This window comes from Hyperolius riggenbachi, chromosome 11, assembly GCF_040937935.1.
Source record: "Hyperolius riggenbachi isolate aHypRig1 chromosome 11, aHypRig1.pri, whole genome shotgun sequence".
NCBI lineage: Eukaryota > Metazoa > Chordata > Amphibia > Anura > Hyperoliidae > Hyperolius > Hyperolius riggenbachi.
Window position 1 is genome coordinate 15,007,053 of NC_090656.1, and position 144,179 is coordinate 15,151,231.

The 144,179-nt window shown below is 46.9% G+C and overlaps 2 protein-coding genes and 1 pseudogene across 2 annotated transcripts in view; 1 reads left to right on the forward strand and 2 right to left on the reverse strand.

Moving 5' to 3' along the window:
- LOC137538655 (IST1 homolog) overlaps positions 1-212 on the forward strand; it is a 15,533-nt gene extending 15,321 nt beyond the window's left edge. Inside the window, 1 exon segment of the mRNA XM_068260934.1 lies at positions 1-212. This exon segment is cut by the window's left edge and continues 318 nt beyond it. The gene's annotated coding sequence lies outside the window, so the exon portion shown is untranslated.
- Positions 213-7,160: 6,948 nt separating this feature from the next.
- On the reverse strand, positions 7,161-103,488 carry PKD1L3 (polycystin 1 like 3, transient receptor potential channel interacting). Its single transcript, XM_068260935.1, has 24 exons — positions 103,324-103,488; positions 102,955-103,083; positions 99,098-99,317; positions 89,931-90,124; positions 86,113-86,343; positions 85,667-85,768; positions 82,973-83,148; positions 79,095-79,241; positions 77,138-77,328; positions 74,671-74,873; positions 71,723-71,906; positions 67,983-68,175; positions 67,655-67,877; positions 65,333-65,432; positions 63,978-64,121; positions 61,841-62,026; positions 52,154-52,436; positions 46,267-46,400; positions 24,919-25,052; positions 14,879-15,039; positions 12,285-12,495; positions 9,579-9,680; positions 8,033-8,164; positions 7,161-7,370 (listed from the first exon to the last, which is right to left on the reverse strand). Exons 1-24 carry the CDS (start codon positions 103,486-103,488, stop codon positions 7,239-7,241), a joined length of 4,077 nt encoding a protein of 1,358 aa, XP_068117036.1. The 3' UTR covers positions 7,161-7,238.
- LOC137539341 (U2 spliceosomal RNA) lies at positions 95,868-96,038 on the reverse strand (annotated as a pseudogene).
- Positions 103,489-144,179: the final 40,691 nt, after the last annotated feature.

The following is a 144,179-nucleotide window of genomic DNA, read 5'->3' on the forward strand; positions in this document are numbered from 1 at the left end:
TTCATGGCTATACTGGTCCCCGCCTTTTCTCCGTTAACCAGGAACGTTGGAACTCAGCCCTTGAAACATCATCAGATGAGACAGAAGACTTCCTTTTGCTGGCATGTTAATGAGCTGTTCATATTACCTGATTTTTCTAACCTTTGTACATAAGCTCTTGTTACGCTTATCAGAGTGTGCATTTCTTTAAAATAAATCTGTGGCCTTCTTAACTGTGTGAGTGTTATGGGAACCAGAGATCCGACTTTCGGGGAATCTGAGATCCTGGAGGTGAATTCTAGTGCTGCTTTCCTGCCTGGACATGCTGTATGTGGCAGAGTAAGCCAGGTGAGTCTCTGTGGTTTACTCTGCTACAGATACGGGGTTACACAGTATTCTGGTCGGACTTGGATAGGTGTCCTTTTTCAACTAATCTAAACTATGTAGCTATATGTCCTGGATGCAGGAGTGAACTGGCAGGGTGACTAGTCTTATAAAAGTTGTGGACGGGATACCCGTTTCATTGACTAAATGTTTGTCACTGCAGTGCAGCTCGCTTCCTCTCCTCTCTGGTTACAGCTAGTAGGAAGGTCAATCAGGTGTGACTATGCAACAACCAAAATAGCGATGGAAATTTGTAGTCCACAGGAAGTATAAAGAGACGCTGTCTTTTTTTTTTTTTTTAACCTTATTTTCTTATAAAGTCCTCTTCAGCATTAAATTCTAAGCAGATTCGCCACATTCCCGCAGCAGAACAAGTGATTTATTGCCCAGAAATAGCCCTGCAAAGTTCCCCAACTTTGCAGGTCACAGATTTTGCTGCTGCTCGGGGGAGGGAGAGCTTTGTGCAGTAGCTGTGCCTCCTATCCAGTCAATCTCCGACTCTCCCCACCCCTCTTAGTGAAAGAAGACAGAGGGGCGGGGAGAGGAGGAGATCGGAAGAGATTGACTGGAGAGGAGGCAGAGCTACTGCACACACCTCTGCCTCTACCAGGAAGGAAGATTGAGCAGGGGAACTTTGCAGGGCTATTTCTGGGCAATAAATCACTCGTTCTGCCGCGGGAATGTGGTGAATACGCTTAGAATGTAATGCTGAAGAGGACTTTATAAGAAAATAAGGTTAAAAAAAAAAGACTTCAGTGTCCCTTTAAGACCTCGCCTCTGGTAACAGGAAGTAATGGGCTGTAGAGTTTTTACAAGATACTGAGGCTGCCATCTTCACTCCCTTATTTTTATGCTGAAGCTCTGCCTCTGATACATAAGTCAGAACATTTGATCCACATGGTTGTTTAGGGTGTATGGCTAGAAGTATTAGAGGGAGGACAGCCGGGCAATCTGAGAGAATGGCTTACAGAAGTTGCCCCATCTCACTATTAAAGGGAACCTCAATTGAGTGCAATCTTCATTCTCTAATAAACGATGCCATAACTTCTGCGCTGATCTCCCTCTAATAGTATAAGTCACTGACCCAGAATAAGTATGCAGATCAGATGCTGTGACTCTGGCCTTATGCTGTTGGCTGCATGCTTGTTGCAGGTATGTGACTTAACTAGAGCCAAAAGCTCAGCATGACAAACAGGTAACTGGCATTGTTTATAAGGAAGCCTCCATATTCCTCTCACTTTAGGATCCTTTTAAAAGTTTTGTATCAAAGGTAAAACTTCAATCCGTGCTCTAACCACCCATTTTATTAGCAATGCACAAAGTTTTTGTGCACATTGCATATCTGTATTTGAAATGCTGAAGAGGCATCTAGAGCTCCTAGCTGCCAGCTGAAAGGGGGGGGGTCTCTTCCCCAGCACAGAGCTATCATTACATCCACCTTCTGCTTTGCCTTCTCTAAGGGGCCAGCACTGAAGCTACAGGATGACCCTGCTTAGTGTGCAACAAGGCATTTAAAGAGACACTGAAGCGGAAAAAAAATTGATATTATGATTTGTATGTGTAGTACAGCTAAGAAATAAAACATTAAGATCAGATACATCAGTCTAATTGTTTCCAGTACAGGAATAGTTAAACTCCAGTAGTTATCTCTATACAAAAAAAACATTAAGCTCTACAACTTTCTAATGCTGGATACACATGGTGCGTTCGCGCACTCGATTTTCCCGTCGATTCCCATCGATTCGTTTATTTCCAACATGTCCGATTTGGATTTCGATGGATCGTTAGGTCGATTCGGCATACTTTGCATGCGAATCGACCTAACGATCCATTGAAATCCAAATCGGACATGTTGGAAATAAACGAATCGACGGGAAAATCGAGTGCGCGAACGCACCGTGTGTATCCAGCAAAAGTCCTGGAGAGGGCTGTTTTCTGACTTTTATTATCTCAACTGTTAGTTAATTGTTTACTTTTCCTCTGCCAGAGGAGATGTCATTAGTTCAGACTGCTCTGAAAGAATCATTTTGAATGCTGAGTGTTGTGTAATCTTCACATATTAGAGAATGATGCAATGTTAGAAAACACACTATATACCTGAAAATAAAAATATGAGAATATTTTCTTTGCTGCTAATCTTCTAGTAATTATTCATAGTACACAACCATAGTACAACAATTCATTATATCATATATTTTTTTCCGCTTCAGTGTCTCTTTAACTCTTCCCACACCCTTCCCGGTATGTTGATAAAGGCCATGTGTGCCTCCTGCTTTTACCTTTTTTAATAAAGATGTTGGCTTGGGTGTAGGAAGGCTTACATAATTTCTACACACTGGGCAAGCACAGGTGATAAAGACGCTGCTCTGCTCAGCTGTAGTGCTGACAGCAGAGAGTGAATCGCTTGCCAGCATAGGGGTGAGATCTGTGCTTACAGGAGGTGACTTGCAGGTGCTACCTCCTGCCTGAATAATTTATGTGGGTGGTGATGGGATAGGGGAGGAGTTTGGACAGCTGTCTGGCCAATAAAACTTCCCCATCATTTCAACAGGAAATAGAGCCCACAGGACTTGGCAGGGCAGGTAATTTTATATGTTGTAAAGATTTCAGATAATCCATACCAATTTACTGATGTGCAATCATTACTATCCTTTCACTGCTGTATTGTGTGCGTTTTATAACCATTACACCAATCAGATGGCCATGGCCGCTTTCAAAATATTCTCATTCAATTTTGGGTTTAGTTGTGCTCATTTTCTTCCAGAGCTGTAGAGTTTGAAAGCTGAATGAGTTAGAGATTTTTTTATGGGGGAGATTCTGATGTAATAGCTTAGAACTCATGGAGAAGCTTGTGATCAGTTTTATAGATTTGTAAGACTCTGATTTGCTGGTCCTGATCATGTGGTAAACCAGGAAGTCATCACAGCAATTCAGAATCTTACAAATCTATCAGCTGATCAGACTGATCACATGCTTCTCCGTGAGTCCTCCTAAGCATTGCTATTAAAGTAAACCTAAGGAGAGCCTTTGCCCAAAAAACAGATACTTGCCTAGGTATAGGGAAGCTGAGGCTTCCTGTGTCCTCACCCCTTCTGGCCTTGCCCCTGGACCCTCCTTGCACGAGTGGGGCCTTGCCCCTGGACCCTCCTTGCACGAGTGGGGCCTTGCCCCTGGACCCTCCTTGCACGAGTGGGGCCTTGCCCCTGGACCCTCCTTGCACGAGTGGGGCCTTGCCCCTGGACCCTCCTTGCACGAGTGGGGCCTTGCCCCTGGACCCTCCTTGCACGAGTGGGGCCTTGCTCCTGGACCCTCCTTGCACGAGTGGGGCCTTGCTCCTGGACCCTCCTTGCACGAGTGGGGCCTTGCCCCTGGACCCTCCTTGCACGAGTGGGGCCTTGCTCCTGGACCCTCCTTGCACGAGTGGGGCCTTGCTCCTGGACCCTCCTTGCACGAGTGGGGCCTTGCCCCTGGACCCTCCTTGCACGAGTGGGGCCTTGCTCCTGGACCCTCCTTGCACGAGTGGGGCCTTGCCCCTGGACCCTCCTTGCACGAGTGGGGCCTTGCCCCTGGACCCTCCTTGCACGAGTGGGGCCTTGCCCCTGGACCCTCCTTGCACGAGTGGGGCCTTGCCCCTGCGCAGTAGCGCTCGTGCAAAAGCAGCTCCTGCTAACTACAAGGTGCCGTACGGCCACATTCGTGCATGAAGTGGAACCGGTCACAAATCTGACGGCCTCCTGTGTGTTTCTTTTAGGGGTTTACGGCTGGAAATAGTCGGGGGCCAGGAGGACACATGAAGCCTCTGGACTGTGGGGTCCCCCTCTACCTTGGGGTATTTTTTTTTTCTTTCCATGTTTTGCCTTGGGTACACTTTAAAGTGAACCTAAAATAAAAAAATGCCAATTTACTTGGGGCTTCTTCCAGCCCCTTGAAGTTCTCCTGCTTCTTCGCTGTCATCCAATTCTTACTGCGCAGAGCGCTCCTGGCCACTGACAATGCACAGGGCTTGGCATCCAGCATTGGAGGGGGACACTGGAGGAATGGCGGAGTGCGGGATGATGAGGATTAGGGATCAGATATGCAAATTGTTCCAAGTTAATGCATATTTATGGAAATTCTTATGCAAATATATGCAGCTTGAAAATGGACCAATCAATTTAAAGCTTATCCGACATGAAAAACTAAAACAAGCAACTTGTCTATACATCTTATCTAAAGTTTAGATAGTTTACACAGCATATCTGGCTGCAAACAGCTTCAACAGTTTGACTATGTATTCCTGTGATACAATGAGGGCAGCCATGTTCTGTTTGTCACAGGCTGAGGGCTGGAGATGCTATCAGCTTGCCTGTGTGTAAATTCACTCCCCTCTCCTCCTCCCCTCTGCCTCTGAAATCCATGGCTAGTAACCTCCTCCTCCTGCCCAGACTGAGCTCCCATAAGCCCTTGCTACAGTGCCAAGGCACAAAAGGAGCTGTGGGCGAGGCTTGTATAGTTTATAGGGAGAAAGAGTATTAAAACAAAAGGTACGGAATTTTTCGGAATATAAGACGCACTTTTTCTCCCTCAAAAGTGGGGAGAAAAAGTCAGTGCGTCTTATATTCCAAATGTTTGAAATTTCGTATATACATGGCGCCCGAGGCAGCACGTGCGGCCATTTGTCCCCCTCCTAAGCGTGGCCGTGAAGTGCTGGAGTTAATAGCCGCTGGTCAGATGCGACTGCAGAGCGGAAGATACGCCAGGATACCGTGGCCATGATCTCGATGGATGTCGGGGAGAGAGCCGAGTTCAGCCTGCTTGGCTGATGGCTGGAAGTCTGAGGCATGCTATTAGTGCAAAGTGCAGCGGGAGGCGTTATTATCGATCCGGGATCCAGCCGACGAGTCCTCATTCTGCTTCTGTATCTTCAATACCGGCGAGCGCTGATCCCCGTCTTGTAACTTCCTGGTCTGCCGCTCACGTGCGTCAGGGTCACACAATAAGGGCAGCAGACCAGGAAGTAACAAGAAGGGGATCAGCGCGCGCCGGTATTGAAGATACAGGAACAGATGGAGGACTCGTCGGCTGAATCCCGGATCGGTAATAACGCCTCCCGCTGCGCTCTGCACTAATAGCATGCCTCAGACTTCCAGCCATCAGCCAAGCAGGCTGAACTCTGCTCTCTCCCCGACATCCATTGAGATCATGGCCACGGTATCCTGGCATATCTGCCGCTCTGCAGTCGCATCTGACCAGCGGCTATCAACTACAGCACTTCACGGCCACGCTTAGGAGGGGGACAAATGGCCGCACGTGCTGCCTCAGCTGAGACCCAGCAGCACCCAGCTTCTGCAACATCCGCAGCAAGCTGCTCTGGCTGTGACCTGGACATCACCCCCTTGCCTCCTTCAGCCTCTACTGCTGGTGGTTTGGATGGGCACTGATCCCACAGCCCACTCCACTGGCCCTCTCCCACATGGACACCTGCTCCTCAAAATTGTAAGACCTGTTACCTTTACCTATTCCTACTGTCTGTACATTGTTGTGTCTGCTTGTAATTTTGTTGCAGATTCTGATTTCTGTATAAATATTAATGTAGCTGTAAAGAGTAGTGCTGATTAATGGAGGTAACTGATATGGTTAATGGAGCTGGTGGGGATGGCAGGGGGTTGGTGTAGCTAATGGGGCAGCAGGGGCTACTGTAGGGTAGTTAGTGAGGCAGCAAGGTTTTACTGTAGCTTAGATAGCGCTTGGGGGGGGGGGGGATCCACAAGACGCTCCTGCACCATGGATGCACCTAGGTTTAATGTATTCTTTTTTTCCCCTCGTTTTTATCCTCTAAACCTAGGTGCGTCTTATATTCCGAAAAATACGGTATTTGGTTTGAGGTATGCCCTATAAACTATATGAAAGGAACACACTTATGCAAGGAGTAAAAGTTTCTCGGATTCCACTTTAAACCTGGTCCATTTTCAAACTGCATACTTTTGCATAACATTTTTTCCATAATTTTGGAACAATTTTCATCTCATTGATCATCCCTAATGATGAGGGAGCAGGAAGTGTACAGGTAAGTAAATGGGCAACTTTTTTTTGTCACTCTAGGTTTCCTTTAAGGCCCCTTACACAGCGCATGCGTCAAGTAGCATTAATTCACATTGAAACTGATACACTAACGCAATTCATCTTTTTTGCCATAGCAGTCTGACTTTGTCTGTGTGCAACCCACACTTACCTTGTTGCGACAGAATGGTGCATTGCGACCCAACACACAGTTGCCGTGCATGATGATGATGCATTCATGTTAACAAATGGCAATGCATGTTTGCCTGAAAATGCGCCTTTAGTGAAGCTGGCGGCATGGATATATAGGCCTCAATTCACTAAGCTTTATCAAACACTTTATCAAACGTTTGATAATTTACCTCATGAGTAAAATCTGACTGAATTCACTAAGGTGTTAAAATTTGTTGAACGTTTTATCGATAAAACATTCGATAAATATATAACACCTTAGTGAATTCAAAATCAGATTTAACCCATGAGGTAAATTGTAAAACGTTTGATAAAGCTTAGTGAATTGAGGCCTATATAGAGGGGAAATTGCCCTCCAAAATTGGTTGCTGTGCGTTGTATCACATGTAACTTTTTGGGACTTTGCAGTGCAAATTTTTTTTTTTTTTTTTTTGCTGTGACGCGACACATTCGGCGTGTAAGGGCCCTAATGTATTCGGTGGGTCTTCCCCAGCTGAAGTTATATCTGTCCTCTCCCTGCATTACACAGCATCCTCCACCAGCCCATAATAAACACTCACACCAGCTGGAGGAGAAAGTGCTCTTTTATTATCACTTGAAAGCTGCCTGTTGGGATGACGTGTCCCCAGTGCTGTTATGACTGCTCACATACTCTTGTCCTGCTTTACTGCCGCCTTATCATCATCATCATCCTGCTGCTTCTTCTTCTTCCGTGTCCCCAGTATTCCTGTCAGCTTTACCATCAGCAGGTCCACAAGCTCCTGCTCTTCATAGGGCTGGAAGGACACAAGAATGCCGATTACATCTCAGACCTGATCTGCAGTAGTGGTGCCACTAGAATAAGGCTAAAATCAAGAAAGAGCAGCGGTGCAAACTAGGCTAAAATGTCACTTTTATTCCTTCAGCTTAAAAAGTCCATTCACAAGACATTATCCAGCAGAACAGAGAGGTACAGGCAGTAGGAGGGCTACATCTGTTTCGTGCTTTACAAAGTGTGGTGCATCATCAGGACAACCCACCCCCGTACCATCATACCCTTTAAATAAATGTCTCACCTATTGAGACAGGAAGGTACCAGCAGCAATGGCTGTGGCTTTAAGACTCCTGCAATGCATTGTGGGACTTGTAGTTTCTTAACAGCTGGAGGGCCAAATTTGCCCATGCCTGCTCTAGATGCTACTAACCATCTGTCTGGCTGGTGGAAACAGAAGAAATATCTAGAGTTGGTCAATGAGATGCTAATAATTGCAGCTTGCAAGCACATTTCTTGCAAGTTGTATGCAGCGCGTAATTGGGCGACCTGGAATCTGCAGGAAGTAAAGTTTCTTGTCCCGATTCCACACTACTGTACATACATTTGTACACAAGCCAATTATTAATATTTCGTTGACCATCTCTACGCCTTGGCTTCCAGGCTGTAGCAGATGTGTGCAATTACCGTGGCATTCCTCCGCTCGATGGAGAATACGTTCAGTAGCGCAGATAGCAAGAGGTTAACCACTACGAGCACCAGGAAGAGGACACAAGTGAAGATGAACAGAGCGCCCAGGACCGGGTCCAGGTTCATAACCTGCAATTAAACAGAGATACTGAAAACACTAAAGTCCAACACCAATCACCAGCAAACCTCTATAATGGCAAGTCCTTTGCTGAGATGCTGCAGAACAGGATTACCTACTACAGGATATAGCACTGGAGGTCTCTAGGCTCTCCGACTAGGAGGCATTGGTAATATAAAAAGTAAACAAGAAAAAACAAAAGTGCTCCTATAGTGCATTAACATCTTTTAATCCAAGCCGCAATAAAATATTGCAGTTACATGAATGTTGGTATAATAACGCGTGTATGAGGCTGCCCACAATCTATCCTCCTTTCCACGGTCTGGCCAGGAGCTGGGATCGGTGCTGTAACCTCCGCGATGTCAGAGCGGTGAAGCGAGAGGCGAAGGGGGCGTGTCCTCGTCACGCCTGATGAAGGCATGGTATACGCCGAAACCGGTAGTGACGTAGCGCCACTTCTGTGATGAGGACCTCGCCTCTCACTTCACTGTTCGGACATCCCGGAGGTTTTCAGCACCGATCCCAGGTCCTGGCTAGACCGTGGGAAGGAGGATAGATTGTGGGTGCAATATTTTATAGCGGCTTGGATAAAAAGTTACTGCCCTATAGGAGCGCTTTCGTGTTTGCATTCCATAGTGCCTGGAACCACCCAGTAAACAAGCAGCACCACAGTGCACAAACAAAAGGGACATTTCCTTTATCAGATAACAGAAAAAGCCTTTCTACTCTAGCACAGGATAAAATTCTCTTTTGCACGTGAGGCATTGGCAATATGTCAAGCTTGAGTGATGATAGGAGGTGGCACTACAAGGCATCCGGTTCTCTGCTGCTTTTGAGCCAGGGGGACATCGCGCTTGAGGGCATGGCCTTTCTATGATTCAAGAGCTAGGAGTACACTACTCTAGTGGTTACCAGGTTCTCTGTTGCTTCGAGGATAGGAGGTGACACTGCCATGCACCCTGCTCTTTGCTATCTTGGAGCCAGGTGGTCTTGGCACTGGAGGGATGGCCTTTCTACGATTCAAGAGCTAGGAGTACACTACTCTAGTGGTTACCAGGTTCTCTGTTGCTTCGAGGATAGGAGGTGACACTGCTAGGCATCGGACTGTCTGCTATCTTAGAGCCAGGTGGACTTCGCACAGGAGGGCATGGCCTTTCTGCGATTTGGGGGCTTGGAGTAGACTACTTTAGTGGTTACCAGGTTCTCTGTTGCTTGGTGGATACAAGGAGGTGGCACTGCGAGGCACTGGGGCCTCTCCTGCCTTGGAGCCAGAAGGACATTACATGAAAGGGAAAGTGCTTTCTGCAGCTTTTGGCCGGTGAGGTTGAAGCACAGGAGGGAATGAACCTCCCATGGTGCCATGGTGATAGTTTGTGTGATGTCAGAGGTAATGCAATCAGACGTTTCTGCTATAGGTTGTCTTACCTCGTCATAATTAAATATTCCAATGAGGAGGCTGAAAATGCTCACAAATGATTCCACAAACGTTCTGTAATTGGGAAGAGCCCATCCGAGAAGTAGATTGCACTAGAGAAAGAAGAGATGAAAAAGAGATTACACTGGAGGGCAGAGCAGAAATTTACACTGGAGGGAGAACAGAGGAGGAAGAGATGACACTGGACAGAAAGAGGAGGAGGAGATGACACTGGAGTGAAAACAGAGGAGGAGGAGATTACACTTTAGGGAAAACAGAGGAGGAGGAGATTACTCAAGAGGGAGAACAAAGGAGGAGGAGGAGATTACACTGGAGGGAGAGCAGAGGAGGAGGAGATTACACTGGAGGGAGAGCAGAGGAGGAGGAGATTACTCAGGAGGGAGAACAAAGGAGGAGGAGGAGATTACACTGGAGGGAGAGCAGAGGAGGAGATTACACTGGAGGGAGAGCAGAGGAGGAGGAGATTACACTGGAGGGAGAGCAGAGGAGGAGGAGATTACACAGGAGTGAGAACAGAAGAGGAGGAGATTACACAGGAGAGAAAGAGGAGGAGGAGATTACAATGGAGGGAAAAGAGAGGAGGAGGAGATTACTCAGGAGGGAGAACAAAGGAGGAGATTACACTGGAGGGAGAGCAGAGGAGGAGATTACACTGGAGGAAGAGCAGAGGAGGAGGAGATTACACTGGAGGGAGAGCAGAGGAGGAGATAACACTGGAGGAAGAGCAGAGGAGGAGGAGATTACACTGGAGGGAGAGCAGAGGAGGAGGAGATTACACTGGAGGGAGAGCAGAGGAGGAGGAGATTACACTGGAGGGAGAGCAGAGGAGGAGATTACACTGGAGGAAGAGCAGAGGAGGAGGAGATTACACTGGAGGGAGAGCAGAGGAGGAGGCGATTACACTGGAGGGAGAGCAGAGGAGGAGATTACACTGGAGGGAGAGCAGAGGAGGAGGAGATTACACTGGAGAGAAAGAGGAGGAGGAGATGACACTGGAGAGGAGGAGGAGGAGGAGATTACACTGGAGGGAAAACAGCGGAGGAGGAGATTACACTTTAGGGAAAACAGAGGAGGAGGAGATTACTCAGGAGGGAGAACAGAAGAGGAGGAGATTACACAGGAGGGAGAACAGAGGAGGAGGAGATTACACTGGAGAGAAAGAGGAGGAGGAGAGGACACTGGAGAGGAGGAGGAGATTACACTTTAGGGAAAACAGAGGAGGAGGAGATTACTCAGGAGGGAGAACAAAGGAGGAGGAGGAGATTACACTGGAGGGAGAGCAGAGGAGGAGGAGATTACACTGGAGGGAGAGCAGAGGAGGAGGAGATTACACAGGAGGGAGAACAGAAGAGGAGAAGATTACACAGGAGGGAGAACATAGGAGGAGGAGATTACACTGGAGAGAAAGAGGAGGAGGAGGAGATTACACTGGAGGGAAAACAGAGGAGGAGGAGATTACTCAGGAGGGAGAACAAAGGAGGAGGAGGAGATTACACTGGAGGGAGAGCAGAGGAGGAGGAGATTACACTGGAGGGAGAGCAGAGGAGGAGGAGATTACACAGGAGGGAGAACAGAAGAGGAGGAGATTACACAGGAGGGAGAACAGAAGAGGAGGAGATTACACTGGAGAGAAAGAGGAGGAGGAGGAGATTACACTGGAGGGAAAACAGAGGAGGAGGAGATTACTCAGGAGGGAGAACAAAGGAGGAGGAGGAGATTACACTGGAGAGAGAGCAGGAGGAGGAGATTACACTGGAGGGAGAGCAGAGGAGGAGGAGATTACACAGGAGGGAGAGTAGAGGAGGAGGAGATTACACTGGAGGGAGAGCAGAGGAGGAGGAGATTACACTGGAAGATGAGAAGAAAATGACACTGGAGGGAGAACAGATGAAGAGATTACAAGGGAGGGTAGAGTAGATGAAGAGAATGGAGAACATTAGGAAATTACACTGTAAAGGAGAGCAGATGATGATATTACACTGGAGTTAAAAGAACAGATGAAGAAGAGATTACTCTGGAAACATGCATTTCAGAAGGCGGACATTACACAGGAGGGGACTGTAGATGAGGAGGACCAATCCATAGTGTAGGGTAAAGAGCAGAGGAGGAGGGAGATCAAATGTGGAGCAGATTACACCAGAGGGAGTTCATATGAGGGGCAGAGGAGGGAGATCGGAGGAGGAGCAGACTACGCTGGAGGGAGATCGGAGGAGGAGCAGATTATGTTGGAGGGAGATCGGAGGAGGAGCAGACTACGCTGGAGGGAGATCGGAGGAGGAGCAGATTACGTTGGAGGGAGATCGGAGGAGGAGCAGATTACACTGGAGGGAGATCGGAGGAGGAGAAGATTACGTTGGAGGGAGATTGGAGGAGGAGCAGATTACACTGGAGGGAGATCGGAGGAGGAGCAGATTACGTTGGAGGGAGATCGGAGGAGGAGCAGATTACACTGGAGGGAGATCGGAGGAGGAGCAGATTACGTTGGAGGGAGATTGGAGGAGGAGCAGATTACGTTGGAGGGAGATCGGAGGAGGAGCAGATTACGTTGGAGGGAGATCGGAGGAGGAGCAGATTATACTGGCAGGAGAGAAGATGAGGATATTACACTGGCAGGAGAGCAGTTGCAGAGGCAGTTAAAACTGTTGCCTTTTAGCTGTGTATTTAGCTCTCTGGCCAGCTATTGATATTCCACTCACAGAGAGGCCATACGCCACCATCAGGATGACGACTGTGAGAAGGAAGCCGCTGATCTCATTCCAGGATTTCTGAAGGGTTGCTGTGATCAGATGTAGGTTTGGGTTGAGATTGAGGAGACGCCAAAGCTTCACCGTCATGACCGCCACAAGGAAGGCGACAACGTAACTCTGTGCGGAGTCTATCACAGCCGTCTCATAGAAGCTGACAAATCTGTATGGAAAATAAAGAGTGATACGATTGGCCTTTCAGATCCAACACCTTGTTCAGAGTACATCTTCCCGGCTACATGGAAAGTATAACGCTCTCGTTTCTCTGCTTAGAGATACACAGTAAGCAGTGTAACAAACGGGGGCTTTGTAATAATCAGAATGAGTTAATCGAGTCATCGCCAGCAGAAAAGAGGCTGGCAAGGGGCGTAACTAGAAATCACTGGGCCCCCCTGCGAAACTTTGGATGGGGCCCCCCCTCACCTTCTGCACAGGTAAACTAGTGCACACTTGAATTTGTTTTCCACCATGCAGATAATAACAGACAGCAGTGAAGTACTGCACACATTTTCTCTATCAATTACATTAGCTTCTGTGATAAAACCTGCTTGTTTTGCTACATACAGACACACATGGTGTGCAGAAAACGCATACAGAAATCTGACAGACGGGTGTGCTCCCAGCCAGGGGCGAGCCTGGGGTGCCTGGCACCTGGGTGCAAGATTTTCTCTGGCGCCTATGGGAGTGGTTAAATTTACCGCGCCCAACCACATAACCACACCAGTGTCCTGCCTAATCACACCCACACCTTCCACCTCTTTCCGCATGCATGTGATACCCCATTCCTACCCCTCTTCCATGGGCTTGCTCCTGGCTGGCTTTGGCTTCCTGCGAGTCTGCTAGTCTCTGGACTGACTCAGGCTGAGAGGCTCTGCGAGTGCGACGCAGTCACACACTGCGTATTTATGGCTGCCTGCAGCCACCCTACTCTCGCTGTCGTAGGCTCCTCCCCCCGCCAAGCCCAAGCGTGAGGTGGGCTGCCTGTATCTTTCCCGTTGCGCCGCGCAGCCTGCCAGTGTTGCCAACCTTTCACGTTATTTTTTTTTAGTGAAAAATACCTAAAAATTTACTGACAAAAGATTATTTTTACTGACAAAATTTCCCCACTAAATGCACATAAGAGACAGCTTTTCCCCATGTAAATGCACATAAGAGACCGCTTTTCACCAGCAAATGCACATAACAAGAGACCGCTTTTCACCAGCAAATGCACATAACAAGAGACCGCTTTTCACCAGCAAATGCACATAAGAGAGATTTTCACCAATAAATGCACATAATGACAAACAGACAGTGTCCCCAGAATATATAGCCAGGGGGTATGTGCGCCCAGGATAGGTAGCCAGGGGGTATGTGCGCCCAGGATAGGTAGCCAGGGGGTATGTGCGCCCAGGATAGGTAGCCAGGGGGTATGTGCGCCCAGGATAGGTAGCCAGGGGGTATGTGCGCCCAGGATAGGTAGCCAGGGGGTATGTGCGCCCAGGATAGGTAGCCAGGGGGTATGTGCGCCCAGGATAGGTAGCCAGGGGGTATGTGCGCCCAGGATAGGTAGCCAGGGGGTATGTGCGCCCAGGATAGGTAGCCAGGGGGTATGTGCGCCCAGGATAGGTAGCCAGGTGGTATCTGTGCCCAGGATAGGTAGCCAGGGGGTATGTGCGCCCAGGATAGGTAGCCAGGTGGTATCTGTGCCCAGGATAGGTAGCCAGGGGGTATGTGCGCCCAGGATAGGTAGCCAGGTGGTATCTGTGCCCAGGATAGCTAGTGAGTGACAGGAGCGCGCCCCGCCGCCGCCGCTCCCTCCTCCGCTCCCCCCTCACCTTTCAGCAGCTTCAGTCAGACCTCAATCAGCGGGCGACCCGACCAGGAAAAGGGCGCCGGACGCACCCGCTCTATATGCGGAAGTGATGTCACTTCCGCATATCAGTGCGGCGTGCTAGGTCCTAGCGCCCGCCCGCCTGATCGAGGTCTGACGCGGCGGCTAGAGGGAGGGAGCTTGAAGCGGCGGCGGCGGCCACAGGGGGAGAGCGGGGCCGGGCGAGCGGGGCCGGGCGAGCGGGGCCGGGCGGCGCCTCTCAGAGGCAGGCGCCTGGGTGCCTTGCACCCGCAGCACCCGCCCAGGCTCGGCCCTGCTCCCAGCCTCATCTTATTACACTCACTCTGTCCATCTCTGATGGAGCAAAATTGGCTCTGCAGACTTCTCCAGCATCACTACAGTACAGAGCTCTTGGGGAGGAGTAGAGAGGTTGGGGGCTGGGCGTTGTACACAAGACCCTACTGCACACTGAATAGGCACTGTCTACAAATCTTTGTCTGCAAAACTTTGCACAATTGTTCTAATGACTGCATCTGCTCAGCCACTAATAAGGAATCATACAGAGAGCAGAAAGCTTTTTCTCTCTGTGCCCTTAGTTGTCAGTCTCTCAGGACAGGGAAAAGAAACTTCTCCCCCCACAGGGTCCCCTGCTGCTTCTGGGCCCCCTGCGGCTGCATCCTTTGCCGGATCTATTGTTACGCTCCTGGAGGCGGGACAATCATCACTGCCTCACCGTGTGTGGTCGCTGTGGTAGCGATTTATGACCTGCTTCCGAAGAACGATACGCTTTGCAGACAGGCCGGTGCTGGCGCAGCTGACGAGGATTATGCTGAGGTCCAGGAGATTCTTTGACTGGTGGAAATAAGAGCATTTCTGTTCCTTCAGACGTATAATCTGTAACAGAAAGTATTATTATTATAATTTATTATATTCATAAAGCGTCAGCATATTACGCAGTACTGGACAATAACTGGTCTTTAGTGCGGTTTAGTACTGTGGTCCGCAAGTGGTTAAAGGGAACCTGAAGTGAGAAGTATATGGAGGCTGCCATATTTGTTTCCTTTTAAACAGTGGAAATCCTGCTGATCTCTTTGGCTGCAGTAGTGTCTGAATGACACCAGGGTCTATGCCTAAAACTCTCAGAGGCAGAGGATCAGCAGGATAGCCAGGTAACTGGTATTGCTTAAAAGTAAATAAATATGACAGCTATCCCTCTCATTACAGTTGTCCTTTAAGGGCAGGGGTCTCAAACTCGCGGCCCGCGATACAATATTTTGTGGCCCTCGCCGGCAAAAGCTTCCTTATAGTTCGCTTCAGTGCTCCCAAGTAATCCGCCGCATCCCCGCCGCTAAACGAGGGCTGCAGAGCCCCCAAATCGCCCGGGGGGCAATCCGCCAGCATTTCCTGGAAGGGGCAGAGCTTTCAGCTTCAGCTCTGCCCCATCTGACGTCAATCGCCGCACGGATCGCCGCCTCTCCCCGCCCCTCTCTGTGAAGGAAGAGTGAGAGGGGCGGGCAGAGGCGGCGATGCGCCGCGATTGTGAAATTCCTTATGCGGCCCAGCCTCATCCTGACTTTGCCTCCTGCGGCCCCCAGGTAAATTGAGTTTGAGACCCCTGTTTAAGGGGGTTGTTTAAAGGTGTTGAAGGATGGGACAAGCCTGATGGGCGGTGGGAGGAAGTTTGGTTGGTCTCGCATGGGAGTGGTCAGGCGCATGTCGTTGGAGGATCTGATGGGATGGCCAGGTGTATGTCTGTGGACAAGTTCAGTGATCTATGTCGGGCAGGTCTTATGGATGGATTTATAGGCCAGGCACAGTATCGTTATATTATGATTATTGATTTACAGCACAGTATATTGAGCCATCATCTTGCATCGCTCTGTACAGTATTAGTACACAGCATAAGACAAAGACAATACAACATAAGTATGAAAATGAATACAAATAGTGCTCCAATTAATAAACCGCAATTGCAAGAAACAACATGGGAAAAGGGCCCTGATCCTGTCAGATTACAATCCAAAGTGATTAGTGAAGAATTTAATGTATAATGTAATAAAGCAGGGCAGTTTCTAGTTTAATTTGCACTCAGGGCGGGGGTATAAAAATTGCACCCCCTTACCCCCCACCCCCGTGGACTCGTGAACCCTTACTCTTTAGGGACAGTCACGCAGCCACAGGTCACAAGTAGATCTGCCTACTTACTAGTGACCACACTGACCAGCCGCTCATTCAGGAAGAAGCAGGGACCAGGAAAACACACAGGTGAAGAGAGCACGGAAAGCCAACTCCTCCATGGGCGCCGCGCACTGACAGTCTGCAGTACCGCTACAGGCCATTAGGTGTCATCACGTAGTGGTGACGTGATGATGACTTGATGACGGACGCAGGCAGCCCAGGAGGAGACAAGGAAGGCTATTGCGCTGGTAATCTTCTTTCTTCTTCCATTTGGCTGCACCGCGCGTCACCAGCTCCCTAGCGGTTATGTCCTTCTGCCTGCGCCCCCCCCATCTTCTACTTGCCGGTCTGCGCCCAGGGCAGTCGCCCTGCCTGTACCACCCAAGAAACGGCCCTGTAATAAAGAGAGAATACCTGACACTAAATACCCAATCAGATTCAGCGAAGAGCAAAAAATCACTTTTTAACAATTTGGGTCCTTCAAGGCTAGATTCTTTCCAAAAAAAAAAAAAAAAGTGGAATAATAAATAGACTGTTAATGAAGAGGCAGTCAGTGACAGAGATTGTATATACAAATATATGTCTGAAGAGTAAAACAGTCAGCAGCTTATATTTTCTCTATAGATTATCCAGATAGCTCTCGGTGACCCAGAACCACAAGGAAAATCTAAGAACCCAAAAAGCCCTCGTACTAAAAAAGCAATGCTAAATATAAATTTACTTTTCTAAAACAGAACGTACAGTATTTGCAATAATTCAGCTTTAGGCCTCGTTCACATCAATCAGCGCAGATGGCTGTGCGATCGGAACGCAACGCGTACGTAATATATAAATATTTTTTTTCAATTGAGAGGAATTGTATGGGAAGTGCTGCTAAGTACTGGTGTATACATTTCACTGGCAAGCTATTTGTTTACAGTTATCAAAATACTTTCACACTTTACTGATGCCAAAACTGACCCAGACTGAGCCATGAGGAGAGGGGAAATTCCCCTCACACTTGATCAGTTAACCCTGTGTGTAACTCTGTATGAGAGAGAGAGAAAGCTCACAGCTTTTGTCACAGCTTTTCATACTGTTTTTGCTTTCTGAGAAGAATACTCTGTAGTCTGATATGCAACTCTGGCTGTGCATTGAAGCAGACACCCCTTCTGCAATTGATTGTCCCAATATAGCTAAATACTACCCTCAATAAATTACAGCTTTTGCCTCTGATATTTAACATGAAAAGTAGGAAAATGTTTACACAGCTACTTAGATATAATTTGTACAATGTCATTTTAGAACACTTGGGCATTCATAGTATTCCTTTAAAGAGACTCCGTAACAAAAATTGCATCCTGTTTTTTATCATCCTACAAGTTCCAAAAGCTATTCTAATGTGTTCTGGCTTACTGCAGCACGTTCTACTATAACCATCTCTGTAATAAATCAACTTATCTCTCTCTTGTCAGACTTGTCAGCCTGTGTCTGGAAGGCTGCCAAGTTCTTCAGTGTTGTGGTTCTGTGATGCATCTCCCCCCTCCAGGCCCCTCTCTGCACACTGCCTGTGTATTATTTAGATAAGGGCAGCTTCTCTCTTCTCTCTTATCTTTTACAAGCTGGATAAATCCTCCTCTGAGCTGGCTGGGCTTTCACATACTGAGGAATTACATACAGGCACAGCTGTCTGCACTCTGCAGGAAGAAACAGCCTGACACTTCAGTGGAAGATAGCTGCAGGGGGAAAGAAACACACAAATGATCTCTTGAGATTCAAAAGGAAGGGTGTATACAGCCTGCTTGTGTATGGATGTATTTTCTATGTGTGGACATACTGTACATCAACCTACTTCCTGTTTTGGTGGCCATTTTGTTTGTTTATAAACAAACTTTTTAAAACTGTTTTTAACCACTTTTAATGCGGCGAGGAGCGGCGAAATTGTGACAGAGGGTAATAGGAGATGTCCCCTAATGCACTGGTATGTTTACTTTTGTGCGATTTTAACAATGCAGATTCTCTTTAAGGCTAAAAATGACAGGCTCTGTCTGAATTAGGATGGATTGGAGAGGGAGGAGGGGGGTGTCACTTGGTTAAATATGTAAATATGTACCTTTTCTGACGTCTTCAGGGCACAGGTGATGTTCCATCCCCTCCTCAGCAGTGCAGTGGCAATGTTTATGAAAACTGTCGAAGCCCTGTAAAACCTCCACCTGCGTGCAGCCTGCCCCAGCTTGACAGCCACCAATCAGGCCACGGCTGCAGAGCCCCAGCTCTGGTGGGCCGTACAGGCGGGCAAGGCTCGACCTTCAGTGGCAAATTTGAAAAAAAATTGCCAGGGCACGTTCTAGGGGGCGAATCGATCCTTCTGCCGTCGCTATGACAGCAGAGCTCCGTGAGCCGGTCAGGAGCCGATTTCATTGTCTCCTGACCCTGTGATCACTGTGAGCCAATGTGATTTGTTATCCCTGCCCGGACCGGTAATTGATATCTACTCCCTGACAGGGATAACAGGTCCCAAACAGTGTAGATTTCAATGACCCTGGTGCGGAAGCAGTTAAACTTGTTATCAGTTTCCTGCACTCCAAAGTGTTTTCCTCAACCACACGCCCGTGTTATGACCTCTCTTCTAGATCCTCTGAGGCAGCCTCTCTCTGCCAATCCCTCCAATGGTTACCAGTTGCCCAAAGGATCCAGTTTAAACTTCTCACACTTGCATACAAAGCTCTACACAAGCTATCGCCTCCATACATTTCCTCTTTAATCACCAGATACCTCCCCCCCCGGACCCCCCATGCCTCACAGAAGACCCTTTTGTCCTCCAGCCTAGTCACCTCCTCTCACTCTCGCATCCAAGACTTCTTACGGCCTACCCCTTTCCTTTGGAACTCTCTCCCTCATCCGGTTCGTCATACTCCGAGTCTGGAAACCTTCAAACGTACTCTGAAAACACACCTGTTCAGACAAGCCTATAATTAGCTATAAGCAGCACTGAAGGCACACTGCCTCACCCACTAACCCCAGTGTTTCCTCCCCACTACCCTCTAGATTGTAAGCCCGCAAGGACAGGGACCTCCTCCTAGTGTTTCTCATACTGCTATAATTTTAACATATGTACATATACCAACTACACATCAACTATGTATGTATTTGTATTTATTCTATTCAATGGCATGACAGTACAGTGTCTTTTACTTCTCATGTATAGTTGTTCCCCATTATTTGTTTGTACTATGTACAGCGCTACAGAAGATGTTGACGCTATATAAATAAAAAATAATAATGATAGGTGTTTGTCTGCAAGAGATACAATACAGTCCCACTGCAGAGAAACTGTCATTTAGAATCCTGGATTCTTGTCCCTTACAATACAAAATAAAAAAGGAACAAAGACGTGTTCAAAGTAGAGATGTCGCGAACCTCCGATTTTCGGTTCGCGAACCGGGTTCGCGAACTTCCGCGGAAGGTTCGGTTCGCGGAAAAGTTCGCGAACCGCAATAGACTTCAATGGGGAGGCGAACTTTTAAAAATAGAAAAAATTATGCTGGCCACAAAAGTGATGGAAAAGATGTTTCAAGGGGTCTAACACCTGGACGGGGGCATGGCGGAGTGGGATACATGCCAAAAGTCCCGGGGAAAAAATCTGGATGTGACGCAAAGCAGCGTTTTAAGGGCAGAAATCACATTGAATGCTAAATTGCAGGCCTAACGTGCTTTAAAACATCTTGCATGTGTATACATCAATCAGGGAGTGTAATTAGAGTACTGCTTCACACTGACACACCAAACTCACTGTGTAACGCACCGCAAACAGCTGTTTGTGTAGTGACGGCCATGCTGGACTGGTGCGCACCATGGCGAGATTGCTCTTCCTCACTCAGTGATGTCAGGTAATGTGTGACTTCCTTCTCAACTTTCCATGGCATTGTTAAAAAGCTTACGTTTTGTTTTTAAATTACATTTTCTACTTGCTGTGTACTTGTTCAGTACCGCTACAATGAGAATCCTGTGGAGGCGGGCAAGTCTGCCATTGTGACCCCGGGTAATGGCCGGGGAATGAGGGGTTTGAATCCGGTGTGGAGCCTGAGCAACGGCTACCACTACACATCCAAGGACGGCAGCGGGCAGGCATGCACGCCCGCCCGCCCCGAGGTAGTAACCAAAAATAACAATACAGGAGGAGGACTTTCGAGGCCCTGCTGTGTATTTGAAATGAATGTACTTTAAATCCTTTAACGAGAACCAGTTATGGCGGGCAAAGATGACACCACATTCCTTTCACGAGAATCATATGGAGGCGGGCAAGTCTTCCATTTGTGACCCCAGGTAATGGCCGGGGAATGAGGGATGGAATCCGGTGTGGAGCCTGAGAAACGGCTACCACTACACATCCAAGGAGGGCAGCAGGCAGGCATGCACGCCCGCCCCAAGGTAGTGACCAAAAATAACAATACAGGAGGCGGACTTTCGAGGCCCTGCTGTGTATTTGAAATGAATTAACTTTAAATCCTTTAACGGGAATCCGTTATGGAGGGCAAGTCTGCCATTGTCACCGCGGGGAATGAAGGTTGGATTCCGGCCCGAAGTGGGAGCCTGCTGAGACCCATGTTGTAGCTGCCCTGACCGTGCTTTGCAGACCAGGCATCTGTGGTCAGATGGACCCTTGAGCCAGCGGAAGACAAACCAAGTCGAAAGCATTTGCCAAGAATGTTTTACGGAGGGCAAGTTTTTTTGCCCTTTTTTTTAAATTTTTTGAAAATGATAGATGGTTGTATTTTTAAATTGTTTGAAAGTTTAGATGGTTGTATTTTTAAATTGTTTGAAAGTTTAGATGGTTGTATTTTTAAATTGTTTAAAAGTGTATCCATTCTTCCTCCCCCCAGCCACGAACAATACCATGGGAACGTGGAGCAGCAGAAGCCCCCTGTGACGGCTGCCGCGGTTGTTCTCCGCGGCTTGTCTTTTGAGGGGTGCTGCTTTTCCTCAGGTGTTCTTGCAATAGCTGTTTGTGCCTTCTCTCCAGGTGCCTTCGTAAAGCACTTGTCCCTACGTGACAGTTGGCCTTCCCACGGCTCAATTTTTGCTGGCAGAGACAACAGATGGCTTTGCTCCGATCTGAGACACACACGTGAAAAAATTTCCAAACCGCTGAACCCCCTGGGGTGATGGCGCTACGGTGGCATCAGCAGCTGACGTTGAAGGGCATGTTGGCTGGCTGGCCATAGCTGGTGATACATGGCGCCGGACACTGCCCCCAGCTGTTTCTGAGGACGAGCTCCCTCTGCTTCTATCATGGAGTCGTCTCCTCCTACTCCTCTCTGATTCCTCCTCTGAACTGTCCCCCTGGTCATCTCCTCTACCGGGAACATATGTGGTATCCGTATAATCGTCATCATAATCCTCCTGGCCAGCTGCGCTTTCCTCAGACACCTCCTCAAGTGCACCAACTTCAGGTGGTCCACCATCATCCCCATCCACACACGTTACGTCCATACTATCGACCACCTAACTCAGACGTATGAGGTGGTGTACCTGCGCCTTCTTGTTGTTGTTGCAGTAGTGGCTGGGAATCAGTGATTTCACCACCACCACCAAATAACTCCTGCGAAGTGTCAAATGCAGCGGATGTGGTGCTTGTTGTAGCGCTGGTGGCTGCGGGAGATGAGGTGTTCTGTGTTAAATACTCAAGCACCTCCTCACGATTTTGGGAAGTGATGGCACGTGCCTTCATCTGAGCACTGTATTTTGGGGCAGGTCCGCACGAAATCACAGCAACACCACCTCGCACAGACCTGCCGGTGCCTGGTGGCCTTCCTCTGGGTCTGCCTCTACCTCTTCCTCTACCTGGTTTGTCCATTTTGTCCATCTCGGGGGTATGCTAGCTATATGCAGTGAGGTGGGTTCTCACTCAACACAACAGGTAGTTAGATGCAGTGAGCTGGGTTCACTGAACACAACAGGTAGTTAGATGCAGTGAGCTGGGTTCACTGAACAGTAAAGGTACTTAAGATGCAGTGAGGTGGGTTCTCACTCAACACAACAGGTAGTTAGATGCAGTGAGGTGGCCAGGTGGGTTCACACTCAACACAACAGGTAGTTAGATGCAGTGAGCTGGGTTCACTCAACACAACGCTAGGTATATGCAGTGATGAGGTGGGTTAAGTAAACACAACAGGTACTGGGTAGTTAGATGCAGTGAGCTGGGTTCACTGAACAGTAAAGGTACTTAAGATGCAGTGAGGTGGGTTCTCACTCAACACAACAGGTAGTTAGATGCAGTGAGGTGGCCAGGTGGGTTCTCACTCAACACAACAGGTAGTTAGATGCAGTGAGCTGGGTTCACTGAACAGTAAAGGTACTTAAGATGCAGTGAGGTGGGTTCTCACTCAACACAACAGGTAGTTAGATGCAGTGAGGTGGCCAGGTGGGTTCACACTCAACACAACAGGTAGTTAGATGCAGTGAGTTGGGTTCACTCAACACAACGCTAGGTATATGCAGTGATGAGGTGGGTTAGGTAAACACAACAGGTACTGGGTAGTTAGATGCAGTGAGCTGGGTTCACTGAACAGTAAAGGTACTTAAGATGCAGTGAGGTGGGTTCTCACTCAACACAACAGGTAGTTAGATGCAGTGAGGTGGCCAGGTGGGTTCACACTCAACACAACAGGTAGTTAGATGCAGTGAGCTGGGTTCACTCAACACAACGCTAGGTATATGCAGTGATGAGGTGGGTTAAGTAAACACAACAGGTACTGGGTAGTTAGATGCAGTGAGCTGGGTTCACTGAACAGTAAAGGTACTTAAGATGCAGTGAGGTGGGTTCTCACTCAACACAACAGGTAGTTAGATGCAGTGAGGTGGCCAGGTGGGTTCTCACTCAACACAACAGGTAGTTAGATGCAGTGAGCTGGGTTCACTGAACAGTAAAGGTACTTAAGATGCAGTGAGGTGGGTTCTCACTCAACACAACAGGTAGTTAGATGCAGTGAGGTGGCCAGGTGGGTTCACACTCAACACAACAGGTAGTTAGATGCAGTGAGCTGGGTTCACTCAACACAACGCTAGGTATATGCAGTGATGAGGTGGGTTAGGTAAACACAACAGGTACTGGGTAGTTAGATGCAGTGAGCTGGGTTCACTGAACAGTAAAGGTACTTAAGATGCAGTGAGGTGGGTTCTCACTCAACACAACAGGTAGTTATATGCAGTGAGCTGGGTTCACTCAACACAACGCTAGGTATATGCAGTGATGAGGTGGGTTAAGTAAACACAACAGGCACTGGGTAGTTAGATGCAGTGAGCTGGGTTCACTCAACACAAAGCTAGGTATATGCAGACAGTGATGAGGTGGGTTAAGTAAACACAACAGGTACTGGGGTATTTGCAGTACTGGGTAGTACAATGTGCAGCTCCCTGTCACACACACAGGTAGTCACTGAATGTGCTGGGCTGCTGGCAGTGGCACACACACAATATCAATTAGCAAGGCTGTGCATGCAACAAAAGTGTCAGTTTGACACACAGAAAAAAAAATGTACAGGATGAGCTCTGAAAAGAGCTGTTGCTGGGTGCTTTAAAAGAAATAATTATCAGTCAGGAGCAAGCAAAGCAGCCTAGAACCTAACTAATCTGTCCCTAGGAGAAAAAGTCTGCAGCAGCTGTCCCTAGTCTGTCTCTATCAGGCACACGAGTGAGTGTAATGGCCGCCGGACCCTGCCTTATATAAGGGGGGGGGGGGGGGGGGCTCCAGGGCTTAGTGTAGCCTGAATGGCTACAATGTGCCTGCTGACTGTGATGCAGAGGGTCAAAGTTGACCCTCATAGTGCATTATGGGGCGAATCGAACTTCCGGAAAAGTTCGCTTGGCGCAGGCGAACGCGAACCCCCTAAGTTCGCCTGGAACCATTCGCTACATCTCTAGTTCAAAGTAGGACTGGGACTGTCCATCCACATCTCATCATGGCACATGTCTCTTCGGGTACCCTTTAATAAGTTAATGTGAGATGATGGATACACAGTTATATACTACAAACAGGAGCTTGGGGACTTGTAGTTTTTTGGGACTGTTATCACATTTGTTATTTTGGGCAGGGGGAGAAGATCTTGAAGGACAAACATGCAAGCAACCATAATATACCCCACATCTACCACACTCTTACTCTCTGTCAATCACCCTTTCCACAGTCCTACCTTATGTGACCCCCCACCCTTTAGATTGTAAGCCTTGGCAGGGCCTCCCCCTTCCCTTAGTGTGTCCTTCTTAATTTAACTACCCCGGCAATGACACCCTTCTCATAGACTAACTCATATTTGTTTTGCCGGGTCTCTGTAAACTGCATTTTATACCCTGATCTGGTTTGCTACCTCTCTGTCTGTCACCCCTTGTTACAATGTATGTATCCCTATTTATTGTCCAGCGCTGCGTAATATGTTGGCGCTTTATAAATACAATAAATAATAATAATGATATAAATAAAGAAGCTAAAAATAATTATGTTTGCCATACATTTTCCCAGAACAAGGACTGTTGAGAAAGCGTCTTTGTGAAGGCTCTTTAAACCAAGACCAAGGCTTAGCTGAACAGCTTTCACAGGTATACCTGCAGCAATCTTACCTGAACTATGATGGTGTAGAGGACAAGAACCAGAAAGAGAATCTCAAAGCCAAACTGCAGTGTAAACAGACTATCACTATCGGTGACTGGATAGAGGCGCATAATCTGCAGGTCGGTGGTGGGCAACAAGGTTCCTGTGATACGAGACAAGAGGGTTACTCAATTGTTATGGAACAACAAGGACAGCAAGTTCAAATCATTAAATCACCCTAGTGGGATCGGGAGCTCTTCCAGGCTAAGCTAAGTGGAGTTCCCATCCACACATTGCATGGTCCACAAAGATGGTGGTCCCACCTCCAAGATGAGGTCCTTCATGATTCCAGTACAGCAATGGACGCTAGTCTACTTTAGGGGACAAAGCAGGAAACCTCAGAGGGAAATTCAGATAACATGATTGGGTGGACTGCACCACTAGGTTTCAAATAAGTTGTAGTAAACTACGCCCACACTATTCGGCCATTGGCCAATCACAATGCTTTGTGCTGTAAGAGGGTGCTGTGATTGGAAAACAGCTTCCTATGAGGTTTCCTACTGGGTCCCCTAAAGTAGACTAATGCCCAGAAATGTTGCAACAAATTACATAAATTGCCCATTTCCATGGTGGAGAACCCCAATATAATACGAGTATTAAACAATGAGCATTATAGTGAGCTAGAGTCCAACTAGTGAGACTCAAGATCGTCACAAATTGTTGCCACTCCTTCCTATGTCACTAAGCTTCTCCCATCATCTACCTGCCACCGTCTCTAGTCATGTGACATTGGTATAGGTTTTTTTTTTCTTTGATGATTCTTGAAGGGGCCAAGAATACCTAGGTGAGAAGTAGGGAGAGACCGGGAGCCCAATAGTGCAGTATTGTCCGGTATAGGGAGGATAAACTCATATAAATACATACTCGCAAAGGTGGGTTGCAGTTCCTGCAACCACCATATAGGCCTGCAGGGAATTACCTGTCCCTGCTCGGTACTCCAGGTCCTGCTGGATACTGGATGGTCGCTCTCCTGTAGTGTTGGGCGAACATCTAGATGTTCGGGTTCGGGCTGAACATGGCCGCGATGTTCGGGTGTTCGAGCCGAACTCCGAACATAATGGAAGTCAATGGGGACCCGAACTTTCGTGCTTTGTAAAGCTTCCTTACATGCTACATACCCCAAATTAGCAGGGTATGTGCACCTTGGGAGTGGGTACAAGAGGAAAAAAATATTTGAAAAAGCTTATAGTTTTTGAGAAAATTGATTGTAAAGTTTCAAAGGAAAAACTGTCTTTTAAATGCTGAAAATGTCATGTTTCTTTGCACAGGTAACATGCTTTTTACCGCCATGCAGTCATAAATGTAATAAAGAGAAGAGGTTCCATAAACAGGGACCGGTAACGCTAACCCAGCAGCAGCAGCAGCACACGTGATGGAACAGGAGGAGGCGCAGGAGGAGAAGGCCACGCTTTGCGACACAACAACCCAGGCCTTGCATGAGGACAAGAAGCGTGCGGATAGCATGCTTTGTACCGCCATGCAGTCATAAATGTAATAAAGATAAGAGGTTCCATAAACAGGCACCGGCAACGCTACCCCAGCAGCAGCAGCAGCACATGTGATGGAACAGGAGGAGGCGCAGGAGGAGAAGGCCACGCTTTGAGACACAACAACCCAGGCCTTGCATGAGGACAAGAAGCGTGCGGATAGCTTGCTTTGTACCGCCATGCAGTCATAAATGTAATAAAGATAAGTGGTTCAATAAACAGGGACCACGCGGCAACGCTAACCCAGCAGCAGCAGACGTGATGGAACAGGAGGAGGCGCAGGAGGAGAAGGCCACGCTTTGTGAGACACAACAACCCAGGCCTTGCATGAGGACAAAAAGCGTGCGGATAGCATGCTTTGTACCGCCATGCAGTCATAAATGTAATAAAGATAAGTGGTTCAATAAACAGGGACCACGCGGCAACGCTAACCCAGCAGCAGCAGACGTGATGGAACAGGAGCAGGCGCAGGAAGAGAAGGCCATGCTTTTTGAGACACAACAACCCAGGCCTTGCATGAGGACAAAAAGCGTGCGGATATAGCAGCAATGCTTTTTGCCGCCATGCAGTCATAAATGTAATACAGATGAGAGGTTCAATAAACAGGGACCGGAAACGCTAAACCATCCCAGATGTTCATTGGTCATGTTACTTGGTTGGGGTCCTGGAGTGTTGCGTAGTCGTTTCCAATCCAGGATTGATTCATTTTAATTTGAGTCAGACGGTCTGCATTTTCTGTGGAGAGGCGGATACGCCGATCTGTGACGATGCCTCCGGCAGCACTGAAACAGCGTTCCGACATAACGCTGGCTGCCGGGCAAGCCAGCACCTCTATTGCGTACATTGCCAGTTCGTGCCAGGTGTCTAGCTTCGATACCCAATAGTTGAAGGGTGCAGATGGATTGTTCGACACAGCTACGTCATCTGACATGTAGTCCTTGACCATCTTCTCCAGGCGATCGGTGTTGGAGGTGGATCTGCACGCTTGCTGTTCAGTGGGCTGCTGCTGCATGGGTGTCAGAAAATTTTCCCACTCCAAGGACACTGCCGATACCATTCCCTTTTGGGCACTAGCTGCGGCTTGCGTTGTTTGCTGCCCTCCTGGTCGTCCTGGGTTTGCGGAAGTCAGTCTGTCGGTGTACAACTGGCTAGAGGAGGGGGAGGATGTCAATCTCCTCTCTAAAGTCTCCACAAGGGCCTGCTGGTATTCTTCCATTTTGACCTGTCTGACTCTTTCTTCAAGCAGTTTTGGAACATTGTGTTTGTACCGTGGATCCAGAAGGGTATAAACCCAGTAATTGGTGTTGTCCAGAATGCGCACAATGCGTGGGTCGCGTTCAATGCAGTCTAGCATGAATTGAGCCATGTGTGCCAGAGTCCTACCAGAATCCTCATCATCCTCTTGTGAGCGTTGTGATAGTTGTTGTGATGCATCATAGTCGTCACCTTCCTCCTGGTCTGCTTCTGCTGACCATTCGCGCTGAATTGTGGAAGTCCAACGTGCACCGCTCTGGCCCTCGTCAGTGGTGGCAGGAAATTCCTGCTCCAACTCCAGCTGTTCCTCCTCCTCTTCTTCGTCATAGCTGCTGGGGCCAGCGTTTCCTGAGGCGGATGGCCTGATGTTGGTACCATCACGCTGATCGTTTTCTCCTTCAGATTCCCCCAGTTGCATCATGACAGCTGTTTCCTTGATTTTCAACATTGACCTCTTCAGTAAACACAGCAGTGGTATGGTAATGCTGACTGAAGAGTTGTCACTGCTCACAAGTAGTGTTGGGCGAACATCTAGATGTTCGGGTTCGGGCCGAACAGGCCGAACATGGCCGCGATGTTCGGGTGTTCGACCCGAACTCCGAACATAATGGAAGTCAATGGGGACCCGAACTTTTGTGCTTTGTAAAGCCTCCTTATATGCTACATACCCCAAATTTACAGGGTATGTGCACCTTGGGAGTGGGTACAAGAGGAAAAAAAAATTTAGCAAAAAGAGCTTATAGTTTTTGAGAAAATCGATTTTAAAGTTTCAAAGGGAAAACTGTCTTTTAAATGCGGGAAATGTCTGTTTTCTTTGCACAGGTAACATGCTTTTTGTCGGCATGCAGTCATAAATGTAATACATATAAGAGGTTCCAGGAAAAGGGACCGGTAATGCTAACCCAGCAGCAGCACACGTGATGGAACAGGAGGAGGGTGGCGCAGGAGGAGAAGGCCACGCTTTGAGACACAACAACCCAGGCCTTGCATGAGGACAAGAAGCGTGCGGATAGCATGCTTTGTACCACCATGCAGTCATAAATGTAATAAAGATAAGTGGTTCAATAAACAGGGACCACGCGGCAACGCTAACCCAGCAGCAGCACACGTGATGGAACAGGAGGAGGCGCAGGAGGAGAAGGCCACGCTTTGTGAGACACAACAACCCAGGCCTTGCATGAGGACAAAAAGCGTGCGGATAGCATGCTTTGTACCGCCATGTAGTCATAAATGTAATAAAGATAAGAGGTTCAATAAACAGGGACCACGCGGCAACGCTAACCCAGCAGCAGCAGCAGCAGCAGCACACGTGATGGAACAGGAGGAGGCGCAGGAGGAGAAGGCCACGCTTTGTGAGACACAACAACCCAGGCCTTGCATGAGGACAAAAAGCGTGCGGATAGCATGCTTTGTACCGCCATGTAGTCATAAATGTAATAAAGATAAGAGGTTCAATAAACAGTGACCACGCGGCAACGGTAACCCAGCAGCAGCAGCAGCACACGTGATGGAACAGGAGGAGGCGCAGGAGGAGAAGGCCACGCTTTGTGAGACACAACAACCCAGGCCTTGCATGAGGACAAAAAGCGTGCGGATAGCATGCTTTGTACCGCCATGTAGTCATAAATGTAATAAAGATAAGAGGTTCAATAAACAGGGACCACGCGGCAACGGTAACCCAGCAGCAGCAGCAGCAGCAGCAGCACACGTGATGGAACAGGAGGAGGCGCAGGAGGAGAAGGCCACGCTTTGTGAGACACAACAACCCAGGCCTTGCATGAGGACAAAAAGCGTGCGGATAGCATGCTTTGTACCGCCATGTAGTCATAAATGTAATAAAGATAAGAGGTTCAATAAACAGGGACCACGCGGCAACGGTAACCCAGCAGCAGCAGCAGCAGCAGCAGCACACGTGATGGAACAGGAGGAGGCGCAGGAGGAGAAGGCCACGCTTTGTGAGACACAACAACCCAGGCCTTGCATGAGGACAAAAAGCGTGCGGATAGCATGCTTTGTACCGCCATGTAGTCATAAATGTAATAAAGATAAGAGGTTCAATAAACAGGGACCACGCGGCAACGGTAACCCAGCAGCAGCAGCAGCAGCACACGTGATGGAACAGGAGGAGGCGCAGGAGGAGAAGGCCACGCTTTGTGAGACACAACAACCCAGGCCTTGCATGAGGACAAAAAGCGTGCGGATAGCATGCTTTGTACCGCCATGTAGTCATAAATGTAATAAAGATAAGAGGTTCAATAAACAGGGACCACGCGGCAACGGTAACCCAGCAGCAGCAGCAGCACACGTGATGGAACAGGAGGAGGCGCAGGAGGAGAAGGCCACGCTTTGTGAGACACAACAACCCAGGCCTTGCATGAGGACAAAAAGCGTGCGGATATAGCAGCAATGCTTTTTGCCGCCATGCAGTCATAAATGTAATACAGATGAGAGGTTCAATAAACAGGGACCGGAAACGCTAAACCATCCCAGATGTTCATCGGTCATGTTACTTGGTTGGGGTCCAGGAGTGTTGCGTAGTCGTTTCCAATCCAGGATTGATTCATTTTAATTTGAGTCAGACGGTCTGCATTTTCTGTGGAGAGGCGGATACGCCGATCTGTGATGATGCCTCCGGCAGCACTGAAACAGCGTTCCGACATAACGCTGGCTGCCGGGCAAGCCAGCACCTCTATTGCGTACATTGCCAGTTCGTGCCAGGTGTCTAGCTTCATGCCCGGTTTCAGGTCCAGCGGTGCCAGCCACAAATCCGTCTGTTCCTTTATTCCCCTCCAAATTTCCTCCCCTGTGTGCTGCTTATCCCCAAGGCAGATCAGCTTCAGCAACGCTTGCTGACGCATGCCAACAGCTGTGCTGCACTGCTTCCACGATCCTACTGCTGCTGGTGCTGGGTTAGCATTTCCGGATGAGGTACAGCTTTGAGATGCGTTGGAGGAGAAGGAGTCAGAGAGGTAGGTGCTGCTGTTGTTATCCAGCTGTTTGCGGCGTGGGCAACACCCGCGCCGTAGCAGGTGAGGAATCGCTGCCAGGCTCCACAAGGTTCACCCAGTGCGCGGTAAGGGAGATGTATCGACCCTGGCCGAACGCACTCGTCCAGGTGTCAGTGGTGAGGTGAACCTTGCAGGCAACGGCATTCTTCAAGCTTCGGGTTATTTAGCTGACCACGTGCTCATGCAACTCAGGCACTGCAGAGCGCGCAAAGTGGTAGCGGCTGGGAACCACGTAACGTGGGATGGCCACTGACATCATGCCCTTGAAGCTGTTTGTCTCCACCACTCGATATGGCAGCATTTCGCAGGCCAGAAGCTTGGCTATGCTGGCTGGCTGTTACTGCCACGGCCCGGGGGTCATTTGCTGGCAATTTCCTCTTGTGCTCAAACATCTCAGAAACAGACAACTCAACCGTAGCGCTGCACACCGAAGGGCTGTTGGTTGTTGTGTTTGATGAACACTGGGAGACCTCAAGAGCACTAGTCCGGAAAGTGACAGTGTCAGCATCGTCTGATGTTTGTGAATGTTGTGAACCACGCAATGGCTGGGCTACTGCTGCTGCTGAGGCGGGTCTGGTGGTGAGTCTGGTGAACCCAAGGGAGGCAGTGTTGCTGGTGGTACCCTGTCCTGCCGCGTTTGCCCACAGAGTGGGATGTTTGGATAGAATGTGGCGGCTCATGCTGGTGGTGGAGAGGTTGTTAATACTTTTCCCCCTGCTCAGGCGGGTCTTGCACACCTTGCAAATCGCCATGGTAACATCCTCAGTGCAGTCTTCAAAGAAAGCCCAGACTTTAACTGGCTGAGGACTCGGACCTCGTGCGTGATGTGCTGGTGCTGCTTAACCCACTGCTGGACGCTTGAGAGGTCATCCAAGTAATTATCTGGTCCTGTTCTTTTGGATCTGTGAGGGTTGTTGTCCTGGACAACATGGGCAGTATTGAGTGGGTTTTCTTGGGTGCTCCCCTGTGGCCTGTACGTGAACCGTCAGGGGAAACACCTCTTCCCTTGCCCCTCCCTCTTTCACCGGATTTCTTCCTCATTTCACTTATCCTTAAAGTACACGCTGACTGGCAGCAGTACAGTGGCAGTACAGAAATGCTATACAGTGGTGGGTGAGCGGTGTACCACTATTGTCAGCAGTGACACAGAGCACAATGCTATACAGTGGCGGGTGAGCGGTGTACTACTGTTCCCAGCAGACACAGAGTGGAAGTAAACACAATGCTATATAGTGTGGCTGAGCCGTGTACACAGAGTGGCATTAAACACAATGCTATATAGTCTGCTATATAGTCACCCCGAACAGGGTGATGTTCTGCAGAACCCGAACAGTGGCAAACACTGTTCGCCCAACACTACTGGGAGGGAACGCAGATTTTAGTACCTAAACACACGATACAACATGTTTTCCGGGGTCGGACTCTGAGGCACATACAGATGGTCCCGATCATCATCCTCATCATACAACTCTTCTCCTGAGTCTGACCCACCCACCACCTCTGCCACCCCAACATCCCCAGACACAGACCCCTCATCGTCCTCAACATTAACTTGGGATGCTGGCCTGAGCCAGACCTCCTCCTCCACATCAGGCCCCATCATCTCCTCAATGGCAGCCCTCATTAATCGCTCTGGCGACGGACTGATGGACACAACGTTCTCCTCCGGGGAGGGCTGCTGCTGACCACTGGCTGCTGGGGTGGATGTTATAGCTTGCGTGGGGCGTTGGCTGTTGCTGTTGTTGGGAGTGCTGCTCACAGCGGAGGTCTCTGGGGAACTCATGTTGAGCTCATATAGTGGTTGACGGTGAGTGGAGTATTACTGATCCCAGCAATATACACACTGACTGGCAGAGTACGCAATGCTATATAGTGTGGCTGAGCGGTGTACACAGAGTGGCAGTAAACACAATGCTATATAGTCTGGCTGAGCGAGCGGTGTACTACTGTTCCCAGCAGAATCAGAGTGGCAGTAAACAATGGTATATAGTCTGGCTGAGCGGTGTACATAGAGTGTCAGTAAACAATGGTATATAGTCTGGCTGAGCGAGCGGTGTACTACTGTTCCCAGCAGAATCAGAGTGGCAGTAAACAATGGTATATAGTCTGGCTGAGCGGTGTACATAGAGTGTCAGTAAACAATGGTATATAGTCTGGCTGAGCGAGCGGTGTACTACTGTTCCCAGCAGAATCAGAGTGGCAGTAAACAATGGTATATAGTCTGGCTGAGCGGTGTACACAGAGTGTCAGTAAACAATGGTATATAGTCTGGCTGAGCGGTGTACACACAATGCTATATAGTCTGCTATATAGTGTCAGTAAACAATGGTATATAGTCTGGCTGAGCGGTGTACACAGAGTGTCAGTAAACAATGGTATATAGTCTGGCTGAGCGAGCGGTGTACTACTGTTCCCAGCAGAATCAGAGTGGCAGTAAACAATGGTATATAGTCTGGCTGAGCGGTGTACACAGAGTGTCAGTAAACAATGGTATATAGTGTGGCTGAGTGGTGTACACAGAGTGTCAGTAAACAATGGTATATAGTCTGGCTGAGCGGTGTACACAGAGTGGCAGTAAACACAATGCTATATACTCTGGCTGAGCGAGCGGTGTACTACTGTTCCCAGCAGACACAGAACAGTAAACAGAATGCTATATAGTGTGGCTGAGCGAGCGGTGTACCACTATTCCCAGCAGACACAGAACAGTGAACAGAATGCTATATAGTGTGGCTGAGCGAGCGGTGTACCACTATTCCCAGCAGACACAGAACAGTAAACAGAATGCTATATAGTGTGGCTGAGCGAGCGGTGTACCACTATTCCAAGCAGACACAGAACAGTGAACAGAATGCTATATAGTGTGGCTGAGCGAGCGGTGTACCACTATTCCCAGCAGACACAGAGTGGCAGTAAACAGAATGCTATATAGTGTGGCTGAGCGAGGTACACAGAGTGGCAGTAAACAGAATGCTATATAGTGTGGCTGAGCGAGCGGTGTACCACTATTCCCAGCAGACACAGAACAGTGAACAGAATGCTATATAGTGTGGCTGAGCGAGCGGTGTACCACTATTCCCAGCAGACACAGAACAGTGAACAGAATGCTATATAGTGTGGATGAGCGAGCGGTGTACCACTATTCCCAGCAGACACAGAACAGTAAACAGAATGCTATATAGTGTGGCTGAGCGAGCGGTGTACCACTATTCCCAGCAGACACAGAACAGTGAACAGAATGCTATATAGTGTGGCTGAGCGAGCGGTGTACCACTATTCCCAGCAGACACAGAACAGTGAACAGAATGCTATATAGTGTGGCTGAGCGAGCGGTGTACTACTGTTCCCAGCAGACACAGAACAGTACACAGAATGCTATATAGTGTGGCTGAACGAGCGGTGTACTACTGTTCCCAGCAGACACAGAACAGTACACAGAATGCTATATAGTGTGGCTGAACGAGCGGTGTACCACTATTCCAAGCAGACACAGAACAGTGAACAGAATGCTATATAGTGTGGCTGAGCGAGCGGTGTACCACTATTCCCAGCAGACACAGAGTGGCAGTAAACAGAATGCTATATAGTGTGGCTGAGCGAGGTACACAGAGTGGCAGTAAACAGAATGCTATATAGTGTGGCTGTGCAAGCGGTGTACTACTATTCCCAGCAGACACAGAGTGGCAGTAAACAGAATGCTATATAGTGTGGCTGAGCGAGGTACACAGAGTGGCAGTAAACAGAATGCTGAGCGAGCGGTGTACTACTATTCCCAGCAGCGACACACAATGACTGGGGGGGACCCTGGCTAGCGTGGCTGGAGCGCGAACTACCCTGCCTGCCTACCCAAAGCTAAACCCACAGACAAATGGCGGAGATATGACGTGGTTCGGGTATTTATTTACCCGAACCACGTGACAGTTCGGCCAATCAGAGCGCGTTCGGGTCCGAACCACGTGACCCGTTCGGCCAATCACAGCGCTAGCCGAACGTTCGGGGAACGTTCGGCCATGCGCTCTTAGTTCGGCCATATGGCCGAACGGTTTGGCCGAGCACCGTCAGGTGTTCGGCCGAACTCGAACATCACCCGAACAGGGTGATGTTCTGCAGAACCCGAACAGTGGCGAACACTGTTCGCCCAACACTACTCACAAGCAACGTGGATTGCTCAAAATTTTGGAGGACTTGGCAGAGGTCCAACATGTTGGCCCAATCGGATCCACAGAAGCTTGGCAGCTGGCCGGATGCGCCTCGGTACTGCGCCGTCATGTACTGGACCACTGCACTCTTCTGCTCGCAAAAGCGGGCTAGCATGTGCAGCGTAGAATTCCAGCGCGTAGGGACATCACACAGCAAGCGATGGTGGGGGAGATTGAAGCGCTCCTGCATCTTGGCGAGTGCCCCTGAAGCAGTACTGGAAGTTCTACAATGTTTGGCCACTCGACGCACCTTCAACAGAAGATCGGCCACGCCTGGGTATGTCCTCAGGAACCGCTGAACTACTAGGTTCATCACGTGCGCCAGGCAAGGGATGTGTGTCAGCTTAGCCAACCTTAAAGCGCGAATGAGATTACTCCCATTATCACACACAACCATGCCCGGTTTCAGGTCCAGCGGTGCCAGCCACAAATCCGTCTGTTCCTTTATTCCCTTCCAAATTTCCTCCCCTGTGTGCTGCTTATCCCCAAGGCAGATCAGCTTCAGCAACGCTTGCTGACGCATGCCAACAGCTGTGCTGCACTGCTTCCATGATCCTACTGCTGCTGGGTTAGTGTTTCCGGATGAGGTACAGCTTTGAGATGCGTTGGAGGAGAAGGAGTCAGAGAGGTAGGTGCTGCTGTTGTTATCCAGTGGGAGGGACGGCGGTGCAGCTGTTTGCAGCGTGGGCAACACCCGCGCCGTAGCAGGTGAGGAATCGCTGCCAGGCTCCACAAGGTTCACCCAGTGCGCGGTAAGGGAAATGTATCGACCCTGTCCGAACGCATTCGTCCAGGTGTCAGTGGTGAGGTGAACCTTGCAGGCAACGCCATTCTTCAAGCTTCGGGTTATTTTGCTGACCACGTGCTCATGCAACTCAGGCACTGCAGAGCGCGCAAAGTGGTAGCGGCTGGGAACCACGTAACGTGGGATGGCCACTGACATCATGCCCTTGAAGCTGTTTGTCTCCACCACTCGATATGGCAGCATTTCGCAGGCCAGAAGCTTGGCTATGCTGGCTGTTACTGCCACGGCCCGGGGGTCATTTGCTGGCAATTTCCTCTTGCGCTCAAACATCTCCGACACAGACAACTGAACCGTAGCGCTGCACATGGAAGGGCTGTTGGTTGTTGTGTTTGATGAACACTGGGAGACCTCAAGAGCACTAGTCCGGAAAGTGACTGTGTCAGCGTCGTCTGATGTTTGTGAATGTTGTGAACCACGCAATGGCTGGGCTACTGCTGCTGCTGAGGCGGGTCTGGTGGTGAGTCTGGTGAACCCAAGGGAGGCAGTGTTGCTGGTGGTACCCTGTCCTGCCGCGTTTGCCCACAGAGTGGGATGTTTGGATAGCATGTGGCGGCTCATGCTGGTGGTGGAGAGGTTGTTAATACTTTTCCCCCTGCTCAGGCGGGTCTTGCACACCTTGCAAATCGCCATGGTAACATCCTCAGTGCAGTCTTCAAAGAAAGCCCAGACTTTGGAGCACCTGCCTTGCTGGCGATTTCTGTTTGCTCCTCTTTTGCCTCTCACTTGAACTTCCACGCTTGTGGTGCCTGAAATTGCGCGCCACCTACCTTGTGGCACAAGGCGAACTCGTGCAGCAGTGGGTTCTTCAACAGACTCATCTGTGCTGCTGCTACAACGGCGATGTTCTCGTTCACAAACAAAATCTGGGTCTATGTCCACATTGTCCATACCCTCCTCTTCCATCTCCTCAAACTCGTCATATGTCATTGTGGGGGGCCGCCGCCGTGGAGTAGAGCTCCCCAGAACAACCTCTGCGCAGCTCACTCCAACGTCGTCTTCCAGATCTTGTCGGCCGACCTCCTGCAATTGCAACCCCTCCTGCCCAACTTGCTCTGGGATTTGGGTTTCCGAGTCCTCCTCGGACTCGCCTTGCATTTCAGTGCGCGGTGCATTTCCCACAGTTAATGGTTGTGAATCCAGGCACAACATTTCTGGCTGTTCCTCCATTGACCTTTGAAAGGTGGAAGTTTGTTGGGCTGGGAATAGCTCCTGCGAATACCCCATTGTGTCCCGAGGTAATTCATCGGACTGGTTATCTGGCAGTTGTGTGCGTGGTGTCGCTGCCGGTTGTGTCAGCTTTGTGCCCACTGGCTCCTTGTAACTGGCTGAGGACTCGGACCTCGTGCGTGATGTGCTGGTGCTGCTTAACCCACTGCTGGACGCTTGAGAGGTCATCCAAGTAATTATCTGGTCCTGTTCTTTTGGATCTGTGAGGGTTGTTGTCCTGGACAACATGGGCGGTATTGAGTGGGTTTTCTTGGGTGCTCCCCTGTGGCCTGTACGTGAACCGTCAGGGGAAACACCTCTTCCCTTGCCCCTCCCTCTTTCACCGTATTTCTTCCTCATTTTACTTATCCTTAAAGTACACGCTGACTGGCAGCAGTACAGTGGCAGTACAGAAATGCTATACAGTGGTGGGTGAGCGGTGTACCACTATTGCCAGCAGCGACACAGAGCACAATGATATACAGTGGCGGGTGAGCGGTGTACTACTGTTCCCAGCAGACACAGAGTGGCAGTAAACAATGCTATATAGTCTGGCTGAGCAGTGTACACAGAGTGGCAGTACACACAATGCTATATAGTCTGGCTGAGCGGTGTACACAGAGTGGCAGTACACACAATGCTATATAGTCTGGCTGAGCCGTGTACACAGAGTGGCAGTACACACAATGCTATATAGTCTGGCTGAGCGGTGTACACAGAGTGGCAGTAAACACAATGCTATATATAGCGTGGCTGAGCGAGGTACACAGTGGCAGTACACACAATGCTATATAGTCTGGCTGAGCGGTGTACACAGAGTGGCAGTACACACAATGCTATATAGTCTGGCTGAGCCGTGTACACAGAGTGGCAGTACACACAATGCTATATAGTCTGGCTGAGCGGTGTACACAGAGTGGCAGTAAACACAATGCTATATATAGCGTGGCTGAGCGAGGTACACAGTGGCAGTACACACAATGCTATATAGTCTGGCTGAGCCGTGTACAAAGAGTGGCAGTACACACAATGCTATATATAGCGTGGCTGAGCGAGTTACACAGTGGCAGTACACACAATGCTATATAGTCTGGCTGAGCGGTGTACACAGAGTGGCAGTACACACAATGCTATATAGTCTGGCTGAGCGGTGTACACAGAGTGGCAGTACACACAATGCTATATAGTCTGGCTGAGCCGTGTACACAGAGTGGCAGTACACACAATGCTATATAGTCTGGCTGAGCCGTGTACACAGAGTGGCAGTACACACAATGCTATATATAGCGTGGCTGAGCGAGGTACACAGTGGCAGTACACACAATGCTATATATAGCGTGGCTGAGCGAGTTACACAGTGGCAGTACACACAATGCTATATAGTCTGGCTGAGCGGTGTACACAGAGTGGCAGTACACACAATGCTATATAGTCTGGCTGAGCGGTGTACACAGAGTGGCAGTACACACAATGCTATATAGTCTGGCTGAGCCGTGTACACAGAGTGGCAGTACACACAATGCTATATAGTCTGGCTGAGCGGTGTACACAGAGTGGCAGTAAACACAATGCTATATATAGCGTGGCTGAGCGAGGTACACAGTGGCAGTACACACAATGCTATATAGTCTGGCTGAGCGGTGTACACAGAGTGGCAGTACACACAATGCTATATAGTCTGGCTGAGCGGTGTACACAGAGTGGCAGTACACACAATGCTATATATAGCGTGGCTGAGCGAGGTACACAGTGGCAGTACACACAATGCTATATAGTCTGGCTGAGCCGTGTACACAGAGTGGCAGTACACACAATGCTATATATAGCGTGGCTGAGCGAGTTACACAGTGGCAGTACACACAATGCTATATAGTCTGGCTGAGCGGTGTACACAGAGTGGCAGTACACACAATGCTATATAGTCTGGCTGAGCGGTGTACACAGAGTGGCAGTACACACAATGCTATATAGTCTGGCTGAGCCGTGTACACAGAGTGGCAGTACACACAATGCTATATAGTCTGGCTGAGCCGTGTACACAGAGTGGCAGTACACACAATGCTATATAGTCTGGCTGAGCGGTGTACACAGAGTGGCAGTACACACAATGCTATATAGTCTGGCTGAGCGGTGTACACAGAGTGGCAGTACACACAATGCTATATAGTCTGGCTGAGCCGTGTACACAGAGTGGCAGTACACACAATGCTATATAGTCTGGCTGAGCGGTGTACACAGAGTGGCAGTAAACACAATGCTATATATAGCGTGGCTGAGCGAGGTACACAGTGGCAGTACACACAATGCTATATAGTCTGGCTGAGCCGTGTACACAGAGTGGCAGTACACACAATGCTATATATAGCGTGGCTGAGCGAGTTACACAGTGGCAGTACACACAATGCTATATAGTCTGGCTGAGCGGTGTACACAGAGTGGCAGTACACACAATGCTATATAGTCTGGCTGAGCCGTGTACACAGAGTGGCAGTACACACAATGCTATATAGTCTGGCTGAGCGGTGTACACAGAGTGGCAGTAAACACAATGCTATATATAGCGTGGCTGAGCGAGGTACACAGTGGCAGTACACACAATGCTATATAGTCTGGCTGAGCCGTGTACACAGAGTGGCAGTACACACAATGCTATATATAGCGTGGCTGAGCGAGTTACACAGTGGCAGTACACACAATGCTATATAGTCTGGCTGAGCGGTGTACACAGAGTGGCAGTACACACAATGCTATATAGTCTGGCTGAGCCGTGTACACAGAGTGGCAGTACACACAATGCTATATAGTCTGGCTGAGCGGTGTACACAGAGTGGCAGTACACACAATGCTATATAGTCTGGCTGAGCCGTGTACACAGAGTGGCAGTACACACAATGCTATATAGTCTGGCTGAGCGGTGTACACAGAGTGGCAGTACACACAATGCTATATAGTCTGGCTGAGCGGTGTACACAGAGTGGCAGTAAACACAATGCTATATAGTCTGGCTGAGCGGTGTACACAGAGTGGCAGTACACACAATGCTATATAGTCTGGCTGAGCCGTGTACACAGAGTGGCAGTACACACAATGCTATATAGTCTGGCTGAGCGGTGTACACAGAGTGGCAGTACACACAATGCTATATAGTCTGGCTGAGCCGTGTACACAGAGTGGCAGTACACACAATGCTATATAGTCTGGCTGAGCGGTGTACACAGAGTGGCAGTACACACAATGCTATATAGTCTGGCTGAGCGGTGTACACAGAGTGGCAGTAAACACAATGCTATATATAGCGTGGCTGAGCGGTGTACACAGAGTGGCAGTACACACAATGCTATATAGTCTGGCTGAGCGGTGTACACAGAGTGGCAGTAAACACAATGCTATATAGTCTGGCTGAGCCGTGTACACAGAGTGGCAGTACACACAATGCTATATAGTCTGGCTGAGCCGTGTACACAGAGTGGCAGTACACACAATGCTATATAGTCTGGCTGAGCGGTGTACACAGAGTGGCAGTACACACAATGCTATATAGTCTGGCTGAGCCGTGTACACAGAGTGGCAGTACACACAATGCTATATAGTCTGGCTGAGCGGTGTACACAGAGTGGCAGTACACACAATGCTATATAGTCTGGCTGAGCGGTGTACACAGAGTGGCAGTAAACACAATGCTATATATAGCGTGGCTGAGCGGTGTACACAGAGTGGCAGTACACACAATGCTATATAGTCTGGCTGAGCGGTGTACACAGAGTGGCAGTAAACACAATGCTATATATAGCGTGGCTGAGCGAGGTACACAGTGGCAGTACACACAATGCTATATAGTCTGGCTGAGCCCTGTACACAGAGTGGCAGTACACACAATGCTATATATAGCGTGGCTGAGCGAGTTACACAGTGGCAGTACACACAATGCTATATAGTCTGGCTGAGCGGTGTACACAGAGTGGCAGTACACACAATGCTATATAGTCTGGCTGAGCCGTGTACACAGAGTGGCAGTACACACAATGCTATATAGTCTGGCTGAGCGGTGTACACAGAGTGGCAGTAAACACAATGCTATATATAGCGTGGCTGAGCGAGGTACACAGTGGCAGTACACACAATGCTATATAGTCTGGCTGAGCCGTGTACACAGAGTGGCAGTACACACAATGCTATATATAGCGTGGCTGAGCGAGTTACACAGTGGCAGTACACACAATGCTATATAGTCTGGCTGAGCGGTGTACACAGAGTGGCAGTACACACAATGCTATATAGTCTGGCTGAGCCGTGTACACAGAGTGGCAGTACACACAATGCTATATAGTCTGGCTGAGCCGTGTACACAGAGTGGCAGTACACACAATGCTATATAGTCTGGCTGAGCGGTGTACACAGAGTGGCAGTAAAAACAATGCTATATAGTCTGGCTGAGCGGTGTACACAGAGTGGCAGTACACACAATGCTATATAGTCTGGCTGAGCCGTGTACACAGAGTGGCAGTACACACAATGCTATATAGTCTGGCTGAGCGGTGTACACAGAGTGGCAGTACACACAATGCTATATAGTCTGGCTGAGCCGTGTACACAGAGTGGCAGTACACACAATGCTATATAGTCTGGCTGAGCGGTGTACACAGAGTGGCAGTACACACAATGCTATATAGTCTGGCAGAGCGGTGTACACAGAGTGGCAGTAAACACAATGCTATATATAGCGTGGCTGAGCGGTGTACACAGAGTGGCAGTACACACAATGCTATATAGTCTGGCTGAGCCGTGTACACAGAGTGGCAGTACACACAATGCTATATAGTCTGGCTGAGCGGTGTACACAGAGTGGCAGTACACACAATGCTATATAGTCTGGCTGAGCCGTGTACACAGAGTGGCAGTACACACAATGCTATATAGTCTGGCTGAGCGGTGTACACAGAGTGGCAGTACACACAATGCTGTATAGTCTGGCTGAGCCGTGTACACAGATTCGCAGTAAACACAATGCTATATATAGTGTGGCTGAGCGAGGTACACAGTGGCAGTAAACAATGCTATATATAGTGTGGCTGAGCGAGCGGTGTACTACTGTTCCCAGCAGCGACACAAAATGACTGGGGGGGGGCCCTGGCTAGCGTGGCTGGAGAGCGAACTACCCTGCCTGCCTACCCAAAGCTAAACCCACAGACAAATGGCGGAGATATGACGTGGTTCGGGTATTTATTTACCCGAACCACGTGACCGTTCGGCCAATCAGAGCGCGTTCGGGTCCGAACCACGTGACCCGTTCGGTCAATCACAGCGCTAGCCGAACGTTCGGGGAACGTTCGGCCATGCGCTCTTAGTTCGGCCATGCGGCCGAACGGTTTGGCCGAGCACCACCAGGTGTTCGGCCGAACTCGAACATCACCCGAACAGGGTGATGTTCTGCAGAACCCGAACAGTGGCGAACACTGTTCGCCCAACACTACTCTCCTGTAGTACCATAGATTTTCCAGAAAAACTGCAAAGCCATTACCTCAAAGGAGGTCTAAGTGGTAATTGGTAGGTAGCATAGGGGATAGAGTGTAGGTGTCTCTAATCGCCTATGCTATCAAGGCATTTTGTATTGACCTGAGGAAGCGGGCCTTGACCTATGAAACGCGTTGTCAGATTGGCTTTTTGAATAAAAACTTTTTTCCAGTTGAACTGGTGTCTATATCTTCTGAAGAGGTAAGCGATTACCTCTCTTTTTATTATTTTTTATTTATATTTTAAAACAACAGAACACACATGGGGCACCTCCATCCTACCCATTATGTGACATTGGTAACAGGATTAGTGGGCACCGATCTTGTGAGAGTCGGCCAATGGGAGCAGCTCAGTGAGGATCAGGCACAAGTTATGACTCAGGACCGAATGTTTCTACATAAACAGTTGAAAAAAGGTTCACTGTAACCTTTTGTGGACCGACGTAGTTTGAATCTACATCCAGCAGGTGGTGCTGCCACCGATTCAACGTCCACGAATACGAACCATCCCGACGCGATCGTGCACATATGACAGCGGACATCTCCCCTCAGTAATCAGAAGCCATCGCGTATGGCTGCTGATCACATGATCACTATGATCGCCGGCGGTTCATAGTGATCACTAGTAAGAGCTGCGGCGGTAGGGGGGAAAAGAAAAGGATCCACTCACCTTCCTGCCATTCCCCCGACGATCGGCGCTCTCCTCCGCTCTGGCCGGCATCCCTGCTGTATTGACGCTAAGTGCCGGGTCCCGGCCTGATGACGTCATCAAGCCACGACCCGGAAGTACAGCGGGGAAGTCAGCGAGAGCGGAGGTGTCCACAGCTGCTCATCGCTGGAGCCTGGGAGGTGAGTAAAGGCTGCTGGCAAAGGGGGGACATCTGGAGGCAGGGGGGACACACAGCCCAGCAAACCCCAGCAGAGATCCAGCTGCCTGACCCCCCCCCCCCCCCGCCCCAAACGCCCCCTCCCCCACAGGCAAAAAATGCCTGGTCCATAAGAGGGGGAAGGCAGCCGGTTAATAATATTTTAGATAATGTTGTTGTTTCACAAAACTTTTCTAGTGAACTAACTCTTCTTATCTGCCTGATGTTATGGTTTATCTCACATTTGGCCTGATGCATGAAGCAGCGGTAAAATTGCGCGGGCTAATTTTAGCACAACACGCGTTACTTACCATGCTAATAGGGTAATGAGTACTACGAAGGCCAATAACTGTGTGCACACTGCTGCACCACTCTGATGATCCCTTCGCCTCCCCGCATAGCAACAGAACGCGTCGTCAGCTATACAGCTGACTCCCGTCTGTACAGCATCGGACTAGTGATGTCACCCGAGGCATCGGGTCCCGATCCCCGACAGTTGACATAAGTCACATGTGTGTACAGAGCTTTGTCGAGACAATGGCTGAGGAGGACAGCAAGGCAATGTGCATTGATTAATCGGAAATGAATAAATTTAAATATGTCAGCCCCCATATCCCTCACAGTTCAGGTGTGCTTTAGAGGAGGACTGTAAGGGGAGGGTGGGGAAAAGAGAGTTGTACTTACCTGCGGCTTCCCCCGCAAAAACGTCCTCTGCTCGCGCCGGGACATAACGATACTCCGGGTCCCCGCTGCCAGCTCACTTCCGGGATTTATGACTTTAAAGTCACAAACCACTGGGCTTGCGCGCCCACGTCCTCGCTCCTGCTGATGTCACTGGGAGCATAATGTGCAGTACGTTCCCGGTGACACCAGTGGGAGCGAGGACGCAGTGGTTTGAGACTTTAAAGGCGGAAATCCTGGAAGTGAGCTGGCCGCGGGGACTGGAGGATCGTTATGTCCCAGCACGAGCACATGATGTTTGTGGGGGATCGTTAGAAGCCCCAGGTAAGTACAACTCTCTTTCCCCCAAACCCCCTTACAGTCCTCCTTTAAGGTTAGGAGTAATGTAAGATAAGTAATGAGAAAAGTTTTGTGTATTAAAGGACAACTGAAGTGTGAAAAATATGGAGGCTGCCAAATATGTTTCCTTTTAAACAACACCTGGCAGACCTGCTGAAAGAGTGAATGTAAACCTGACTATTCCTTTATCGAAATAAAACAACATCTGCACTAATAATTCTAATATTGGGGGATAGATCTTTATCCTCCATTAAGACCCTAAAACCAGGAAAAAAAATCACACTGCAGAGAGATCTGCTGCAGCCCCAGTACTTACTCACCTCCCTGGGATCCATTCCATTCTCCCTCCATCCTCCGGGTGGCGCTGTAACCCTATAGTGAGATCACCGTCTGTCATTATGATGACAAATGGTGATCTCACCCAAGGGATGCAGTGACTCGGAGAACAGGAAGGAGAATAGCTGGCGTCTGGAGCCCACTGTGCGCTACACTCGTTACGTTACCGCTCCTGGCTTGTTTTTTGCACCCCGAGCCTGACTCGTGATAACCGTCAAGGAGGTTAATGGATACATGTCTTAGAGTATACTTAACTACACTTTATACAGTATATACAGTATGTGCTCAATACTGTAAAATCAGCCATGGTGCCCCAGGGTTTCCATTGACTGCTTGAGTGTTTTTAGAGCTACATCAGGGCATTCATATAATTATGCTGCCGGGAGATTTGGGCGCAGGGTAAAGCCGATACACGGCTCACCCGGCTCTTGCATGCAAGTCCCGGCGGGGATAATTACTATTCCCCCTCATCGTGGATAGAAGGGAAGGAGGTAATTTGGCTTCAAGCTATTGCTGGCGGACGAATGACAGTGTTTTTATAGTAATTTGTGCTCCATCTTCTGACAGTACCCAAATTACTCACTGTCACTGGGTGCCGCTATAGGCATAATTCCTATTACGACCTATGGTGGCGCCGGCTGCGCCAAGGTCTCCAGCCAGGGCCGCGCCTGGGCGGGTGCTGCGGGTGCATTGCACCCAGGCGCCTCTCTCTGACAGGCGCCGGTGGAAGGCAAGGAAGGACGGGCAGAACAGTGTCGCACAGCGGGAAGCAGCTGACAGCGGGTGGAGACTTACCGCTGTTACAGCCACCGGAGGGAGCGCTGATCTGTGTGCCGCTAGTGTGGTCTACTCAAGCCCACACTAGCGGCACACAGATCAGCGCTCCCTCCGGTGGCTGTACAGCGGTAAGTCTCCGCCCGCTGTCAGCCGCTGCCCGCTGTGCGACACTTTACAGATTCCGGAGGGGAGAGCCAGGAAGGGGGGCACCAAGGTGAGGGAAGGGGGGGGGGACTTCCCCCCCTTCTCCGCTGCTATGCAAATCGCCCTCCTTCACTGGCTGTCTCCCCTCCTGGAAACACCTACCAGCCTGGCTGCATATACTGGGGGCGCTTACAGACCTGGCTATACTGGGGAGACCTATACACCTGGCTGCATATACTGGGGAGACCTATACACCTGGCTGCATATACTGGGGGCACCTATACACCTAGCTGCATATACTGGGGGCACCTATACACCTGGCTGCATATACTGGGGACACCTATACACCTGGCTGCATATACTGGGGACACATACACCTGGCTGCATATACTGGGGCGACCTATACACCTGGCTGCATATACTGGGGAGACCTATACACCTGGCTGCATATACTAGGGGCACTTATAGACCTAGCTATACTGGGGAGACCTATACACCTGGCTGTATATACTGGGGACACCTATACACCCATAGGCGCCAGAGAAAATCTTGCACCCAGGTGCCAGGCACCCCAGGCTCACCCCTGTCTCCAGCGTTGTTTTTACAGCGCTCCACATCAGGCAGCAGGTTTCTTCACACTTTGCTGCCAGGTTTGCTTCAGAAGTAGCAGTCTGTTTAGGTCGTGTAAGCTATGGCTATATCTACCAATCACGGTGGTTTCCAGGATCAGAGTCACAAGACAGAAGAGGTTGATGTTGGCATTGTAGACGTTGAACTCCACAAAGATAGCTTTAGTGAGGCTGTCTAGCCACGCAACCGACTCCAGCTCGTCAACAAGGCTGTGGCAAGAGAAAATCAGAAAGATGAGAATACCATAATAACCACGACTAGAAAACATGTGACAACATTACTAACAGTAGTGGGACTCTCCACCACAGACTTCAGACTAGGTTTCTCTCATTGTACGTTGTCCTGACTCACTTACCCGTCCTTCGCGAGCCTTTGTCTTTATGCTGTGGCAAATGCCAGGCCTTACCCCTGACTCCACCTTGGTGCCCTTATGGTAAAAGGGTCTTTCTATGTATATGTTACGGCCAGAACCCAAAGTGTGGCCACTTCGGTTTCTGGCCGGCCAATGTGCGAAGTGGCCGCAGCGCAGCGGCCAATGTTAGAAATGTAATGTTTAAACGTATTAAAACCTGCTCAATTTCATGAAATATAGCCGGCGGCAATGTAATAGATGAAGCCGCCGGCTTTCGCACTGCCTCCTCTCCTCCTCCTCCTCCCCCCGTCTCTCTCCTCTCCCTGCCTCCTATACAATATACGGAGCAGCCGGCGGGGACACGCGTGTCCCAGAGAGTCGTTCGTCGCGGCAGGGGAAGCAGAGCGGGGAGGCTGCAGACATTGCTTCTGCCAGCACCCGCCCTGCAGGAACGGCAGGATTCCCCTGCCGCAACGAACGACTCTCTGGGACACGCGTGTCCCCGGCTGCTCCGTATGTTGTATAGGAGGCAGGGAGAGGAGAGAGGCAGGGAGAGGAGAGAGGCGGGGGGGGGGGGGGGGGGGGGGGAAGGAGGAGGAGAGGAGGCTGTGCAAAAGCCGGCGGCTTCATCTATTACATTGCCGCCGGCTGCATTTCATGAAATTGAGCAGGTTTTAATACATTTAAACATTGCATTTCTAACATTGGCCGCTGCGCTGCGGCCACTTCGCATATTGGCCGGCCAGAACCCGAAGTGGCTGGCCAGAACGCGAAGTGGCCACACTTTGGGTTCTGGCCGTAACATATATACAGACAGAATGCTGGCCTGGGAATAAATAAACATCTTGACTGATCTGTAACATCAGTGTTCCTGAAAAGGTAGATATATTTGGAGGGGGTATAGCCAGTGTGATCTATTAGCTAACAGAAGTATATTGGTAGTCCATGGAGCACCTTCACTGCTAATTTAGGCTGCCTAGCCAACCCCCCATCTACAACCCCCCCCCCCCCCGCCCCCAACGCTGCCTTTGTTGATGACAATCAGTGTCCTGCTGATGCCTTTGCCGATAGCCGTTGACCCCCCACTGCCTTTGCAGATAGCCAAAGTCCCATCACTGCTTTTTCTGATAGCCGATGTCTAGTTTGGAGGGATAATATTAGCACTATAGAGTTATGTTTATGTTAGGTTAGGGTTTTTTTTTATCCGGGGGGGGGGGGGGGGGAGCAGTATAAGGAACTGTTGGGTGGGGTGTTAATGCACTACATTAATGAGTGGAATGGCATTTGTGCTAAATGTGGGAAAGGGGAACAGCCTATAGGATCTAGAGGTCATGCTTGGTTTAGGGGGAAGGGTGTATTTAGCACTAGAAGGTTTTATGCTAAGGTGGAGGGCATAATAGTATTTAGTACTAAGTGAGCTATAATCCTTTTTTTTCCTGGGAGGGAAGGGTTAGAAATGAGCACCAGTAATGGTTTATACTAGCTGCGGGATGAATAGTGTACAAGGGCAGGCAGTACATAGCACAGAAAAGGAAGAGGAGAGGAGCGCTCCCCAGTGCATTACCTTATTTAATTATGCTTCTTGCACAAAGACAAGTTAAAACTTACAATGTTAAAAATGAAACAGAGCTTATCACAATATAGTGGATCACCGTGTCCGAGATGTAAGTTCATCAGTCTGGCTCCTCCACACTATGGCCAGTAGATGTGGTAATCCTAAGGATCGAATGGCGCCAGCGGGATGCGGTGCACGGGAGTGTGTCGGCAGCTGCCCTGCGCCTAGGACGTCATGACGCGTTTCGGCGTTCCACGCCTTCGTCAGATGACGTCATGGCGCAGGGGGGTGGAATTTAAGAGTGTTGCGTTGCTTGGCAACGTTCGGGGCATCCCGACGGGGGTTAGATGGGAACAAAATTCATGCGCGCGTTTGAATGCGGACGCAAGGGCGCGTGTCTCGCGCTTAGCTCACGGCTGGACGCGTGGTAACCTCATGATTAACAGACAGGAGGTGGTGCGCTCCTAAACGTGAAATTAAAATAACAATAATAATAATAATAATAATAACGGGGCGCAGTGGTGGTGGGCGGGAATCCGCACCGATGGTGTTACTCGCGGTTAGTACAAAGGAAAGGGAGACGGGGGCGTGGCTGGCAGCGGGTAGCTTAGTAACGTGTAAACAGCCCCATATTGAAACAGACTCATGGGGAAAATTGCGTGTGTATGCGCAACGGGGTCAATATGAACTCATCTAAAAGACTGAATGTGGATCAGGGATTCACCAATTGTGAATCCACTCATAAAAACAATACATTTCAGGCAAATATAAAAATACAATTCAGGTAAATATAATAATAAAAAGAATGCATTTCAGGCAAATATAATAAAAAGGATGCTCATGCGCAAGCATTATAATAAAGTGACAACAACACGTATATCCGTGTAGGATGAATGGGCTAATGTTTGGGTACATGTTAAGCTAAAAGTATATTATAAGAAATATATATATAAAAATATATGAATAAGTAAATGAGGTAGCCATACACGTAACCATCCATATTCATATACACACAATTAGAAACATGCAAGCTCATTGAAACCCTATCTAAACTTCATCAACATGGTGTATGTGGATATGTCTACACTTTTGCGCATATAATCGGGGTTAGAATATTGTGTTTGGCTTGCATGAACCGGATAGGTCACAGTACACCTTTCACCCATCATTAATAAATGGATTAAACTGAATGAATCAAAATGGATACTACATGCAAATGATGCCTGGAATACTTTTGAATAGTACATAGCACAGGTAGGCAATAATGCTAGGTTTAGGGTGGGTGGGAGATGTTATGTTTAGTCCCATGAGGGGTTATGCTAGGTTTTGGGAGAGATAGTATTAGCACCAGGAGGTTAGGTTAGCTTTAGATACGGAAGCAGGGCCAGCGCTACCATAGAGGCAAAATAGGCAATTGCCCCAGGGCCCTAGAGCCTGTAGGGGCCCCCAGTGGCTACAAGAGGAAAACATTTTTTTTCAAAAAGACCTTATAGTTTTTGAGAAAATCGATTTTAAAGTTTCAAAGGAAAAAAATTACACATTTAAAAACCCGCCGAATTTAACGGTTAATAGCAAATCCACCTTAAATGCTAGAAACCCTAAATTTGCAGAATATGTTAAGGAGATCATTGGGAATAAGAGAAAAAAAACAATTTTTCAAAAAGACCTTATAGTTTTTGAGAAAATCAATTTTAACGTTTCGAAGGAAAAAAGTATACTTTTAAATGCGGTAAATTTCACTTTTAGTAGCAAACCTAACGGTAGGAAATTCATTGCTCTTTCTTTTGATACATGTAAAATTACACTGATGGGGTTTCCAGGGGGTCCATATGCAGTACCCCTCCGCAGCCGCAGCGCTTTGGTCAGGGATCGCTATACAGCCGCAATATGGCTGTATGAAGATCCCTGGCATTTTTTCCTATTTTCCCAATTTTTTTTTGTTAAAGAGACTCCGTAACAAAAATTACATCCTGTTTTTTATCATCCTACAAGTTCCAAAAGCTATTCTAATGTGTTCTGGCTTACTGCAGCACGTTCTACTATCACCATCTCTGTAATAAATCAACTTATCTCTCTCTTGTCAGACTTGTCAGCCTGTGTCTGGAAGGCTGCCAAGTTCTTCAGTGTTGTGGTTCTGTGATGCATCTCCCCCCTCCTGGCCCCTCTATGCACACTGCCTGTGTAGAATGATCTCTTGAGCTACAAAAAGGAAGGATGTATACAGCCTGCTTGTGTATGAATGTATTTTCTATGTGTGGACATACTGTACATTAACCTACTTCCTGTTTTGGTGGCCATTTTGTTTGTTTATAAACAAACTTTTTAAAACTGTTTTTAACCACTTTTAATGCGGCGAGGAGCGGCGAAATTGTGACAGAGGGTAATATGAGATGTCCCCTAACGCACTGGTATGTTTACTTTTGTGCGATTTTAACAATACAGATTCTCTTTAAGAGTGTGGGAAATTAAAAAAAAATAATAATGTATGGTCCCCCCTCCTGAAACTTTTTTGAACCCCTTGTCCCCTATGCAGGCTGGGATAGCCAGAATGTGGAGCTCCGACCGATTGGAGCTTCACACCCTGACTATACCAGCTGCAAAAAAGGTCCCTTAATGCCGATTTGTGTTCCAGGGTATCTGTTGGGGGGGCCCCCCAGGTTTATTTTGCCCTGGGGCCCCATTGTTGCTAAAACCGGCCCTGTACGGAAGAATAGTATAGGGCATCAGAGACTGGTGGGCGAAAAATATTTACAGCATTTTGCACCAAGTAGCATAATGAAAAGGCAGTACTTGGAGGGGGGCGAGAGACGGGTAGATTTTGAATAGTATTTAACACCAGGGGGGCTATGTAGGGCCCATTATATAAGCTGATAGGGGAGACGGGGACATAAGGCTTTGCTAAATTTGGAAGAGGTACAGCATTTAGCACTGGTGGTTATGCTAAATTTGAGGGCACAGTAGTATTTTGCAACAAAGGGTCATACTAGGTCTGGAAGGAACATTTATTTAGCTTTGTGGAGAGGCGTATGTGAGGTTTAGGGAGAATAGTTATTAGTAGCAGGACTATTACCCCATTTTTGGGAGGCGGGATAGTTTTTAGCACAAGAAGAAATATAGTTAGGCTTTGGTCCACACTTGTCAGGTTGCAGATCGGATCCCGTTTCAAACGGATCTGTTTTTCAAAAAATTGTAAAAAAAGGATCCGTTTTGCAGCAGACGTTTCCAGTCTGTAAAAATGTATCCCCAGCCCTGGCCGTGGGTGGCGGGGGCCGCCGAGCTGGAGGAGGTAACAGCCAGGAAGGGGGGCAGCGGGCAGAGCGGCGAGGAGGGGGGTTGGACCCAGTGGCGTAGCTAAGGAGCTGTGGGACCCAATGCAAGTTTATCAATGGGGCCCCCCAAGCACTCTATACATAACAATTAATATGGTGCACCAAAACCCGCCAAGGACAACCTTAGTGTCAGAGTTGCAAGAAGGGGATGTAGAACAGTTTGTTAATAATTACCACTATTCAAAGTATCTATAGAAGTGATTATTATGAGCACAGGACCAATAGAGAGCTAATACTATAGTTGAGGGAGGACCCTTTGGCCCTTCTGGCCCAAGGGCCCTGATACGGTTGCAACCTCTGCAACCCCTATCGCTACTGGCTGGAATCCCCCCCCCCCCCCTCCTCACCTGGGTCCCCCCTTCCGCTTTCCCCCTCCAGCTATTTTCACAAATTTTTAAATCAGCAGTGAGCGGGAAAGCTATTACCTACTTCCTGTTCCACCGCTCGCCGCATCACTTCCTGCAATGCCGCCCTCTGTACTTCAGTGGACGGCATTGCAGGGAAGTGACGCAGCGAGCTGTGGAAAGCAAGGAAGGTTCAGGTGGAGCAAATCATGAATTGTTGGCAAATACCATCATTTGATCCACACTGGAAACACACTGGACGATTGTGCAGGAAATATACAATGCCGAGCTGTCTGAGCCTGAATTACAACGGAAAAACGCACGGTATGTGCTTCATTCCTTCAGCAAGATTGTGATCTCATGCCCCATACTCATGTCACACCTGGCTGCAGTGGTTCCATTCAGGCCCAGTTCTGTCACATAGCCGCCTCCAGAGTAATATCCCAGCGTAGCCCAGATAGGATATCCTCCAAGTTCCTTCTCCGTGTTGTATGTCCACATGTCTACCTCTGCATCACTGCTGCGATTGGCCACCCACCCAGGGCTGTAGCTGTTGGTATCCTCCTTGTCGTAGAGGCTTGGCCTTCCAAGGCTGAGAGGGACCCTCCTCAACTGCCGGATCCGAGGACTGCCCAAGAGGAAGCAGTTCCCATCTGTTATGTAGCCTGGCAACATACAGGAGAAAAGGAAGATAGACATCTGTGAAAACCAAAGGCAAGGTCACAGAACAATTCCCTATATTGCCCTTATTCATAATGTAAATCCTGTATACAGTATAATGCCATGAACAGTGCAGCACTGTTCTATGCACAAGGCAAGGCAATCTAGGTCTTCTTGAGCACGTTATCTCACTGTGCCCACTGTTGGGATGATGATGGGGCAACACTGGAGGAAAAGACATCACACATTTTTATTCTTAATGGCCTCAATTCACCAGAGAGAGTTAGTAAGTGATAAAAGGACGGTATTTTACCTCATGCGGTATTTTAACATTTTTTTTGCACACCACTGTGAGAGGATAGAGAGAGGAGTGTTCGGTAGCAGGCGATAATGGTGCGATAATGGAACGATATGGATGTGAAAACCGAACGGAAAACAGTCGGTAGTTATGCGGTGTTAAAGGAATACTTAAAGAGACTCTGTAACAAAAATTACAACGTTTTTTCTACCATCCTACAAGTTCCTAAACCTGTTCTGATGTGCTCTGGCTTACTGCAGCACTTTCTACTATCACTGTCTCTGTAATAAATCAACTTATCTTTCCCCTGTCGGATTTGTCGCCCTGTGTCTGGAAGGCTGCCAACTCTTCCGTGCTGGTCTGTTTATGCACACCCCTTTCCAGGCCCCTCTATGCACACTCCAGTGTGTGTGTTTTATTTACATAAGCCAGCAGTGTCTCTGCTATCTTATCAGTGATAGAAGAGAGCTGGATAAAAATCCTCCTCTGTTAGGCTGTGAAAGGAGCTGGGCTGACACATACTGAGGAATTACAGACAGGAAGAAATGACCAGCCTCACAGCCTGTCACTAGTATTCTGTGGGTGAGAGCTGCAGGGGACAGAAGGTAAACACACAAATGATCTCTTGAGATTCAAAAGGAAAGCTGTATACAGCCTGCTTGTGTATGGATGTATTTTCTATGTGTGGACATACTGTACATCAACCTACTTCCTGTTTTGGTGGCCATTTTGTTTGTTTATAAACAAACTTTTTAAAACTGTTTTTGACTGCTTTTAATGCAGCGGGGAGAGGCAAAATTGTGACAGAGGGGAATAGGAGATGTCCCCTAACGCACTGGTATGTTCATTTTTTTTTCACTTAAAGAGAATCTGTGTTGTTAAAATCGCACAAAAGTAATTTTTACTCACCCGGGGCATCCCTCAGCCCCCTGAAGCTGTATGGTGCCCTCGCAGTTCCGCTCCGATCCTCCTGTCCCCGCCGGCGGCTACTTCCGGGTTCGGCGACAGCCGCCAACAGGCTGGGAACGCGAGTGATTCTCCGCGTTCCCAGCCGCTATATCACCCTCTATGCTGCTATAGCGTATTTATATATATATATATATATACACATACAGCTTCAGGGGGCTGAAGGATGCCCCGGGTGAGTAAAAATCATTTTTTTTTTCACTTACTGTATATTCCTGCGTATAAGACTACTTTTTAACCCTTGAAAATCTTCTGAAAAGTTGGGGGTCGTCTTATACGCCGGGTATCATTGATGCCGGGTGGTACGCCCTATCCTGTTACCGCCTCTCAGATCTCCCTGCTGAGGGAGCGCAATCTATTCTTCCATACCGCTCTGAACAGGTAGACAAGGAGAGCTGACCAGTCTACTTAAGGAGAGTTGACCAATGCAACAAGTCAATTGACTATATACTGTTATAAACTGGGTAACACATACAGTACAGCACCAGTATCTGTTCATACACAGCACCAGTACATGATTTTTTTATTTTTATTTTTATTTGGTGTGTGTTGGAAGAGGGGTAGTCTTAAACGGCGAGTATATCCCAAACTCTATATTTTAACTGGAAAAGTTGGGGGGTCGTCTTATACGCCCAGTCGTCTTATACGCCGGAATATACGGTAAGTATTCCTTTAATGATTTGCATGCAATACTTTGCCGCTCTGGATGCTGGAAGTAAAGCATTGTGGGTAGAAGGAGGAGGTTATTACCAGCATGTGACCACAGAGGGTTTCCCTCCCTGTTTTTTGACCCCCTCCTTCCATTACAAATCCCTCCATCCAATCTGCATATTAAGCATTTACAATATTAAGTGGATGGGTGAAACGGAGGAGGTATTGGAATACACTCCCTCCCAACGAAAAATGTATCCAAATTCCTCCTTTGTTTCACCCATCCACCTAATATTGTAAATGCTGAATATTGCTTAATATGCTTAATATTGTAAATGGGCTGCTCTCTGGTGCCTGAAATATGTACAGTATAGGCTGTTACTGTGTGCTGTTAGTAAACTAGCTGCAGTGTGTGCTGATCTCTGGTGCCTGAAATATGTACAGTATAGGCTGTTACTGTGTACTGCTAGTAAACTAGCTGCAGAGTGTGCTGCTCTCTGGTGCCTGAAATATGTACAGTATAGGCTGTTACTGTGTGCGGCTAGTACACTAGCTGCCATGTGTGCTGCTCTCTGGTGCCTGAAATATGTACACAGTAGAAGCTGTTACTGTGTGCTGCTAGTAAACTAGCTGCAGAGTGAGCTGCTCTCTGCTGCCTGAATTATATGTACAGTATAGGCTGCTACTGTGTGCTGCTAGTAAACTAGCTGCCATGTGTGCTGCTCTCCGGTGCCTGAAATATGTACACAGTAGAAGCTGTTACTGTGTGCTGCTAGTAAACTAGCTGCAGAGTGAGCTGCTCTCTGCTGCCTGAATTATATGTACAGTATAGGCTGCTACTGTGTGCTGCTAGTAAACTAGCTGCAGAGTGAGCTGCTCTCTGGTGCCTGAAATATGTACAGTATAAGCTGTTACTGTGTGCTGCTAGTAAACTAGCTGCAGAGTGAGCTGCTCTCTGCTGCCTGAAATATGTACAGTATAGGCTGTTACTGTGTGCTGCTAGTAAACTAGCTACAGAGTGAGCTGCTCTCTGGTGCCTGAAATATGTACAGTGTAAGCTGTTACTGTGTGCTGCTAGCAAACTAGCTGCAGAGTGAGCTGCTCTCTGCTGACTGAATTATATGTACAGTATAAGCTGTTACTGTGTGCTGCTAGTAAACTAGCTGCAGTGTGAGCTGCTCTCTGTTGCCTGAATTATATGTACAGTATAAGCTGTTACTGTGGGCTGCTAGTAAACTAGCTGCAGTGTGAGCTGCAGCAGCTGTGCGAAAAACCAGATATCTCCAGGTACACTCAGGGGCAGGGCCGGTTCAAGTAACAATTGGGCCCTAGGGCAAAATTAGCCTAGGGGCCCCTAACAGATACCCCCCGACCAAAAAGCGTCATTAGAGGCCCTTTGTTGCAGCTAAATTTCCCTCCTGGGCCCCCGAGCTGGCTGCTGACCTTCCAACTTAACAGACTCTGCAGAGTCCCTGGGGAGCAACAGTTAAGATGGGAAGGGACAACTTGGGGGCCCCTACAGGCTCTGGGGCCCTGGGACAACTGCCTATTTTTTTCTATGCTAGCTCCGGCCCTGCTCAGGGGATAAATAGAACTAAAATAATGAATGATCACACCCCCTTTTTCCCTGGTGAATTGTGATTTTGAGAAAAAAACCAAAATTAGCTTACCTGGTAATGCTGTTTTAAATAACCCTCCAGGACAGGTGCTACATATGAGATTTGGGCCCCGCCCCCAACAGGAAACACAAAGAACTAGCTCTCTATAAGTTCCACCTCTAATCTCTACCTGCCAGTATGTTCCAATTAACTGTTCTGATAGAATGCTTCAAAACTTCACATATTAAAAAAAAATACATGTTTACAGCTTACCACTTTTACATAATCACATGTTCATATGGCCATATAAGTACTAGGGTGGGTCACCTGTCCTGGAGGGTTATTAAAAACAGCATTACCAGGTAAGCTAATTTTGTTTTTTTCAAATAACCCTCCAGGACAGGTGCTACATATAAGATGATATGCAATAAGCGACACTAACCTTAGGGAGGGATCACAGCCTGAAGAACTTTCCTTCCGAATGTCTGTTCTTCCGCTGATAGTAGATCCAACCTGTAGTGTCTAATGAAGGTGTTCACCGTCTTCCATGTCGCTGCCCTGCAGATGTCGGTTGCCGTCGCTCCAGCTCTGTAGGCCCAGGAAGTTGCAACTGACCTTGCTGAATGTGCTGTTACCTCTTTTGGACATTGAACTCCTTTCAGTTTATATGCTTCATTAATGCAAGCTTTAATCCATCTCGCTATAGATGCTTTTGACATACTTTCGCCCTTTCTTGCACCAGAAAAATTGATAAACAAAGCCGCTGTCTTTCTAAATTCCTTTACTCTGTCCAAGTAAAAAAGTAAACACCTCCTGACGTCCAGTTTATGCCACCTAATCTCTCTGGTCTCTGTGGCATTTTTACAAAAGGATGGCAATACAATTTCTTGCATCCTGTTAGATAGGGTAGCAACCTTTGGCAAGAATTCGCTTGTCGTCTTCAGGACTACTCTATGTTGAAAAATTAAACAAAAAGGTTCTATAGAACTTAGAGCCTCCAGCTCACTTATCCTCCTTGCCGAGGTGATTGCCACCCAAAAAATTGTCTTCATTGTTAGTAGACGTAACGAAATTTCGTTTAAAGGTTCAAACTCGTCACTCATCCGGACATTTAAAACTAAAGTTAAGTCCCATCTTGGATATGACCGTTTTATCGCTGGCCTAGAACGTTCCACTGATTTTAAAAATCTGATCACCAGAGGTTCAAGTCTATCAAGAAAAACTGAAAGAGCTGCTATCTGAACCTTCAATGTACTTAGCGCTAGCTTCTTGTCAATCCCCTCTTGTAAGAATTCTAATACAATAGCCAGTCTGTTGGATCTAAGACCTGCTCTTTTTTTCCATTCGCAAAAGGTCTTCCAATATTTTAAGTAGATTGATTGAGTCACTCTCTTTCTACTATTTAATATAGTGTCTGTTAATCTGTCAGATAGCCCCCTTTTTTTTCAAGATCTGCCCCTCAGAAACCATGCTGTCAATTGAAGATTGGGAATCTGAATCCACTCGCCTTCTTTTCTGAGGAGATCGAGTTTGTCTTTTAATGGGATCGGTCTGTCCACCAACGTTGATTTTATCATTGGAAACCAAACTCGTTTTGGCCAATTGGGTGCGATCAATATTAGTTGCATTGATGTCCCCTTTAGTTTCTGTAATACTAATGTCAATAGAGGAATTGGAGGAAAGGCATAGGCAATCTGAAAATCCCATTCCTGGGCTAACGCATCTACCCCTAAAGCTCCTCTTGGGTCTAGTGAGAAAAACTGACTGCAGTGCGTATTTTCCCAGTTGGCGAACAGATCTATCTGTGGATGTCCCCATCTTCGCGTCAAATCTTTGAATATGCTCGGGTTCAGCCTTAGCTCTGAGTTCGATAACTTTTTTCTGCTCAATAGATCCGCCATGGTGTTTAACGACCCCTTGAGGTTTACTGCTGCGATTGACTGAAGATTGTTTTCTGCCCAGTCTAATATCTCCAGCACTAGTTTCAAAAGTTGAGCCGAACTTGTTCCACCTTGTTTGTTTATATACATCACCACCGTAACGTTGTCTGATCGGACCTGAATGTGATGGCCTCTTATTCTGTCTGCGGTCTGAACCAAAGCTTCCTTCACCGCTAACAATTCCCGAAAATTTGATGACTGCGTCATTACTTCTCTTGATCATGTCCCCTGTAAACACCTGCCTTCTATGTGAGCTCCCCATCCCGTGAGGCTGGCGGCTGTCGTCAGTATCTTTGTCACCGGACATTTCCATAAACGACCCTGCGTTATATTGTCCTTTTGAATCCACCAGTCCAATTACTGTTTTACTAGTGTTGGCAAGGATAGAGTCTGGTCTAGAGCTGCCTGACCCCCTTTCCAATTCTGAAGAAGCCACTGTTGTAGCTGTCTTATATGTTTTAGTGCCCAATATACTGCCGGAGCTGTAGAGGTTAAAAACCCTATTAACCTCATCACTTGTCTGATAGTCATGGCTCTCCCTATCTGACATTCCTGCACCATTGTCTGGACCTTTACTATCTTGTCCAGAGGAAGAAACAATCTCTGGGACACCGAGTCTATTTTGAACCCCAGAAACTGGATCTCCTGTACCGGAACCAGGTATGATTTCTGTAAATTTACTAACCATCCTGTCTGTTCCAGAAGTCGTATCACTGTATTCTTGTGTTCCTCCAATTTTTAGATACTGTCGGCCACCACTAATAAATCATCTAAATACGGCACTATTAGGATACCTTCCAGATGAAGAGCACCCACAATCTCTGCCATAACCTTCGTAAAAATTCGGGGTGCCGAAGAGATCCCGAATGGGAGACAGCGGAACTGAAAATGCTCTAGGCCTGAACTTGTCCTTATGCTGAACTGAAGAAAAGCTTGAGATTCTTCCCTTATTGGGATATGCCAGTAGGCATCTGTTAAATCGATATTGATCATAAAACACCCTGGAGAAAGAAGGTTCCGCATTGTAAATACTGTCTCCATTCGGAATCTCTCGTACTTTATGAAGGGATTTAAAGGCTTGAGGTTTAGTATCAATCGATATTTGCCCGTGGGATTCTTTACCAAAAAGATTCTTGAATAGAATCCTTGGCCCTGTTGGGCCAAAGGAACCTTGCCTACTACATCCCGTATCAGCATATCCTGTACTATCTGCTACATGGCCTCCCTTTCTTCTGGTATCTTTGGGGCCTGTGTTATTATAAACCTTTTGGGAGGAGGTTTTGCAAACTGGATCTTGTATCCATTTTCTATTAAGTCTAGAATAAACTTGTTTTTTGTCATCTTTTTCCAACTTAATAGAAACTGCCGTAATCTTCCTCCCACTCTGCTGGCGTCATGGTTTGTCCTTATTCTCTGTAAATCTAAACAAGGGATTTCTCTTAGTGAAAACCTTGTTACCTGACCAGGGCTTACGCCTCTGCTGATCTTTCCCCTGAGCTTGTCTCCTCTAAAAAAAATGGCTTCTTCCTTGGTTCAAACTTTTTTTTCTTAGGAAAAGTCGTCTTTTTACTCGCTGTCCGCTCCAACACCTCCTTGAAAAAGGTATATTACAAGCTCTGGTTTTTGACGCCTGACTGCCATCCCAGGTCTTTAACCACAAATTCCTACGGGCATTATTAATTAAAGCTGTTGATCTTGCCGTTACTCTTAATGACTCTGAAGCAGCATCAATGACATAGTCATTTCCTCCCTCAATTACCTCAATCGCCTCTAGGATATCTTTTTTAGGTGCATCTTCATCAACTAATTTCTTTAACCTCTCCAACCAGACCGACATAGTGCGAGATACACAAGTCGTGGCAGCGGCGTGTTTAAAGTTGATTGCAGAAGCTGACCAAGCCTTTTTAAGGGCAAACTCAACCTTTTTATCTCCTGGATCCTTAAGTCGACCTAAATCTTCGAACGCTAGTTCGTTGTCTCTATCAACTTGACTGAAGGCTGCATCCAGCTTGGGACATGAGTCCCATAGTCTGGCGTCCTCCTCCGTAAATGGGAATCTCCTTTTAAACCCTTTTGAAACAAATAGTCTCTTATCCGGGTCCTTCCACTGTAAGGTAATCAAATCTTTCATCGTACTATGGAAGGGAAAACAAAGTTGATCTGTGGGTTCCATCCCTGTGTACAACTTATCATGCAAAGATTTTTCTGATGTAGTTTTCTGAGGTATGTCAAGGGTTGAATAGATTGCTTTTAACAACTCCTCTGTTTCTTCTGCAGCAAATTTGAATTTGGAAGATTTACAACTGTCACCTGCTTCTTCCTGCTCTGACAATTCTTCAGAGGACCTAGAGTCTGGTTCCCCCTTGTCAGGCTGACTCTCCAGCTCCTTGTCTGAAGAATAAATCACCCTAGGTGATTTATTTAGAGCCTTTTTAGGTTTAACCGTCTGCACTGGGAGACCCTGTGCCGACGTGGACGGTAGACTTTCTCTGAATGCTTTAAACGTCTCAATCATCTCTTGACGCATAGTAAACATGAAATCCTTGCATGAAGCTGTGTTATCTTCATTAATAATACTAGAAATACACTTCTGACAGGATGCTTTTGGCCAGTGAAGTTCTAAAGGTTTGTTACACAGAATGCAACTCCTGGGCCTATCTGAGCTATCAGACTCCATAGCATCCTGAAAACATACAAAATAAAGCCATCAGCTTATATCTTTGTACATAATTTCAGTATACATAACACAGTAGATGAACACACCACAGAATACTGTCCATATATATATCAAAGTATTATTAGCTATGAAAACTAGCATTAACCATCTCCGTTAGTAACTATATATTAGATACCCTAAGCAGAAATCTTACAGTTATCTCATGTGTAAAAAAACAGAATACTACACAATTTAATAATAACTGACACCATTTGATATGCTTAATATCAGGAATATAATGCCACATAACTTTCCTCAATAGCCGATATATTTAGCTATAAGTTAGTCTTAATGCCCAATGCAGTCCCATGCAAACAATGACCCCCATATGCAGACCTGCATTTTAGACTGCGGCATGAAAATAATGGTGCCATATCAGACCTCGCAGATCAGACGGGCGCCTGTCCTCCGACCTTGCCCACGCTTACCTGATCTGCCGACCTCTGTTTTGCGTCCATCTCCTCCAACGCTGCTGCCGCATGTGAGGATGGAACGCCGCGGCATCTAAACAGCCACCCGACCCGGAACCGGAAGTGACGTCGCCGGACATGACGTCACCGTAAGGGCGGAAGTGCCTCCTCGCCAGCGTTCACGTTCCTTGCCTCCGCCTGGACACGCTGCCCTGCACTCCGCTCTCACCCGAGGCCACCATTTCGCCTCCGCTTGGTGCCTGCCTCTTCCGTCAGGCGTATGGCCTCCGCCTCTGCTGCCTCCGATGCCACCCCTCAGCTACCGCAGCACCTGCCCGGACATCACCAAGGACTCCACCGCTGGTGGATGAAACCGGTAACCCCCACTATCCCGCAGGACAGGGCTACCTACTAGTTCTGGATGGCCTCAGCACTGCCTGGCTGCTGCTGACCACCTTTCCTAGCCGAGAGAGCTAGGTGTTCCCCGGAACAAGAAACACAAAGAACTAGCAGGTAGAGATTAGAGGTGGAACTTATAGAGAGCTAGTTCTTTGTGTTTCCTGTTGGGGGCGGGGCCAGATCTCATATGTAGCACCTGTCCTGGAGCGTTATTTGAAAAATAACAAATAACTACCGACTTTATCGCACGAATTTCGACCTGTCGGTATTTCAGCCTATATTTCTGGAGAATTGCTATTTTGAGTTATCACATGAAGTAAATTACTGACCATGTGATAAATCGTTTGGTAACCTCTGGTGAATTGACACCAATGTTTGTGCTCAATGTTTACATGGTGTGGCCTCACTGCCAGGTCACATGACACACTCACCAGGATAATCACTGTACAGATTGGGCAGCAGAGTTGCTCTCGCCCAGCTGTAAACGTCCGGGACGGTGCCAATGCTGTAATATTGCCCGGTGAAGCTGTTGCTGATGGCTGTGTATAAACTGAACTCGCTGGAGCCCTTGTCAGCATAGGCCGTGGTCATGACAGTGACGAGGAAAATCACATGCACTGCGAAAAAAGGACAGGTTTAGGGTGCATACACACATTCAACTTTAATTGCCCAATGATGGAGCCCGCGATCCAGCTGGATTGTGAGCCAGTGCACATGTGCAGTCCCAGCCACATGCACCCCCTGAACGTGGTTGGGAGTGTTCTGCACAAGCGCAGTTACAGTCTTTATGGACTGCGCAAGTGCTGAACGTTGCCAGCCATGGGTGCATGATGGGGGGGTACTTGCGGTCGGAGACATTTTGTTTTCACTTTGCACTTCCTGATCACTGCGATTGGCTCACAGTGATCAGGAGGTCAGGAGCCAATAAAAACTTCTCCTGACCGATGTATGGAAACTGTTTTGTGCTGCCGGCGGCGGAGACACGTGATCATGTCCCGTGTGCGGCGTTAAGGCCTCTTTCAAAGTGGGACGTTGCGTTTGATGTGACGTTAAAGTCGCACAACGTGCCCCTAACGCAGTAGGTTATGAAGTTGGACGTTATTTTGCACTGTGTTATGTGTATCGCGGTTCGCCGTTTTTGTCGCATACTGATACAACGAAAACGGCGCATGCGTTACATTTTAAAAAAAAAAACATTACTGAGCATGTGCAACACACATAACGCAGCAAATGTATTGCTAAACGCACAGCATGCAGCACATTCTAAATATTGCTACACGTTACAGACTTTGTATTGCTGTGCGTTAGTCTGTGTTATACATTTTTATAACGTGCGATCATTATTCTCAAACTATTAAAATAAAGTTAGATTTTGTCTTTACATCATTTTCATCGAATTGCCGTAGAATTGGTTCAGCCTATTGTATTGTGTGTGGCCACCTTTAGATATTGCAAGAGTATTCAGTCACTACTAGACCTCTGTGTGCTGCTGAGTCCTGGACAACCTGTTCAGTTACCTTCTGCTTCTGTCCTTCTTTGCTGCTGCCTGCTGATTCTACACATCGTTGTGTATATTTGTATGTTATTGTGTTTGTTCTTAATTTAGTTAGGTTTGCGGTCTTTTGCTGGGTTGTTGTTGTTTACATTATGTTTGCAGTTTCCCACTTGTATATAATTATGACCGGATTTACCATAAGGCACTGAAGGCACCTGCCCACTGGCACCTAATGAGGGAAAGGCGGCTCACTTCCCTCCCAGAGTGCCTCCCTCCTTCCCTATGAAGAGTCTCCAGTGTAAATGAGAGGATTCGGCATTCTACTGACCAGTTCTCCCTTCAGTAGGAGACACCTCTAGCTACTTAAAGAGAAACTCCAGTGAAAATAATGTAATAAAAAAAGTTCTTCATTTTTACATTAATTATGTATAAATGATTTAGTCAGTGTTTGCCCATTGTAAAATCTTTTAAATCCCTAATTTACATTCTGACATTTATCACATGGTGACATTTGTTCTGCTGGCAGGTGATGTAGCTGCTGCTTGCTGTTTTGGCAGTTGGAAACAGCGGTAAACAGCTATTTCCCACAATGCAACAAGGTTCAGACAGGAAACTGCCAAGAGTACGTACTCAGAATTTCTTTGTGGGAGGGGTTTCACCACAATATCAGCCATACAGCGCCCCCTGATGGTCTGTTTGTTAAAATGAATAGATTTCACATGTAAAAGGGGGTATCAGCTACTGATTGGGATAAAGTTCAATTCTTGGTCGGAGTTTCTCTTTAATACTGAGGGCACTCCTGGCTACCTAATACTAAGGGGCACCTGTAGCTACCTATGATGGGCAAGGGAAGTAAGGGAGGAGTGACAGCTGGGTCAGCCAGCACACTCGCGGTGTGGTTCAGTGAGGGTTTGTAGGCTCATTGAGGAGGAAGTCTATGGTGGCAGGATATCTGTGCCTATAGGCTCCTGTGATGTAAATCCAGGCCTGTATATAATGCACTTATTTTCAGTGTACAGGAAGGTGATGGTGCAACGCATAGGGAGGACAGGAATGTTCCATGCTTCTCCTACCAATCATTTCCTGGATTAGGTTGTATAGCCTGCGCTCTAACACCATCTGCTTCTTCAGGCTGGTGGTGTTTTTGTTGGCTGGGGCGCTGTAGACTGGATTGGTTGGATCTCTGCATCCCGACAGCTGCCAATCGGGGCAATTAGCTGCAAAAACAAACACACAGTAACAGTCAGAAAAATCTACAGAGTAAATTATTATTCAGAGAGAACACATACAAGCTAATGCCTATCTATAAGGCTCGTTTCACACTTTACATTGCGTTGTGTGTCCTGAAATATAGGATTGTACACGTGATGGAAAGCGACCTGTAAAACCAATAATGCACATAGGGCCTGATTTACAAAGTGGTGATAACTCAGTTATCACGCCTAAAAGACTTTAGGCGTGATAACCTTTGCACCGCTGAGTTAGCACCGCGTTGTGCTGTTTATTCCGCGCGCAGCGCCCATAGGGTTTAATGGGCGCATCGCACTCACCACGCGCATCGCGCTGCGCGACTGCGCACGGGAATTTCGTGCGAGTTTCTTCTTATCACGCCTAAACGGAGTTTAGGCGTGATAAAGGGCTTTTCACTGGCGTGCAAACAGTTTGCACCGCTTTGTGAATCAGGCCCCAAGTATGAAAGAACACACCTGAAGTGATAGGGATATGGAGGCTGCTATGTTTATTTTCTGTTAAACAATACCAGTTGCCTGGCAGTGCTACTGGTCTTTCTGGCATCAGTATTGTCTGAATCATACACCTGAAACAAGCATGCAGCTAATCCAGTCAGTCTTCTGTCAGAAACACCTGATCTGCTGCATGCTTGTTGGGTCTCTGGCTACAAGTATTAGAGGCCGCAGGTCAGCGGGACTGCCAGATCTAATCCGATAATTGCGATCGAATTGGATAGTGTTATCATATTAGTGCGCTTATATTTTCTTATCTCCCAGGGGAGCATAAATGGAGCACAGTGCCGAGATAGGTGAGTTACTATTCTGACAAATTGTTGCAGGGGGTACAAGTCAGGGGGAGACCTGGGGGCCCTGCAGTACTCAGGGGCCCTGGGGCAATTGCCCCCTCATGGAAGGTGATTGCACTGGTACTCTTCTTTCTTTTTCCATTTGGCTGCACCGCGCGTCACCAGCTCCCTAGCGGTTATGTCTCTCTGCCCACTTCCACCTTCTTCTACTTGTCGGTCTGCACCCAGGGCGGTCGCCCTGCCCGCACTGCCCAAGAAACGGCCCTGGTAAGTACCATCTCAGCAACATACTGATTGATGGAGAACTTTATGCTTGTGGGTATGGTTCCTGGAAAGAGGTCCACATTTAATAAACATTGTAAGCAATATCATCATAAGCATTTTCATACCAACCTAACATGCCAAGGACTCCGTACAGCTGCTTCTCCTCTGCGGCATCCTCAATGTTGACTCTCCTCAGTACACGGAATGTGAAGATTGTTTGTGCAAAGACCTTTGTGGCAGGAAATGAGCAGAATAACAGGGTGTCAGTAGGAAATATTGATGGCAATTGGAATATTATGGGAGAGGGAAGACCAATCTCTGATAAGGATTACGCTTGTACTTCATCTGATATGAGCAGGGCCGTGTCTATGCCATAGACCAGGCTTTCTCAACCAGGGTTCCTTGAGGACTCTGCAGGGGTTCCTTGGCATTTCCCCCCATCGTGGGGGAAGTATAATAGAGCACACTATAATAGGTGATACTGTAACAAGAAGCACTAAATTGAGGGGTCAGGAGACAGTATAATGAGTGGCAGTGTAATAGGAGATAGTGAAATAAACAACCACACCTACTTTTAAAGACCACGCCTCCTGCAAAATAAATGCAGGGGTTCGCAGAATAGTACCAAGGAACTATTCTTAAGGTGGCCATACATCTATAGATGTGACAGCCGAACAACCATCCGATTAGATAATTATTATCGAATCAGATATAAATCGTTGCCGTCAAAAGCATGCTCGATCGACGATTCTACCAATTCCGGCTCAAGATTGGTCAAATGTATCGATTCGGACATGCTACAAGATTTCGGGCCAACATGCTCAATTGGGTGCGCGGTGGTAACGGCGTGCTAAAATTAAACAATAAACGCGATGGAAACCCCCGGCCACTGTCCCCCCTGTGTACATTTCTCTCCCCCTCCTCCCCCCCAGTGCCGCAGAATTAATACTCTACCTGTCACACCGTTCCCCAGTGTAGCTGGACTCCTTTTCTGGGTTTGAGCTGACTGCCGCGTGGGGGGTACATGTTAGTTGGGGGGACAGTGGCCAGGGGTGGCGAGGCGGCATCACAACGCCGCTTGCCAAAAGATTTCATGCTTTTCATGTTGAAATTGGTCGGGAACTGGCCTGTGGTTTATGGCGGCCAACAGATCTCTCTCCGCTCACATTCAATCAAAGAGAGAAGTCTATTGGTCGATTGGACAATAAAATCGCTAGATGTATGGGCACCTTTGGCAGACTGTGCTTTATAGAATTCTCATACACATCTGCTAGTTCCAATAAGACATGGATAAATGGTCATTTTAACACCTAAATGGGCTCTACTGAATGACATAAAGATTGCCTGAACAGCTTAACGAGGAATGGCAGGTACTGGTCATTAGCTAGTTAACCGCTTCTGGTCCGCCTAACGCAGTTAGGTAGGACAGCAGCTCTCTCAGGTCTCAGCGACGCCATATTGCGTCATCGCGCGAGGAGTGAGTTTTAACGGGAGCTCGCTCTCTCACAACTGCAAGTAAACACAGTGGGCCCCAGTCATCAGCCTGCCAGCCAGCAATCAGAGCTGGCAGGCTGTTTTTTTAGTGTTTGATGAAAATGTATTTATATAGCACTGACATCTTACACAGCACTGCACAGAGTATAGTGTGGTCACTTAACTGTCCCTCGGAGGGGCTCACAATCTAATCCCCTACTATAGGTATATATGTCTATGTATGTGTTTTGTAGTGTTTGTATTATCGTAGTCTAGGGCCAATTTAGGATGAAGCAAATTAACTTATCTGTAGGCTTATTTTATTTTTTTTAAATGTAAGTCTTTTTTTTTAATAAAAATAAAAAATAGCACCAGGGGGGGGGGGGGGGGGTATAAACCTCTGGTCCTCAAGTGGTTAAGTTGTAATTGTTTTGATTTGTTCTATATTGATTGTTGCAACTGTTCTGGACTTCCAGGACTGCAGGACACATGTTCCAACCTGTAAAGACCTTTGTATGTCTAAAACTTTTGTATGTCTATGTGATCCTCTGTATTGCTTAGCTCTAAAGCTTTGTACACATGTGCACGTTACAAAGTGCACGACCAACACCACGACATGATAGACATTTACACGACTTACAGTATATATCCGTGTACCAACCAACTGAAAGACCAACTCATTAACAAGTATTTTTTTTTGTTTGGGGGGGGGGGGGTGTCTGAGGGGGAACCCAGCAGCTGGCTCAGGGGCCCTGGGGGTTGAATTAGCTGCCAATGGTGCAGGTAGAAGGTGTTAGGGAGGCTCCCAGAGTATGTTTGCCCCGGGGCACCACTGTAGCTTGAACTAGCTTTAAACTATTTTTTCCACAACGTTTTTTCCCCCACAAATTCAGGCTGTCCTGGATGGATTAAAATACAGCCTTCAAAAAGTTTAGCATACCCCATAGCTTGTTTAGACAACCCTTGTCATGAGATTACCTTCATTGGTGGGATGAGGAAAACACTCTGGAAAAGGGAGAGCAGGATAGAAATCAGCCAGCTGGTGGCCTTGGCTTTCGTCATGTCCAGGCTGATGAGCACCATGTAGTACCCTGAAAAACCACTGAGGACGAAAAGAAAGAGCCAGCACAAGACGGTGAAAACCTTTGGCATCCGGCAGCAGCTCTTCTGAACCATGGTGACTGGAAAGCTGGTGGTCAGGCTGGAGACACAAACGCCGGTATCCAAGAGAGACAAAAAACATGGCAGCGTGAATGAAACATGAGAAGAACCACCTGTGACTGATCGGATGACCTCTGAGACTCACCTGCTGGGCAGTGGTGACCCCGATACATTCTGACTCTTTAGGAGTTCATTGACATCAAAAAGGATATTAGAGGCCTCTATATAATGTATGGGCCTGGAAACATAGGTCAGATCCACTGAGGCAACCTGATACTGTAGCTTTTCCACCACTTTGTACAGATAATGAAGGAAGTGACATTGTTGGGCTGTGATCACTATAAAAAAAACATTATTTAGTATTTATATAGCGCCAACATCTTCCATAGCGCTGTACAGAATATATTGTTCCCTCATGACAGGTCTACTTTAGGGCCCTTTCACACCGAGGCGATGGGGTATTTTTACCGCCCCCCACTGCCGGTCAATGAAAGTCTATGGAGACTTTCATACTTCCGTGGTATGGCACGATGCGACGGAAGTGACGTTTTCACCGCAGGTCCAGAACTACATTACTGCGCGGCTTCTGCATCGAGATGCGGTGATCTGCTCGGCCCAGAAGTCATGTTAGTCTATGGCGATGCATGGATTTTTTAAAAATTTACCGATGCGACGTTGCGGCGCATATGGGTGGAAGCATATTTTACAATACGCTTTCGCATACCCAAAGCAGGAAGTGACGGCAAGCGTACGTCATTTCCTGCTTGGTCTGTGGCCAGACAGGAAACACTGCACAATAGCTGTTCCCCCAAGGCCTGTTTTTACTACTGCATTGCCAACGCTGATTTTACAGTGTGAAACCAGCCCAAAGCTACAAAGCTCTATGGGGGTCCCAGGGACATGAAGTGAGGGAACTTTTTCTTTTGGGGACACAGGACAGCATTTAGGGAGAGAATAAGGGAGTAGTGAGGAGCAGAAATTACGCATCATAATTTGCATTTACGCATTGTAATCGTAAAGCGAAATTTCAGGGAAAAGCGTAATTCATTTAATTTAATTTGTTATTGTAAGCCCCCATACATGCTATTGCTACCAAAGTTGCTAATTATGTTAAGGAGAATGGTGGGTACAAGTCAAAAAAACTATTTTTCAAAAACACCTTGTAGTTTTTGAAAAAAATCGATTTCAAAAATGCAAAGAGAAATTTAGTTTAAAAATTATTTTTCTTTGCATTTTTAAAATCAATTTTCTCAAAAACTGCAAAGTCTTTTTGAATTTATTTTTTGACTTATACTCGCTATTCTCCTTAACATATTTAGCAATTTTGGTGACAATAGCATGTATGGGGACTTTGCTATTCACCGCCAAAGTCGGCACGAGATTATGCCTAAATTCATGCGTAATTATGAACGATTATATAAATTAAATTGAATAAACAATTTGTAATTACGTATAGGTGTAATTGCAAAAATTTACACAAAATTTTGCATAATCATAATTACCGTAGCTGATTACAATCATCACTGTAAGGGAGCAGCCCTTGAAGCATCTGGGGTTCCCAGAATTGGGGAGGGGCCCAACTACTTACCCACCCACCCCCAACACAGAGGTCCATCCTCCAGATCAGATACTGTTTTGTACTGGCCACACTTGTTACTGTTGGGAGGCCAAATATTGTATATGACCCCTGGTTGATGGGGGCTCAGGCTGGGGAGGCGGGTCACCAAAAGGACACTGGTAAAGGGGTGTGAACATTTGGAGGAGTCCATAAAAGTTTTGCTGGGGATGGGGGGACGCCAGGATTTGCAGTGACACCCCTGGCAGCAATCTGAATCCATTACACATGAATCAAGACCAATATTTTAGAAAATGAATACTGGAGCTGAGGATTAAGATCCTGTGACTGCCCACTGATGTTTTCTTGTTGTTACACACAGAGGCGTAGCTATGGGGGGGGGGGGGGCAAGGGGGGATACGTCCCCGGGTGCAGCACTGTAAGGAGGCACAGAGCATGGCCACTGCACCCCAAGTGAGTAAGAGGCAGCTCGCTGGCAGTGGCGGCGCTACACTGGGGCTTACCCAGGCTTAAGCCCCAGCTGACAAGCTGTCAGCCCCCCCACCCCCGCAGGGTTGCCAAGCAGCAGGTGGGGTGGCAGCAGAGAGAGAAGAGAGAGCTGGCTGTGGGCACAGTGGGGAAGGGGGGACGTATCCCCCCTTCCCTCACCTTGGGGCTCCCCCTCTCTCCCTCGCTCCCACCTCTAGAAATGAGCGGCGGTCCGACGGCAGAAGACTTCCTCTCTTCCCAGTGTGGCTGATCTGTGCGCTGCTACTCTGGTCTAGTCTAGACCAGAGTAGTGGCGCACAGATCGATCTCTCTCTCCCGCGCTGGGAAGAGAGGAGGTCTTCTGCTGCCGCTGCCAGCTGCTCATTCTGGAGGGGGGAGCGAGAGAGGGGGAGCCCACTGTCTCTCATTACGTGAATTTGCAGGTGAAACGCTGTCTCTCATTACATGCATTTACTGGGGAAACGCTATCTGTCATTACGTGCATTTACTAGGGAAACGCTGTCTGTCATTACGTGCATTTACTGGGGAAACGCTGTCTGTCATTACGTGCATCTACTAGGGAAACGCTGTCTGTCATTACGTGCATTTACTGGGGAAACGCTATCTGTCATTACGTGCATTTACTAGGGAAATGCTGTCTGTCATTACGTGCATTTACTGGGGAAACGCTGTCTGTCATTACGTGCATCTACTAGGGAAACGCTGTTTCTCATTACGTGCATTTACAGGTGAAAGGCTGTCTGTCATTACATGCATTTACTGGGGAAATGCTATATGTCATTACGTGCATTTACTAGGGAAATGCTGTCTGTCATTATGTGCATTTACTAGGGAAATGCTGTCTGTCATTATGTGCATTTACTAGGGAAACGCGGTCTCTCATTACGTGCATTTACTGGGGAAACGCTGTCTGTCATTACGTGCATCTACTAGGGAAACGCTGTTTCTCATTACGTGCATTTACTGAGGAAAGGCTGTCTGTCATTACATGCATTTACTGAGGAAACGCTGTCTGTCATTACGTGCATTTACTAGGGAAATGCTGTCTGTCATTATGTGCATTTACTATGGAAATGCTGTCTGTCATTATGTGCATTTACTAGGGAAACGCGGTCTCTTATTATGTGCATTTACTAGGGAAACGCGGTCTCTCATTACGTGCATTTACTGGGGATACACTGTCTCTCATTACGTGCATTTACTGGGGAAATGCTGTCTGTCATTATGTGCATTTACTTCATTTTTTTAATGTAACTACATTAGCTGGTACAACTACATTACAGTTAGCCCCGCCCACATGGCATCATGGCCACGCCTATTTTTCCGGCACAGCACACTTTGCTTGCCGCAAATTTCCCCCATAAGCCCCGCCGGCCAGCCATTGTGCCCCTTTTGAGCCCCCCCCCAAAATCTGAAGCTGGAGCCGCCGCTGCTCGCTGGCTGCTCGATGTGCTCCTGCTTGTCTCCCTACCTCTGCAGAGGAGTGCAGAAATGTTACAGCAGCAGAACAAAGGGGGGCACATCTGGCTAATTAAAGGGGTACATCTTGCTATCTAAACGAGGAGAAGGGAGGCACATCTGGCTATCTAAAGGTGGGCACATTTGGCTATCTAAATGGGGGCAAGGGGGGCACATCTATCTGAACAGCATTTGTACATTTGGCTCCACCCATGACCACACCCACATTCTGATGCGTGGCCATGCCCAATTTGTCCAGAAGGGGGGGGGGGGCCGCAACAACTGTCTTTGTCCCAAGGCGATGAAAAGCCTAGCTCCGCCTCTGGTTACACATATGTCAATGATCTACAGTATATACGTACCGGTGACGCGCTGGTTGCCTTCACGGCTCACTCCTTGTGTACATATATAGTCCTGGACTAGGCGAGACAGCGCCTCCATATGTCCAATAAATGAATTGCTGTCCGGGGTAGGCAGGTCCTCTCCGCTCTCTCCCAGAACTTGGATGACATATTTCTGCAGGAAGTCCACCGCATGTTTTACATCCTGTAGAATGGAGGACAAAGCCAACTCATCATTACATTTACATGGTTTATTTACATTGGTGGCTCGATAGTGTAATGGTTAAGGGCACTGCCTCTGACATAGGGGACTTGGCTTCAAATCTCAGTAAGGAGTTCTTGGGCAAGACACTGCTACTGCCTACTGAGCACCCCCTAGTGGCTACAGCTCAAGCTCTTTGAGTCCGGCAGGAGAAAAGTGCTATACAAATGTCGGAAATATTATTGTTCTAGAATCATCAAAATCCCACAGAAATGAATTTTGGTAGTCCAGTTTTGAACGTGCATTCCATCAAACAGCTTATTCCAAGTTAAAACATTTCCAGATGTACTATGTAGTAGCAGAGGAAAAAAGCACTGGGCACCCAAGCTGAATGCTTTAGATTTATTCCAACGGGTACATACATAGCTGACATTACAGGCATCAATGTGATTGTGTAGTGATAGAAAGTCTGACAGCCGTTTCACAGGCTTTTGCACGCTTCGTCAGAGCTCTCTGAGGAAGCGGGCAACAGACTTTCAATCACAACCCATTGATGCTTGTAGTGTCAGCTATGTACCTGTTGGAATAAATCTAAAGCTTTCGGCTGAAACGGCTGTCAGACTTTCCACCACTACCCATCGATGCCTGTAGTGTCTGCTATGTACCTGTTGGAATAAATCTAAAGCTTTCGGCTGAAACGGCTGTCATACTTTCCACCACTACCCATCGATGCCTGTAAAGTCTGCTATGCACCTGTTGGAATAAATCTAAGCCATTCAGCTTGGGTGCCCAGTGCTTTTTTCTTCTACTAACTAGTACATGGTAATTCTTTATACTGTGAGCAGCAAGGTGGCCTTTGGAACCAAGGTACAGTGCATCAGCCCATTGAGTGCCGGCCATTTTCTGGACTCTCTCTTTTGCTTATATTTCCAGATGTACATTACATGCAGAATCCCGATGGCCTGAGTTCCAGCTGTGAGTCTGTCCTACAAGTTCCTTCTTCAGATATAATTTCTCTTGCATTCCTCCATACTACACATGCACCCAGGGGCATAACATCAGCAGCCCATGTCCCCCCAGCAAAATTATGGTACCCCCCTCCCGAATTATGGCCAGACAATCTGCTCTCCCCCGTAGTGGCCAGCTGTTTCACTCCTCCAACCCCCCTCTGCTGCAGAGTAAGCGCAGGGAGCACTGTTACATTTACCAAGTCCGCGCTGCATCCGGTCTACTCTTCCTCCACAGAGCCGCACACACTATGCTGCCACCCTGAGGTACCTGATGATGCCTCTGGAGGTTTGCATGCAATGTACGGATGCCAGAGGAGGAGGAGACCTGATACATCATAGACTAGGTAAATACAACTGCATTCCCTGCGCTTACTCTGCACAGGGGTAGGTGGGGGGTTGGAGCACGGACCCAGAAGCTGAGAGATCACCATGGTAACCTGGAAACTTTCATCTTTTATATTACAAGTATTTTCACCAGTATTACTTCAAACTCATCCTGTATACTAACTGAAGATTGTAAATAAGCGCCTGTGGGAGGCGGCTTAGTGTGGGTGACGGCTTAGTGTTTGCGTCACAGTTGTGGGCGGCGGCTTAGTGTAAACTGTCATCTTTTATGTGATAAGGTTTTTGACCAGTATTACTTTAACCATTTCAGCCCGCGGGGATTTTTCACCTTATGCATCAGAGCAATTTTCACCTCCCATTCATTCGCTAATAACTTTATCACTACTTATCACAATTTATTGATCTATATCTTGTTTTTTCCGCCACTAATTAGGCTTTCTTTGGATGGTACATTTTGCTAAGAATTATTTTTTTTATAAATGCATTTTAACAGGATTAATTAGAAAAAAATGGAAAAAATTCTTTATTTCTCAGGTTTCGGCCATTATAGTTTTAAAATAATTCCTGCTACCATAATTAAAACCTATGTATTTTATTTGCCCGTTTGTCTCGGTTATGACACCATTTAAATTTTGTCTCTATCACAACGTATGGCGCCAATATTTTATTTGGAAATAAAAGTGCATTTTTTCCCGTTTTGCATCCATCACTATTTACAAGCTTATAATTTAAAAAATGTTCGTAGTATACACCCTTCAAATGCATATTTAAAAAGTTCAGACCCTTAGGTAACTATTTATGTCTTTTTTTTTTTTTTATTGTAATTTTTTTTTCCATTAAAAATTGTATTTGGGTAATATTTTGGTGTCGGAAATAAACAGTAATTTTTAATGTTATCATATGTGTAAATTGTATTTGTAGCAGAAGAGCAGAAAAATTGGCACTAGATGTTTGATTGACAGGTCAGCGGCTTCAGGTGCAAATTGTGTGTAAATTGTAATGTAAAAAATATGTAGATGTAGTTTTACTATTTGGCCACAAGATGGCCACCTTGAGTTTTTTTTTCTCCTTGTGCTTCTCGCTAAGCGGAAGCACAAGGGGGATGTGGAAAATTTTACGTGCAGAAAGACTGAAGCCTCTAGTAAGAGTGCTTCGGTTTTTCTGCTGGGGACACGGATCAGTGACCGTTCACTAATCCCAGGGCTACCGAGGGACAGCGCCAGGAGCGCACCGAAGCGCGGCACCGCAGCAGAGCAGCCGCCCGGACGTAAGCTTCACGTCCGGGTGGCAGAAATGGTTAAACTCATCCTATTTACTAACCAAAAGTTGTAAATATGTACAGACCCAGAAGCACCTGTGGACGGCGGCTTAGATAAAAGGAAGATGGGACATATCTTGCTAATTCTACTCACCCTGAGCAGCTGCTGAGCCGCGGCTTGCATGACTGGCGGTTTTGGTGCCAGAGTCACCCTCAGTTTATTCAGCGTTGGGGTCACCTGCTTCAGCTGCACCTGGATGAGCTGGAACATCTGCACAATCAGGAGGTTCACCGGCAGCAGAATAGCCGAGGTCTGGAAGCTGATCTTTATCTGGGTCAGAGTGATGAGGAACTCTCCTGTAATGGAAAGAGAGATTTAAAGTGACACTGAACCCAAAAACCTCATGATACAATGAATTGGTTGTGTAATATGGATAATTAATAGAACTTTAGCAGCAAAGAAAATAGTGTCATATTTTTATTTTCAGGTATATAGCTGTTTTATAACATTGCATCATTCTCTAATAATTGTAGTTTCCACAATACACTCAGCATTTCAAATGATTTTACAGAGCAGGCTACGGACCTGTTGAACTTTTCTCTGCAGAAAAACCAGAAACAAACAAACAAAAAAACAATGGGAGACAGTTGAGATAAGAGCAGGACAGTGCTGTCCACCACTTTATAAAGTCCATGTGGACTAGCATGAGGGGAGGTGACTTTTTGATAATGTGTGATCTCAATTTGGGGCACATAGACATACACAGCAGTATAACAGTTAGTCATATTTGCATGATTTGAGCAAAACGGTTTCATTCATGCCATTCTGTAGATCTGATGCTGTGCTTGGGTTCTTTGTTCTACTACATGACCCAATTTTGTCCAACTTTAGCTGTCACAAATATCCGACTCTTGAATACTTTGGTATACAGCAGAGGCCATGCTCAACTGGACTCAATGGTTGCAAGGTGCCTAGCTCCTGTGTCTGCAGTACAAGTACAAATCATCCCCTGTCCACCACAGTGTTTTACGGTTGGTATGAGGTGTTTGTGCTGATACGTGTTTGGTTTGAACCAAAACCAAACCTACGCATTATGGGCAGCCAGAAATCTCCACTAGTCTGTCCAATGAGCATTGTTCCACAAGTCTTGAAGTTTGATCAGAGGCAACATTGCAGACGTAAGCTAAACTGCCATGTTCTTTTTACTTCCCCAGTAAAGAGTTAGGTAACAAATAGGATTAACTTTTGGACACTGCTGTGTGTGTATTTATTAATTCACTTACCACCTACATAGTCATTTACTTTTCCTTATCCTCTCTTTTAATTCAGAAGCTACTTTGTCCTGGAACTAAAAGAGCCATTGCCAGGATATGCTAATTAATCTTAATGATCAGCTTGAATTTCGCATAGTAGTAATTTTGCAGCAAAAGCCAGAATTACGACGCATGTGTGGCTGTGCATGCCTGTTTAAAGGCCTGTTTGTGTGCAGTTAACACCCCCTGGAACATCGACTAGGTATGTTTCTTACAGCATCAATCTTTAGTGACCGCCCGGTCATGAGATACTGGCCAGGCAGGGGACTCTAAGGAATGGCTTCCTGTTGTAACATCAGCTCTCAGTGACCGGTCATGTAGGCCAGGAATGGGACTCTAAGGAATGGCTTCCTGTTGTAACATCAGCTCTCAGTGACTGGTCATGAGATACTGGCCAGGCATGGGACTCTAACGGAAAGGCTTCCTGGTGTAACATCAGCTCTCAGTGACCGGTCGTGAGATACTGGCCAGACATGGGACTCTAAGAAATGGCTTCCTGGTGTAACATCAGCTCTCAGTGACCGGTCATGTAGACCAGGCATGGGACTCTAAGGTATGGCTTCCTGTTGTAACATCAGCTCTCAGTGACCGGTCATGTAGGCCAGGAATGGGACTCTAAGGAATGGCTTCCTGTTGTAACATCAGCTCTCAGTGACTGGTCATGAGATACTGGCCAGGCATGGGACTCTAACGGAAAGGCTTCCTGGTGTAACATCAGCTCTCAGTGACCGGTCGTGAGATACGGGCCAGGCAGGGGACTCTGAGGAAGGACTTCCTGGTGTAACATCAGCTCTCAGTGACCTGTCATGAGATACTGGCCAGACATGGGACTCTAAGGAATGGCTTCCTGGTGTAACATCAGCTCTCAGTGACCGGTCATGAAATACTAGCCACGACTAACACCGGACCGTACTTCACTTGCTTCACCAGACTGCAATGAGATAATGCCTAGGCTGGGGTCTGGGGACCCCAAGAAAGGCCTTCATGGTGCAGCATCAGTAGTCAATGACCTATGGTAACACACTGGCTGGGTTTGAGACCCAAAGAGAGGGCTTCCTGGCAAAGCATCAGTCCTCAGTGACCTATCATTAAATTCTGGCCAGCCTGAAGACCCTAAGGAAGATTTTCTCAGGGCAGATTTAGTTCTCAGTGATCTAACATGAAATACTGGCATTCTGCAGCTTGACATAAGATGAAAATATGGTATGTGGGGCTGCTGGGCACAGAAGAGTGGATATATACTTATTACAAGTTTACCTCATGTGGCTGCCACCGATAGGTGACACTACAGACTTGTTCAGTAGTACCTGTCTGTGACTCTTCATCTTCGTGATCATTCCAGAACATGATATTAATGACCAGACTGCAGAACAGCAGGCTCATACAGCAGCAGATTCTCTGCACGCGGGTGAACGGACTCCAGGGACAGCGAGTCCATACAGAAAACCATAGATGGTCTTTAAGGAACTTCTCGACTGTGCCTGAAAAGAGCAGATACCTGAAAATAAAGGGCAACAGCAAAGAATGAATAGGATCAACATATTACTTGAATTTGAATTATTTAAGGCTACTTTCTGAAGTACACATTGAAGTGACCTTGAGCCACATAAACTGACCTTATTATGATAACGTACATTAGAGGCTACTTAGAATGTCAACAGTACAACAAAACTATTTTTGCTTTAGAGCTACAACCAGGAGAATTACAACTGCTGCTAAGTGTGCCTGGAGAAAGTTCAACAGTCCCATAGTTGTCAGTGCTAAGGGTTTTCCACAAGGGTCCATATTGGTCAGTTCGGCCTCTCCTCCTCATTCATTCAGTCAACTCTGACTCTTATTGACCATGTGTACACCAGATGTCTCCATCAATCACTGCTTCTTTCAGCTATTGCATAGGCATGTTCATAGCTTCACATAAGGGGCCATACGCAATTCCCTTTTTCACCTCAGTTTTCTCCTACGTGATATTTTTACACCTTGCCATAAAATTCCCTTTAAATCACCAGCAAGCAGGAAAACACTCAAAATAAATTTGATAGTACTTGTACATCAACTTTTAGGTACTTTTTCAATTGTAAAATGCTAAAAAGTAATTTTTTAGACAAGATGAAAATTATCTCCTAGGAGATAACTCAGGTGAAAAAGTGAATTGCATATGGGCCGTGCTGTCTATCCATCTTAGCCTCTGTCGTCCTCTTGTTCTTTTGCCCTCAATTGTTCTAAGAATCAAGGATTTCTCCAAAGAATCTGATCTTCACATTATGTGACCAAAGTATTTGAGTTTTAATAGAAGTATCAGCCTTCTAGTGGACACTCTGGCCTTATTTCTTTAAGTATTGACTGGCTAGATCTTCTAGCAGTCTAAAGGCTCGTACACACGTCTGATGAAAGGCAACGACGGGTCCGTTGTCACCTCCCGCTGGGCAGGTTTTCAGCAGACAGTACAGCGTGTGTACAGTCTGTCGGTGGACTGATAAGGCTGTTTCTGAGGGATCCGCCCGGCGGATTGCTCAGAAACAGCCTTATCAGTCCACTGACAGACTGTACACACGATGTTCTGTCTGCTGAAAACCCACCCAGCGGTAGGTGACGACGGACCCGTCGTTGCCTTTCATCAGATGTGTGTACGAGCCTTAAGGAATTCTCAGTAGCTCAGTTTGGCCTACATTAATTAAATATCTATTGTCTACAGTGCTTCCTCTTATAAGATCAGTGTTCTGTTGATCCGGGCACTGATGTAAGACATGGTTTTCCCCAGAGCATGGAGTCTAAGGAGTATGGATCAATGGGCTGCTACCCCTAATGGGCAGCTGACCACTTTGCTAGTTGTGACTACCAGGCCACGACCCTGAAAGGGTACCCCACTGAAGACAAAAATACCAGGAGGGTGAACTCTGCAGTTTGGAGGGGACACGGACGGGGCAGGTGACAGGAAAGGCAGAGCCAAGGTCACTAGTTAAGATCAGGACTGGCGGCTGGCAGAGTAGGAGCCGGTGACAGACTGAGGTCAGGACTGGGGGCAAGCAGAGCCAGGTGGCAGACTGGTAATAGAGGGCGAGGTTGCATGCAGAGACCTAGTTCGGCAGCAGAGAGCTGCTGTTCCAGGGGAATCACAAGCAATATTTGGACTACTGCTTAATTTTCTCTGTCCTAATAAGCCTAGTGGGCAACCTGAAAGTGGACCTAGAAAACTTCAGCTTGTACACCTTTGGCTAGATGATGCTGAGAAGGGTCAGATCAGTCATCTCACCCCACTGTCCTCACCTCAGGGACCTCAGGTTGACTGTAGAAGCCGATGGAAAGATTCGATCCAGCTGACAATCTGCAAAGTCTGAAGCGAGCCAGGAGTCACACAGGAAGTACCAGGTCTTCTGGGCCTCCAGATCCGTCACACTGACGCGGTGTACATACCTGCCAGAGAAAGCAGCAACATGAATGTCTGGAATCACTTACACCAGAAACGGAATCGTCCTAACATTGGAGAAGACGTTCTATTTAAAGGACAACCGAGGTGACAAGTGACATGATGAGATAGACATGGTTATGTACAGTGCAGAGCACACAAATAACTAGGCTGTGTTCCTTTTTTTTCTTTCTCTGCCTGAAAGAGTTAAAAATCAGGTATGCAAGTGACAGTTTCTGTCTGGGTCAGACTATAGCATAACTCACTGATAAGTAATTACAGCCATACAACACTTTCCAGCCAGTAAATGGCTTCTGAGAGCAGGAAAGAGATAAAAAGGGTCAATAATTCATAGAGTTGAGCTCTAGCATACTTCAATGAAGGTGTCATTGAGCAGAGACAATGAAACAGTAAAAACTTAAAAACTAGATATAAATTAAAAATACAACTGTGGGATATCTAAAAAAGTATTTTTTAGGGGAAGGAGGATAGATACAATTGTTTTTCCTATTAGTTTATTTTCACCTCGGATGTCCTTTAATATGATATGATTTGTATGTGTAGTACAGCTAAGAAATAAAACATTAGGAGCAGGCGTACGAGAGGATTCGCCGCTGGTAGACTTGGGCGCAGGATACAGCCGGTATATGGCTTATCCTGCTCCTGCACAAGGTCCCGGCCGTGTTAATTACTATTCCCCCTCCAGGTCCACGTGGATGGTGGGGAATTATGTAATTCGGCTTCCAGCGATTGCTGGAGGCCGAATTACAGTGTTTTAAAAGTAACTTCAGCTCCGTCTTCTGACGGCGCCGAAGTTACTCACTGAGCACCGCTATAGCACTAGTTCCTATTGCGATCTATGGTGGCGCCGGCTCCGCCCAAGTCTCCTGCGCTGGAATTCCAGTGTTCGAGGCGCAGAGGCATGAGTCTAATCTTGTTTCCACTTTCCAGCACAGGAAGAGTTAAGAAGCTCCAGTTATTATCTATGCAAAAAAGCCATTGTGCTCCACGACTTTCAAAGTCGCAGAGAGCTCTGTCTTCTGATGCTTATTATCACAAGTGTCTGTCACTGTTTTGTTTTGTTTTTTTCTGCAGAGAACAGTTCAAAAGTTCACCAACCTGCTCTGTAAATTAGCATGCTGAGTGTAATGTGTAAACTGCAAATATTAGAGAACGATGCAATATTATAAAAAAACAACTATATAACTGAAAATAAAAATGCGAGAATATTTTCTTTTCTACTAATGTTCTAGTAATTATCCGTACTACACATACAATTCATTATATCATTTTTATTTATTTTTTTGCTTCAAGGGCAACTGAAGCGAGAAGACTATGAACGCTGCCATGTTTATTTCTTTTTAAACAATACCATGACTGGCAGCCCTGCCGGCCTGTTTGGCTGCAGAAGTGTCTAAATAACACCAGATAACAAACATGCAGCTAATCTTGTCAGATCTGACAATAATGTCAGAAACGCCTGATCTGCTGCATGCTTGTTCAGGGTCTATGGCTGAAAGTATTAGAGGCAGAGGGTCAGCAGGACAGCCAGGCAACTGGTATTGCTTAAAAGGAAATAAACATGGCAGCCTCCATATACCTCTCTCTTCAGTTGTCCTTTAAGTGTCACTCTAAACACATGAACAAAGCACAACCAGGTAGAGACCTGCATCTAACTACAAAGTACAAATCCTCTAGGATAGGGCAAAACTACATTTCACTCACAAGAACAAGTTCTATTCTTTTTACTGAGGCATAGTTAATACTCATTGCAGATACCATCATTAATATTATAATATACAGTTTATTTGAGTGTTTGCATTCCATTGAAAAAATACATAAAAACAATTAAAAACACACTGAGGATGTGTCCCGGCTGGACTCTGGAACACTAATTAGACTTCTATAGATATGCAAGGTAACAGGTGCTGGAGCAAGAATTATGCTTTTATTACACTACATATATTAAGACAAAAGTCATAAATACATATCTAATAAATAGAATAGAAATTCCTGTCAGAAATCCTCAGCGCTTGATGTAATAGCTGGGTGTCTGCAGCCACCAACACACTGCTCAAAACGTAAGCAGTGCCCGCCACCCAAACAATAAAGACGCCAATGCTCACTTATTCATAAATACAGTAACCAGTTTATTTCAGCAAGGATACGTAAAAACAGTATACAAATACTTACATTGTGGGCCCTTATGACAGGGACCCTTAGATGTAATGCTCGTATCGTGTGTATAAAATGCGCTAAAATTTGACAGGAAGAACAGTAGACAGATGTCCAATCTCCAGTCCCCGACTGGTTTCGGCTTTCCCTTGACGACTGTGGAAAGCTGAAACCGGTTGGGAACTGGAGTCTGTCTACTGTTCTTCCTGTCGGATTTTCATGTATTTGATGTACACGATACACGAATTACATCTAAAGGGTCCCTGTCATAATGGCCCACAAATATGTACATTTTATGATGAAGCCTGAAAAGAGACCTATCAAATCCTACCTAGGTGGCTTGAAATTGGCCCATTTCAAGCAAAATACAGTATAGTTGCATACACAATTTGCATAATCCTGCATTAATTTAGAATTATATGCATCACATTGACCATGTTAACCCTTTTTGTGTCTGGACAGCTACTACCACATACTATTTAACCCTTTCTCTGCATGCAGACCCACCACTACTGAAAGTGTGTCTGAGACGACATGATGACATGATGCGACAAGCATGTGTATGTACATTGCAAAACATATTAATAACCAGGCTGTTTGTCTTCTTCTACTTTGCTGCATGAAAGAGTTCATTTTCAGGCATGCAAGTTACTGCTTCTGTCGGTACCTTTTCAGGAATATAGTAAACATCACTGATAAGCAAATTAAAGCCATAAATGTTTTTCTGGCAGAATACAACTTCTGAGGACAGGGGAGAGATAGAAAAGGGTCAATATTTAATGTATTTTCACTCTGGGAGTCTTAATAGACTGCCATTGAGCAGAGACAATAAAACATTCAATCTACTTTGTAAATGTTTAAATATAAAATAAAACCATGGGATATCTAAAGTCATTTTTAGGAGTGGGAGGATAAATGTAATTGTTTATCTCACCAGTTTATTCGGATTTACTTTAACCCTTTACCTGGATGAACAGCTACCCCCACATAATCCTGCCCGTAGAACCATCACTACATTTAAAGGGGAACTTGAGCCTAAACATACTGCGATTAAGTTACAATAGTTATGTTAATTAAAATAGATAGGTAATATAATCTCTTACCCACCCTGTTTTAAAAGAACAGTCAAATGTTTGTGATTTCATGGGGGCAGCCATCTGTTTGGTTGAAAGGAGGTGACAGGGAGCATGAGGCACTGTTCCAACTGTCCTGTGTCCTGATCACCCCTCCCAGCTGCACACGCTAGGCTTCAAATCTCAAATTCAGAATTACAAAAAAAAAAAAATTGCACCAAAACAGCAGAAGGAGAACAACAACATCAGGGGATAAATGCCCGGGCAGTTTTCTTCTGTGCCGCTAAAAATGAGGCTTGGGTAAGAAAAGTTCTGATGCTGTGAAACTGTTAAAGAAACACCAAGCCTTTTCAGTGCTGCCGAGTAGATTTTTAGTCTGGAGGTTCACTTTTAAGCTTTCCAACCTGCACAGATTTGATACTAGTTCTTAAATATATGGCTCAGTGGAAGTATATGTATTACACATAACAGCATCTGCTCTCAGCACTCACCATGATGGACAGCTCCCAGAGTTACTGTGCCACAACCTAAGACTGTGGAGCTCTCCCAGGTGCCGTGTTTTCAGAAGAAAGACATCCACTGCCCCCCTGTGGAATATCTCCTTTCCTGCATCTGTCAGCAGATGGGGGTCACTCTGTCCTTCTGATCCGTACAGGGTCAGCACCACCTACCGGGGTATAAATGAGGAGGAAAAAAGTGCAGTCAGGTGGAAATGGTCAGTAAGATACTTATAATTCCAGTAATAATTCAGCAATAGTTAGCCAATCAAAAAATGTTTAGAAAGTGTAATTGACTGGTCCAGTTCCAAAGTGCATGCAATCTGCATCAAACTTGTGATAAGGGACCTGTGCACTTTGCATCAAACTAAGTGATCACTGTTAAGGTGGCCACACACGATACAATAAAATGATCCGATTTTACAGAAATTCAATAAAAACGATCGTATCTCCTGAAAAATCGAAATCTTTTTTTTTCATTCGACTGAAAAATCCAATCAGATTTCCCATTTTGTTTCAATTTTTATCAATCCGGAATGCCAGATATTTCTCTTCAATTTTTTTAACCTCCTTGGCGGTAAGCCCGTGCTGAGCACGGGCTAAGCCGCGCAGGAGGATTTCTCAGGCCCTGCTGGGCCGATTTGCACACTTTTTTTTGCAACACGCAGCTAGCGCTTTGCTAGCTGCGTGTGCACTCTGAACGCCGCCGCTCCGCGCTGAATCGCCGCGCGCTCCCCCCCCCCCCCAGACCCCGTGCGCTGCCTGGTCAATCAGTGCCAATCAGCGCTGAGGGGTAGATCGGGACTCCCAATGACGTGGATGACGTGGATGATGAAATTAAAAAAAACTGCTCTGCTGCCCCCTGGCGGTTTTTAATAGACTGCCAGGGGGGTTAAAGATTGTATGGTGTATGTTAGATTGTCAATTTATTAATATACACACCCTAGCAATTTTCTCAGAGTTTCCAATCATTTTTATCATAATTGGGGAAAAATTGAACATACGTGTGTGGTACATTGGTCAGATTTTTGAAATGTTACAATCAGTTAGAAAAATTAATTGCAATTCTTAAATTGAACAGATATTTAAAAAATTGTATGGTGTGTGGCCACCTTTAGGTTTTAATAATAAGACACCCAAAACAAGCAACAATTAAACATACACGGTTTTCCATTAGGAGCACAAAAAAGTCCACTGATTGGACTGATTTGGTCGGATCAGGTCATTACGGCTATTAATAAGGGTAATGACCCAATTACAATTACGTGAAATGTCACATAATTTGCAAAATTACGATTATGGCCGCAATCGAAATTACGAAAATTTTGCATTTATGGGGAATTTCATAATTACGATATTTTTTTGTAATTACAATCGTTTAGGTAACACAAACACATCATAATTTCATGTTTAACATGGAAATTCATATATTCTTAAAATTGTGTTCCAGTCCAGAGCCTCCTGATACATTTAAAGCGACAGCACGTGCAGGGAACGTGGCATTATCAGATATTGCAAGGCCCAAAACCAAGTGTCTCAGCATGCATGACCACTATGTGCACCTTGACAAAGAGCACCCTTCTTAGAAGTGGCTGCAGGTAGAGCCTCCTGATAAATTTAAAGCAACAGCACGTGCAGGCACCTTTGCATTATCAGATATTGCAAGGCCCAAAACCAAGTGTCTCAGCATGCATGACCGCTAAGTGCACCATGGCAAAGAGCACCTGTCTTAGAAGTGGCTGCAGATAGAGCCTCCTGATACATTGAGGCAGGGAACACACTTGACTGTTTTTGTACGCGTTTTCTGCACAGAAAAACTAAGAACTCATGTTAATCAATGGGCTAGTGCACATGTAATGTGTTTCTCGCATGCAGAAAAAAACCTGACATTCTGCATCCTGATTCTGCACATTTTGTCAGTTTTCTGTATCAATGACATCAGCTGCTGTGAAAAAACGCGTGCGTTTTCCTTCATAGAAACACACTTGGTGTGCAGAAAAAGTATGCAGAAAAACACGCGCAGAAAACTGAAAGACAAGTGTGTTCCCTGCCTTAAAGCGACAGCATGTGCAGGGGCCTTTGCATTATCAGTAATTGCAATCAATGACTGACTTTCCTGAGTTTAGTCATTACCTAAACGTGCATAATTACTATTTGAAACAAAATTACGTCCATTTTTGTAATTAAAATAACTTTGTTTCTATAGAAATTCCGAAATGTTGCGTGAAATGCAAAATTGCACCGAAAAATGAAATTACGAAACCGAAATTTTGCTTACGGAATTCCGAATTATGGTTTGTATGGCAATTACAAAATTATGAACTCATGTCGTAGTGGCAAAATTCGCGTCCGTAATTAAGGAAACGCAAAATTATGAACATTTTGGCTCAACACTAATTACAGAGCCCGGTGCTCAGTCCTGAGCGCCAAAGCTGGGTGCAGCCATAGCACTAGTGCAAGAGTAATTTGTGGTTCTTGGGAATCGCCAGTCTCTGAATTACATCTCCCTTTGAGTTGCTATGATTAGGGAGTAGTATTTAACGCTGGCGGGGATTTGAGTGACAGCATGGTGAGCAGTCATTTGGATCTCCCTGCACCCAGCTCACTGACGGCCGAATGACACGTATGCGATTTGTCCAGTCTTACAATACAGCGTAGGACTTCTTCAGATGGATGGATGACCTTTACCTGAGAGGTGGTCCCGGCTCCCATACGGTGCCCAGTGCAGACCTTGATCACATAGCGGTAGTGAGCGGCAGCATCGTTATCTGGGAGAATGGCGACTCTGACCTGCCGGAGGAAAGCAGAGACCCCAGGCTGATTACTGGTCCACTGTGGAAAGGAAAGGGTCATCTGTGTGTAGAGCTAAAAGCCACCTAAAGTCACTGCAATTCATATTATATACAGTATATATGTCGGTTCTCCCTGCTGAGATCTCACTGCTGAGAAATGCCACGATACATACATACATAGACAAACGACTATGGTAGGGATTAAATTGTGAGCCCCTCTAAGGGACAGTTAGTGGCAAGACAATATACTCTGTACAGAGCTGCGTAAGATGTCGGCACTATATAAATAATAATAATAGGTCACACTTTGTAACTGTTGCGATGACTGTACACTTTGCTCACCTTCTGCAAGTCCTCCCGATCTTTCCTGCTTGCCCAGAAGACCACAATCAAGAAGAATCCAACCAGTGAACCGAGCAGGGCCAACCCCACCGGATTATTGGCCGCATTAGCAAACAACATGACAGTGTCACTAAGATCCACCACGTGAGGCATGACCAGGAATGTGCTGGCAAAGAAGGTCAGGTGGTCACACAGGCAGTGCGTCTCGTAAACTGAACTTCTGGCACCAACCTGCAAACACAAAACCGGACAGAACATCAAACGCTGCAATAGCTCTATGGAAAAACTTTAGTGACAGAAGGCAGCCATCTTTATTTCTTTCTGTAAGAAATGCCAGATGCCTGGCTGGTATGCTGGTCCTTAGGCTTCTCTAGTTCATAGTCACTGGTGGGACAAACATGTAGGGTGAAACTTGAAGTGAACCTATGATGCCATAGACATGTGTATGTACAGTGCCAAGCATACAAATTATTGTAACAATCTGCTAGTGTATGAGGGCACTAGCAGACAAATAAGACAATCCCAGCAAGGAAAGTGTCTTACAAACAGTGACAGTAGAAGGCGATACTGTCATTGATACAGATATTAAGAATGGTGAACAGGCAGGGTCGGTAACAGATCTGACATATAAGGTACAAAATCGGCAGGCAATAACAATGTGAGGATTCAGGCAAAGGTCGGCAACAGATCAGATTGCCAGAGGTACAGAATCGTAAGGCAGAGAGTAGTCAGAGAAACAGGCAAAAGGTCAAACACAGTATAACAATCAACAGTAATATATATTTATTCCTGAGCTAGTGTGAAATTCCCGGGGTCCTGGTGGTTCAAAGCACACATGGATCTGACTAAGGTCTGAAGCCTTCACTGCGAAGTGCTAGCTAGAGCAGACAGTGAGCAAGTGTCAGCACAGCTCTTAAATAGCCCGGGTAAGCAGGCAACCACGCCCCTAAGCCGCTTGGCCAATCAGGGACCGGAGGTTGAGCCATGCGTGTCAGCTGACAGGTCCTTAGAGTATAAGAGGGGCGTCGCTGACAGCGCATGTGTCCACCCTCATTTGCAGTCTGAGAATCATGCGGCCGGATCTCCGCATGTACACTGCTGACACCATCCCTGACAATGCTGACAGCCGCACCTGAAGTCCCAGATGCGCTGCCAGCGGAGGAAACCGCAAGTGAGCTGGTAAGCACAGATTTACTGACAATTATGCTGTGTTCCTTTTTTTCTTCTTCTTTCTCTGCCTGAAAGATTTAAAATCAGGTATGCAAGTGACAGTTTCTCTCCAGTCGGGACCCAGTCGGACTGCAGTGTGACCCTCACTGATAATTAATTACAGCCATTAACCACTTAATGGGCGGTGGGAGAGTGGCAGGCACAGGAACGCCTAACGCTGAATAGCATCATCGCGGTCCTCATGAGGTTAGCAGAAAATGAGCGCTTGCGCGTGTTCCCTGCAGGGGGACACAGGAGGCCGTCGCGAACAGCCTGCCAGCCGCAATTGAAGCTGGCAGGCTGAAACAAACAAAAAAAGCAATTATTTATGTGTACAGCCCTGCTATCTAGCATAGTGCTGTACATGAGACAGAGCTGTCACTTAACTGTCCCTCTTCACAGCTCCCAATCTAATAACATGCATAGGCTGATCTTGTTGTGTACCACACATGCGCAACAGTCAATCATTCATAATCCTTCACGTTTGTACAGAAATTGATCGTTTCAGTTAATTGCACCTCAGACGTCACTTCCGCATTTCTGGGATCGTTCATGTGTGTATACAGGTTGGTCGTTTAAGATCGTTGACCTTCCATCGATGGTTGGTCAACGTTCATTTAGATCAGGGGTGTCAAACTCAGATACAAAGTGGGCCGAAAACGGGGATCTAGCCGTGGGCCAACCTCAAAGTCTAATGGCCACCTTATACAGTTCCCTGGTATCTAATTGCCCCCTCCAACTCCTATATAGTTCCTTGGGGTCTAGTGGTGGTTATCCTTTCCCTATACAGTTCCCTTATGTCTAGAGCCCCCCCCCCCTTCCCCTATACAGCTCCCTGGTATTTAGTGGCCCCCCCCTCCTTCCCCTATGCAGCTCCCTGGTGTCTAGTGCTTTCCCCCTACCTCCCCCATATGGCTTCCCTGGTGTTCTAGGGCTTCATCTCCAATATGGCCTCCCTGGTGTTCTTAAGTGGGCCAAACACAATGCAAAGTGGGGAAACTCCTTGAGGGCCAAATTGAATGGTTTTGAGGGCCAGACAGGGGCGTAGCAATAGGGGTTGCAGAGGTAGCGACCGCATTGGGGCCCTTGGGCCAGAGGGGCCCCGGAGGGCCCTCCCTCAACTGCAGTATTAGCTCTCTATTGGTCCTGTGCTCATAATAATCACTTCTATAGATACGAATAGTAGTGATCATTAACAAACTGTTCGCGAATCGCCATCCCCTTCATGCACCTGCGACACTGTAGATGCCACTGGCTGGTTTTGGTGCGCTGTATCAATTGCTATGTATAAAGTGCTTGGGGGGCCCCATTGTAAAACTTGCATCGGGGCCCACAGCTCCTTAGCTACGCCACTGGGGCCAGATTTTGCCTGCAGGCCGGAGTTTGACATGTATGATTTAGATCAAGGTGTGAATGTACCTTTAGATGTCCTGTGTGAGGAAGTGATGATAAATCTCATCAGCTGTGGACCAGACAGCAATAAAAGCAACAATCACAAACCTGTGTATTTTTTGTTTGCAGTCTATGTACGTTTTTTATGCTTTTTCCGTCTTGCATTGTTAATAAATATTTACATTCAACAAGGGAAAAAATACCTTATCAGATTTTTTTTTCATGTGATCCGCATACAATTTTGATTACCCATAGGATAGCATTGTATGTGAATTGTATGTATATTGCATATGATTTGCATACAGTATGTGGAAAGAAGGAACTTGCTGTGTGATTTGAAAACACACATAAGATCACATTGGAAATAGCACACCAATGTGCAGCCCCTAGACTTACACTATGCACGATTTTGCATGTGCGGAAGACGCATGCGGTTCTAATAAGTGTTCCCTGTTTCCATAAGGATATTACATTTTCCATGCATTTTTCTATATATGTGAATTTTCATGCTACTGTATGTAACATCTTTGCAAATGTTTGCATGCATCTAGCGTAATTGATTATATATGGGAAACAGATGGCGCGATACTCTGCAGCACGCTTTCCAAATTGTTTTCGGAGCGGAAAGGACAACAACAAAGTAAGTATTCAATGGAAACTATTCCATTGAAACTGCATTGCTTTCAATAGTACTGTGAATTTTGGCTATGCCAGTTTGCACTCAGTGGAAATGGACCCTAAGAATGCTTTGAGTCAGGGGCATTGCTAGGATTCTCAGAGATCCCGGGCACTTTTGGGCAACTCTAGTCGGAAAATGGGTGTGGCCACACACCAGAATGTGGGTGTGGTTATGAATTGGAGCCAAATTTGCATAAACTTAACAGCAAATTTGGCTCCAATTCATAACAGTCGCTACCTCTGGAGTTCATAAATAAAATATATTGACTGTCTTTACTACAGTCGTTGTGTGTCTACTTGGAGGAGGTAAGTCCACCACTACCTCCTCTATTTACCAAGAATTTGGTTTTTAAGCTCATTTAGCTTCCTTTTATCCTTTTGACGGCTCATTTCTATGATAAGCTTTAGGACCAGCATTACGTTGTTAATAAACGTCAGGACCAGCATTAGGCAGTTAATAAACTTCAGGACCAGCATTAGGTTGTTAATAAACTTCAGGACCAGCATTAGGTTGTTATAATGTGTCTGAGTACACTTACATGACAGCCGTAGACACTCCACTCTCTCCCATCGTGATCCCAGAAGACACACTGAGTGGCAAATAAGTTGATGGTGATGTCCAGATTGGTCCTGTGTGTCCAGACACTGGCGTTGGTCACTGATACGTTGATATAGTAAACACCGGTGCCATTGAGGAACTTGTCTGGGGTGAGCACCCAGGTATATAAACCATCTGATGGAGAAACCATAGGCATACATGTGATATAAGTAGAGTTGGGCCGAACGGTTCGCCTGCGAACGGTTCCATGCGAACTTCAGTGGTTCGCGTTCGCGTCCCGCAGGCGAACCTTTGCGGAAGTTCGGTTCGCCCCATAATGCACATGGAGGGTCAACTTTGACCCTCTACATCACAGTCAGCAGGCCCAGTGTAGCCAATTAGGCTACACTAGCCCCTGGAGCCCCACACCCCCTTATATAAGGCAGGCAGCGGCGGCCATTACGGTCACTCGTGTGCTGCCTGCGTTAGTGAGAGTAGGGCGAGCTGCTGCAGACTGTCTCTCAGGGAAAGATTAGTTAGGCTTAACTTGTTCCTGGCTGGCTGCATACCTGTGCTGCGAACCCACCACTGCATACCTGTGCTGTGAACCCACCACTGCATACCTGTTCAGTGAACCCACCACTGCATACCTGTTCAGTGAACCCACCACTGCATACCTGTTCAGTGAACCCACCACTGCATACCTGTTGTGTTCAGTGAACCCGCCACTGCATACCTGTTCTGTTCAGTGGACCCGCCACTGTATACCTGTTGTGTTCAGTGAACCCGCCACTGCATACCTGTTCTGTTCAGTGGACCCGCCACTGTATACCTGTTTAGTGACCCCGCCACTGCATACCTGCTGTTTGCGGTGCGTTACACAGTGAGTTTGGTGTGTCAGTGTGAAGCAGTACCTTAATTACACTCCCTGATTGATGTATACACATGCAAGATGTTTTAAAGCACTTTAGGCCTGTCATTTAGCATTCAATGTGATTTCTGCCCTTAAAACGCTGCTTTGCGTCAAATCCAGATTTTTCCCCGGGACTTTTGGCGTGTATCCCACTCCGCCATGCCCCCCTCCAGGTGTTAGACCCCTTGAAACATCTTTTCCATGACTTTTGTGGCCAGCATAATTATTTTTTTTTTTCAAAGTTCGCATCCCCATTGAAGTCTATTGCGGTTCGCGAACTTTAACGCGAACCGAACCTTCCGCGGAAGTTCGCGAACCAGGTTCGCGAACCTAAAATCGGAGGTTCGGCCCAACTCTAGATATAAGGAGCTGCCCGTGCTATGCGTCCATCACTACATAGCCCTTATGTTTCAACCAGAAAAACTGACATTCTCGGGATGCATATATATGAATTGGCCGCTGGGAGACTTGGGCGCAGGATACAGCCGCTATATGGCTTATCCTGCTGCTGCACAAGTCCCTGCGGCGTTAATTACTATTCCCCCTCCAGGTCCATGTGGATAGTGGGGAATAATATGATTTAGCTGCCAGCTATTGCTGGCGGACGAATTACAGGGTTTTAGAAGCAACTTCAGCTCCGTCCGATGGCACCATAGTTACTGACTGTGTGCTGCTATAGTCGTAATTCCTATTACGGCCTAATGGTGGCGCCCAAATCTCGTGTGCTGTAATCACATCGCTCGCTCTGCATGGGAAGGCAGTCTGCTACTGTTCTTTTACTGTTTACAATGATGCACATATCAAGCTCTTGAGGCAAGGGCGTAACAATCACCCCTGCGACACCTGCCATCGCAGGGGGGTCCAGAGGCATTGGGGGCCCCTCCTACTCCCTCGGGCCCCTCCTCCTCCCTCTCCCCAACCTAAAGTGCAGCCAATCAGCAAAGAAAGCTCCCCATTCCCTCACAAAGAGCGTGTGCAATTATTTCCTGCTTCCAGAGGCTGCTTCACAGCAGAACACTCTCTGCTGCCATTCACCGGCCCCCAATCCCGCGGGGTTCGGGGACAAGGGGGGGCCCACGCTATCATTTTTGCGGGGGGCCCTATTAAGTCTAGTTACACCCCTGTCTTGAGGACCACATAAAAAAGACACGGAGGGCCACATTTGACTCCTGAGCTCTAGATTGTAAGCCTGCAAGGGCAGGGTGCTTCCCCCTAGAGTTCCCTGTTTCTGCTGTACTTTAGTGTTTCCTGTTTCTGCGGTACGCTTACAGGTGTTGCTGGATGTTTTTAAAATGGACTTGAGCTCAGAACTTCCTCTCTGCTCCAAAAGATAAGCAAGATCATAATAACCTTCACAGAAAAACATTTCTTTTTTACAGCTGATACAAATCCTGCAATAAAACTGCAGTGTGTCTACTTCCTGCTTTCATAGAAGCAGACAAATTTCTAACAGCCTTTGTTTACAAATTAGCTGCTCTGCCATGGAAGAGGAGATTCCTGAGCTGACACAGCTGAGAGCTCAAATTACACTTCTGATTACTTGTAGCTGAGGGTGAATTGGACAGGCTCTTCCCGCTAAACACAAACAGGGTGGATTAATCAGTGTTTTCCTTGTGTTCCCTGCATGAGTTCAGGTCCACTTTAAACTAAACACTTTAAACATGAACTATATACAGTATGTACTGTTGTACTTGTGTTGCTGGATGCGCTGATCGTACAGTGTGTTAAACTATTTACACATCTGTGGTCTTCACTATTGTTTCATACAGTGTACAGTGCTATGGAAGATTTGGGCCCTATATTTAACCATTTAAGTCTATCTGGACAGATATATCCATCCAGATACACTGTGCTGCTGCTGGTGCCTGAGCCGCACTCCCGCGCACGCTCCCGTGCGTGCTCCCTCCGCCTGCTGTTAGCCCACAGATCAATGAATGGGAATATAATTCCCATTCATCGATCTAAGTCCCCCGCAGAAAAACCAACGGCCTCTTATCAGAGGCCGCGGTCGTTTCCCATCCTCCTTCTAGTTCCTGGAAGCGAGATTGTTCGCTTCTAGGACACCCACATACATATTTTAATAAATAAACACATTATATTTCATTTAAAAATAGCTGTTTACCTCCCACACCAAAAATTATCCAAATAAAATTTTTTATAAAAAAAAATAAAATAAAATTACAATAAAAAAAAACCCAACAACATAAATAGTTACTTAAGGGTCTGAACTTTTTAAATATGCATGTCAAGAAAGGATATTAATACAATTTTATATTATAGGCTTGTAAATAGTGACGCAACCTGAAAAAATGCACCTTTATTTCCAAATTAAATAATGGCTCCATACATTGTGATAGGGACATCATTTAAACGGTGTAATAACCGGGACAAATGGGCAAATAAAATACATGGGTTTTAAATATGGTACCATGTATTAGATTTAAACTATAATAGCCAAAAACAGAGAAATAATGAATTTTTTCTATTCCTTTCTTAATCTTCCTGTTAAAATGGATTTTGAATAAAATAATTCTTAGCAAAATGTACCACCCAAAGAAGGCCTAAATGGTGGCGGAAAAAACAAGATATAGATCATTTTATTGTGATAAGTAGTGATAAAGTTATTGGCGAATGAATGGGAGGTGAAAGTTGCTCGGATGCATAAGGTGAACAACACTGTAGGCTAAAGTGGTTAAAGAAAACCAGAGCTGTTGGAATACAAGATATCGATACTTACCCAGGGCTTTCCTTAAGCCTCATAAGCTCGCCTGAGTCCCTCGTGTCCTCCTGTGGTCTGCCGTTCAGCCGCAATCAGCCCCGGTAACTGGCTCAGTTGCGTCAGTCGGGTTCTTCTGCACGTGCGTGGGAGGTCCGTACATGCGCAGAAGACCATTATTGATGCGACTGGGTCTGTTACCCGGGCTGATTGCAGCTGAACGGTAGACCGCGGGAGGACGGCGATAGACTCAGACGTGCTTATGGGGGACTGTAGGAAGCCCCGGGTAACCATCGATTCTTTGTATTCTAAAAGCTCTGGAACACTTTAAGAGGAACTCCAGTGACGTATTGGGCCTTCAGCATAAGGGAGAGGCGCCCACACCCGTGACTGCTGCAGACTAAGGCACTTGTTATTGACCTGAGGAAGTGGGCCAGCACCCGTGAAACGCGTTGTCTTATTGTGCATCATTAAACTACCCATGTGGTTTGTTCTTATATGGAGGTAAGATTTATCTACTCCTATAGATTAGAATGCATCTGTGGGCGCCTCTGATAGTTTGTTTTAGCTCCAGTGACGTATAGTAGAATGCAGCAGATTAAGATGATATCGGGCCCTAGGCAAGGTAGCAATTTTTGCTGCTGACTGTTGGCCACTTTGCTTTTTTAGTAACATTTGGTGGGGCTAGCATCCCTAGATGGGCCTTAGGGCTCATTCACATTAGGGCAGATTTTGTGCGTTAACGCAAACGGCTAACGTTTGCGTTAACCAAGGTAGGATGAAAGTCCATAGACTTTCACTTTACCTTTCACACCCGACACTGCGTTTCGATGCGTTGCGGTTCCGACGCACCCGGGCGCAGTTTTTCCTCCAACGCACCCGCGAGCCGGCGTTTTCCGTCGGGTTTAATTACCAGCTACCGCCGCTGATTGCGTTGCACCGCAGATACCCGACGACACGCCGCAGGCAGACAACGCGTGCAGGAGAAAGGCTCCTGTTCGCGTTGTCTAATGTGAAAGAGCCCTAATGCAACTGCCTAAAATTGCCTTGTTGATGATCCGGTTATTCATATATCATTATTTAGTATTTATATAGCGCCCACATCTTCCCGCAGCGCTGTACAGAGTATATAGTCTTGTCACTGACTGTCCCTCAGAGGAGCTCACAATCTAATCCCCTACCATAGTCATTTGTCTATATTGTGTACTGTATGTGTTGCAGTCTAGGGCCAATTTACAGGGGAGCCAATTAACCTAACTGTATGTTTTGGGAATGTGAGAGGAAACCGGAGTGCCCGGAGGAAACCCACGCAGACACTGGGAGAACATGCAAACTCCTTGCAGATGTTGACCTGGCTGGGATTCGATCCGGGGACCCAGCGCTGCAAGGCAAGAGCACTAACCACTACGCCACTGTGCTGCAGTACGTTATTCAGGATACCCACCTTTACGTTCATTTTCCTGGATTTTAGCATCAGAAACATTTCCTTTATCTGTATAGTGCTGTATATTGTTATGTGGCCCCGCCCTGCCACTCCCACGCCAATATATCTATAGTGCTGTGCAGGAGTCACCTGGGAGACTTTCTGTGACTCGAAAACAGCACTATAAATACTGGCATCTTTTGCTTGGTGTGATTTGCCTTCTTCCAACAGAAGGAAACTTGCAATAATTCAGCTATAAGTGAACATTTGTGTTTACCCACAATGCACTGCTACTGAATATGCAAATTTTCTCTATTTGCCCTGTAAGCCAGGCAAGCATCCAGAACCGCTGATGTATAGCAAGCCTATAGCCTTAAATATTACACAGCCACATCAACCCCTCATTTTTATTTTTTTTTTAGCTTTCTTGGCTCCTGTTGCATGCAACAGGAGTCCCGGGGTAAGCAAGGCCTTTATGCCCATGCACGGAAAAAGTGGGAGTGCGTAAACACCCCCACAAAATGTGCATGAGCAGCCACGGGCCCCACAATACAGCATGGCCCTTCCGGTGTTCCCCTACTGGGTCCTCCAACACCCGAAGGATAAGAGGACCCCAAACTGCCTAGAGGTTGCCCAAAGTGCCTGGGCCATGTGGCCACCCACATGGTCCGGCTGGCTCCCCCGAGAGGGAGCCAGGGCGGGAACCAAGGTCCGCGACCTTGCGGCCGGAGTTATAAAAATTCCGCACTCTCCCTAGCCAAAAGGCCGGGGAGCTGCGTTAGTCGGCTATGCATATGGGCAGTACAGCACCTTCCGCCTGGGATCTGCCACATCCCAGGTTTTTTCAGGTACTCCTGAAGCGCCACTTCCAGGGGCAGTACGCCTAAGCAAATCCCTCAGCCCTTCAGCTTCGACCAGTGGTAGATCCATTCCATCAGCCTCTGGGGAATTACGACCAGGAGGGACACCCTGCCACTGTGCCATCCCTCCAGGTCCCCCCAAAAACTGATAAGAACAGATACAACACTTGATCTTAGCCAAAAGGCCGAGAAGCGATCAACATCAACACATCAACCCCTCATGTAGACAGCCTGTTTTGGGCTCATCAGTAGATGACAGGGCTTGATGTGGCTGTATGAAATAGGGCTTGGACCAGTACAACAGAGTAACCAAGCAACTCAGGGTGACCCAGAACTACTAGCATACCTCCCAACATTTTAAACTAAGAAACCGGGACACTGGCCACACCCCTAACCACACCCGCAACCACACCCCCAACACACGCCTACCATCGTTTTTTTGAAGATTTTTTTTTTAAATAATATTTATGCCCTTATTTTGTTTTACTAAATATACCCTCATACACCCTGCCCGTGGGTGGGGAGGAGGGTAAGGGTGCCCGTGGGTGGGGAGGATGGGTGCCACTGCACACAAAAAAATGATCGAGGTGCCAGCCGCGTCTAAGTGGTATGCGGGATGCGGCCATATCATTACTACCTCCCTCCCTCCTTCCCTTGAGATCTGCTCCCCTGTGTCCCCCGTTAGCAGAGTGCGCAGTGAGCGGAGCGGGCTGTCATCTTACCTGTGTCCATGCACGAGTACCGTGTCTTCATCCAGCTTCCTGCTTCCTTTGACGTCACAGGAAGCAGAGTGAAGCCGGACATCGGTATGCGTGCATGGACGCAGGTAAGATGACAGCCCGCTGCGCTCACTGCGCACTCTGCTAACGGGGGACACAGGGGGGCAGTTCTCAAGGGAAGGAGGGAGGGAGGTAGTAATGCTATGGCCGCATCCGGCATACCACTTAGGCGCGGCTGGCGCCTCGATCATTTTTTTTTATTGCTGCCCACTGCCGCCCGGGACTTGGGGGGCTCATACCGTGATAGCGGGAGAGCCCCCCCAAATCGTGACAGTCCCGACGAGATCGGGACGGTTGGGCCCTCTGTACTAGGAATGTATAGGGGGATAAAAGAGACCGAAAAGCTCTCCTACTAATAAGTAATGCTTGATAAAATTTGCCTTCTAAAAACAGAAGGACATTTGCAATAATTTAGCTATAAGTGAACATTTGTGGTTACCCACAATGCACCACTACTGAATATGGAAATTATCTCTTTTAGCCCCTGTAAGCCGGGCTAGCATCCAGAACCGCCGGTGTATAGCAAGCCTATAGGTTTAAATTTTACACAGCCATATCAACCCCACATGTAGACAGCCCTCACCAGTACATAGCAGGGATTGATATGGCTGTATGGGATTGGGCTTGGACCAGTACAACAGAGTACCCAAGCAGTTCAGGGTTTGGGTCACCCCAAGCTGCTTTATATTGTACTCACCTTTTTCCGTTCCAGGTGCTGCATGCCACGGCTCGCATCAATTCCTGCAATGCCACCGACTGTACTGCGGAAGTACGGTGGGCATCATTGCAGGAAGTGAGGCGAGCGGTAGAACGCAAAGCCTCGAATGGATAAAGGGAGGCGAGTCATTGCTTCCCCGCTCGCTGCTGACTTAAATGCTGTGCAAATAGCTGGACGGGGAGCACGGACGGGGGAACCCCAGGTGAGGGGGGGGGGGGGTCTGACACCCCTGGCCGCCGCTGTGCCCGCTGCTCCCCCTTCCTGGCTGCTATCCCCTCCATTTCGGCTCCCCCCTCACCCACACACACACACACACTCACCCACAGCCAGGCGGGCGCCGCCCCCAGACTTCCACCGCCTGAGGAAGACGCCTCACTGGGTGTCCTGGGTGGGCCGAGCCTGATCGTAGGACGTTAGTTTGAGGGGCACTTTATTATTACAGGTTGTTTCATTATTCACTGTTTGTGGTCATTTGCCATTCCCTACTCCCTTGTTTGTTTGCTCTCTTATGATTTTATTATGCATTATGCACAGGCACTTTCACTAAGCTGATATATTGATATTTTACCCCTTGCGCTGCTAAACTATTGATTACAAATTATATTCAACACAGTAAATTATTATTCTTGGCTGGTGTTGTGAATTTCTCACTTTTTATTGATTTTATTATATTAGTGCTTTATGATTCTTCTAGTAGGTTTACCCCCCCCCCCCCTCCCCCAGTGATCAGGCCATTTTTTCCAATTCTGCACTGCGCAGCAACTACAGTTTATTGCACGGCTATACAACTTGGCAAGCCAGGAATCTTACTTCCTTTTCTTGTCACAAACAGGGCTTCCTTTTGGTGGTCTCTGATCGCTCCTGCGATCTTTAGTATTTTTAAATTATTGAAAATGAATCTTTTTTTTTTGCATAAAAAAGGTCCATTCACTTGAATACCTCCTCCCCCACTAAATTGTCCCTAGCCAGCGATCGGAACAGATTACTATGCCTACATGGCATAGATCTGTAGCAGGAATTAGATTGTGAACGCATTTGAGGGACAGTTAAGTGACAAGGATGTCATTAATCTCCCCCGTAGCTGAAATCAACAGCCTGCCAGCCACGATCGCGGGCTGGCATGCTGATCACTGCGTCCTCCTTTGTCCCCCTGCAGGGAATGGCGCTTGAGCGAGCGCTCATTCCCTGCTAACCTTGTACATCACCAGATGATGCAATTCCGCGTTAGGCGGTCATGGCGAAGCCATTCTGCAGGCGCAATCAGGGGGCGTAGCAATAGGGGTTGCAGCGGTTGCGACCGCATCGGGCCCTTGAGCCAGAGGGGCCCTCCCTCAACTGCAGTATTAGCTCTCTATTGGTCCTGTGCTTATAATAATCACTTCTATAGATACTTTGTGTAGTGGTAATTATTAACAAACTGTTCCCCATTCCCTGCTTGCACCTCTGACACTCTAGTTGCCTATGGCAGGTTTTGGTGTGTCGTAACAATTGTTATGTATAGAGTGCTTGGGGGGCCCCAATATAAAACTTGCATGGGGGCCCACCGCTCCTTAGCTACGCCACTAGCCGCAATCCTGCATTAGGCGGTCATGGGGGAGCCATTCTGCGGCCGCCCTCAATCCTGCGTTAGTGTTTAACGAGTGTTTAAGTGCACCTCAATGTTCATCTGGATTGTTGAGAGGCATCACAGACAAGAGAAGCGGGACACAAACACCACTGAGTGTCCTCTGAACTGGAAGCCCAGAGCCCTGCCTCTTACCACTGTCCGGGAGGGAGGTATTCTGCAGGAAGGACGTGCTGTTGGGCTTCTCTTGGAACGCGAGGTATAGATCGAGTGGAACAGAGCCAGTGGGCTGAATATTCAGTACAATGCTGTGGTTATGCGAGGTCACATTCACAGTCAGCAGCATGTTCCTGTTTTTCGTCAGACTCATATTTGACTCGTTGACTAAAGAGCTCAGATTCTTCACCAGCACAATCTACGAGTTAAGCAACAAGATCAGCAAAGCAGAAGGTAGAAGCCCAATGAATGCTTGAGGTCATCCCATTCATTGCTCCTTGACAGAAAACAAAAAACACTTCAAGAAGAACTATAACGACATACAGTATAGCTGTATATTGCATGTAGCCCTGACGTCCCAGGGATGCTTAGCCTAGGACAGTGATGGCTAACCTTGGCACTCCAGCCGTGACAAATCTACAAATCCCATCATGCCTCTGCCTCCCCGAGTTATGCTTAGAGCTGTCAGAGTATTGCAGTGCCTCATGGGACTTGTAGTTTCACCACAGCTGGAGTGCCAAGGTTAGCCATCACTAGCCTAGGCTGATTAAGTTTGTTGAATACTTCCCCTAAGTAAATTCTATGAGACCAGGTATATTTTATACTGGCTTTAGTAACCAAAAATTCCAAAGATGTCACCAGCTGTGATAAATGTCAGAATGTAAATCAGGGAGAGGAAAGATTTTACAATGGGAAAACACAGACTAAATAATCTATAAATGAATAGTGTAAACAATAAGCAATTTTATTCATTATGTTATTTTTACTACAGTTTCTCTTTAACTACTTGAAGACCCTCTAACACCAATTAGCGTGCAGTCCTGGGGGCGTGTTTTGCAGGAGATCGTGTGCGCCGATGCACACGCATCTCCGATTGAATGACCGAGTTCCGCTCCATCATCAGTCTCCCAACGGCGATCGCCGCTAGGGACTGTTTTGCCGTCTATTCACACCGTACATCGCTGTGATCTAAGCCAGCGCTGTACTGTGGACAGCCATGTGACATGGCTGTCTCCTCTGGAGGCTCAAGAAGTGATCGGCTCTCATAGGCTGATGTCTACGAGAGACGATCACTGTGATTGGCTGGCAGGGAAAGGGAGGGTGGGGAAATACAAAAATAAAGAGAAAATAGGATTTATTATATAAATTTTTTTTTAAAAAAATGATATATACTGTATATATATATATATATATATATATATATATATATATATATATATATATATATATATAAAACCCCACCACAACAGTGATCAGAGCCCACCAATAGAAAGCTCTGTTGGTGGGCAGAAAAGGGGGGAATCACTTGATCACTTGTGTGCTGAGTTGTACAGTCCTGCAGCGAGCCCTATTTTGTAAAAAATAGCCTGGTCACTAGGGGGGTTTAAGATCGCGGACCCTAAGTGGTTAAAGTGGACCTGAACTATCAAATCTATTAAAGTGGGATGAAACGCCACAACAACTGAAAAAATGAACATAAATCATTCAATAAGATATTATTTATTTCGCTTACCTATACTGTTTTTAGTGTTCACAGTCAGATTTAAGAGAAATGGGATATGGCAAAAGAAAATAATATTTCTGCTGGTTTCCATCTTTACTGTTTCTCTGTGATGCCAAAAGTGACATCATTTCCGCCTCCTTTTCTGGACTTCTATAGCACTATGTATGGCATTCTATAGTACTATTGAGTAGTGTTTCTCAACATTTTATTTGTATGTAACCCCTTTTAAAACCTTGCACTCACCAAGTATCCTCTAGCATAGTAAACATTATCACAAATACCCCTTGACAAATATATAAATATATATTTATTCGCAGTACATGATAATTGGTTCTGAACAATTTCCAAGCATTTACTATTGCATTTAATTAGCTCAAACACTAATTTGGTGTCGTAACCCCCCCCCCTAGTGACCAGGCCATTTTTTTTACAAAAGAGGACACTGCAGCTTTAAGGGCTTGCTGCAAGGTCGTACAACTCAGCACACAAGTGATTCCCCCCCCCCCCCCCCCTTTACTGCCCACCAGCAGAGCTTTCTGTTGGTGGGATGTGATAGCTCCCCCAGTGTTTATTTATTTTATTACAAATATTTATTTATTTATTTATTTTTACAATAAATTTCAGTTTTTTAAATGATTTTTTTATCTCACCATCCCTCCCCCCCTCCCCCCCCCCGCCAGCCAATCAGTGCGATCGGCTGTCATAAGCTTAAAGAGAACCAGAGATGAAGCACCCTCTTGTATTTTACCTTATAAATCAGTGGGAACATGACAGTAAACACCTAATCTGCCCTTTGTTTCATTGTTCTCTGTGTAATCTGACTGTTATTACCTCTGATAAGAACCCCCGACTGAGAAGTCAGGCTGCTCCGTCTAGCTTTGCTACAGAAAGATTATAGCTAAATCTGTCTTCTGTGGTGTTATTTCAAGCCCAAGCCTGCCCCCTTGTGGCTTTGCTATAATGACTCAGCAATAATCATTCCCAGCAAAGCCAGATTTAATTGCTCAGTCTGGGATTCTTGTGACTGCTGTTAACAGACACTTTTAGCAGTGAGGAGGAAACAGAGAGCATGGTAAGTGTTTTCTCTAATGTTCTTACTGATATACATGGTAAAATACACAAGGGTGCTTCCTCTCTGGTTCCCTTTAAGCCTATGAGAGCGGATCGATTCCCTGCCTCCAGAGGAGACAGCCGTGTCACACGGCTGTCCCCAGTACATCGCTGCCGTAGATCGTAGGACTTCACGCCAATCGGCATGGAGTGGTCCTGGGGCTTGCGCTCCACTCACGCCAATCGGCGTGGAGCTGTCGTTAGGCAGTTAAATAAGATTTATCGTTTTCTAAAACTCTAAATTTGTAATTTTTGGTTACGTTATATATCAAGTCCGAGTACCCCCTGGAACTATCAGAAGTACCACCCATTGAGAACCTAGGCTATAGAGTACCCCTCAATAACACTGAATGGCTAGGAATGCAGTGCACTATACTACTGGCACTGCGTGGCATTTTATAGCACTACATGGTCGGCACTGCACAGTACTATGTGGCATTCTGTAGCACTACTAATTGATACTACACAGCTGGTATAGCAGATCATGGCACAATAACCCAAGCAGCGTTCCCCAACCCGGTCCTCAAGTCCCAACAACAGTGCATGTTTTGTGGAAAGCCACACAGGTAGGTAATCAATTCTGCTGAGACACTAATTACCCCACCTGCGAATGTTTGTGGATTTCCATAAAACATGTACTGTTGGTGGGCCTTGAGGACAGGGTTGGGGTTGGGGAACTCTGCATACAGGAATCACAGAGGTCCTTCAAGGGCAACTGAAGCGAGAGGGATATGGAGGCTGCCATATTTATTTCCATCTAAGCAATACCAGTTGCCTGGCTCTCCTGCTGATCCTCTCCCTCTAATACTTTTAGCCATAGCCCCTGAACATGCATGCAGCAGATCAGATGTTTCTGACATTAATGCCAGATCTGACAAGATTAGCTGCATGCTTGTTTCTGTTATATTCAGACACTACTGCACCAACAGACCAGCAGGGCTAGTACCAGGCAACTGGTATTGATTAAAAGCAAATCAATATGGCAGCCTCCATGTACCTCTCACTTCAGTTCCCCTTTCAGCACATCCAACTGAATGATGCCACGTGACAATGAGCAATAATGATCAACATGCAGAAATTCAAAACAACCAATCAGAAATCACCTCTCACTGATCTGACTACAGTAAGCCTCCCGCCCCCCTTCCCCCACCCCCATTTTTTAAATTTTTTTAAAATTATTTTTGTACAAATCTTTTTTGAACAAGCCATTGTCTCTTTTCACCTCTATATATTCCTTCATGTTATACACATCAATGCTACCATCATCAGAGCCGATCTCGATGTTGACCACGGGTCCGACTATTTCCACAGGACTCAGGTGACTGAAAGGGTTAACGGCCAGGGCCAACACCTGAGAATGAGCAAAAAAAAAAGCGTGTTAATGTGGAGCAAACAAATAACAGAGCTGACTAATACATCACGGAATGAGGCCTAGGAAATCAACAGAAGCCAGCAGTGACATGAGGTGACCAAAGCTAAGTGCTGGACTCAGGGCTGTGGAGTCGGAGAGTCAGAGTCGGAGAAATTTTGGGTACCTGGAATCGGAGTTGGAGTCGGTGGTTTCATAAACTGAGTCAAATAATTTTTGTACCAAATCTACAGCCCTGGTAAATCTTAGACTAAAGGAGTCGTAGTCGAGAAGTCTGAGCCGTTTTGGGTACCTGGAGTCGAAGTTAGAGTCGGTGGTTTCATAAATTGATGAGTCAGAGTTGGATGATTTTTGTACCGACTCCACAGCCCTGGCTGGACTCACCATGACTTGTATGGTGGTGTAACCATCAGTCAGGTTCTGCAGCACAGAACAAGTGGGGAAGGTGACTCTGCTGAGCGCTGGAGCCTCAGTGCTAAACGGAGCTGCCGTCAGGTCTTCAGTCTTCACTCTGGGGACAATAGCAGAAGATAAAGATAAGGCAAATAAAAGGATGCAATGTATATGCATGGGCTGCACTCTTTATGATGTCTCCAATGCTTCACAAGTAAACCACAATGGCCAGTAATAAAAACCCTTTCAGGGTTCCACTCGCAAGGACCTATATTTTCGCCTTTGGGGTGTATAAAGAAATAAAAGGATACATCAAGCTGGAGACAGGTAATGATGGTCAATGAGATGCTAATAATTCGAACTTACGTGCAAATTTAGGGCAAATTGTATGCAGCGTGGAACTGGGCCAACCTACTGAACATCCTGTTGACCTTGATTGAACCAATTCCAAGCTACGTACAATTTTAATGAATTTTCTTACAAGCTGTATTTATTAGAATCTCACTCCAAAGTCAACCCTTACAAAAAGGAGTGAAGAACATAGGAGTCAATGGATATGTCAGAGAGGCCATCCCCTTGGGTGTGCCTGTAGAGCAGGGATGTCAAACTGGTCCTTCAAGGGCCGAGGTCCTCACACATTTTTGACACAAATCAAATTAATTGATGGGTCTGAATCAGGAAAGGTGTGGTCCATCAGGTAGAACACATTCCTCTCTTTCTCAGTCTATCTTAAACACTGGCATGGATCTGGCCCTCCAGACCTGGAGTTTGACACCTGTGCTGTAGAGGAAGGAGTTATTTGCCGACCCCGATAGGTCAGCATCCTTTGTGCCTGCTTGTGTGAAAGCCTGCGCGCGAATGCGCCCACGTCATCAGGAACGTACTGCGCAGTACACTCCCGGTAAAATGGGCAATTTCTTCCGCGGGTGCAGATGCATGCCCAGGCATGTGCAGAAGATGCCGACCTATCAGGGGTTGGCTTTCCTTATAGGCTGGTAGTGGGACCCTGGAGAATAGCTGCGGCAAGGGACCCAAATGACTTCTAGGGGCTGAAAGTGATTGCGGCTGAACGGCAGACAACCGCAAGGGACTCACATGTGTTTATGGGGCTGGAGGAAGCCCCAGGTAAGTATCAAATCTTTAGATTTCATTATCTCTGGAACACTTGGCTGTATATAATCTTTTAGTGCAAAGAAGAAATGCTGGTATCTTACCACTTTAAGTCTGTAACAAATGCATTTGCAGATTATCATAGCATTGTTGGTATCAGTGGCAATTATTATCTACCTGGCCAAGGTCATGCTGGAGAGGTTGGAGGAGAAGGAGTGATTCTGGATGGAACTGTTGCCCAATGACAGCAGCACCTGCTCTACGTATTCCATGGAACTGACGGAGGAGTCCAAGATCTTGACCACCTGGACACAAAGGAGAAGATACAAATGTGAGAAGAAGGAAAGGGGGCACCATAAGTCCACTATTAGAAATGCCAATGCAGGAGTAATGATGGCACAGTCCAATCATGTAGACCACACTTCTTATTAATATCCACAATGATTGTATTCCTACTTGATGCTTCACAGCACACCGATGAGTCGCATTATGACGAAACATGTTGGTTGGACACTAGCCTGTTTTCCCTTTTTCTCTATGTAAGGGTTAACAATCCAGAGCTCTAGCTGACAGTTTCTGTGCAGTCAGGGAAATTGGACTGCAGTGTGACTCTCATTTATAATTAGAGTTCTTTAAACTCCTGTGTGTCTGAGGAATAACAGATAAAAAGCTCAGTAGTTCAACATTTGTCTGTATGGGAGCTTAATAACATTACAAAAACTGATGTCGGGTACCCAATACAGTCACCTTTAAACTTCTAAACCTAGAGTATGAAACACCACCACGCTGCACTATCTCTCCATACCTACAGGTGGCTACCACTCCTGGCTTCTCTTTTCCACCCTGACTTGGAGTACCGCCAAGAAAGTTAAGGTCCATACACACGCTTGATTAAAGTCGACTAAGGTGGCCGATAACAACCGCCTCAGCTGATAATCAGGTGTTTGCAGGCAGTACACGTGCCACTTGCCACGGCCGACATGCTCCTGGCACACGTTACACCTGCTGCTGCATTGCCCTGCTCCTGCTGCCTGTGCTGCTCCCACCGCCAGGGTGCCACAGGCCACTGCTGCTGTGCTGATACCACCTATATTTAACCCAAAACACAATTGTTGCGTAATTTTTGGAGGTGTCTGGGCTGAAAACTGTGATGTCCCAGTTGTACGGTTGGACTTTGGACACAATGTGGGCTGCACGACCGCTGTCTGGAACCTAGGCCTAATGTTTATTGACAGCCATTTTTTTGGGGGGTATTTTAACTCGCCACATAATCAGTTAGTGTTTCTTGTTAAAAAAACATGATGCTACATGCATCATTTACCCTAAAAAACATTTTGGAAGCAATTTAAAGGCCACTTCCGGTTTTCTATCCGGATATCCGAATCCAGTCGGATATCCTGGATACTGGGTTCGGATATCTGATTCTATTTGGGTACCAAAAAGTTCGGATTCGGATATCCAATCCGGATCCGGATATCTGGGTATCCGGATCCGAATCAATTCGGATTATAAAAAGGGGTATCCGAGCACCCCTAGCCACATGTGCCCCCCTTTAAATAGCCAAATGTGCTCCCCTTTAGAAAACCAGTTGTGCCCCCTATTAATAGCCAGATGTACTCCCCTTTGGATAGCCAGATGTTCCCCGCTTTTTCTGCTGCTGTTAACGCTTCTGCACTCCTCTGCAGAGGGTGGGAGAAAAGCGGGAGCACTTCGGACAGCCAGCGAGCCGCCTCTCACGCACATGGGGGAGCAGCGGCAGTGCTGAGTGCCCCCCGTTAGCTTGCCAACCCATAGCTACACCTCTGGGGCAACATCCGTCAGCCTGTGTGTACGTAGCATAAGGTTGCCCTCTTATCAGGCTTCTCCGAAGGCCAAACAAAAGCATCTCCTTCCTCCTGCTGCATTCTAATCACTCCCACTGAGGAATCAGCACCTGATCTGACGTTAGGTTTTCATAGTTCTCCAAAGATGCCTTCATGGTCGTATCAAAAGAGTGGAACAGAGAATGTGCTGCGTCCACCACAACCTCAGTGGTGATATTTGTATCTTCAGTCATGGACCCCGACAGCTGCTCGCTGAGACTCTGCAGAAGGTTGCTGGCATTGACCTGAAACCCAAAGGATTTAGACTCAGACTGGAGGGAGGAAATAGACACAGACAGTAATAATATCCTCCAAAAGCATTAAAGAGGTAGTGACATGACATACAGTGGGTTGCAAAAGTATTCGGCCCCCTTGAAGTTTTTCACATTTTGTCACATTACTACCACAAACATGAATCACTTTTCTTGGAATTCCACATGAAAGACCAACACAAAGTGGTGTACACATGAGAAGTGGAACGAAAATCATACATGATTCCAAACATTTTTTACAAATAAATAACTGCAAAGTGGTGTGTACATAATTATTCGGCCCCCTTTGATCTGTGTGCAGTCAGTTGCCTATAGACATTGCCTGATGAGTGCTAATGACTAAATAGAGTGCACCTGTGTGTAATCTAATGTCAGTACAAATACAGCTGCTCTGTGAGGGCCTCAGAGGTTGTCTAAGAGAATATTGGGAGCAACAACACCGTGAAGTCCAAAGAACACAAAGAGAGGTCAGGGATCAAGTTATTGAAAAATTTAAAGCAGGCTTAGGCTACAAAAAGATTTCCACAGCCTTGATCATCCCACGGAGCACTGTTAAAGCGATCATTCAGAAATGGAAGGAGTATGGCACAACTGTAAACCTACCAAGACAAGGCCATCCACCTAAACTCACAGGCCGAACAAAGAGAGCGCTGATCAGAAATGCAGTAAAGAGTCCCATGGTGACTCTGGACGAGCTGCAGAGATCTACAGCTCAGGTGGGAGACTCTGTCCATAGGACAACTATTAGTCATGCACTGTACAAAGTTGGCCTTTATGGAAGAGTGGCAAGAAGAAAGGCATTGTTAACAAAAAGCATAAGAAGTCCCATTTGCAGTTTGCCATAAGCCATGTGGGGGACACAGCAACCATGTGGAAGAAGGTGGTCTGGTTAGATGAGACCAAAATGGAACATTTTGGCCAAAATGCAAAACGTTATGTGTGGCAGAAAACTAACACTGCACATCACTCTGAACACACCATTCCCACTGTCAAATATGGTGGTGGCAGCATCATGCTCGGGGGGTGCTTCTCTTCAGCAGGGACAGGGAAGCTGGTCAGAGTTGATGGGAAGATAGATGGAGCCAAATCCAGGGCAAACTTGGAAGAAAACCTCTTGGAGACTGCAAAAGACTTGAGACTGGGGCGGAGGTTCACCTTCCAGCAGGACAATGGCCCTAAACATAAAGCCAGGGCAACAATGGAATGGTTTAAAACAAAACATATCTATGTGTTAGAATGGCCCAGCCAAAGTCCAGATCTAAAGCCAATAGAGAATCTGTGGCAAGATCTGAAAACTGCTGTTCACAAACGCTGTCCATCTAATCTGACTGAGCTGGAGCTGTTTTGCAAAGAAGAATGGGCAAGGATTTCAGTCTCTAGATGTGCAAAGCTGGTAGAGACATACCCTAAAAGACTGGCAGCTGTAATTGAAGCAAAAGGTGGTTCTACAAAGTATTGACTCAGGGGGCCGAATAATTACGCACACCCCACTTTGCAGTTATTTATTTGTAAAAAATGTTTGCAATGATGTATGATTTTCGGTCCACTTCTCACATGTACACCACTTTGTGTTGGTCTTTCACATGGAATTCCAATTAAATTGATACATGTTTGTGGCAGTAATGTGACAAAATGTGGAAAACTTCAAGGGGGCCAAATAGTTTTGCAACCGACTGTATAGTAGGTTGCAGTACATTATTCAGGATACTCACTTTTACAGTAATTTTCCTAGTTTCAGCATCATAAACATTTCTTACTGTATATTTATATTTTACTGTATATTGACTGTAGCCACGCCCTCCCAGGGATGTTTAGCCTAGGCTATGTAGAATTCACATCCCCCCTCCCAGCATTCTAGTAGACTAGTGATATTTTGTACTGGCTTTGGAACTCTCACTAAATAAATATTCTGCAGTGTTCACCTGACAGGACTGAAGATGCCGCCACTGGTGATACATTTTAGAATGTAAATCAGGGTGAAGATAGATTTTACAATGGGCAAACACTAAATAATTCTAGACTAATTATTCCTAATGAATATTGTAAAAATATATATATAAGAATATTGCGCTATTAGCATGTTACGATCAACACTGTAGGTGGCTGTGTCTGGGAAGGCAGGGGCGTAACAATAGGGGATGGGGGGGGGGGGCAGTTTTGGTGGGGAGGAGTCGCAGCATGAGGGGAGAGCATTGCACATCGGGTGGGAGGGGGGACAGCCCCCCCCCCCCCCCTCACCTTGGGCTCTCCACTCTGCATCAATTACCGGCAGCAGCTATACATACCTCCATACACCGTGGAGGTCTCCAATCTCTAAGTGCTTCATGTTACTTCCTGTGTAAACAGGAAGTAGCGTGAAACACTTACAGATCGGAACCTCTGTCCTGCCTGCCGCCGCTGCCAATAATAGATGCTGGAGGGGAGGGCTGAGGGGAGAGCCCGAGGTGAGGGGGGGGGGCTGTCCCCCCTCCCCACCAATTTGCAATGCTCCCCACTCATGCTGCTCCCCCCCTAGTTACGCCCCTGTGGGAAGGCATGGTGTAACCAACTCTGGAAACTAATCTTATGTCCGGTTTGAAGCAGTAGCCATCCCGATAGGGATGCCGACCCCGAACGGTCAGTGTCTTCTGTGCCTGCTTGTGCAAGCGCCTGCGCGCAAACCTGCCCACGTCATCAGGAGCGTATTGATGTGTTATACTGTGTTAGCCATCAGTAAAAGCACCACTGAGTGGCGCTGTAATGCTGACACCATCTCCTGGATCCTGATCACACATCATATCGTGATCGAATGTGATCGGAACTCAGAAGACAATGTCAGGATTGCATCACTGGGGTGGTGGAGAAGCCAATCCAGCAGTCCAAACAGGTGACTCTGCTTAGCCCAGTGGCAGAAAAAAATTTGGCCCTGCAGCCAAATAAAGTTTTACTTTACTTGGTTGCTAAAACATTTATAGAGTGCATGTAACTCACAGTGGGGCCCGTAGCTCCTTAGCTACGCTACTGAAGGACACACCCCCTCTGCTTCCTGTATGTTCATTTCATGCATAACTAGTCCAACACCAGGCACTCTTAGCACACTGAAATGTATGGACAACACAAAGGGGGAGACATACAAACTCCATGCAGCAGTGGCATAACTAGGGAATCTGACACCCAGTGCTGATTATTTACACACAACCCTGAATCCCCCCACCCCCCCCAAAAAAAAAACAACAACATTTTTTTATGGGAGGGTTGATGGGTTAGGACGGCGAGTGTGTTGCTGCACTTTTTGAGGGATTTTGGGGGAAAAGTAGTCGTCACGATGCTAACCGTTATGAAACTCTGTACTCTATAAAGTGTTACAGAAGATGTCAGGGCTATATAAATACACAATATAATTATATGGTAGGACATTAGACTATGACTATGGTATGATTACAATGTAAGCTCCTCTGAGGACAGCCATAAAAGAGGGACATACGAAAGAGGGGGATGCATAGGAGGGGGGGGGGGGTAAAGAGGTAGAGGCACAAGAGCCTGGTGGGAGAAGAGAAATGGCAGGAAGGACTGCAGTTTGTCAGGGACATGCTGTTAAAAGGAGCCACTGAAATCTGAAAAGAAGAAAGGGTCATGGGGAAGACAACAGGGTGGGAGGGGGAGCTGGGAAAAGAGATAAGATTACCTGCAATCAAGCTAATGTAAATTGCCTAGTGCTTGCTTCTCTGCTCATTACAGAAGTCGGCTGTCAGCACCCGTATCACTGGCTTCTGCAACAGCAGACTGCCCTGCATTATTAATTAATTACTCTGATCAGCATAAATAATCAATAGTCCAGGGCATTCTGGTATTACAACAGCCAGTGCACATGGCTACTTATGGCAGGCAACTTCTGAAGCACTAAACAAATCCTGCAACCTCTCCCTGCTAATGTCCCAGCTGCAGCACAGCAATCATTCTCTCTACTCACCCTGCTGCTCTGCACATTCACTCACTGCAGGCTGTGTGTAGGGAGCAAGGAAACTCATTGCCTACGGTACAAGAAGGGGGCAGGGTTCTACACCTAAAAAGGTCCCAGGTGGAAGAAAACAGTGGCTGAGCACCACAGCAGCACCCCTAGCCATGGCTACACCTGGCGCTGTGAGCACCTGCTGCCCTGTAGTAGGTACGCCACTGCCATGCAGATAGTTTCCTCTTCCAAAGCTTTTTACTCTAATTCCCACATCAACACCCTCAAAGCAAGAGATGTCTACTCACCTGGGTCTCTGGCGTCAGGAAGTCACTGGAGTTCACCAGCTGGGTCAGTATGTCTGTAGCCTTTGACACAAGTGACACGACCCAGATGTCGGGCACCACACTCATCAGGTGGGATACCAGTTCAGACGTCACCTACAGAGGAGAGTTCAGGGAATATAAGGTTAGTTCACAGAGAAACTCTAGCATTACTGAAGCTCAACTCCAAGCACAGATGTTCTGCCAATCCTGAGCTGCATTTAACCACTTGAGGACCACAGGCTTACACCCCCCCCTAGTGACCAGGCCATTTTTTACAATTTAGCACACTGCAGCTTTAACAGTGTGCTGCACGCCCATTCAACTTAGCATACAAATGAATCTTGCCCCCTTTTCTTGCTACCAACAGAGCTTTCTGTTGGTGGCATCTGATTGCTGCGAGATTTTTTTTAAAATTAAATTTAAAGGCGTACGGTATGGGGGTAGAGGGAAAAAGAGTTGAAGTTACCCGGGGCTTCTAATGGTCCCCCGCAGACGTCCTGTGCCTGCGCAGCCACTCACCGATGCTACGGCCCCGCCTCCGGTTCACTTCTGGAACTTGCGACTTTAAAGTCGAAAAACCACTGCACCTGCGCGGCCGCGCCTTACCTCCCACTGACGTCACCAGGAGTGTATTGTGCAGGCCCAGTACGGTCTGCGCTTGCGCAGTACGCTCCTGGTAACGTCAGTGGCACAGTGGTTTTTCGACTTTAGAGTCCCCGCTATGTCACTAAGCTGTCCCCAAAAGAGGCTCACAAACGATAGTCTCTCATAGGCTGATCGTGGGGATTGGCTGTCGGGGAGGGATAAAATAAAAAGAAAACACATTTTTATTATAAAAAAACAAACAAAATAAAATTAAGTTAAAAAAATACTGATTGCAGCAGCAATCAGATGCCACCAACAGAAAGCTCTGTTGGAGGCAAGATTCGTTTTTGTGCTAAGTTGTATGGCCGTGCAGCACACTGTTAAAGATGCAGTGTGCTGAATTGTAAAAAATAGCCTGGTCACTAGGGGGGTGTAAGCCTGTGGTCCTCAAGAAGTTAAGTGTCCCAGAGTTAAAGAGACTCTGTAACAAAATTTTGAGCCTTATTTCTTCTATCCTATAAGTTCCTATACCTGTTCTAATGTGCTCTGGCATACTGCAGCCTTCTCTAGTTGCACTGTCGCTGTAATAAATCTTATCTCCTTTCCTCTGTCGGCTCTGTCGGGCTCAGGCTGGAATGTGCAGCACTGCTTGTGATAGGCAGAAGCTTTACACACCCTCTCCAAGCTCTCCTCTCAGCCTATCACACTCTGGTTAGCAGCCATGTCTTTTGTTTGTAAACACTGCCTAAAACTGGCAATTACAAGCCAGGATTGCAGCAGGGAGTGGCAGAAACAGCACAGAGGGGCACAGGAGAACATAATGAATAGAATGGTATGCTTTTTATTGTAAGAATTTTAGAGTACAGATTCTCTTTAAAATAGTGGTGCTCAGCAGAGCTCGAATATTCGAGTAGCTCGAATATTCGAGCTCTTTTTCAGCTATTCGAGCTCGGTATTCGAGCTCCGAATAGCTGGAGCTATTCAAATGGGCTATCCGAGTACACTCGAATAGCCCATTCACTATTCGAGCTATTCGAGCAACCCGGCGCTATTCGAGCTCGGTACCGAGCTCGAATAGCGTCATAGCCCAGATTGATGTCCTTAGAGCCAATCAGAGGGCTCCCAGGCCCTCTGACGGCAGCCAATCACAGAGGGGGACCCTGGCCAGCCCCTACCCTATAAATAGCGGCCGCCATGTTCCGTTTCTCCGTGCTTGCCTGAGACTTGTACAGAGAGAGAGTTGCTCCTTTGTGCTTTGGCTTAGCAAGAGCTCTATTGTGGTCATTTACCTAGCGTTTTTGCTCACATACACCTCCTATACACACCTATATTGTTGTTAGTTATTTAGACATTGTATTTTAGTTAGTAGCTTGTGTGTTACATTAGAGACAGGCAGCTGCTGCAAGCTTACAGGTTTAGGCCTCAGGGGGGCCTTGCCTCTGTGGGCAGCTGTCCTCTGTTTATTTCTCTCATCTATACCAGTATTTCTGCTGTCCTTTACTAATAGTATTGTAGTTATACTGTACTAGGAGTAGGACACTCACTGACTGTCACTGTTTATAGGCTACTAGCTAGCTCCTGCGTGTGTGCACTCACTCACTGTCTGTGTGTACACACACTCTATTTCCTTCTGATTACTGATAGATTATTCTTAGTTAGTTGTACTTACTTACTACTTACTCTTACTGTACCCGTAGGGACACTCACTGTCACTGTTCATATAGGCTACTAGCTCCTGCGTGTGCGCACTGCACTCACTGTCTGAGTGTACACACACAACACACACTCTATTTCCTTCTGATCGCTGATTGATTATCGTAATTAGTTAGTTGTACTTACTGTTACTACTTACTCTTACTGTACTAGGAGTCTAGGACACTCAGTCACTGTCCATAGGCTACTAGCTCCTGCGTGCGTGCACTCACTGTCTGAGTGTACACACACCCACACTCCATTTCCTTCTGATCGCTGATTGATTATCGTAATTAGTTAGTTGTACTTACTGTTACTACTTACTCTTACTGTACTAGGAGTCTAGGACACTCAGTCACTGTCCATAGGCTACTAGCTCCTGCGTGCGTGCACTCACTGTCTGAGTGTACACACACCACCCACACTCTATTTCCTTCTGATCGCTGATTGATTATTGTAATTAGTTAGTTCTACTTACTGTTACTACTTACTCTTACTGTACTAGGAGTCTAGGACACTCAGTCACTGTGTTCATAGGCTACTAGCTCCTGCGTGCGTGCACTCACTGTCTGAGTGTACACACACCCACACTCCATTTCCTTCTGATCGCTGATTGATTATTGTAATTAGTTAGTTCTACTTACTGTTACTACTTACTCTTACTGTACTAGGAGTCTAGGACACTCAGTCACTGTGTTCATAGGCTACTAGCTCCTGCGTGCGTGCACTCACTGTCTGAGTGTACACACACCCACACTCCATTTCCTTCTGATCGCTGATTGATTATTGTAATTAGTTAGTTCTACTTACTGTTACTACTTACTCTTACTGTACTAGGAGTCTAGGACACTCAGTCACTGTGTTCATAGGCTACTAGCTCCTGCGTGCGTGCACTCACTGTCTGAGTGTACACACACCCACACTCCATTTCCTTCTGATCGCTGATTGATTATTGTAATTAGTTAGTTCTACTTACTGTTACTACTTACTCTTACTGTACTAGGAGTCTAGGACACTCAGTCACTGTGTTCATAGGCTACTAGCTCCTGCGTGCGTGCACTCACTGTCTGAGTGTACACACACCCACACTCCATTTCCTTCTGATCGCTGATTGATTATCGTAATTAGTTAGTTGTACTTACTGTTACTACTTACTCTTACTGTACTAGGAGTCTAGGACACTCAGTCACTGTCCATAGGCTACTAGCTCCTGCGTGCGTGCACTCACTGTCTGAGTGTACACACACAACACACACTCTATTTCCTTCTGATCGCTGATTGATTATCGTAATTAGTTAGTTGTACTTACTGTTACTACTTACTCTTACTGTACTAGGAGTCTAGGACACTCAGTCACTGTGTTCATAGGCTACTAGCTCCTGCGTGCGTGCACTCACTGTCTGAGTGTACACACACCCACACTCCATTTCCTTCTGATCGATGATTGATTATTGTAATTAGTTAGTTCTACTTACTGTTACTACTTACTCTTACTGTACTAGGAGTCTAGGACACTCAGTCACTGTGTTCATAGGCTACTAGCTCCTGCGTGCGTGCACTCACTGTCTGAGTGTACACACACCCACACTCCATTTCCTTCTGATCGCTGATTGATTATTGTAATTAGTTAGTTCTACTTACTGTTACTACTTACTCTTACTGTACTAGGAGTCTAGGACACTCAGTCACTGTGTTCATAGGCTACTAGCTCCTGCGTGCGTGCACTCACTGTCTGAGTGTACACACACAACACACACTCTATTTCCTTCTGATCGCTGATTGATTATCGTAATTAGTTAGTTGTACTTACTGTTACTACTTACTCTTACTGTACTAGGAGTCTAGGACACTCAGTCACTGTGTTCATAGGCTACTAGCTCCTGCGTGCGTGCACTCACTGTCTGAGTGTACACACACTAAATTTACTTGTGATTACTACTGATTATTGTAACTGCTAGTTGTACTTCCTGACTGTTACTACTTACTTACTGTACTAGGGGACACTCACTCAGTCACCTCACCAACCAACCCACTCCATTAAAGTACCCCACTTTTCACCCGCCCTTTTAAAAAACTTTTGTCTATACGCCCAAATCATTGAAGATGTCTGGAAGTGGCAGCCAGCGCGGTTTGGGCAAGGGGAAGGGCAGCAAGGGAATCAGGAGGAGAGGGAGCAGCATTGTGGCAAGCCACGGCCGCGGGCGCGCCACCATGCACAGTTCCGCAGCAGCAGCAGCAGCAGCAGCAGCGTCAGTGGCTAACATTCCTCCCATAGCCACTGGCCGTGGACGCCTTGGGCGCCGCCCAGCAGGAGCATCTGCAACTCACGCTGCAGAGACACAGCAGCAGCAGCGTGTAGCACCTGCTCCCATTTTCCTCCAGCCGGGTCGGAAACGTCCCATTGAGGAAAAGGATGCAGACACTGTGGTGCAACTCATGACGGAGGATGAGCAGCCCGCCATCAGCTCTGCATCCGAGGCCTCCACCCTCACCACCACCACCACCACCACCACCACCACCACCCCTGTTCGCAGCAGCCGCCCAGCAGGGCCTGGGGAGGAGGCCAGTTCACCATCAGTCGCCGACCTGTCACTCAGCAGTCTTTTTACCCCAGGCACCATCAGGGTATTGTCTGCTGTTGTTGGCGATTTTGAGGAGGAGATGGTGATGGGCACTTTGGGGGAGGAGGGATTGGACAGCAAGACTGTGGCGACAGTCAAGCGTCCCATCCATGCATCAGGAGAGGAGTTTGGGGGGTCATCATCCCAGCAGGACATGTTTCAGGAGGGGCATGATGATGATGACCCGGTGACAGACAGAGACTGGGTGCCACCACCTCCAGGGGATGTCGTCCTCAGCAGCTCTGAGGAGGAGGAGGAGGATGCGCTTGTGGGCCTTGCAAGGAGGCGCATCATTGCAAGCATTGGCAGCGTCCCACAGCCTGCTGGTGTCTCAGGCTCAGCAGCAGCAGCAGCAGCATCAGCCAGTACCACCACCAGCCGCACCCAAGCCCCCCCCCCCAACCACCACAGGGAGACGGGCAGCAGCGCTTCCATGCCGTAGGGGGATGTTTCTGTCACCAATCTGGCGGTTTTTCACCATGCCCACTGTGTACAGCAAGTACGCCACTTGCAACCACTGTCAGCGGAAGTTGAGCAGAGGTGCAGACCCCTTAAAGTTCAGCACCAGCTCGCTCATCAACCACCTTGCGGCTAAACATTTCCACCAGCATGAGGAGTTCCAGAGGCTGAAGGCATCTGGTGCTGGCAGTGGCACCACACCCATCACTGCACAGCCTTCAGCAGCAGCAGCAGCAACAGCAGCCACCCGCCCTCCTGCTCCTCCAGCAGCACCAGCAGGAGTGCGGAAACGCACTGCTCCTCCCCCCTCTGCAACTCCTGCCGCCGACACTGAGGCCTGTTCTGGCAGCCAGTCCTCAGTGGCCTCCTCTGCTGTGTCTGCTGATTCCCGTGTCAGCAAAAGGCCACGCCAGAGCCTTTTGAGCGAGTCCTTCCAGGGGGTGGTTAGGGCTCTGCCTCCCAGCAGCCGTCGCGTGCGGCAGCTGAACGGCTTGCTGGCACGGGCCATGTGCTCCCAACTCCTGCCGTACACGCTCGTGCAGGAGGGGAGCGACATTCGTGCGCTGCTTGCTTGCGCAGCCCCAGACTGGCAGCTCCCCAGCAGACACTTCTTTGCCCGCAAGGCCATTCCTGCACTGCACCGCTTTGTGATGGCCAATGTGGAGCGAGGGCTGGAGCACGCGGTTGGTGAAAGGGTCCACGTCACCATGGACTCCTGGAGCAGCCGCTTCGGGACAGGCCGCTACCTGTCCTTCACTGTCCACTGGGTCAGCTTGGTGGAAGGGGGTGAGGATGGGAGAGCAGCAGCGGGCACAGCAGCAGCAGCAACACAGTGGGTGGTGCCACCCCGCAGGGTCAGGGGAACTGCAGCAGGTTCCTCCGATCCTCTGCCATCCTCCGGCACACCTGGCCAAACCCCCCGCCTCAGCAGCAGCGTGAAGGCCCGCCACTGCCAAGCGCTGCTGCACTTGGTCAGCCTTGGGAAGACCAAGCTGACGGCAACCCATGTGTTGGCCAAACTCCAGGAGCAGGAGAGGATTTGGCTAAACCCCAGAGGCCTCAGAGTCGGAGAGGTGGTGGCCGACAATGGGGCCAATCTGGTTGCCGCAATAGACAGGGGAAACCTGACCCACATCCCCTGTCTTGCCCACGTGCTGAACCTGGTGGTGCAGAAGTTCCTGCGCACCTACCAGGGGATGGGCGAACTGCTGGAAACGGCAAGGAATGTTGTGCGTCACTTCCGGCGCTCGGCTGCAGCCTGTGCGAGCCTGGAAGACGTGCAAAAGGAGCTGGATCTGCCACGCCATCGGCTGATCCTTGACGTTCCGACTCGCTGGAACTCCACCCTGGCGATGTTGGAGCGTCTGGTTGAACAGAGGCACGCTGTCAAACAGTACCTTGCCCTGGCCACTGTTTCCGCAGCTCAGAGAAGGGACAAGACCAGCAACATCCCGTCCATCGTCCCCGATGATGACAGGAGGCACATGCAGCAGGTGTGCTTTGTGCTGGCTCCCTTCCTGCAGGCCACAAACATGGTGAGCAGGGACCATGCTATGGTCTGCGAGTGGGTGTCCCTGGTTTCTCTGCTGAACAGGGCCCTCGATGCTTTGCTGGAACAGGGAGCGGCAGCCTTGGACCAGCAGGAGCGGCAACCAGCTGCGCAGTCCACCTCTGAGGGGGAGGAGGAGGAGGACTTGGTGGAGGTCCCTGACCTGGCTGCTGATGAGGGGGATCAGCACAGCGCAGCTGAGTTGGTGCGGGGGTGGAGAGAGGATGAGGCGGCAGAGGAGGAGGATGAGGACAGCACTGACGTCGATGTGCCAGCAGACGTGGCCCGCCTCTTCCCAATGGCAGCGCACATGCTGACGTGCCTGCGCAGGGACCCCAGGGTGATCCAGATGAAGCAGAGGGAGGACATCTGGATCAGCATGATGTTGGACCCACGCCTCAAGGGGAAGTTGAGCCAGTTCCTGCCGCCTGCAGGAGGAGACCCAGCGCAACAAATAAGGAGCTTGCAGCAGGCCCTTGTTGAGCGCTTGGAGGAAGCCTTCCCCCAACCTTCCACCCCCACTGTCCAGCAGCCAGCACAGAGGCAGCAGCAGGTGCCTGCATCCAGCAGCAGCAAGCGCCCCACAGACCTGCTGTCTCTCAGCCACGAGCTCTACAGGACTGTAGAGGCTCCGGCAGCAGTGACTAGAGAGGAGATGCATGCAGCAGCATCCTCCTCCGGTCACAGCCAGCGCCTGACCCGCATGGTGGCTGACTACATGGGGTCGTACAGCGGGCTTGACAGCGATGCCCCTGTTGATCCCATGGAGTATTGGGTCAAGCGCATGGAGATCTGGAGCGAGCTGGCGCAGTACGCCCTGGAAGTGCTGTCCTGCCCCCCTTCCAGCGTGCTGTCCGAGCGCTGCTTCAGTGCAGCTGGTGGCGTGGTCACCGAGAAACGCTCACGTCTGTCTCACAAGTCTGTGGACAGACTGACGTTTCTCAAGATGAACCAGGCGTGGGTGGAAGGCGAGTTCCTGGCCCCTGTTGTCGGCGAGAGGGGGACATGAACTGGCTGCCGGAACCATCGTTAATGTGCCTTACCACCCTTTACCACCTCCTGGCTCCTGCTCACTAAGCCAGCCTGGTTCACTTTGACTATTACGTCGCCTGCAGCCACACATTTTACACCTACAGTGGGCTGCTGTGTACTGCCCTTCTGCTGTCTGTCTGTGTTTCCCACTGCCAGGGTACACAGAATTACCTTCTTCTGCTGCCACTCTGCCACCAGCTATTACGTCAAACAATAGCTATATTGGTTGCAAAACCAAAACCAAACAAACCATTAAAAAAAAAAAAGGTTTAATTTTTCTGAGGTGCCCGGGTTGAAAACTGTGTTGTTCCAGTTGTGTATTGGACACAATGTGGGCTGCACGACCGCTGTCTGGGACCTCCTGTTGTGTTTATTTACAGCCCTGGTATCACCGCTAGGTACCAGGGCTATTATGTCACGCTGCCTACCTGCTGCCACACTCACACTGCTCCTCCATACCTCCTCCTGCTGCTGCTGCTGCTGTCTGTCTGTGTTTCCCACTGCCAGGGTACACTACACAGATGATTTACCTTCTGCTGCCACTCTGCCACCAGCTATTACGTCAAACAATAGCTGCTCACATTACTCCTCCATTCCTCCTGCTGCTGTTGCTGTCTGTCTGTGTTTCCCACTGCCAGGGTACACAGAATTACCTTCTGCTGCCACTCTGCCACCAGCTATTACGTCAAACAATAGCTATATTGGTTGCAAAACCAAAACCAAACAAACCATTAAAAAAAAAAAAAAAGGTTTAATTTTTCTGAGGTGCCCGGGTTGAAAACTGTGTTGTCCCAGTTGTGTATTGGACACAATGTGGGCTGCACGACCGCTGTCTGGGACCTCCTGTTGTGTTTATTTACAGCCCTGGTATCACCGCTAGGTACCAGGGCTATTATGTCACGCTGCCTACCTGCTGCCACACTCACACTACTCCTCCATACCTCCTCCTGCTGCTGCTGCTGCTGTCTGTCTGTGTTTCCCACTGCCAGGGTACACTACACAGATGATTTACCTTCTGCTGCCACTCTGCCACCAGCTATTACGTCAAACAATAGCTGCTCACATTACTCCTCCATTCCTCCTGCTGCTGTTGCTGTCTGTCTGTGTTTCCCACTGCCAGGGTACACAGAATTACCTTCTGCTGCCACTCTGCCACCAGCTATTACGTCAAACAATAGCTATATTGGTTGCAAAACCAAAACCAAACAAACCATTAAAAAAAAAAAAAAAGGTTTAATTTTTCTGAGGTGCCCGGGTTGAAAACTGTGTTGTCCCAGTTGTGTATTGGACACAATGTGGGCTGCACGACCGCTGTCTGGGACCTCCTGTTGTGTTTATTTACAGCCCTGGTATCACCGCTAGGTACCAGGGCTATTATGTCACGGCGAGCTGCCTGCCTCATTGACTGCCTGCTGCCACACACTCATCCTCCTCCTCCTGCTGCTGAATTTACCTCCTGCTGTCTTTGTGTTTCCACTGCCAGGGAGCACATACAATGGCGCTTCCAACATGCGTGCGCCCACCAGCTATTTGTTACGCTCAAAAATAGCTGCATTTCTTTAAAAAAAAAATTGAAAAGAGAAATACGTGAAGAAGAAGAAGACGATATTGAAAAAGAAGGAGAAGGAGAAGATGAAGATGAAGAAGAAGATGAAGAAGAAGATGAAGAAGATGATGAAGAAGAAGATGAAAAAGAAGAAGAAGATGAAGAAGATGAAGAAGATGAAGAAGAAGAAGATGAAGAAGAAGAAGATGAAGAAGAAGAAGAAGAAGATGAAGAAGATGATGAAGAAGATGAAGAAGAAGAAGAAGAAGAAGATGAAGAAGAAGAAGAAGAAGATGAAGAAGAAGAAGAAGAAGAAGAAGATGAAGAAGAAGAAGAAGATGAAGAAGAAGAAGATGAAGAAGATGAAGATGAAGAAGAAGAAGAAGATGAAGATGAAGAAGAAGAAGAAGATGAAGAAGATGAAGAAGAAGATGATGAAGAAGAAGAAGAAGAAGATGATGAAGAAGAAGAAGAAGAAGATGAAGAAGAAGAAGAAGATGATGAAGAAGAAGAAGAAGAAGAAGAAGAAGAAGAAGAAGAAGACAATATAGAAGAAGAAGAAGAAGATATAGAAGAAGAAGATCTAGAAGAAGAAGAAGAAAGATAAAGAAGAAGAAGAACAAGTATATACAGTAACACTACTGAACAAAATTAAGGACACAACTTCTCTTTCCACATTTTTTTTTAAAGGAACATCCCCACATAATCACTTGCTGTTGTTACTTGAAAAAAAAGATGTTTCTTGCATCATTCACCCTCAAAACAAGTGTTGGAAGCTATTTAAGGCCAATTCGAATAGTCAGCTCGAATAGTGAGCTCGAATACCGACTCGAATAGTGAGCTCGAAGTCCGAGGTCGAATCGAATAGTAAAAATTATTCGACTCGAATATTCGACTGACCTCGAATAATTTACTATTCAAATTCGACCAAACTCGAATTTTAAAAAGGGGTATTTGAGCACCACTGCTTTAAAATACATGAACTATTGACCTTTTTGTATCTTTCCTATCTCTCTCCTGTCCACAGAAGTTGTATTGTGCCAGGAAAACTTTAATGGCTGTAATTTGCTTATCAGTGAGGTTTACTATATTCCCGACACGGTACCGACAAGACAGAAGCTGTCACTTCCATGCCTAGAAATTAGCTCTTTCAGGCAGAAAAAGAAAAACAGCCTGGGAATTGATATGTTTTGCGCTGTACATACACATGTTTATGGGCCCGTTTCCACTAGTGCAGTGCGATTCCGTTGCGGAAAACGCGAAAACGAATTTGCACTTGGATGCGAAAACGCGTTAAAATTTGCATCTGTTTGTAAGTATGTGAATTTAGCCGTCAGTGCCTGTGTGCTTTTACATTGATTTTAAGCGAAAACGTATGAAAAATTGCATAGCAAAAACGCAGGCGAATTTCCTATGAAATACATTACAGGCGAATCGCACACTAGCCTTGCGATGCGGGAATTCTGATGGCTCTGCTGGGCAGATTTGTTCTGCACAGTCCACCGCACAGAATGTCTGACAAGTGGAAACTGGCCCATTGATTTATATTGGTTATGCGAATCTGCATGTAGTAAACGCATTCAGATTCGCTCTAGTGGAATTGGGCCCTATCTAATCTAGGGCTTGATTCACTAAGACAAATAGCATGCCTTATAAGAGTTAACACGCCTTATCAGAGTAGCATAGCGAGGGCTACGAACTTATGCCTGCTAATTGGCAATGACGAGAGCTCCACTCATCCTGCTCTGAGCCCCTGCCGGTCCAATCACTTTTAAGGACATTATCCCCGCACTTTGATTGGCCTAATAGGCTGCCTGTCAAGTTTCCTGTCAAGTGACAGGCAGACTATTGGGCCAATCAAAGTGCGGGGATAATGTCCTTTAAAGTGATTGGACCCGCAGGGGCTCAGGGCAGGACGAGGGGAGCTCTCGTCATTGCCAATTAGCAAGCATAAGTTTGTAGCCCTTGTTACGCTACTCTGATAAGGCATGTTAATGCTGATAAGGCGTATCAACTCTGATAAGGCGTGTTAACTCTGATAAGGTGTGTCAACTCTGATAAGGCGTGCTATTTGTCTTAGTGAATCAAGCCCCATGTCACATGTCGCCTTGGATACACTTTGAAGTGCCCATTAAAGGTACAATATTTTCCTCAAATATGTTCATTAGGTTAGTTTTGCAGTACTGAGAGTAATTGGAAGGTAATTATCGCTTGTTTGCACAATCCAACATTCCCATCGATGATTCCAAATCAGTCATAGAGTTGTTTTATGTAAATTTTCCTCACATACTGTGTGGTTTTCTGTTCAATTTGATCATAAAAATTTGAACAAATTATCGTATCTGAGGAAAATACTGTTCCCTTAATGGGCACCTGTAAACCAAATTACATGCAAACCAAGTTTTTACTGCACCTTTCTTGAGACTTCAGATGGAACTCCATCTATTCTACAGCCATTTATTAGATACTTTCTTGTCTCTAATCTGTAGCCAAGGCTTCTGGCCTAGCACATTTTCTACAGTAAGAAACTGAATATCCGTGGACGTAGGTGTACACTAATGAATACTAAAACCAACCATACACATGAGCCAATAACTCTGCTAATAGGTGTAAGGAAACGCGGAAAGGCCGCCGTCTCTCGAAGTGAGGCGGCTGTTTCCGCGTCCAGCATGGCGTCACAACGCGGAAAGAACGCCGCATGCCGCATAGGCAGTGCGGCGGAATCCGCATTGGTAATGGCGGAATCCGCATTGGTAACGGCGGAATCCGCATCAGAGGCAGCCCCCGCACTAGATACATTGCATGACAGTACTGGTGTGGCTGGGACTGATAGTCCACCAAGATTCAGACTTACACGCGCGCGAGCACAGAGGCAGAGTTTAAAGAGAACCAGAGATGAAGCACCCTCTTGTATTTTACCTTATAAATCAGTGGGAACATGACAGTAAACACCTAATCTGCCCTTTGTTTCATTGTTCTCTGTGTAATCTGACTGTTATTACCTCTGATAAGAACCCCCGACTGAGAAGTCAGGCTGCTCCGTCTAGCTTTGCTACAGAAAGATTATAGCTAAATCTGTCTTCTGTGGTGTTATTTCAAGCCCAAGCCTGCCCCCTTGTGGCTTTGCTATAATGACTCAGCAATAATCATTCCCAGCAAAGCCAGATTTAATTGCTCAGTCTGGGATTCTTGTGACTGCTGTTAACAGACACTTTTAGCAGTGAGGAGGAAACAGAGAGCATGGTAAGTGTTTTCTCTAATGTTCTTACTGATATACATGGTAAAATACACAAGGGTGCTTCCTCTCTGGTTCCCTTTAAATAGCAGTTAGAAGGGAGTCGGCTGACCAGCTGGGTCAGCTGACAAATTCCACTGCTCTCATTGGACCAGCAATTAGGGAGGTCCTGGAAAGGTCCTAGAGTATATATACTGGTGGTTGTTCACTTGCTCTTTGTCTGGCGTGCGATCACATATGTGGAAGCACCCAGATCCGTAGTCAGATCCGCAAGTGTGCCGGGACCAGCTGGAGCTGTAATCCTACACTTAGCTAGATTTTGTTGATAGCTTAAAGTACTAGTTTGATTGTGATTATCTGTTATGACTTTTGCCTGCCTTGACTACCCTTCTGAACTCTGATCTTGTACCTCGATATTTCTGATACCCTGTTGCCGAACCCCGGCTCGTTTCTAGACTCCGCCTCAGCCTCCTGATTCTGTACCTCGATATTTCTGATACCCCGTTACCGAACCCTGCCTGTACTTAGACTCCGCCTTTGCCTCCTGATCTTGTACTTTATCTGTCCGTGTGTGTACCACCTGGCTTGTCCGACCTCGAGAACCGACCTTACCGTTAGAGGCGGTTCCTCGCTCTGTTAGCGACCCTTCCTCCTGAGGGTCACTTCCAGACATCCTTCCTACTGTCAGTCTGACTCCTCCCGTCTTGGAGAGCTCAGGTCTGCAGAAGGAATCTGTGCAGTACTCCTTGCTGCACTGAGGCCTAGTCCTCAAAGTGTTACTGTTACACCAATCACTACACTCTACTCTGGTGAACAGAGGTTAGCTAGTATATCGGATTATCGGTGAGACTGCAGATCACTTATAATCTGGTATATATCTGTATTCCCAGTGATACTGCAGATCACCGGTAATCAGATCCTCTCTGTGCTTCACCGATCGTTACAATAGGATGGTCTACGGACCAGTTAAAAAAGAGATGAAATCTTGTACCTGCTTGGCTTGCTCCGGACTCATGTTGTTGAGGGTGTGAGGGGCGGTGTAGGCGTTTAAGTCTGGAGGAGGGACTGTACTGGATTTTGGTTTTGTCACGCTGGGCTTCTTGGTGGGTTTAGTCCTTGAGAAAAAGCAGTATCCGAACAGGCAAATAGAACGTCCCTAGAAGAAGGAAGATATCGGTGAAACAGTATCTGAACAGAACGACTTGAACGATAGGAACAAGACACCTTGAAAATCATACTAGTCGGAGTCTGAGAGTCAGAAGCAACAGGAGCCCAGATAGTGTAATATTTTCTGTCAGATGGACAGTAGGTATTGTAAAGGGGGTTGCTCACAAGATGAGGTTGATATAAAGGGCAACCAACCAATATAGCCTTTGGTAGAATAACCTCTCCCCGCGGGTACAGGATTCACCACTGTACTTTGGTCACTCTTTCGATAAAACAGGACCTGTCAACTATGAACAGCTGGCAGGAGGTCACCGTTCCAAAACGGATTGATAAAACAATTGACAAATTGATTGTTTGTGTCGATTAGCACAATCAACATTGTCCAATCCAATTAATCGAAAGGTTAATTGTTCAGTAAAATGGCAATAAGCACCTTTAAATATATTGATTACTGGGACCAATAAAAGTGTGTGTGTATGAGGGTGGGTGGGGGGGATATTAGGGGGTTTACCGTTTGTCAAGGGGTGGCTGGTGATAGAGGCCTGGGTGGTACAAAGTACAAACCTGGCCCTGCCTCCTGGATTCAAAGATGCTCCTCCTCCCAACTTCCTGCAACCAACTTCCTGTGGCCTACAAAAATCATATTGTCTAAATATTACAACTTTGGGACACCCTGTGGCCCATTTTTGCCGCTCCTGCTGCTTTTTCAATTTAAAATCAGTTTATAAAGTTTGATTTTATCTGGCAAGACTACTTATGGGCTCGTGTCCATCTTGCAGATTTCATCAAATTTTATAAGTTGATATTAGAAAAATATAAAAATGAGCAATGAGTAGCAGTGAAAACGGGACAGAGGGGGTTCCTAAGTCATAATGATTTGGGCAATATTTTTTTTTTTGCTGGTTTTATAAACTGACAAGTTTGCTTTAAAATGAAAATGAAGCAGTGGCTTACTTCAAAGATGCCACAGATATGAGGTAAACAGAAAATGTATTTGCACGGGGGAAGAGCTTTTTTCTCATTACCTTATATCTGTGTCATCTTTGAGGTATGCCAAATATTCATTTTCATTTGAAAGATTTTAATGTATTTTTTCCTTCCTGGGCGCCTCTTGCGCATACATGTTAAAAAGGCACCTGGAAAAAAAGGGCGCAGGGGATTGCCGCTTGTAGAATATTAGTAAAATTACCGATATTTTACTATGTCTTAACATAAACCTACTCTTTCACAGAACCCTCCCTCTACCAATGCCTAACCCTAAGACCTCCCTCTACCGATGCCTAACTCTAAGACCTCCCTCTACTGATGCCTAACTCTAAAACTTCCCTCTACCAATTCCTAAACCTAATACCTTCCTCCCTCTACCGATGTCTAACCCTAAGTCTGCCCTCTACCAATGCCTAACCCTAAGACCTCCCTCTACCAATGCCTAACCCTAAGACCTCCCTCTACCGATGCCTAACTCTAAGACCTTCCTCTACTGATGCCTAACTCTAAAACTTCCCTCTACCAATTCCTAAACCTAATACCTTCCTCCCTCTACCGATGTCTAACCCTAAGTCTGCCCTCTACAAATGCCTAACCTTAAGACCTCCATCTACCGATGCCTAAACCCTAAGACCCCCCCCCCCTCTACCGATGCTTACAGTAAGACCTCCTTCTACCAATGACTAACCCTAAAACCTCCCTGTACCAGTGCCTAACTCTAAGACCCCCCTCTACCGGTGTCTAACCCTAAGACCTTCCTCTACTGATGCCTAACCCTAAAACTTCCCTCTACCAATTTCTAAACCTAATACCTTCCTGCCTCTACCGATGTCTAACCCTAAGTCCGCCCTCTACAAATGCCTAACCTTAAGACCTCCATCTACCGATGTCTAAACCCTAAGACCCCCCCCCCCCCTCTACCGATGCTTACAGTAAGACCTCCTTCTACCAATGACCAACCCTAAAACCTCCCTATACCAGTGCCTAACCCTAAGACCTCCCTCTACCGGTGTCTAACCTTAAGACCTACCTCTACTGATGCCTAGCCCTAAAACCTCCCTCTACCAATTCCTAAACCTATGACCTCCCTCTACTGATGCCTAACCCTAAGACCTTCCTCCCTCTACAGATGTCTAACCCCAAGTCTGCCATCTAGTACCAATGCCTAACCCTAAGAACTTTCTCTACCCTTGCGTAACCCTAAGACCTCCCTCTACCGATGCCTAAGCCTACTGATGTCTAACCCTTCAACCTCCCACTACCGATGCCTAACCCTTAGACCTAAAATTACCAATGTCTAACTCTAAGACCTTCCTCCCTCTACCGATGCCTAACCCTAAGACCTCGCTTTACCCTTGTTTAACCTTAAGACCTCCCTCTCCAATGCATACCCCTACGACCTCCCTCTACCCTTGCCTAACCCTAAGACCTCCCTCTACCGATGCCTAAATCTAAGACCACCCTCTACCGATGCCTTACCCTGAGAAATAGACTTTATTTTAGCCAAAGTGTATTTGATTTAAAAAACAAAAACATTTTGGGGTGTGTTTTTCCCCTAAATTAAAGTACTTTCAACATTTAGCTTGAGTTGTTTCACATTTGAACTTTTGTTCACTGGTGAAAAAGGAAGGGATCTGCCAATTTTGTGACTAATCCTTTTTCTAGCAGCATTCTAAAGGGTTTAAACGAACCATCAAAAATAGTCCCTCATTGACTTCAAAATAATTTGACATTTAGCTTTGACAATCTAATATTTATTTCCAGGGCCGTCATCAGAAATTTTGGGGCCCCTCACACATCATCAGGCCTTGGCCCCCCCCTCCTTGGGCCCACCCACTGGTTGCTGTGCCGCCCACTAGCCACCCCACCTCGTGTGCACAACGTGATGTGGCAAAAAGTGGGCGTGATCATGGCATGTTGTGGGTGGAGCCAAATACTAGAAAAATACAGGTAGTCCCCGGTTAACAAATGAGATAGGGACTTGTAGGTCCGTTCTTATCCTTTATCCATTCTCTTTTGTCCCTCTCTTTTCTTCCTGTGCCTCTTTTGTCTCCCTCTGTCTCACCTCAGTTTGTGCCTCTTTTGTGTCCCTCTGTGTGACCACATGTTCCTGTCTCATCTCTTTTCTCCCTGTGCCTCTTTTAACCCCCGTGTTACCTTTTGTCCCCTTCTGTCTCAGCTCGTCCCCCTGCCCTAGGTATAGGTGCCCCCAGTATAGGTATCCAGGCATAGGTGCCCCCAGTATAGGTAGCCAGGTATAGGTTCCCCGAGTATAAGTAGCTAGCTATAGGTGGTGCCCCAGTATATGTAGCTTGGTGTACATGCCCCCAGTCTAGGTAGCCTGGTATAGCTGGTGCCCCAGTATAGGCCAGCAAGATACAGGTGCCCAAGTATAAGTATTCAACTATAGGTGATGCCCCGGTATAGGTAGCCTGATATAGTTGCCCCCAGTATAGGTAGCCTGGTATGGGTGGTGCACCAGTATAGGTTAGCCAGGTACAGGTGCATCCAGTATAGGTAGCAAGCTATAGGCGCCCCAGTATAAGAAGCCAAGTATAGGTGGTGCCCCAGTGTAGGTAGTCAGGTACAGGTGGTGCCCTCAGTAAAGGTAGCCAAGTATAGGTGGTGCCCCAGTATAGTTAGGTATAGGTGGTGCCCCAGTATAGGTAGCCAGGTATAGGTGGTTCCAGCCCCAGTATAGGTCGCCAGGTACAGGTGGTGGCCCAGTATAGGTAGCCTGTAACCAGATATAGGTGATGCCCCAGTATAGAAAGTCTGCTGTAGCGGGCTCACTGATCTGCTCCCCACGTTCAAGCGCTGATGTCACTCTTCTCTCTGGAACGCAATGTGCTGGTTAGTGAGCCACAGGCCCGCAGCCAGCACGTGTGGACCTTCTAGCGCTTTGAGGGGGGGCCAGGGCCCCCAGAAGCCCTGGGCTCCTCACTGCAGTGTCAGTTGTCGTCCCCCCCCCCCCCCCCCCCCCGGTGGCTGCCCTGTTTATTTCTTTTTACAAATTCTAAAATTCATGGTAGAACTCAAGTTTTAGCAAATTCTAGCACATTTTGTTTTCTTTTTGATTTTTAATTAACAAAAAGGCAGCGATCCCACAGCCTTACCTGGATCACGTGAGGTTTCGGCACCGCTAAGGAGATAAAACACAATGACAGCATGAATGTGAGGCCACTAGCACTACATATATCTCAATGAACAGGAGATTCTACGAATACAACAATAAAGGAACACAGTTAGAGAATAGATTGTTTGCTCATTGAGCAGGTGAGCAGAGAGAACATGATCAGGCACCTGCTGAGCACACAAAGGCGGCAGAGCAGACAGAAAAATCCATCAGTAAACAGGAAGTAGGAGTGAATTAGGCAGCAGTACAATTAGTGCATAACTGGAGGAAGACGCATCAGAAGAACTATAGTTAAGCACAACCAAAAGAGAACAAGAAATCACAATATCACACTAAGCCATTCTATATAATCCAAAAAGTTCATTCTATATGATCCAAAAAGTTCAATTTTATTCACTACCTGCCGACCGATCCACGCCAATTGGCGTGAACGCGGCGGCAGCCCGAGGACCGCTCCACGGCGATTGGGGTGAACAGCTTCCTATGGGGCTAGCAGGAGATCGCGCACGCTGAGGCTCCACTGCGCCTTCAGTCTCCCAGTGGTGATCGCCACCCAGAGACTGTTAGACGGCGGTTTCGCCGTCTAATAACCCTGTACAGTTCTGCGATCTAAGGCAGCGCTATACTGGGGACAGCTGTGTGACACGGCTGTCCCTCTGGGACACGGGGAAGCGATTCGCTGTGATGGGCTAAAGCCTATTACAACCTGATCGCACTGATAGGCTGACGGGGGGAGGGAGGGAAAAATTAAAGAAAAATAAGCAATTTTATTAGAAAAAAAAATATTTGCCCAAAAAAATATAAACACTGGGGGAGCAATCAAATCCCTCCAACAGAGAGCTCTGTTGGTGGGGAGAAAAGGGGGGGTAATCACTTGTGTGCTGAGTTGAGCGGCCCTGCAGTGAGCTGCAGAGGCCCAATTTAAGCAAAATGGCCTGGTCTTTAGGGGGGTTTAACACCGCTGCCCTCAAGTGGTTAAAGTGAACCTCCAGACTAAAAAATCTACTTAGCAGCACTGAAAAGCCTTGGTTTTTCTTGAACAGTTTCACAGCATCAGAACTTTGTTTTTCTTACCCAAGCCTCATTTTTAACTGCACAGAAGAAAACTGCCCGGGCATTTTTCCCCTGATGCTGTGCAAAGCATGATGGGATTTCTGATGTTGTTCTCATTCTGCTGTTTTGGTGCAAATATGTTTTTTAAATTTTGAATTTGAGATTTGAAGTCTAGCGCATGCAGCTGGGAGGGGTGATCAGGACACAGGACAGTTGGAAGTGTGTCTCATGCTCCCTGTCATAGAGTGAGTCACCAGATGTCCCAGATTGCCCGGGACGCGTCCCGCCTTCGGGGTCCGCTGTCCCAGGCAGCATGAGGTCCCGGGAAACGTCCCGCTTTTAGCTGCGGGACGTCCCGGCCTCGGGACTCTGGCCACTGTAACTGCATGAACTGGCAGCGGCGTCTATAGATGCCGTGCCAGTTCATTGCCCGCAGCCCCGCTCCAGCCTGCTTAGTCTTCCGGTGTTCCGACACCGGCAGTCGAGCAGGGCTATATGGTAAGATGGCTGCCGAAGCCCTGTACTGGAGACTATTTGTGTCTCCAGTACAGGGCTTCGGGCGCCATCTTGCCGTAGCCCTGCTCTGCCTGTCAGCGCGGGAGACTGCAGGAGGAGGAAGATGGTCACAGGAGCAGCGCGCCAGAGGCCGGCCAGGAGCGAGAGGAGACTTCTGTCAGGTGAGTAAATTCTTTTTTTTCAGGTGAAATGTGCCCACATTGCGTTTATTTTGTGCTGAAATGTTGCCCATTGCGTTTATTTTGTGCTGTAACGTGCCCACATTGCGTTTATTTTGTGCTGAAATGTGCCCACATTGCGTTTATTTTGTGCTGAAATGTTGCCCACATTGCGTTTATTTTGTGCTAAAATGTGCCCACATTGCGTTTATTTTGTGCTGAAATGTGCCCACATTGTGTTTATTTTCTGGTGTCTGGGGTAAATGTTGCTGCATTTATTATTTAATGGTCATAGTTGGCTATGTTTGCTGCTTTGGGGTTATGGTATACTATTAAATAGCATCACACAGTTTCTGCACACCCATGATGCGATTCCGCATTTGACCACATCATGGCGTAAACACTGCTTTCTTATGCCTCGCTGTTACATCATTATGTTAGCTCCGCTCATACAATGCCCTGCCCATTTTTTCGGAGCGGCGCAGCACCCAGTTTTTAGGCGCGGCACGTGCATCCCCCCATTTTGCGGCGCCGCGCGCCGCCCCCCCTCCCCGCCCCCCCTGTCCCAGGTTGAATTGACAAAAATCTGGTCTCTCTACCTGTCACCTCCTTTCAACCAAAAAGATGGCTGCTTCCATGAAAAAGATGGCTGCCCCATGAAATCACAAACATTTGCCTGTTCTTTTAAAACAGGGTGGCTAATAGCTTATATTACCCATCCATTTTAATTAACATAACTAATGTAACTTAATGACAGTATGTTTGTTTAGGCTGAAGTTCCCCTTTAATCCATGTAAATTAAAATCAACTAAAAACACAGAACAATTGCAGTGGGGCAATTAACCACATCAGCCTGCAGGTGTTTTCACCTCTAGGACAGAAGCAATTTTCCCCTGTCAGCGCTCCTTCCATTCATTTGCCAATAACTTTATGACTTCTTATCACAACAAAATGTTCTATATTTTGTTTTTATCGCACCCAATTAGGCTTTCGTAGCTGGTACATTTTGCTAAGAGTTATTTTATTCTAAATGCATCTTAACGGGAATAATAAGAACAAAATAAAAAAAAAAATATTATTTCTCAGTTTGCAGCCACTATAGTTTTAAAATAAAACATTCCACTGAGCATAAAACCCACACATTTTATTTGCCCTTTTTCCAGGTTATTGCAACGTTTAAAATATTTTCCTAGTACAATTTATGGCGCCAATATTTAATTTGGAATTAAAGGTGCATTTTTTTTATTTTGCCTCAATCACTAATTACAAGGTTATATAGGCAAGAGGTAACAGTAATATACCCTCACAACATACATAAAAAAGTTTAGTCCCTAAGGTAACTATTAATCAATTTTTTTAAAACTAATTTTTTTTTGTTAGCTACGGGTGAGGGTGGGGGGTTCATCAGTCTTTATTAAAAGTGTAATGTGAGCATTCGGGCCCACGACTCATTTACGTTGCACTAAGACAGTTGATGCCTATGTTTCGTTATTACATGGCTCATGTTTCCTCCTGATGGGCATATAGCACCAAGATCTTTCCGAAAACTTTATTCACCACAAGTCACTTTTATCTCACGAGCACCTGCCTTCTAGAAAGCCGTATGTACTTACCAGTCCCAGCCCCCTGAGGTGCCCAGACCTTAGATGACTCTCCCACCTTCCTCCACATAAGCTCCAGATTAGCATGACCCCACCTCCGCACACCCGGCAAATAGGGCTAGGTACTATTGTCCTGGCCTCTCCCTTGCAACCCCACACACACACCCCAGTGCAGAGAATCTTAAAACTTCAGGTACAATCTCTAAACTGCATTCACTTTCGCTTAATGTGCTCTCCCCCACCCATCTCGTGCCCCCACTTGTACCCCATGAGCCCCCGTCTCGTGAGGCCCCATGGGTACGCCCTGATGCTAGTAAGCATCGACATGCCACGTTTGGGGGTCTCTGATGTTTCAGACACCCCCATTCCTTCTCTCTATAAACTGTCTTTCATTCTCTTTCTCTCTTCCTCTCGCATTCTGTTCTCTCCACCCTTCTCTTTCTCCCTCCTCCCACCTTATCCTGACCTCCCTGGCTCCGTCAATAGTCTCAAATATGGAAAGCACTTTCTCAAGCACCCAACCAAATTAGCAGCTACTGCCTACTGGATGACAAGATGGCACTAAATGTCAGCTCTCTAAACGTCAAAGGATTCAACTCACCTGTCAAACGCTCCAAAGCATTCTCATACTTTCGTGCCGGCCACGCTGATATAGTCTGCGTGCAAGAGACACACTTTCCCAAATCGTATGAACCAAAGTACATGCACCGCACCTTCCCGCAGTTCTTTCTGGCAAGCGCTCCTACTAAGCACAGGGGCATATTAATAGCTTTTAGGAGTTCAGTTAATTTTGTCTGCAGTAAAGAAATTAGGGACCCTGATGGCAGATACCTCATACTCATAGGCTCAATCCACGACGTTGAGGTTACCATAGCCTCATACTACGCCCCCAACTCTGACCAACTACCATTTCTCAAACACTTCATAGACCTACTGCAGACACACGCGCAAGGAACCATAATTGCTTGTGGGGATTCCAATATGTGCCTGCACCCTCATTTGGACAGGGACAGCCCAAAAACACCTAGCGCCATTTACGCGGAACTCCGAAATGCCAGGCAATTCGAGGACCTCCTAAGGTCCGCCTCCCTGGCAGACGGTTGGAGAGAGCTTCACCCTTGCAGAAAGGAATACACTTTCTTTTCTCACCCCCATAATTCGCAATCCCGAATAGACCACTGCCTTATTCATACTAACCTACTCCCTAAATTGATTAAAGCACAGATCAAGGCAGTACCATGGTCAGATCACTGCGCAGTGCTCACCACTTTCTCCTCCATCATTACTAAGCCTCCAGGCATGCGTTGGTCCCTCAACCAATCCCTCCTTTCTGACACAGCAATTTTCACCACCCTAGAAGGCCACCTTAAAGATTATTTTCAAATAAATTCGGGAGGCACAGACGTCTCTGACTACACTGTTTGGGAGGCCCATAAGGCTGTCCTCAGGGGTCACATAGTGGGCATTGCCGCTAGCAGGAAAAAACACAATCAGCAGGAACTGAAGCAACTAGAACTTGCATACGCTAGAGCCACAGAACAGCTATCTGCTGATCCCTCACCTCAAAACAAACAAACTTGCTTCAAGGCTGCTGAAGCGCTTAACCTTCACCTAACTAGTGCAGCTGAGAAACGCCTACGGTGGAATAAATTTCGCTTCTACGTAAATTATAATAAGCCCTCTTCGATGCTAGCACGTAAATTAAGGAATGCAGATCCAGGCTTCAAAGCCCTTAGGTTACGCATAGAGGGCTCATCCTTCACTAGCAACCCTAGCAAAATAGTACAGATCTTCCATAAAGGCCTCTCTAAAATATACCAATCCCCAGCAAACATTAACACTATCCTCCTACAAAACACCTTAGACGCATGCCCCCTGCCCCCACTCGCAGAATCGTTCAAACTTAGCCTTGAGCAGCCCATCACTAATAAGGAGATACTTCAGGCAATTCAATCTCTTAAAGTAAACAAGGCCCCTGGCCCAGATGGATTCCCCTCCCTTTACTACAAAAAATTTGCACACATCCTCTCCCCCTTTCTGCAAAAAGCCTTCAACTGTCTGCTACGGGGATCGAGACCTGGGATGGAATCGCTCTCAGCGGCGATTAGCATGATACCCAAGCCCGAAACTGATCAGACCACCTGGTCTAACTTTAGACCCATATCGTTGCTAAACGTCGATATCAAAATCTTGGCCAAAATTCTGGCCACTCGTCTCAACGAGGGCATCGGCTCGATAATTGGGTTGGACCAGGTGGGGTTTATGCCCCGACGTCAGGCGGGGGACAATGTTAGGCGCTTGCTACAAATTATTTCTTCTGCGGAGCAGACAGGTGCTCCCATGATGCTCCTTTCCCTTGATATCCAGAAAGCATTCGACACAGTATCATGGGAGTACCTGTTCTCCTTGCTGTCCCGGTGGGGCTTTGGCCCTAACTTCCAATGCTGGATCCGCGCACTCTATCACTCTCCGCAAGCATTTATACAGTACTGTGGACATAGATCTGAGACCTTCACGGTCCGCAGAGGCACAAGACAGGGATGCCCTCTGTCCCCGATACTGTTCGCACTCGCCATGGAACCCCTAGCCATACTGATAAACAAACATGAAGGGGTCAGAGGGCTCCCCATTGCTGGCCTCCAACATAAAATTTGCATGTACGCAGACGATGTGGTCCTGACACTCACAGACTCCCAAGACTCACTCTCTAATCTGGCTGACATTCTGTTAACGTTTGAGGACATCTCGGGCCTCCGAATAAATAGCCAGAAATCCTGTGCACTCAATATTTCCCTCCCCCCTCAGGAGCTTGAGCCCCTGAAAGCTTCATGTGACTTTAAATGGGAACCCAATAAGCTAAAATATTTAGGAATTCACCTTACCAACTCTTACCACACTATGTATAAGGCAAACTACCCAGACCTAATCAAAGGGGTCACTCAGTCCATGGAATGTTGGAAGAGATATTGTATTTCCTGGGTCGGGCGCATAGCTGCTACTAAAATGGTGGTTCTACCGAGACTGCTCTATGCTTTCCGCGTTTTGCCCGTAAACATCCCTGCCCCAATACTCAAAAATCTACAATCTTCTATCTTTGCGTTTATATGGGGTAAAACTAAACCAAGGGTTCCTAGGAACACATTGCTACGCCTAAAATGCGATGGGGGTCTAGGTGTCCCTAACATCAGCGCTTACTACAAAGCTGCACAGTTATCACAGCTAGCCATGTGGAACTCGACATCTCATCCCCCTAAATGGGCTGGGATAGAGCAGTCCATCTGCTCTCCCATCTCCCTTGGGAACCTGCTATGGTTATCTCCCAAGCAACGTGGGATTATCAAAAATCCAATCATTAAACACTCTCTCAGAATATGGGACACGACTAAGCACAGAGGCAACCTGGTATCAGCACACCTCCCTCTCACCTCTTTCCTAGGCCACCCTAGTTTCACCCCGGGTATCGAAAACCCTTCAGCATTCCATTGGTGGCAACATAAACACCTAACAATCCTATACGACCTGACCACCGACACCGCAATCAAATCTTTTACATCTTTAAAAGAAAAATGCCAGTTACCAGAGTCAGAATCCTTCCACTATTTACAAATAAAACATTTCTTTTCCTCACTAATCAAGGGCCACAGCTCACTCCGGACGCGCACGGGATTTGAGCACATCTGATGCCTCTGACCCAGGATCCCCGGGCTTAATATCCTTGCTATACAGGTACATCGTCTCTCCCCCTAATCTCCCAAAACCACCCTATATTACAAAATGGGAACACGATTTAAATATCACGCTTGAGAGCGAGGACCTGCTCACGGTTTGGTCAAGCACCCCGCAATGTTCGATAAGCGCCTCACTTGTAGAAACCCAATATAAGGTGCTCCTAAGGTGGTACCTCACCCCACATCGCATTTCCAAATTCGATTCAAAATGCAGCGGATTATGCTTTCGCGGCTGTGGCCAGATGGGCACTTTCTTACACGTGTGGTGGACGTGCCCAAGAGCCCGGAGGTTCTGGATCAGAATTTACCAGGTCATCTACTCCACTATTACAGTCAGAATCATCAAACTCCCTGAAATCGCCCTCTTGGGCATGCGCCCACCAGTAATAACTAAACACCAATACAGATTACTTACACACATCTGCCTGGCGGGAAAACGGGTAATAGCTAGCTCATGGAAATCCTCATCCTTGCCAATAGCCCAATTCAGAACTAACTTGAGCAACGCACTATGCTTTGACAGGATGAAGGCTATCCTTGACGACTCCCTCCCCAGCTTTGAAAAAACCTGGCTCCCTTATATCAACCAATATCATCAAGGACTCTCCACATCGCTCCTGTTAATTTAGAGGATGTTTGGCACTGGACGTAGCCAGGGATGGTCGCTTCCCCCCCCCCCCCCTGCCTTCTACTACTCCCCTTCTTCCTCCTTTCTTCTGCCACTGTCCTTCTCCCCTCTCCTCTCCTCCAGTCTCTTGAGCCTCTTCTCTCTGGATCAGGCACAAATGCCTGCCCTGACTTCCCAGGGGACGGAAAACTACCAGCTGCTTTCCCCCCCTCTTTGGAGCATATGTGACCTAGTTGTTCTGGTCTCCACAGCTATATCATACACCTAATAGCCCACCACTGCTTGGTGGGCCTCCATGTAGTTTATCCACCTACAGTCCAACCTGTGGACACCATGAAGGGTGCCGGCGATAGAGGCCTTAGCGCTGCTGGCACTCACCTGTAACTTAGCACTGTACAGACACTGCCACCCAGCGAGGCAGTAAGCACTACTAGGCTAAAATTTATGACATACGTCAGAGCCCACTGACATAGAGGTCCAGCTAAACTGTTAGTTACTGTTTTGCATTTAGGTTTTATTGTTTTATTATGTTGTTTATTATGTACTTTTCTGATACATAGTGAATGTCTCCTTTGCGTGTACTAGTACAATTACGCAGATGTTTATGCACTCCCTTACCCTCTGTACTGTACACTTATTGCTCTCAATAAAATACTTTTGTGAAATAAAAGTGTAATGTGTTTTTTTTTCTACTTTTATTATACTTTTTGGCCACTAAGTGGCGCTAAGCACTCTCCTGGAAGATACCAGGAAGTGCTAGATCTTTTTTTTTTTTTTACATTCTGTGACATTAAACATTTTCATGAATCAAGATGCCTCCTGATTGGAGGCATCTTGATTCATTCACAGGGGATTGTTTGTGAAAGGGGAACGAGTGTTCCCCGAGGCAATCGACTCCCTGTAATAGTAACAGAGAACAAGCTGTTTGCACGTGTATATGCGCGCGCAACCGACGCAACACCGCTGGACGAATATATTCGCCTAGATTACCTTTGAGTAGCGCTTACTGGACAAATATATTCATCCAGTTAGGCAGAAGTGGTTAAAGAAAATATAATACACTGATAATGACTGATAGAGCAAACATTAAACCAAATAAATCAACAACACCTAAGTGTGTAAATTAATAGAAAACATTTGCTGGGGTATCCACTATAAGACGAAGAATATACGACTAAGAGAAAAGACTTTAAAGAGGAACTCCAGTGAAAATAATGTAATAAAAAAGTGCTCCAGTTTTACAATAATTATGTACAAATGATTTAGTCAGTGTTTGCCCATTGTAAAAATCTTTTAAATCCCTGATTTACATTCTGACATTTATTACATGGTGACATTTTTACTGTTGGCAGGTGATGTAGCTGCTGCATGCTTTTTTGGCAGTTGAAAACAACTGTAAACAGCTATTTCCCACAATGCAACAAGGTTCACAGACAGGAAACTGCCAGGAGTACGTACTCAAGATTTTCTTGTGGGAGGGGTTTCACCACAATATCAGCCATACAGCGCCCCCTGATGGTCTGTTTGTGAAAAGGAATAGATTTCTCATGTAAAAGGGGGTATCAGCTACTGATTGGGATAAAGTTCAATTCTTGGTCGGAGTGTGTACAAGGCAGGAAGTAGTAGAGCAGCGTTTATCTCCCTTTCTGCTCTCCTGTAATCAGAGACCTGTTTCTCAGCTATCAAAAGGCAACATTTATTTTACTGATTGATTCTTTCACAGATTTTTTTTTTCTTACTGATGGCTAACACGGTACAAATACTCTACCTTTAAAATGAGCCAGCAAGGGGTTAAGATTTAGCTTAGAAGGGGCTGCCTTTCTCTTGGAGGGAAAACAATCGTTATATCTTTCTGTTTAAGATTTACTGGTCAGTAGGGATGCTCGTTCAGATTCCGCAGAAATGCAATTTCCGCATTTCCGATCGGAAATTGCATTTCAGCATCGGAATTCGGGAATCGGTAATACAAGTGCGGTAGGCGGATTTTCGTGGAAATTGCAGCTGATTTTAACATTGATTTTCTCAAAAGCTACAAGGTCTTTTTAAAATATTTATTTTCCCTTTTGTTCCCACTCTTCTGCTTAACATACCTTGAAAATTTGGTGTTTCTAGCACCTACGGGGGCTTTGCTATTGGCCTCTAAATTCGACGGCCATTGACTCTAATGTAAAATGCGGAAAATCTGCATTATTGATATGCAGTATGCCGCCAACTTTAGATGTTAATAGCAAAGCTCCCATAGGTGATAGGAACACCAAATCTTTAGGGTATGTTAAGCAGAAGAGTGGGAACAAGAGTGAGAAAATTGATGTTAAAGTCGTTGGAAATTACCACGAATATCCGCATCGGAATGTGGAAATCGGTAGTGGAAAGCGGAATCGGTAGCGGTAATCGGCAATGGCGGAAAGCGGATTTTCCGTGTAAGCGGTAATTGGCAATTCCAACCATCCCTGCAGGTCAGTCCAGGGCGGTACAGAGGTTAAGTCATTAACAGAGTCTGACCAGCTATACACTGTTCAACTCAGCTTGAGCTGTTATGTAGAGCTGATAATCAGGTTAAAATGTTTACCTCACAGGATCAGAAATGTTGTCTACAACCAGAGTTAGAGATTACCCAGCAAGCACATGGTGAACCAGGTTTCTCTACAACCCTGGCACTAAACTGAAGCTTGTATGTTCCTGGAGATAGCACTGTCTGATAGCAAGTAAGGAAGATGCATGAAGCTCTCGAATTCAGACTGTGTGTGCAGCAAAGCAGGGCTGCTTCGGAGCAGGAGAAATGATTTATTTTGACATACAGCCTCCTCTCTCTCCCCAATTCCAGCCACCCTTCTACCCTTCTGCTTTTTCAGCGCCCTAGGCCAAGGCCTTTCTAGAAATCCGTCTTGGCTACGCAACCGTCTCCCCCCCCCCCCCCATTAGCTATCGCAAATGGCTTTATCAGAAGAGCTTTAGTTAGGCTGCTGAACCCTTAACAACCCCCCCCCCCCCCCTACCATGTTGCTCACTGTGCTAAAATACAAACTCCTTTTCACTTCTTACATTTGCACTAAATTCTGTTTAAATTTCAGATGGAAGTTCAACTTAGATATTTCACAAATGGGTCCAGTAAACATAGGACAAAGGGTCACAATACTACTATTATTATTATTATGATGATTGGTCATTTACAGATTAGCAAAATATTATTTTACATCATTATTTTGAATTTATATATCTCAGCATGGTGGCGTGTCCTCTCCTTACATACTTTTTATCCATATTATATGGCTATGGTGTACTGCTTTTTGGAGTCTGTTGCAGTGACTCCATCACTGAACAATGGATGTGTGGCATTCTATTGGATGAATGACCATGGATGCGTTGACCATAAGAATTTGCAGGTTGGGAAAATCCAGGACAGTAACTCAATGAACAATTATTTGGATCTACTGAAAATGAACTTTGTGAATGTGAAGGCATGGGGCCATTGGTCCATCTGCAAGTCTGTTGGTCTGCAGCCATCTGTTCCAGGAAATGGTCCAGCGATGGTCCTAGTGTGAACCAACCTTAACATAGAAAACTAAGAAGCTCTCCTAAAATAAGCCTTATATCTGTCTGTGCCCCTTTGGAGGAATTGTCCATCTCTTCACCAAGTAACACCTGTATGTGTCACCGAGATAAGACATGAGGTACTCTCCCAAATGGAGACAAAAACAGCAAGCAACATCCAGTTATCAGCTGTAACTTTTTTCCCTTTCTGGACAATCCCTCCAAAAATTAAATCACAATCATCCAGAGATATTGTAATAGATAGCGGAGATACCGCCGCAGAGTCAATCGGCATGGCGGCTATCTCTGCGTATCAGCCGTCGGCCTCTGCCGAGCAGTTACATGCTGCTGCTTTGCCTGGTCCTTCTATTGCACATAGATTGAGGGCGTGCGCCAGGCGACAGGTCCTTTATGCTAATAGAAGGGGAGTCAGCTAATCTGTCTAGTCAGCTGACTCCAACGGTACTTTGGATTGGCTGAGCGATGAGGGCGGCGCTACGCAGCATTTCTGTATATATACTACTGGTCTGTCACTTGCTCCGTGTCTGCTGTTGCGAATACTAGCGTGTTAGCGCTCAGACCCTAGTCAGATCCCAAAGTGTGCTAGAACCAGCTGGAGCTGGGGATCCACACTTAGCCAGATTCTGTTGATAGCTTAAAGTATGAATTACATTGTATTATCTGTTAATAAACACAGGGGTTTGCAGCACACCAGCTCTTTTATTGAGAGCGCACAAGGAAAAGTTACAAGCAAGCTTTCGGACACTCCCTGTCCTTTGTCAAGCTTGACAACTTTTCCTTGTGCGCTCTCAATAAAAGAGCTGGTGTGCTGCAAACCCCTGTGTTTATTGATATTACGCTGTGGAGGTTAGGGGACCTTCGCTGTTTGCCTGCACCCATACATTGGGACCCTGAGTGCTGCTGACCCCTGATTGCACATATTGTATTATCTGTTATTACCTTCTGCTTCCTTTGACTATTCTCCTGCTTGCTGATTCTGTACCTCTGCTCATCTGATTCCTTTTGCCGACTCTGCCTGATTGTGACATTGAATCAGCCTTCTGTCTTTGTACTTTATCTGTCCGTACGTTGCCAACTCGGCTTGTCTGACCTCCCTGTCCTCATCAGTGGGCCTAGCCACTGGTGAGGGATCTGTAGAGTCTTCACCTGCTCCTCAGGTGAAGCTCAGCTGCAGCATTGTCTGTAACACCTGCGCCTCAGGTGTCCACTAGCTGCAGTATAGTCTTAATCACCTGCTCCTCAGGTGATCATCCTGTGCAGCACTGTCTGTAACACCTGCTCCTCAGGTGATCATCCTTTGCAGCACAGTCAGTGGTCCCTGCTCCTCAGGTGGCCACTGGCTGCAGTATAGTCTTAATCGCCTGCTCCTCAGGTGATCATCCTTGCAGCACAGTCAGTGGTCCCTGCTCCTCAGGTGTCCACTGGCTGCAGTACAGTCTTATTCACCTGCTCCTCAGGTTAGCATCCTTTGTAGCACAGTCAGTGGTCTCTGCTCCTCAGGTGACCACTGGGTGCAGTAGAGTCTGATTCACCTGCTCCTCAGGTGATCATTGGCTGCAGTACTGTCTGATTCACCCGCTCCTCAAGAGATCTCCTCTTCCTCATTACTGTTGCACCAAACACTATCTCACATTGGTTATCCGGTGTCTCGCTATACTAGCATTATTGGTGATTCTGCAGATCACCACATAATCAGGTATAGCATCTGTATTATTGGTGATACTGCAGATCACCAATAATCAGAAAATCTGTTTTGCTGACACCAATCGTTACAGATATGCTTTCATTAATGTTTCTTAGTTAACCACTTTCCCAGCCAAGTTACACCCATGTCCAAAAAACGTATTGTCTAAAGTATTAGAGGAGAAAGTTACTCACGGAAAGAGCAGATGAACCCCATCTTGTCTTCGCAGGAAGGTGCGTGGTCCGAGTCATTTTGAGCTCCTTGGAAGATCATGGGACACTGACCACTATGTAATCTCCGGTGGTGTCTGTGCCGACCTCCTAAAAGGAAAACTCAGATAGTACTGGTTAGAATTCATACACCATCATTGACTTGCTACTGATGAACTTGCCTAATAGTGAAAACCAGGGGCAAAGTCCATCCTTAACATCAGAGGAAAATGCAACACCCTCATCTAGAATTTCTAGGATGTCCTTGGCTGCATGAATTGATTTAAAGGGCAACTGAAGTGAGAAGAATATGGAGACAACCATATTTATTTCCTTTTAAATAATGCCAGTTACCTGGCAGCCCTGCAGGTCTATTTGGTTGCAGTAATGTCTGACAGTGTTGAGCTTCGGATAGGTTTTTTAAGTAGTTTCCTACTTAATAATCTGAATATTTGTATAGCGCTTTTCTCCTGTCGGACGCAAAGCGCCCAAGAGCTGTGGCTACTAAGGGTGCACTCAAGAGGTCAACCTGATGTGTTAGGGAGTCTTGTTTTGAACTCCTTACTGAATAGGTACTGACCCTAACCAGGATTCGAACCCTGGTCTCCCATGTCAAAGGTGGTGCCACTTGAAATCACTCAGATTTGAAATGTTAATTAGATCGCTTGTGGGGGCGGGCGAGGGAGCGTTAACTTACGCATGCTGCCTTCCCATCCGATGCGTCCCACGTTGGGTTGAAGGAGGAAGCGTGGTAGTGACGTGAACGTGACTTCGAACGCATAAGATCGGAAGGCAGCATGCTTAAGTTAACCCACCCTTGCCCGCCCCCCACAGGTGCTCTAATTAATTCTCGGTATTTGAGTCATTTTGAGTATGAAGCTACCCTGATGTCCGAATCACACCAGAAACAAGCATGCAGCTAATCTTGTCAGATCTGACAATAATGTCAGAAACACCTGATCTGCTGCATGCTTGTTCAGGGACTAGGCTAAAAGTATTTAAGGCAGAGGTTCAGCAGCACACCCAGGCAACTGGTATTGCTTATGAAGAAATAAATATGGCAGCCTCCATATCCCTCTCGCTTCAGTTGCCCTTTAAGCTCAGCTTTGATTCAGTCAGCTTGTTTGATGAAAATATTGACTGTCAATCAAACATGAATTACAGTATTGCACACAGAAATTGATACACCCCTGATTCTGTCATAGAAAGTGGCTGTTCCAGCAGGAGAAAAGCGCTGTGGCCTCCTGAGTTTTCTCCCATGAGATAATTTCTCAACTTATGTAAAAAAAACAAACAAAAAAAACCAACAACTACAGTACTTGAAAAAAGAAAAAGTATTAAAAAGTAGCATCAAATGTATTCCCCCCCCTCCTCCCAGCGAGGTTTTCTTTCCATCTGCTGTGTGGGTGAGGGGATGCGGATGATCACTGGGATTTCTGTGGGGCCAAAATTCACTTTCTCCCAGGGGCGTTGATAGCGTTGTAAGCAGACTGATAAGCTCAGTGGAACGTTCAGAAACAGCCTTATCAGTCTGCCGACAGCGCCTACACACATGCTACTGTCTGTAGAACACCCGCCCAGCTGGAGGGTCTGACGGACCCATCGTTAGCTGCAGTATGGCGTGTGTACGCGCCTTTAAAGTAACTCCTTGTTCGAACAAGCAACAGATAAGGTTCGCTCAGTGGAACTATGAGAATTCTTTATTGGTATGTTTACAAATTGTACTATTTGCCCTTTTTCTGTACGTTTTGTATATGGCTAATGTCAATCTACTGTTTACTGTTTCTCTTATAAAATTAATAAAAAAAGAAGATTGAAAACAAAAAAGTAGCTCCTTGGAGAAAAGGTAATAGGACTCTGGTTAAAGCGGAATATAACCCTGCATTTCAACTTTGCTCTAAAACATTATTTACAGTATATTATATGCAACCAGCATTTTTTTTTTTACTAGACCAGCATTGGAAGGGTTACACAGAGCTTTAAAGATCCTGGAGATTTCTGCAGACACATCCGAAGCTGAAATGGATACATTTTGTTTACATAAATGTA

Excerpts from the sequence above, each read along its gene's own strand:
- PKD1L3 (XM_068260935.1), bottom strand. The coding sequence starts at position 103,488 with ATGGTGAGTCCAGCCAGGGCTGTGGAGTCGGTACAAAAATCATCCAAC. Across the intron at positions 86,344-89,930 it reads GGAGTGTCTACGGCTGTCAT|GTTGGTGCCAGAAGTTCAGT; the intron begins GTAAGTGTACTC and ends TTGTGTTTGCAG. Across the intron at positions 74,874-77,137 it reads AGATGAAGAGTCACAGACAG|GAGAGTTCCTCATCACTCTG; the intron begins GTACTACTGAAC and ends TTTCCATTACAG.